The 144,179-nt window shown below is 44.2% G+C and overlaps 5 protein-coding genes across 11 annotated transcripts; 2 read left to right on the top strand and 3 right to left on the bottom strand.

Annotated features, from left to right (window-relative positions):
- Nucleotides 1–31,400: 31,400 nt before the first annotated feature.
- exoc5 (exocyst complex component 5) lies at nucleotides 31,401–48,241 on the bottom strand. Of its 4 annotated transcripts, none has more exons than XM_021584891.2 (18): nucleotides 48,018–48,241; nucleotides 45,475–45,569; nucleotides 41,872–42,019; nucleotides 41,448–41,642; nucleotides 40,030–40,094; nucleotides 39,727–39,755; nucleotides 39,516–39,625; nucleotides 39,246–39,290; nucleotides 38,974–39,114; nucleotides 38,801–38,883; nucleotides 38,102–38,311; nucleotides 37,322–37,469; nucleotides 35,621–35,729; nucleotides 35,346–35,466; nucleotides 32,721–32,807; nucleotides 32,503–32,611; nucleotides 32,125–32,340; nucleotides 31,401–31,968 (listed from the first exon to the last, which is right to left on the bottom strand). In XM_021584891.2, the coding sequence occupies exons 1-18, from the start codon at nucleotides 48,042–48,044 to the stop codon at nucleotides 31,780–31,782; spliced, it is 2,127 nt and encodes a 708-aa protein (XP_021440566.2). In that variant the 5' UTR covers nucleotides 48,045–48,241; the 3' UTR covers nucleotides 31,401–31,779. The 4 variants fall into 4 exon arrangements, with proteins under 4 accessions (XP_021440566.2, XP_021440564.2, XP_021440565.2 ...); XM_021584889.2 differs by lacking the exon at nucleotides 48,018–48,241 and adding an exon at nucleotides 47,512–47,774; XM_021584890.2 differs by lacking the exon at nucleotides 48,018–48,241 and adding an exon at nucleotides 47,599–47,772.
- Nucleotides 48,242–48,538: 297 nt separating this feature from the next.
- Nucleotides 48,539–52,001, top strand: ap5m1 (adaptor related protein complex 5 subunit mu 1). The gene is made up of 8 exons (XM_021584892.2): nucleotides 48,539–48,867; nucleotides 49,068–49,728; nucleotides 49,846–50,073; nucleotides 50,175–50,314; nucleotides 50,507–50,592; nucleotides 50,719–50,831; nucleotides 50,912–51,008; nucleotides 51,121–52,001. Exons 1-8 carry the CDS (start codon nucleotides 48,800–48,802, stop codon nucleotides 51,201–51,203), a joined length of 1,476 nt encoding a protein of 491 aa, XP_021440567.1. The 5' UTR covers nucleotides 48,539–48,799; the 3' UTR covers nucleotides 51,204–52,001.
- Nucleotides 52,002–53,537: 1,536 nt separating this feature from the next.
- Nucleotides 53,538–59,941, top strand: naa30 (N-alpha-acetyltransferase 30, NatC catalytic subunit). Of its 3 annotated transcripts, none has more exons than XM_021584897.2 (4): nucleotides 53,538–54,418; nucleotides 54,828–54,948; nucleotides 55,413–55,468; nucleotides 58,791–59,941. In XM_021584897.2, exons 1-4 carry the CDS (start codon nucleotides 54,065–54,067, stop codon nucleotides 58,929–58,931), a joined length of 672 nt encoding a protein of 223 aa, XP_021440572.1. In that variant the 5' UTR covers nucleotides 53,538–54,064; the 3' UTR covers nucleotides 58,932–59,941. The 3 variants fall into 3 exon arrangements, with proteins under 3 accessions (XP_021440572.1, XP_036818910.1, XP_021440573.1); XM_036963015.1 differs by lacking the exon at nucleotides 58,791–59,941 and adding an exon at nucleotides 56,237–56,720 and having other exon boundaries at nucleotides 53,542–54,418; XM_021584898.2 differs by lacking the exon at nucleotides 58,791–59,941 and adding an exon at nucleotides 56,739–57,874 and having other exon boundaries at nucleotides 53,546–54,418.
- Nucleotides 58,099–63,923, bottom strand: LOC118944365. The gene is made up of 5 exons (XM_036963016.1): nucleotides 62,294–63,923; nucleotides 62,115–62,206; nucleotides 61,817–61,879; nucleotides 61,572–61,670; nucleotides 58,099–59,311 (listed from the first exon to the last, which is right to left on the bottom strand). Exons 1-5 carry the CDS (start codon nucleotides 62,517–62,519, stop codon nucleotides 59,138–59,140), a joined length of 654 nt encoding a protein of 217 aa, XP_036818911.1. The 5' UTR covers nucleotides 62,520–63,923; the 3' UTR covers nucleotides 58,099–59,137.
- A 294-nt stretch (nucleotides 63,924–64,217) lies between these two features.
- slc35f4 (solute carrier family 35 member F4) lies at nucleotides 64,218–89,852 on the bottom strand. 2 transcript variants are annotated; one of them, XM_021584893.2, is made up of 7 exons: nucleotides 89,498–89,852; nucleotides 67,090–67,390; nucleotides 66,409–66,628; nucleotides 66,153–66,278; nucleotides 65,848–66,040; nucleotides 65,682–65,771; nucleotides 64,218–65,014 (listed from the first exon to the last, which is right to left on the bottom strand). In XM_021584893.2, exons 1-7 carry the CDS (start codon nucleotides 89,718–89,720, stop codon nucleotides 64,779–64,781), a joined length of 1,389 nt encoding a protein of 462 aa, XP_021440568.2. In that variant the 5' UTR covers nucleotides 89,721–89,852; the 3' UTR covers nucleotides 64,218–64,778. The 2 variants fall into 2 exon arrangements, with proteins under 2 accessions (XP_021440568.2, XP_036818909.1); XM_036963014.1 differs by lacking the exon at nucleotides 89,498–89,852 and adding an exon at nucleotides 71,958–72,876.
- Between the last annotated feature and the right edge of the window lie 54,327 nt (nucleotides 89,853–144,179).

Below are 144,179 nucleotides of genomic sequence, written 5' to 3'. Positions count from 1 at the left end.
CCTGTTTTCACCCCAAATCTTCTCTCCATTCTCCCCCAAATCCCAGTCCCCGCTGACCCCCCCCCCCCCCCCCCCCCCCCCCCCCACCTTACCAAACCAGCAGCACCCCCTTTCCGACCTGCTTGCCCAAACCTGTCAACAATAGCCCCCTCTTCCAGAACCTACCTCAGTCCAGGACATTGCCCTCCATCCCCCCAGTCTTATCCAGCCAGTGATGACCCTGACAGCCATGTCCTGGGGAGGGCTAAATTGAATGTGAAATGCATGGTGGTTCCTCACAGAGTCCATTGTGCAAAGGGGGAGTCTGGGAGGCGAGCAGCGTCACCGGCACTCAGCGTTGATCGAGTTTGACAGCACGTCGGGAGGAGGCAAGAAAAACGTTTTATTTCTTTCATTCAAAACTGAAAGAGGGCCATTTTCAGCCCCCTCCTTTACCCCATCCCTCCACCCCTCCTCCTTCCTGCCTCTCCTCTTTTCACCCTGAAATTAAATAGGCCCATGCTTTCCCTGGACCATCTCCCTTGAGACTAGACTGGGGCAAATGACCTTTACTCTCCCTCCATATTTCTCGTTCTCCTCTCTGTATCCCTGTCGTGTTCTCCTGCTCTTTCACATCTGTACATCTCTCAACATTACTCTGTCAGTCTTTCTGTCGTTCTCTCTCCTTATCCCCTAAAAGAACATCCCCATTTTAGTTGGGTCTCAGATTGAGCCCATCCTTGAGCAGCCAGCAGGTTTAAATGCTCTTGACATCACTCTACTAAAGCACCAAACCTGAAGCATACTCACCGTCCACTTCAGTGTTTATGACCATCTCTTTCTCTCTCTCTTCCCATCCCTCTCCATCTCCAGAGCTCACATCATGTGATTGAGTCCTGGATGATCCTCTCCTTGACCTTGAGTGACTATTATGTCATAGAACATTGGTCTCTCTTCAAATGATTGTTGACTTCTTTACTGTGTGTTTGTAATGCCCGCTGTTGCCAATTTTCACATTGATAGACTGTTCCCGACTTTGATTTGAACACGGCAACATCTTGAGAGGAAAGTCATCATACATTTGTCCTGTGTTTTATCAGTATGTGCTTGTATTGTGTGTTTGTGTGTGTGTTCATTCTCTCAGTACAATATAAAAGTGATATTTGTTCTGTTCCGCTTGATGGCTGTCAGGCAGGTGGTCTCCTTCCCCTGGATGTGGCAAACTCCTCATTTAATGCAAATGACAGTCATCTAGAATCCAATGCATTTCTCATCGCTGCACATTGACTAATCAATGTGAAGTGCTGTGTAAAAAAACAACAACATTGCCTCCCTGTAATAGTTGTTTTTGACCGAGTCAAGTGCAGCTCCTAGAATTAATCCCGACCTGAGATTCAATTATGGGCGCCTGGCTAAGCAGAAGGGGGATAGCATCGTATGCTGTGGAGAGAGGAGAGTGTGTGTGCTTGTGTGTGCGTGCGTGCATGAATATGAGCATAGCTGGACATGAGATGGTCTCAGTCCAGCAGAGGAATTATAGGAAAGCTTATGGGATGGCCATAGGTCCCTGAACCCCATCGACAGGCAGAGGGGGCAAAGGATCTCCACACGCTGTCTCTCTGTGTCCTCGTGTCAATTCAGGACCCACCCATGTCAGCCTCCCTGGTCGTGCCCTGAGTAGCAAAGGCAGATGTGGAAGATTGGCTGGTAGAAATTCTGAGTTATAAAACCTCATTGTCACCTTTTTCTAATGAGGTCCCTGATCATCAGATCTGTTCTCAGTTCTGATTTTGCCCCATGAAGACATGTAGACTTTGGGGTTGAGTGGGGAGGTGGTGGGGGTTGCAATGTGGGTATCAATGTGGGCTGACTTCATCAATGTGCATGAAGAGCCACGCTCCCCGGAAATGTGTTTCTGTTGTGCTGCTAGATGAGCATGTTTCAGTTCTGTGTTTGTGTGGTTGTGTTTCGAAAATATGTGGTGTTCATTATAAGGTGTCAGAATAGGTCTTTTAATTTGAATTTACATATTTTGTGTTGTTTAGATCTATCAACACCTCATTTGTAAATAATGATACATTTGGACATTGGATTAGTCCAACAGCCAACAAATTCATTTTTATTTACAAACTTTAGCTACTTTGTATTCCATAGAGAATATGATTTTATTTCAACGTTTTTGCAGAGAATGCATGCACGCAGACACATGCGCAAACACACACAACAAAGTTGATCTTCCCATCCAGCCCAAGGACATTGGTGCTGTCTCCCTCCCCCTGCTCTCCTCTTCCTGAAATACAACAGTGGGCTAATGACAACATATAAACACGGAAAAGGCAATTTAGCTCCCTCTTTTAGAACTACTTTGAAAATAAAGGAATTTTAATTATGGACACAATGAAAAGAAAAAAGGACTAAAAAGAGAACACTCACGCACAGTAAACACAGCTGAAACATTTATCTTCTGGTGACCAGTCTGTGTTTTTAGAACACTCATTTCATATGTATTTACTGCAGAGAGAGGGAGAGCAAGAGACAGAGAGGAAAAGGGTGAGTGAGGGGGAAGGAGGAAGAGTGATAGGAGGGAGGGGTTGAGCGAGGGTAGGGGGAAAGAGAAAGATAATATGCATATATTTAAAATATCCCCACCCTCCCAATCGAAAGATGCATTTTTATTAGGGAAATAATTTAGCTACAGACTCGAGAGGAGGAGGATGAGGGGATCATTTGTTGTTGGAGATTGCTCAGCGCCAACCACCAAAGACAACACTGCATTTCTCATTTAATTTATCTCTGAAAGAGAATGAAATGACATTGTGAAGTTCCTCTGGTGGGATAAAACCAACAACTACAAAACACAGAGTGATGAGTTAGAAACCCAATAATAGTGTCTGAAGACAGCCTCTGTGTCCTGAGAGCAGTAGTGTATGCTGGAGTAGTGGCAGGTTTCTGCAAGCTGGCTCCGGCCTTTCAATGGAGATTCTATGCTTGTATTTGTGATGACGTATTAGGGTAAAGGTGTGAGGTTGAGAGATGGGTCATTACTGAAGTTGTTACACTTATAGTCAAGCCAAGTTTGTTTGTCATATGCACACGATACACGTGGTGTACACATTGCAATGAAATGCTGACTTGCAGGTTCCCTCTCAATAATGGGACAACAATAAGAAATAATAACACCATTTTTATATATTTTTTAATGAGGTCGCTGGTCAATAATAAGGATAGTTAGACGGATAGTCCACCTGCTCAATTAGGATACAAATAACAATAACGGCTACGCAAACACCATACAGCCTCATTTACAGGGTCAGGCCTGCATTAGCACTATACACTCTTATCCAGTGGTACACTATACAGCAATGGAAACAGATAGCTTCTCAGATGGCTTAAACATGGTTTAAACAATGTTCTTCAAGATTAGGAGGAACACATGCATGTACAGTAGTTGGTGTCTGTAGGAATAAACAAACCATTGTGTTCAAAGTGTTCTATAATGAGGATTATGAAATGATTGAACATATGTCCCCTTCTAAGATGCATTACAAAAACACTTATAGGCATAAATAGGAAAAATGTTATGTGTACTGAAATTATCACAACAATGCTATTAACAAATCACACAATCCATTTCGGATGAGAACACCCACTCAAAGTCCACTGTTGATTTAACAATTACTCCTCCTCCACTGTTAGGTGAAATTGTGGGGAAGTGATGAATGTGGTGGTGCTGATATGTTGGCTGCCTGGGCCTTAAAACTGGCAGAGAGGATGTCCAGCGGGAGGCCGGTGTAAATGAAATATAATGAATCTATCACATCAATTCCAAATGAGCTACTGACACATTGCCTTTGATGCAGGCAGCCGCAGCACTGCTGTGTAGATCAGTATCAGCTCTCTGAATGAACGCTGCCTTCCACGCAGCCCCTGGGTTCCTCAGATGTAAACACTAACACTGGCCACCACTGTTATCCTCGATTGACTGACATTGATGTGTTTTGTGTGGATTGGAAAAGATAGCAAGGCAAAAGCTGCAAATCTCTGTTTGCAATGAGGAGAAAATTCCATAGGATTAATTTTGTGTAAGAAGGCTGCTCATGGCCCACCCCCCACCTTGTCCACATCTTCAGCTGTGAAGCCCGGTGTTAAAAGACCCAGAGGAATACTGTCTTTGTCATCCTGCCGTTTCTGGGTGAAGAATAAGAGAAGTTTAATCCCCATTGTCCAGGAGTCTAGGGGGGTCGGCGGCTGTAAAATGATCCAACCGGCCCACTAATCCACCCACACCCACTCGCCTCCACATCTAAAACACCCCACCTTCCCACAATGCAGCAGGCCCCAGACTTGGACCTCAATGTGCACATTCTAAAAAGGAAAATGGAGCAAAGAAAAAGTTGCAACAACAGAGTAGAATGGACATAAAGACAGTTGTACAGAAGATAGGGAGAGCTTTGTGGCGAGGGTGAGGTGGGGGAATGGCAGGTTCTCTGGCCCCTCAACACACCCCCTCTCTCCTGCCACTCACCCCCTCAGACCAAGCCCCTGTTGCTGTTGCTCTTTTGTAGGTCTCCCTGGTAACCAAAATATTCCCCAGATCTTCTGTATCAATTTTTCTGATTTTAAACCCACAAAACAGGAAAAGGGGACAGGACGGGTTCCTCTGCCAAATCTACATCAACTGATAAGGACATAAACGTCGCCATGCCATCCTCTCGCACTGTGATTAACAGATGACTGTTACAGGCTGCTTTGGTTTTCCTTTCTCATTTCAGAGACTGCATCATCTACCAAAGCTCTATGTCTAATTGAGGATACATACTTTTGTTAATCATGTAATGCACGCAAATCAAAATGTGAGGTCCCAAGTCTCATTTTATTACCTTCTTTGATAAATTAGAACTAATTGGGCAAAAATAAAGGAATTTGGACTTTGCATAGAATACATGATGACAACTATAATAACGATGATGATGATGATGATTCCAAGCCCAACAGAGAGTAAGGCTGACCTGGATACAGGTGGAGGACCTGGATACAGCCCTTAGTAGTGCTCTATTGGCCATATACCACAACCCCCTGAGGTGCCTTATTGCTATTAGAAACAGGTTACCAACATACAAATAACAGTAAACAAGTGTTTTTGCGTCAAACCCTTGGTATATTTTCAGCATCCAGGACCCAAACTACCCAGTTTAGAATTATAGTATGAACAGTAGAGGGATACTGAAAGTTGGGCCTGCATTTCTCCTTGGTTCTGGTGTTCTGCGATGCAACTAAAGAGAGGATATTGGAGGAGAGGGAAAGAGAGAGAGTTGACAGAATGGGGATTTGGAGACTAATAGAGGTGAGAGGAGAGTGAACAGAGAAAAAAGAGGAGGTTAAGCATCGAGGCAGAGCCTTAAGACCAGAGTAATGACTCTCCACGCTGTGGCGTCCGGGGTACGCACGCCACCGTACACTGTTATGGATATGATGAAGTCAACCTGTAATTGTGTGAGAGGAGCTAGGGTGAGACAGGGCGGGGTTGGGTTGGGTTGGGTGTAGAGGAGACATGGAAAGGGGGTGGTGCGTGTGTCTGTGTGAGGGAGAGCCAGGAGACAGCCGTTTAAAATTCTGTTTCCTGCAAGTGAAGAGGCTAATCCTACCCCCATAATTCCCTGCAGCCAAACGCACCCCTCCTTCCTCAACATCACCACTCCCCCTTCTCTCTCTCGTTCTCTCCTGCTCTCTGTGTCTCTGTCTCTGTCTCAGTGCACACTCAGTGAGTGACAGCACAATGCCCAGGCCCTCGCATGCTTATCTAACGCTAGCAGATGGTCGACTTGGATCAATGCACACACGCCATGATCAATGGATGCGATAAAGAGCGGCGGGGATGGTACTCACTCCCTCTCTCCCTCTATCTCCCTCCCCTTACGCCCAGCCTGATGCCCCCTGCCCAATTGTTTCTCTCCTCAGCTCTGCCCGTCTGCATCTGCACTGGCACGTACCCAGCCTTGGGTCCCTGTTAGAGCGGGGTCCTGCTGATGGAGGGGGTGTCCAGTGTGCTGCCTGCTGTCTCTGCCTCCCTCTGTCTAATGCTCTCTGTGAGTGCTCTGAGCCCTCTCTCTCTCGCTCTCTCTATCAGGCTTATCATGAGATCACCGCTTCAGCTCCCTCCCTCCCTCCTGCCTGCTCTATTTTTCTGTCTCCCTCTCTTCTACAGTCAGTCAGCCTGGTCTTATCTACCTTGTCAATCTCCCACAGCTGTAGTCATTCTCTTTAGCCATACAGGGGGTACCCCAGTTATTCCCCTCTTTGCTCTCCCTGAGTGCCCCTAACCATTAACCTCTTACCATGTGATTTGACCCAGTATATAAATTGTACAGTGTTACCCATTGGTTTCTATCTTAACATAACTGTTCCATCCTTCGTCCCTTTTGTAGACAATAACATAACATCTTTCAGGGGATTTCAGAGAGGAACAGCCTTGTGAAGTAAATATAACTGGGTCAGATCTGGAGGAGGAGAAACTGGAACAGAACACTGACTGGGAGGAAGAGGTCCCACTGGGGACCATGGGAGGAATGGGACAGAACACTGACTGGGAGGAAGAGGTCCCACTGGGGACCATGGGAGGAATGGGACCGAGCACTGACTGGGAGGAAGAGGTCCCATTGGGGACCATGGGAGGAATGGGACAGAATACTGACTGGGAGGAAGAGAATACAGGGTGTGTGCTGCTAGAGAAATATATTGTAGACACTGAAAGCAAAGACACTACTCAGAAATATACAGTGGCATCCTATTCACCAATAACACAATGTGATAGGAAGTAACAAACCTGACCTCCTGCCTCAGAACCAGGGAATGAGTATGGCCCTATAAAGCAGTGCAGTATTCTCACCCTCAGACGGAGGGGTAGGTGACTTGTCAGCTGTATAAACTTTGTGCAAGTGTAAGCTTCCCCTTTTCCTTCTCCCTTAAGGAATTTTTACTTGGCCGTTGGTGATGTAATGCTGTTCATAATAAGCCCATTAAAGCCTTTCTCTGTGCTGATGGAAAACGCAGTGGCAATATGGACACCTCCGCTATTTATACCTCTCAAATCCTCATGCATATTCACACAGTGCAGAGACGGGGAAAGAGCAGGCAGACAGCCTGACAAATAAGTGCCTGGATTTAATTTCTTTGGGAGCCTAAGCTATTTCAGCTTGCTGGGGCCCTTTCCCTCCTCACACTAAAGATGGCCGTGGCCTCATCTATTCTCTGGGCCTCACTGCTTTCATTCGCCTTCAGTTAACATGATCAAGAAAAGTTTGTGTGCGAGTGTGACAGAATTGAGAGAGGGAGAGAGACCAATGATATTATCAATGATATTATATTATATTACTTTTCTTATTATACTGTGAATCCTCAATAAGAAAGGAAGGATTACCATCTTATCTCAAATAACTGGTGGGTATCAAGAAAACAGGGAATCCCCAATAGGAAAGGTATTGAAGACCATGTGAAACCCCTAGTGGAGTGAGAGGGGAGCCCAACGGGCTGACAGAGGGAGGGCTAGGCAGCCTTTCTCTCAGGCCTGGCTGCCCCTGGATCTGCTACTGAATCTGGACACACAGTCTAGCTGGCCACACTGAGCCCCACTCAGCTTTTGTCACATGAGCTGGGGCCTGGAGAGGCCCTGCTCCCCCTCTGTCCCCCTCAAGCCTTAATCCTGCTTAATTTGAGTGCAAAGAAATTCACATGTGCCAATAAGAACATTTACAGAGTACACTGCGTCCATTTCCCCTCCCGAAAATAAAACGCAGCTTAATCACTAAGCATTATTGATCTCTCAACTAGATAGTATGAGAGACGGTGCCTCTAAAACAGTGCACACTTACAAATAATTTTTTTTTATTGGGAATCCATTAGCGTGGCTGCAGAGTCTTGGCAGGGAGTCGGTCTCCACTCCTCAGCACTCTCTGTGTTTTGATGCTGTGTGTGTGTCTGTGCATGTGTGTGCCTGTGTGTATGGTAAGCCTCTCAGTGTTGTGCTTTCCCCAAGAAGTGTTTAATTGCTCATGAAAAGGATCATCTGTAAAGGTAGCACAGCGCGTTATAATGCTGCTGCTGCCGCCACCGTTAGCAGGCGTAGCGCTGGAGTGAATCAGAGCAGAGCGTACAGTACGTGTGTGTGCCGTGGGGCAGAGAGATGTAGAATTGCAGATTCCTCCCTCTGCTGATTTGAACACCTCTGTACCGTGGGTGGGCATGAGGCAGAGACAGAGCAGTAGGACGGTTGGCCACCCAGTAGCTGTTACTTCACACTCCAGTGAAAGGTAGTCATTAGTTCAGACACAGCTCTACTGACAGAGGTAAAGCCATAGGCTGCTGTAGTTGAAAGCTTTGATGAAATAATTTGCATTGGTGTGACTGTTTATTTCTGCTTTTGTGCCTAATCAGTATGATGTTTTTGAGTTCACATGCAAGTAAAGAATGTTTCTCACACAAACCCACAGGTAAGTGGAAATGTAGAAAATGTCTTCTCAGTCCCCAGTTTGTCACAATACATTTTACCCTACGCTATGTCTCTCAGATCATGTTGGCTTGTAGTTTTGCCTTGCTTAAGTGGAACTGCGTTTATGCAATATGAAATCTTATTCAAATCTGTTCATATACACTCTCAGGACGAATATGACACTTTTTCTGATAAGCGAGTGTTTAGATACGGTCATTTTCAGGTTCATAAATTCTTAGAATGTTTGGGAATTAGGTATACTAAGGCATTTGTGAATATTCTACAGCAATAGAGAGTGGGAAAGCAGCTGTGCGTTTGGACAATTAACAGACACGGCAGTAAATAAAATCTAATAAAAACATGTCATGTCCAGGACCGGAGTCTACACAGACCGGTGTGCCATAGCCAATCAGAGCTACAGTAGGCCTTTATGCAAATAACCCATTTGCCATTGGGAGGCTGAGTTTGTGAAAAAAAGATGGCAGAAGCGGATGATTAAGTGGATTCTGAATCTAATGGCGGTAGAATCAATGAGAATTGGAATATTGTCCAAAAGAAAGGAAAACGGAGCAAAGTAGAGTACAGTAATGAGAATGTCACTTCGTATCAAGTAGGAGTACAATTTGTAAATGAGGAGCAGCTGATCGAATTACCAATCTTGAGGAGTCCATTTGAGATATCCAAACTGGTGGAGAGAGTGCTGGGTAGAATGAAGGCTATAAGGACCACAGGAGGCAGGCTGATTTGGATTTGTTTTGTGCTTCTGCGGATCAGATGAAACGTGTGTTGCGTCTCACCCGATTTGATAAGTTTGAAGTGTCGTGTGTGTCTCTTAGGAACAGGGCACCCCTCAAGGGGGTTATATCTGGAATCTCGTGGGAAGTAGATGTTGAAGAGATTAAACATATTCCTGGAGTGATTGATGCACGTTGGATGAATCGTGTGGTGAAGGAAGAAAAAGTGAAGAGTCTATCTGTTCTTTAGTTTTTTGATGTGGAGTGTCTCCCTACTCATGTGCATTTAGGGAATATTAACTACAGAGTCAGAGCACTTATTTTGATACCAACGGAGTGTGATCATTGTAAAGCTTTTGGTCATGTTTCAAGTTTTTGCAGAAGGGAGAAGCCGAGATGTCCATGTTGTGGAACATTTCATATGTGTTGTGAAAGTGATTAAAATATGACATGTTGCAATTGTGGTGGGTAGCATGAAGCCATGTCTTCCTAATGCCCCACAAGGATGAAAGGCAATGAGCTCTCTCGTCAAACAGCATCCAAACAGCAGACGTTTGTGGCACTACTGCTGGTGCTTCTGCTCCATCTGATCCCTCTTCTTCCTGTTGCCCTGGTGCCTGAGCCAGCTGACTGCTGGGGCTGTCCCATCCTGCTGCTGAGGTTATTCTTTGAAGAGCCACATCAAATGCTCTGGCATCACTGAAGGCTAACTTCTTAAACCTGGGGTCAAGTGCAGCGGTTTCTGATAGCACGTGATTATATTCCATTCTGTGGAACTTTCGTCCATTGATGAATATAGGGTGTCCATCATCAACTCTGTCACATGTCCTGTGATTACATTTGCTTCTCTCTGGCGGCTGGCTGTGATTCGCTGCAGACCCTTACACAGGAGTATCATTTTTGAGGCTGTCACAGCTGAAAAGAGAGAACAGTAACTTATTAGTTCAGCTTCATGTTTTATCTACTGATACTACATTCTCATCTACTGCTCATGTACATATATAATACTGGATTAAATGTAGTAATAACTGCTTACTGTACCTCTCTCCACTGACCTCCACAGTGACCTGCTCAAAGGGTTCCAGGACTCTGCACACCTCCACCTCCCATTCCTTTTGGGTCAGAGCCTCAATGGCCAAGGTAGAGATGATGGCATCCTTTGACTCAAGAAACCGCTTCAACATATAAATGTTGAATTCCACCTTGTAGTGCAGTCTTGTTTAGGCCTCAGCTCAGGCATCCCCATCTGGCATGTGTAGACTTTAGTTTTTCAGCACCTACTGTGCTCCTGTGGAAGTATTCCACAGCTGCTTTCACTTTGTCCACAGTGGGCTTCATCACCTTCAGATTATCTCCTACAATCAGGTTGATTGTGTGGGCAAGACATGGATGATGGGTTCATTTAAACATTTTCATGGCTTTGGATATGTTAGCTGCATTGTCGCTAACACAACCGACCACGTTTCCATCTACTTGCCATTTTCTGGCCACTCTCAACAGCTCCTCTGCCAAGTTCTCTGAGGTGTGTCTGTCGCTGAACTCAAAGCAGTCCAGGAGACAGCTAGACATCGATAAGCCTGTGTGCTCTCGTATTGTTGTGAAATAAGTGATTTGGAAAGGGGTTTCCTGCTTGGAATTGTGTCCATTGGATTTAGACTATTGCTATAATTTTGAAAACCTCTGTCCTCCACGATCGAAAATGGCTGGAAATCGGTGGCAATCATTTTAGCCAATGCAATATCAATTTTAAACTGGTCCATAGAAGACTGTGTTGCTGTGGGTTGTGGAGTAGGCCTACTTGACTGAGTGGAAACATCTCCACGTGTGGAGGTGCTGGCTCCACCACTATCACTAGCAGGCCCGCTAGTTTCTCGAAGCTCCGCTGCAGCTAGCTTCACAATTGGGTGCAAAGTCGCATATGCCGGTGTAGGTTGTGCATAGAACCGGCTTAATATGAGATTTTGTTTTGGAAAATTTGACACTGTGCTCTACATTATTAAAATGCATCCAAATGCTACTGTGCTTCCGACTCATTTTCCAGCTGTCCTTCCTCTCTCTCCTCGGCTGCTAAAAGTGTGTGACAGAGAGTTAGTTGGCTGACGCATCTTTGGTTCATTGGTTGACACTGCATGTCTGATTGACAGGAACAACAGGTGAGGCTGTTAGTCTGAGCAGACAGTCAGAACGAACGTCATTTAGGCCTATATTATTTTATTTATTTTTTTGTTCTTTGAATTAGTTAATTCTATTCATTTAAATCTTGATTTTAACTTTTTTAGATTTTTATAAATAGATTTGGCTCTTCTGATATGCGAGCCGGCTCCCAACGTTCACCTACAAGAGCCAGCTCTCAGAGCCGACTTGTTCGCGAACGACCCATCACTAGTAGATAGGCCTTGACCGCAGGCTGCAGGGGTTGCCTTTCAGAAGCAGGATCCTGACATTGTAAATGTTAAGAAGGTGGACTTTGTGGCCTATATAGCTATTGTGATAAATGGCACAGCCAAGGTGGAGAGAAGGTCCAGGAAGATAGAAATAATTGTGGAAACGGCAGAGCGGTTCCTGGGGCTGAAAGATTTCTCTGCCAAGGAGTTACATGGAATATTGTCACAAGCCGTACCACCCTCTCAGGTCCTAGAGCCCGAGAAGGGAGATATGGAGAATTGAAAGAGTGGGAGTTTTGTTTTGTCAATGTACTATTTTTATTTGGGTGAATTAAGTTAGTTTCCCTATCACATAGATTTTCTTTTTTTTTACCTTGTTTTGGTTTCAATCCGTCCAGGCAGAAATACACCTTTTTAGATTGTCATAAAACCCACAGAAGAAGAAGAACCCATTTGCCACACAGCCTGTCATAATTCCCTTTGAACTGGACTGTGTGTTTACAGGCAGTAGAGCCTGTCATCATTCACTTTGAACTGGACTGTGTGTTCACAGGCAGTAGGGCCTGTCATCATTCACTTTGAACTGGACTGTGTTTACAGGTAGTAGGGCCTGTCATCATTCCCTTTGAACTGGACTGTGTGTTTACAGGCAGTAGGGCCTGTCATCATTCACTTTGAACTGGACTGTGTTTACAGGTAGTAGGGCCTGTCATCATTCCCTTTGAACTGGACTGTGTGTTTACAGGCACTAGCAACAGCGTGGCTTTAGATCATTAGAACACATTCGTCAAAAGCCACAAAATAGGCCTGAATGGATTTCTGCAAATATATAAACACCACTAGAGTCCTCTTACATTTGTGAACTTTACAGTCCTATTGATCAAACAACCATGAAAAGGTAGGTTCTCTCTCCCTTAGTTATGTGCATCAACAACAACAAGATCACAACTAATGCCAGAGCGAGATGAGATGATCTAACGAGGGAACATTAAATAAACCCTCAAACTTTTTCAGCTAGTTGGCCGTCAACGTTGAACTGATAAAGGATGGGGAATAGTAGCCTGCTCGCCCATCTGCAGCTTGCCTGCCAATGCATCCCAACCCATGTTTTGACAATGAATGGGAACTTGCCTACCTGCCCGCCCATTTGATCAATGCCAAATACATTTGATTGACAACTAGCTAAGGGTACGTTCATAAATTGACTCCAGTGTGTCAGAGTGCACTCTGGGTCGTTAGTCAATTCAGAGCACACACTGCATGATTGACACTGGATGCTCTGGCCAAGGAGTAGGGTTGATCCAAGCATTCCTCACAGCAGCAGTCAAGCACCCAAGCTAACTGGCTAAAGTTGGCTAGCTTGCTAGCTAGATACATCAAGACACAAATGAGAGAACATTTCACTCTGACCATTTTACTCACCCTAGCAGAGCTGGTTAGCTAGGCTGTTTACATGTTATCTAGAGCATTCCTGACTTACTGTTACTTTTTTGTTTACTGACACCAGTCATATTCAGCGGGTGTTGAGCGTTTGTAAATTCATCACTTATTCTGCACTCTGGCACACTCGGTGTGATCTGAATCAGAGTAGATAGCCAGGGGGAATTTATGAACACAAGAAATATGCTAACTGGATAACAGTTGTTCAAGTTCCGTATAGCTTGCAAAGCGACTACATTATTTTTGCTAGCTAACCAAATTACACCTGCATCTAGCTGTAGCCACCGAAAAACGATATGAGGGGAAAAAGTAGATCACTCACACACTCCTCCAATGACATGACATCCTCCCAGCAGCTAGCTAGCTAACGTTAGGCTCTGTGTTTTTAGCTTGCTAAATAAAGAGCTACATGAATAGAAACGCTAGCCTATTAGTCACGTTATGACTGACTTGTGATCATTGCCCATGCTATTTTGATTGTATTGACATTCCCAGCCTTAGCTTTAAGTTGTCAGTTTTTGTTCAAAATATTGAGTCATTAAAACTGAAACAGTGCATCCCATATGGGTGGAGGCAGCAAACAATTTACCAGGCCAGCTGTGATTTACAACCTAATAGCAATATGTTTTGGACTACCAAGAAAAGTATTGGTGAATTAGCCAACGAATGAACAATTGGCAAGCTAGCCAACGTTAGCCAGATAGCTTGGGTGCTTGACTGCCGTTGTTTGGTCCGAATGCTCTGATCAACCCTACTCCTCATCCAGTGTGCGCTCCGAGAGTGAAACGTTCTGAATTTATGAATGGACAATCTGACAACCTCTGAATTTACCAATGCCCAGAGCACACTGTGAGCGCCCTCTGGCACTCCAGATTGAATTTACGAACAGACCCAAAATTAGTTTTGTAGCATAAACCTGGAATTATATATTTTTTTGACTGATTATTATGATTATCTGTTTGTTTCATATCTGCAAAGTAGTTAAAATGCTGTCAGTTCCACTATAAGTATTTTCCTTAATTTTTGTATTTTCATTGTGAATAGTATTTTACTGGCTAGAGCTCACATCACAGCAATGCTTCCCCTCTGAAAACACCTACTCATTCCAGAACTGATTCATTCCTGTCTAATTCAAATTCCTGGGGGATTAGGGACATCTAATTTGGTGATATCACCGTCATGCACACTTTAATGTTGTATTCAACCAACATTCCCTTCCCCCCCATCACAGCGCCACAAACACAGAACCTTAACACCACTCCTGATCATATTTGACATGTTTGGATGAGCAGTTCTGGTCCTCAAGACTAACACATCCTATGTGATGAAGGCATGGTGAGGGACAAAAAGACCAGGGGGACTAAAAGCCACAACAAAACCATCAAACAAAAAATTGCAGATCGGGAATGAATGAGAGTGAGGGACACAGTGGAGCAGCATAAGAACACTGATGGATCCAGATTAGAGAGAAAGGGGAATAGCAGGACCATAAATAGGCATTACGCAGTGGCCCCATTTCAGGCACTGCTTCTGACTCAACCTCCCTGTCCCCCTACCTCCACTCCAGCCCCCTCCTCCTATTACCACTGGCAACATTGTTTCCCCTCCAACCCTCCAGACAAATACAGACAAATACCACAAAGCTCCTTTTTTCATTTGTTTAGAGAAGCAGTGGTGCTTCATATCATTTTCATAACTCACTAGTGTTGGTGTGGTTTGCCCCAGCTCCAGGCCCTGTCGGCTGGGACATGCAGGGTGGCCTGACAGTGATGGATGGCTGTGAGCCTGGTACCAATAAGGCCCTCTTGAGAGGTCCATATAGAGGTCCATATGGGGCCCTGGGAGACGGGCCCGCCGGGGCACCCACTTTAATTTAAATCCCCAGAATCTGGCAGCCAGCTATGACGCTTGCCCTGCGTCCATCCCAGACCACCGCCTGCAACCAGCCTCACTTTTGTTCCAGGGACCCACAAGTTTTTCCCCTTAATTAATTCAACAGAAAGTAATTAAACCTTTGCTTTCCACCAATGTGCCTTTTCTGCCCCCACCCCCACGCACCACAAAGGAAAGGTACGATGGAGACGGGGGCGCGAGAAATTAAGAACACTCTGTGCCAAATGACTGTCGGAAGCAAAACAATAATAGCCCCCTGAGTCACCGGGCTCATAATAAAGGAATAACAAGACCAGGCAGAGAGCTGAGATGAATGCACTGTGGCGGCCACCGGGTCTCATTGTTCCGTGGCGAGGTGGAGGCTGTTAAGGTGGAAGGCCCCAGCCACAAGCCCAGCTCTTAATGTGCTGAGGGGTGTAAGGCGTTAGGGGTGCATGTTGTTTTGGCCGGAGGGGCAATAATGCACTTGGCAGCGTCTCCTCTCCTCTCCTCCACTCTACTCAGCACTTTAAAGCTTTCATAAAAACGTTGAAAAGAAATGTCCTTCTCTTTTCACAATATACAGTACTCTTAATAAAAATCTTTAATGGTTTTTCGTTCAAGAGAAGCATGTCCAGAGCCATTCCCCAAGAAAAATATAAACCAGATTTGATGCTAAATTAGCCAGCCTTAAATAAATAATAATTAAGATGCTGGACACAGAATGGACCTCTAACAGTGAGCATGGGTCCTCCATGAGTCCTCTTCATTTGTCAGTCGATATTCTTCCATTTTTGGAGCATTTTTGCCCTTCACCCTGAAGAGGCCCTGGTTCCCATGTCTGACCCCAGTGTCAGTGGGCCATATCGCTAACAGGAGGTTCAGCATGTCAGCACCTCACATGATACACTTATAACAAGCCATCTCACCACATGCACATATAGGCCCTGACGTTCATTTGCTCACAATGTTGTACGAGACCGTTACCAACATCTCTTCTCCCCTAAGCTTTCAAGCAAGTCATCTCTGCCTGCTAATAAGGAGAGTGAGTTTGAAGATGTTAAGGATGGTGTCTAGGGTTGCCTGTGATGTTTGTGAAGTTAGGAGAAGTGATGGTTAAGCCCATGTCTTTGAACTACGGTGTTGGGTCAGACAGCCAAGGCAGATATTTGCACAGCAAATATTTTAATCCCTAACTAATCACTTGGTGAGTCCAGTGTGGGTGGAGGTTTTGGGGGGGATGGAAGGGTACGGGGGGCAGCCATGGTGGCCTAGCACATTCCTCATGTCAATGACGCCTTTGTTCCAGGGGATTGTAGGAAAAGTCAAACAGGGTGACCTCCGGAGTGGGCCACTGGACGGCCAGAGCTGTCGACTCAATGCTCCCGCTCCGCTTCCAGCTAGGCCACGTGGATGCATGCACGCGGCACCCACACACCCACAGCCATGCTAGACAAGGCACAGTCCATGGCCCCAAGGCCAAGCTTAGTTAGTTGTCCAAGGGTCCTATTCCATAGGATGCCTAATGTTTTCTGAATGCCAAAGGTGTGTTTTGGAAGACATTTTTCAAAGTACCTCTCACTATTTCCACCTAATGACATCTATTGCTCTGGGTTGGACAAACTAAGCAGATGATTAATGGTCTTGAAAAGGCACTCACATATGTAAAGGATGCAACGCTGCTTGCTTATCACCAATTCCTCCTGATTCGGCTCACATGAGGCTCAAACCCAGGAACTCTGCCTTGCTAGCACACTTGACCACCCTCCTGAAGCATCTTACCATCAGCGCCACGCGAAAGGCTAGCTATTTAACAGAGTAATTTCACACATCCCCATGTGCTACACACAAACACACTTAATACGACACGTATCAGCATCCTTCTGTCAGACGTTTGGTGAAAGAGGAAACGAGAGACAGCAGAAAAAAAGAGAGGTTGGAGAGAACCATCTCCATATTCACCATTCAACCGTGCCTCATATTGCCGAAGCACTCCGCCAGATCACAACCCACTAACTGATAGAGAAACAAATTAAGGAAAGGCTGTTCAAATAGATATGCTTCTAAAGGAGATTTAAAGAGTGGAACTGATTGTGCATGTTTGATTCTGGCGCTTCAGAGCCCTCTCCCAGGGGGCTTGGCTTTCAAAGCTGGGTGACTCGCACACAGAAACAGTCCATTAACAAAGGTTCAGGTCTCCTCAGTGCCCGCCTCCCTCCTCCTCACTTACACCAACCTCCTCTCCCTCCACACCAGCCTTCTCATAAGAGGCAGGCCATCTCTTTCTAATGACGCCCCAGGGAGCTGTGCTTTGACAAACAGGCTGGGGACCTGTTCCAAGTAGAGCAGGATCTGAGTGTGGTGAATATAGGGCCAGAGTTACAGTCCTGACTACGATGACTACTGATTCAGTAAAGCATTTGCATTGGCTTAAATAAGGTGCTTTATTATTTATTGCAATCAAAACAATAGTTCCAGGGGTTGATTATAGGTTGAAAGGGGGAGAGAGACCATTGCCCATACACAGAGGGTACTGAGCAGCACAGAGCAGTAGCTCGGCCACTGTTTCCCTGGATTAGAGAGTCATCAAATCAAATGCATTTATATAGCCCTTCGTACATCAGCTGATATCTCAAAGTGCTGTACAGAAACACAGCCTAAAACACCAAACAGCAAGCAAGGCAGGTGTTGAAGCACTTTGGCTAGGAAAAACTCCCTAGAAAGGCCAAAACCTAGGAAGAAACCTAGAGGGGAACCAGGCTTTGAGGGGTGGTCAGTCCTCTTCTGGCTGTGCCGGGTGGAGATTATAACAGAACATGGCCAAGATGTTCAAATGTTCATAAATGACCAGCATGGTCAAATAATAGGTCTGGGACAGGTATCACGTCCGGTGAACAGGTCAGGATTCCATAGCCGCAGGCAGAACAGTTGAAGCTGGAGCAGCAGCACGGTCAGGTGGACTGGGGACAGCAAGGAGTCATCATGCCAGGTAGTCCTGAGGCACGGTCCTAGGGCTCAGGTCCTCCTCCGAGAGAAAGAGAGAATTAGAGAGAGCATAGTTAAATTCACACATGACACCGGATAAGACAGGAGAAGTACTCCAGATATAACAAACTGACCCTAGCCCCACGACACATAAACTACTGCAGCATAAATACTGGAGGCTGAGACAGGAGGGGTGGGGGTCACTGTGCCCCCTTCCGATGATAACCCAGACAGGGCCAAACAGGAAGGATATAACCCCACCCACTTTGCCAAAGCACAGCCCCCACACCACTAGAGGGATATCTTCAACCACCAACTTACCATCCTGAGACAAGGCAAAGTATAGCCCACAAAGATCTCCGCCATGGCACAACCCAAGGGGGGGCGCCAACCCAGACAGGAAGATCACATCAGTGACTCAACCCACTCAAGTGACGCACCTCTCCTAGGGACGGCATGAAAGAGCACCAGTAAGCCAGTGACTCAGCCCCTGTAATAGGGTTAGAGGCAGAGAATCCCAGTGGAAAGAGGGGAACTGGCCAGGCAGAGACAGCAAAGGCGGTTCGTTGCTCCAGAGCCTTTCCATTCACCTTCACACTCCTGGAACAGACTACACTCAATCATATGACCCTCTGAAGAGATGAGTCTTCAGTAAAGACTTAAAGGTTGAGACCGAGTTTGCGTCTCTCACATGGGTAGGCAGACCATTCCATAAAAATGGAAAGCCCTGCCTCCAGCTGTTTGCTTAGAAATTCTAGGGACAATTAGGAGGCCTGCGTCTTGTGACCATAGCGTACGTGTAGGTATGTACGGCAGGACCAAATCAGAGAGATAGGTAGGAGCAACCCCATGTAATGCTTTGTAGGTTAGAAGTAAAACCTTGAAATCAGCCCTTGCCTTGACAGGAAGCCAGTGTAGGGAGGCTAGCACTGGAGTAACATGATCAAATTTTGGGGTTCTAGTCAGGATTCTAGCAGCCGTATTTAGCACTAACTGAAGTTTATTTAGTGCTTTATCCGGGTAGCCGGAAAGTAGAGCATTGCAGTAGTCTAACCTAGAAGTAACAAAAGCATGGATTTCTTTTTCTGCATCATTTTTGGACAGAAAGTTTCTGATTTTTGCAATGTTACGTAGATGGAAAAAAGCTGTCCTTGAAACAGTCTTGATATGTTCGTCAAAAGAGAGATCAAGGTCCAGAGTAACGCCTAGGTCCTTCACAGTTATATTTGAGACGACTGTACAACCATTAAGATTAATTGTCAGATTCAACAGAATATCTATTTGTTTCTTGGGACCTAGAACAAGCATCTCTGTTTTGTCCGAGTTTAAAAGTAGAAAGTTTGCAGCCATCCACTTCCTTATGTCTGAAACACAGGCTTCTAGCTAGGGAAATTTTGGGGCTTCACCATGTTTCATTGAAATGTACAGCTGTGTGTCATCCGCATAGCAGTGAAAGTTAACATTATGTTTTCATATGACATCCCCAAGAGGTAAAACATCTAGTGAAAACAATAGTGGTCCTAAAACGGAACCTTGAGGAACACTGAAATTTACAGTTGATTTGTCAGAGGACAAACCATTCACAGAGACAAACTGATATCTTTCTGTCAGATAAGATCCAAACCAGGCCAGAACTTGTCCCTGTAGACCAATTTGGGTTTCCAATCTCTCCAAAAGAATGTGGTGATCGATGGTATCAAAAGCAGCACTAAGGTCTAGGAGCACGAGGACAGATGCAGAGCCTCGGTCTGATGCCATTACAAGGTCATTTACCACCTTCACAAGTACAGTTTCAGTGCTATGATGGGGTCTAAAACCAGACTGAAGCATTTCGTATACATTGCTTGTCTTCAGGAAGGCAGTGAGTTGCTGCGCAACAGCCTTTTCTACATTTTTTGAGAGGAATGGAAGATTCGATATAGGCCGATAGTTTTTTATATTTTCTGGGTCAAGGTTTGACTTTTTCAAGAGAGGCTTTATTACTGCCACTTTTAGTGAGTTTGGTACACATCCGGTGGATAGAGAGCCGTTTATTATGTTCAACATAGGAGGGCCGAGCACAGGAAGCAGCTCTTTCAGTAGTTTAGTTGAAATAGGGTCCAGTATGCAGCTTGAAGGTTTAGAGGCCATGATTATTTTCATCATTGTGTCAAGAGATATAGTACTAAAACACTTGAGTGTCTCTCTTGATCCTAGGTTCTGGCAGAGTTGTGCAGACTCAGGACAACTGAGCTTTGAAGGAATACGCAGATTTAAAGAGGAGTCCGTAATTTGCTTTCTAATAATCATGATCTTTTCCTCAAAGAACTTCATGAATTTATTTTTATTCATGGGATCAGTCATGGGACCAGGCAGGACCATTACCCCTGAGTAAAGGAGCTCAAACCGAAGGACTCACTCTCTCTCAGATGGAAAGGAAAAGACTGCCTGATAGAATGAAGCCTGCAGCAGTTGAACAGATGAACAAATTACTGTAAGTGGAGCAGAATGAGGAAGATGTATTTCTGCTGGTCTGAGAGACTCATGATCGGTTTTTGAAGGGTCATTGATGAACTCTTTAGAAGATGATCTCTTTTGGATTTGATGGTGAGATAAATGAACTGTTGACCAGAGAAGTGCAGGTTTAGTCCCCATACGTTTAGCTGGTCTTGGATCATTCTGGTCCTGGGCTTCAGATACACACCCATGTTGTTCTTTAAAGTTGGTATTTATCATTTTAATTGTTTTAACTTTATCTTTCTGGTCTGTCCTGTGTGTCTGTGGTCTTGTGGGCCTGGAATATTTCAAGATGATATGCTTAAATGTGAGAAAGGTGCATGCTACAGATTTCACATACAGTTCTCTTTTCAAGACATGGAGACTAGAGATTAGTGTGAGAGTCAGACATTGAATGAGGTGCAGAAGTGACTGCCAAGGTTTTTATTTGATGGGAAAAGAGGAGTAGAGAAGGAGAGGAAATCTCTGAGGAGGAAAGAGAGTGAACAAGAGCCAGAGAGAGCGAGAGATAGCGAGAGAGAGCAAGATATGGATGGCAGGCAGCAATTACTGAGGCTCCATGCACACAGAGCTGTGTGTGTGTGAGAGGCAGAAAGAGAGGAGGGAGGATTGAGATCTCTGCCTGGGCCCCTGCTGACACTCATACAGGCAGATCACAGGCTCATCATGTCAGCTCTGTTTGTAGAAATCCTCCCTCATCAAATGACACATTTGCTCCACGTTTACCTTTATCAGATCTGGGGAGAGGAAAATGAGATGAGAGAGCGGGGGGGGGGGGGGGGGGGGGGGGTGTGTGTGTGTGTGTGTGTGTGTGCAAGTGCCTCTCTGCCACCGCCATCGCCAAGGGGCCAATTACTTGCTCCTCCGACAACAACTCTGCCGTCCCAGCCTTTCATTTGGCCACCCGCCCTCCTCATCCTCTCTACTGCCGTTTCAACATCTGCTTCTGAATATGTAATGAGTTTGTAAAGGAAGAGAAACCCATACATCTTGCACAAAGCTAATATTTGCAAACCTCAAACCTGTCTATTGTGGCTCCCGTGTCACTGGTGCTGCTGGGAGTCTCTCTCCTCCTGCTGTAAGATTACTGGCACTGTTACTGACTCCTCGTCTCCCTGCCCTCCTCCTCCTCCTACTCTCCTCCCCCCCTACTCTCCTCCCCCTTGGCCATCCTCGCCTTATCACCCACACCGTTCCATCATCTCCTAATGGAGTCTTAATTAACTGGACCAGGGCTCATCAGTGTGGCATAGCAATGTTTGGCCACTGAAAAGGAAACAGTGAAGGCTCGGGGATAACTGCTGTTTATGTATAGTTTCTGCAGTTGCAGTATATGATGACCTGATAGGAGGAATGATCTGGGCAGGAGGATCACCGGAGTGTGAACAGTGTCTGTAAATGAGCGAAGATCCCCTTGAATAAAGATCTTCATCTTCTGACTACTACTATCATGCACATCACAATGTCGCGACAGAGAGACAGAACCCCTCTGGTTTGCTCTTGGAAATCTTTGTAACGCAATCAGCACTTAACAAGCGAGAGGGAAAGAGAGGGAAGTGTAATGACAGGAGACTCTGACAGCTTGTCTTTTCCCCAGACTCTCTGCCTCTGCAGACTGATGAAGATTATAAAGTGGGAGAGACGGGGACAGGACAGGGGGGCAGAGGAAGAGATTATAGAGAGAGGGAGAAGAGTGACTGAGAGAGGGTGTGGGAGAGGAGAGAGAGAAATGGAAAGAGAGAGAGCTAGTAGGGAAAGGGAGAGAGCATTAACATAATGTCCTCCACCACATTAGGTCCCTGAGGCTCCCCGTGCTGGATAACAGAGGGCCAATACTCTTAATTCAATCTCTTTCTTTTTTTTATACTTCAGAAATTATTAATTCTACCCCACCCCAACCACCCCCTCTCATCCACAAACCACCGTGAGCGCTGAGCTGAGCTGCCTAACTTTGTAACTTTAACCCAACCAATTGATGTGAGCAGGCCTTGAGGCAGACCTGCTAATGAATGGATAGAGCGAGAAAGAGAAGTTAAAAGATGGTCTTTTATAAAGTAATTTAAGAAAATCCTGTTAGCTGGATCAAGTACAAGAGTATAATTTCTCAAAATGGGGTAAAAGAGGAGCTTTTCTCACTCACTCACTCACTCACTCACTCACTCACTCACTCACTCACTCACTCACTCACTCACAACATGAACGAGGTACAGAGATAAAGCAAAGGAATCAATTAAGCCAGTAAACAGTGTTGATTGCCGAGGGGTTGGGATGTTAGGATGGCACAAGGAGGTGGGATGAGGGCACTGTGTTAAAATACACACAGCCCTGCTGCAGGCGTGCTAATCACACTGCACCTCCCACATTGACAGTCTAGGTCAGGGTAAGGTTGAGGATGAGGTGGGGCTGGGTTTGGGGTGGGGCTGGGGCTGGGGCTGGGTAGCCAGCAGGCACCAATGGTGGACACAGTAAGTAGCACTGGCCAGGACTGTCAGGTTTGTTTGCTGCTGTTCACTGCAATGAGCCAGTCTATGGAAGGGAAGTTGAGAATTTAATATGGAATATTTTTAATTACTTTGTTACTGCATTTATTTTGGGTATTTTTTACAAATAAAAATAGGATAATTTTAAGCCACTTATAATACCAAGTCTGAAAAGATAAACAATATGTTCATCCTTGTATTTAAACAATATGTTCCTGTATTTATGTGAACTGTCGTGTCCAGATAATCTGCTGTAGTCAGTGTGTCTCGCTATGTCCGGTCTTCTCCAGGCTAGTACTAACACTGACGCTACAGTATGGAAACATCTACACCTGTCGACAGACAGCCTGTTAACCAGACAGACATTATACTACTGGAGATAAGAGACAATTATCACACAGTTACCATCTCAAAGGGAAGCAGTCTGTCACAAAGGCTTGGCCAGGCTCAGTCAGTCAAGAGTGTAAGGAAGTTAATAGCAAAATGTGGTGGTCTCGCTAAGGTAGATTCATTAGGGGGAAGAGATACCTGAACATCTATTCACTCCTATTGAGACTTGATAACCTAGATAACTTGGGTCTCTCAGGGATTGAGTCAAAGATTTAATAAACCATTATGAAAGTGTGAGAATGATATGTTCAAGGTCACTTTACAGGTTTCTTTTCAAAATAAATGTATACGGTAATACAGAGGAGGCTGGTGGAGGGAGTTATAGGAGGACGGGCTTATTGTGTGCCTGCAATGGCATTCGTGGAACATAGTCAAACATGGGTTTTATGTGTTTGACTTCATTTATTCAATTCCAGTCATTACAATGAGCCCATCCTAATATCACTCCTCCCACCAGCCTCCTGCTGTAATATGAGTGGCATGTATTGAAAGATGTTTGAACCGCTGTGGAAAATGTCCCATAAGAAAAAGCTTGCCTCGTATGCACTATAAAACATCTACTAATACAATATGATAATAACATGAATAAGTATTTTAGAATATAGATATTTCTACTGTAATTTCTCCATGTCTAAGTGTGTTATGTGTAAGTAGTTGCATGTGTAGCACTAACATCGCAAACAAATATTGCTTCCACATCTTATGTTCATTTATCTACAATTACAATAATTACTATAATGGTAGAATATTGAACGTGCTCTAATGCTGTAATTACACAATTATAGATTATGAAATAAAACAAAACAGTAGGAACACCTGCTCTTCCCATGACATAAACCGACCTGGTGAATCCAGGTGAACGCTATCACCCCTTATTGATGTCACTTGTTTAATCCACTTCAATCAGTGTATATCAAAAGCATCCTTATCCGTACATCCGTACATCCATACATCAAGAACATGAAACAACAGTCGGTGTTTCACATGAGACAGTGAGATATTCTCATTTTAACATAAAAAAAACATATGTTCCTAATCGCATCCTATACGTTCACAGGATATTCAGATAAACAAACCAATTGTTGTGCAAGTCATTTTGATACACATGTAGTACAGTAAGCCTAGGCATTGACCCTCAACCCCTTGATCAGGTAATCCCCCTCTGTACAACACCCTCATTGATACAGTGTGGATGACTACTCTCTGAAGGTATGCCAAACAGCGTGTGTTATTTGATGTCGAGTCCCTCTGGTATTATAACTGGAAAATAATTGTAAGTATTTGTATTTGTTTATTTTTTGCTGTGGTGTGTTCTGGGTAATTCTTAATACCTTCCAGAGATTATACGGTAACTCCCAAACTCCCATGATTATAATTAAGCCTGACTTGGATATAAAATGAGCAAATACCAATTTAGTTTTGCAACGTGTGAGGGAGCATCTCTGTGTGTTCCTCTGTGTCCCCTTGTGTCTTTTATATGTCTCTATGCTCTGGTGTCTGTTTGTTTCTGTTATGTTTGTGGTGTGTCTCCGCGTTGTGCGTGTTTCTGTTTGACTGTGTGTGTATGCTTGTGTCAGAGGAACATGTTGCTGGAGAGGAAGACGGGCAAAGGGAAGGTATTGTTAGGCATGGAGACTGCTATCATCTCCCCTTCTGGCAAAAATCACAAACATTCCCCCATCCATGCTCTCTTCTTCATTTTCTCTCTCTCTCATATACTGTCTCCTCCGCTTTCTCTCTCTCTCTCTCTGTATCACTTACAAAGGCAACGGATTCCTCCTCCAAAATGAGGCCACGCACAGAAGGTATGCAAATGAAATCATTGCTCGTGGATTAGAATGGGATACCATATACCCTAAATCATGATTGTCAATCATGGTTGAGGATTAAGGGATATGGGCTTACAGACCTAAAAAAGCAACATTTCCCTCCTCAGGCAGATCCCCATTGTGAGTAGGTTCTGAGAAAGAGAGGGTTTGTCAAGGGAGGAGAGTAATACTGGTGCACTACTGCCCCCTGCTTGTCTTTTAGAGGTACTGAACCATTCTACTACAGCAGCACGGATACTCATTCCACATAGAAAAATACGAGGTGAGCACAGGACACATTCATTTACATTTGATCTACCCTGGAGGCAAATGTTTAATGAAACAAAAGCATGTGTTGACGTAGTGTTTCATCCTCAGTCGAGGAGATGTAGCTCAATTGTTTCTCTCTGCCAAGTGTGCTGGCACAGCACAGGCCACACAGATTTATTTTATTTATTTAACCTTTATTTAACTAGGCAAGTCAGTTAAGACCAAATTCTTATTTACAATGACAGCCTAACCCTGCCAAACCCAGACGAGACGGGCCAATTGTGCGCCGCTCCATGGGATTCCCAATCACAGCCAGATGTGATACAGGCTGGATTTGAACCAGGGACTGTAGTGACACCACTTGCACTGAGATGCAGTGCCTTGCGCCACATTCAGGAGCATGCTGCAGATGTTTCTATTTGAAAACAACCCAATCCCATGATCCAGACACCTAACTGCTCATATCCCTGGGTAGGATGAGCGCTATTAAACCTAGCTATTGCTTTGTGTGTGTGCGCGCGTGTCTCTAAGGGACGCAGATTAGCTACGAAAACTCTTATCTATTGACAAGCGCAAGCCCTTTGCAATGAGACAATTTATATTGGGATTTCTTGTAAGAAGACAACCCTGTTTATCACAGACAGAGACAGAGCCATGCTTAGCTGATTGTGTGTGCAGGCCTAGGAGACAGAGCCCTCAGTCAGAGCGCCAGTCTGTTCCTGTGGAGCAGTCAAACAGACGAGTCCAGCCAAGAGCGTGCACAGCCCAGGCACCAAGCCAGGCAGCAGCTCCAGAAAACCCTCCACAATAACATAGTATTAATAGAGTTTTTATGGAATAGAGGGAAGGAGCGGGGAGAACGAAGCACACTATGGCACGTTGGTTTAATATTAGCAAAAGGATGGCATGACTAAATGATTTAAGGGAGGGCTCAATTGGGCCACAGTGGACTCAGCCTTTGGTATAACAAGACAGAGGGAAGGAGGAGACCAATGGCACCATGCCTAGTGCTGCTCCAGGCTGCCCAAGACTGAAGGTGGCATGAAACTTGTGCCATGTTGGGCCTGGCTGGTACACTCTGGGCAGCAGGTCAAGGCCGGGGCAACATCTGCAGCACATCAAGAGAGCCTGGCGGGTAAGTGGGGGTATGGCACGATGCCCACCTCCTGACTCCTGTTCTAAGCCCATCACATAGTGACATCCTAGAGAATAGCTTTTGGAAGGGTCAGCACATGAACAACAACCCATTCTTTCAAATGGAAAGCACCCTATTTACAACCCCTATCATAGCACCCTATTTACAACCCCTATCATAGCACCATATTTACAACCCCTATCATAGCACCCTATTTACAACCCCTATCATAGCTGTGTCCAACCTCCCGTTTAATTACTATGCACTATGACTCCTTTTGTATATCTCCACTCCCTCTTTCTAAGCCTTAAATGCCAAGTGACAAATGTCTGATATGAAATGTAGTTGGTGACAACAGGCAGTTGAATAGCACCAGTTATTGCTGGCTCTGGCATCATTACTCTGATTCCCACGTAAAATATTCTGATGAGGGGTGTTGTATGAACACAAAGTGTTAATTACTTGGTGACTAATTTGAAGGGGAATCCTTAACCCCCTCCCAAGCCTGGTTGCCACAACTCCCACACCTGAGTCATCTCTCTGATGATGGCAGGAAAATCAAATACATAAGTGAAATTGATACAAGCTGCCGGCAGACGAAAGAGCAAGTGCTAATCACTATGGATCATTAGCTGAAGATTTAGCTTAAATTGTGTTTAGCAGGAATTAAGCGAAGCTGTTGTTGACATGGATTGACTGCTGTAATGCTTTATTGTCAGTGCTCCAGGAGGCAGAGGGAGGACCGGCGTGTTACGGAGACGCCGAAAGCAGGGATTTGTGGGATGCTGGAGGACTAGTTGGGCTCGTAGTGTAGACAGAGCGGACAAACTGAAAGTGCTATGACATCTGAGGGTGGAGAAGGGGGTGGCTGGAAGACTGGTGCTTAAGTGTGGATGAGGGGGGAGAATATGACTTGAGGAGAGAAGGATGATATTGACGGACAGAGCAGAGGACTGGAGGAATCAAACTTCCTCTTAACAGAACAGACAATGAAAGGAATTTTAAGAGTTGTTGCAGTTGTACATAGAAAGTGGAGCACTCGAGAGTCTAGAGTCTGAAACAGAATTTGAATACAATAACGCACTCCGCAAACAAATTGACTGACCAGGAGACATCCCCCTTCCTGAGGGTGTGACAGATAATTATCCTGGTGACACTGCAGGTTGGAAGGTTTGGTAGTGGGGCACTCCGTATCAGGGCACTAATACAGGTGTAATGGCTGGCTGAGCTCTACCTGAGCCTGCTGGGTGAGCATCTAGCTCAAGGGGGAGGAGAGGGTGGAAAGAGTGTGGAGGGAAAGTGAATGGGTTTGGATAAATATTTAGGATTTCCTTGTAGGAAGGTCAGATGATTGATAGAAAAAAACATGGGCAGTGTTAGGTCTTCAGAAGTTACATACGGTTCTCTACATCCAGATCCTGGACTGCCTTGTAATAGGCACAAGAAAAAGCAGCAGGAAATATATTTTCCTCAACCAGGTTGACAATGTAGAACAAGAACAAGCGTGTTTTGTCTCCCTCTCCAGACAGATAACCCTGTGTGTGTTCATGTGTGTGTAAACATGTCTGGATGTGTGTGTCTATGCAGGAACTGCTCAAACTGTGGCAGCTGATGAGTAAGAGGGAACAGTCTTATCCAGCTCTCCAGTATTGACAGTGTTACTAATCCCCTCCACCTGCTCAAACACTCCCCCAAAACAACATCCCTCCCATCTGCCCAGGCAGGGCATCCCTGGGGGCAGCCTGTGCCTCTCCCTTCAACTCCTCTCCAGTTATCGTCCCCGGCTGGGGCCCATTACCCCAACCCTTCCCCAGGCAGCATGTATTAATCGCCACAAAAACAAATAGTTTTCAAATGTTTGGAAAAGGCCCAGTGTTTGCGCCGTGGCCTAACAAAATCATTTTTACAAGCTACGTAGTTGTGATTAGGGCTGGGAGAATTGAATTTCAGTGACATTGATAATATTAATATTAGCCTAATTAATTGTGTTGTTTGACTTTACTCAGCACCCTGTGTACCTTCTACACAACACTAGCCAGCCGGAGCTGTGGCTGAGCTCTCAACCATCTCTATCTCGCCCTGTCTCTCCCGTCCATGACAACTGCACACATTTCATGAACCGCTAGATGTCTAATCCCTCGAACAAATTCTGTTCCTGTAGACTAGAGGAGAACTGTACTCTTTCAGGAAGAAAGTCTGGCATGTTAAGAATACCCAGTGACTCTGGTACAGTACCAGTCAAACGTTTGGACACACCTACTCATTCAAGGGTTTTTTCTCTTTTTTCTTTCTTTTTTTTAACCATTTTCTACATTGTAGAATAATAGTGAAGACAAACTATGAAATAATACGTGGAATCATGTAGTAACCAAAAACTTGCTAAACAAATCAAAATATATTTTATATTTGAGATTCTTCAAAGCCGCCACCCTTTTCCTTGACAGCTTTGGACACTCTTGGCATTCTCTCAACCAGCTTCATGAGGTAGTCACCTAGGAATGCATTTCAATTAACAGGTTTGCCTTGTTAATTTGTGGAATTTCTTTCCTTAATGCGTTTGAGCCAATCAGTTGTGTCAAGGTAGGTGGGGTATAGAGACGATAGCCCTATTTGGTAAAAGACCCACGTCCATATCATGGCAAGAACAGCTCAAATAAGCAAAGAGAAACGACAGTCCATTATTACTTTAAGACACAAAGGTTAGGCGATCGGGAAGATTTCAAGAGTTTCTTCAAGTGCAGCCATAAAAACCATCAAGCTCTCTGATGAAACTGTCTCTCATGAAGACCGCCACAGGAAAGGAAGACCCAGAGTTACCTCTGCCACAGAGGATAAGTTCATTTGAGTTAACTGCACCTCAAATTGCAGCCCAAATAAATGCTTCACAGAGTTCAAGGAAGACAAATCTCAACATCGACTGTTCAGAGTAGACTGCGTGAATCAGGCCTTCCTGGTGGAATTTCTGCAGAGAAACCACTACTTAAGGACACCAATAAGAAGAAGAGACTTGCTTGGGCCAAGAAACACAAGCAATGGACATTAGACTGGTGGAAATCTGTCCTTTGGTCTGATGAGTCCAAATGTTAGATTTTTGGTTCCAACCACTGTGTCTTTGTGAGACTCAGAGTAGGTGAACAGATGATCTCCACATGTGTGGTTCCCACCGTGAAGCATGGAGGAGGAGGTGTGATTTAAATTCAAGGCACACTTAACCAGCAAGGCTAACACAGCATTCTGCAGCGATACGCCATCCCATCTGGTTTGCACTTAGTGGGACAATCTTTTGTTTTTCAACAGGACAATGACCCATACCCACCTCCAGGCTGTGTAAGGTCTATGTGACCAGGAAGGCGAGTGATGGAGTGCTGCATCAGATGATCTGGCCTCCACAATCACCCTACCTTCAACCCAATTGAGATGGTTTGAGATGAGTTGGACTGTAGAATAAAGGAAAAGCAGCCAACAAGTGCTCAGCATATGTAGGAACTCTTTCAAGACAGTTGGAAAAGCATTCCAGGTGAAGCTGGTTGAGAGAATGCCAAGAGTGTGCAAAGCTATCAAGGCAAAGGATGGCTCCGTTGAAGAATATAACATATATTTTGATTTGTTTAACACTTTTTTTGGTTCCATATGTATTATTTCATAGTTCTGATGTCTTCACTGTTATTCTACAATGTAGAAAATAGTTCAAATAAATAACAGTACTAACATCTCAAACTCAACTGACTGTTTATGAAAATGAACCAGTAATGTTGTGCTAGAAGTAAAGATGCTAATTAAACAAAACATTTTTTATGAATCATTGATTTAAGGTCAAGAGCAGTACACTGGGAACAGCATCATAAGACAATAGAACTTCAGGTTTGATCTTAACTGACACTGACAGTCAATGACCACCATGTGAGAGCCGAGGCACAATGATCTTGACCCTCCCTGGCCTCCCGTATTCCCTGTGAAGTCCACTTAACTTTCACTCATTATCTCCTTAAGCACTGAAGAGTAACATTTCACTGTGTCCTGACCCTGATTCAGGACTGATCCAGGCCACAAAGGATGGATCGTAAGCCCCTGTGGATGAACAGGTGTCGATCTAGGCAATTACCCATCATCCCAGCCACAGACAGACCACCCAGGACCTCTGAGTGGTTCTCAGACATGCTTACCCCTTACCTCTGCCCTGAGGTCAGGGGTCAGAGAGAGGTGGTCATGTGACTATCTGCCAGGCACAGCGGAGCTCTATACCAGGCTTCGTTAGATATAGATATGGAGAGATACATTAAATTACCAAAAGTATGTGGACACCTGCTTATCAAACATCTCATTACAAAATCAAGGGCATTAAAATGGAGTTGGTCCCCCCTTTGCTGCTATAACAGCCTCTACTCTTCTGTGGAGAATAGTCTAGAGGCCTACCACTTCACGGCTGAGCCGTTATTGCTCCTAGACATTTCCACTTCCCACTAAAAGCACTTACAGTTGACTGGGGTAGCTCTAGCAGGGCAGAAATGTTATAAACTGACTTGTTGGAAAGGTGGCATCCTATGACAGTGCCACGTTGAATGTCAATGAGCTTGTCAATAAGACCATTCTACTGCCAATGTTTGTCTATGGAGATTGCATGGATGTGTGCTCAACGTTATACACCTGTCAGCAACGTGTGTGGCTGAAATGGCCGAATTCACTAATTTGAAGGGGTGTCCACTTACTTTGGTCCATATAGTGTATGAGAGAGCAAGAGAGAGATAAGGGAGAGCGATATGAGAGAGATGGTAGTGGTGGTGAGAGTAAAGTAGATTCCTCTGGGAGTTCTCTATGAGGGGTGGCTGTTTCCAGTCAGTCATTGCCATGACATGCCTGAGCTATGCAGAGTTCAACCTTCCCTATACTGCAGCTTTAGAGTTTGTTCCTGTGGACAAGTGCAGCCACAGAACATATATTTGGCACAATCAAAACGTCTCTTTATTTTAAAGTAGAAATCTTGGAAATCAAGGTCCATATTACCGGCAATATGACAATCTTCTACGGTGGTTTGGTTGATTAGTATTTAGAAACAAGAGAGCTCAGTCAGTATCTTTGCATTGCAGAAATCAAGGGCAAAATGCAGGTAGCCCAACTGTGAATGGCGGCGGTCTTTCTTGGCCTCTAAGACGGACAAACAAGCAAAAGGTGCTACTGCAGATGAGAATGAAAGACTAACATCCAGGTTGGCTGAATTCTGTTTCCATTGTGAATCTTGTGAAATCATAGGGCCTGGTGATTGGATGGATGGATGGATGGATGGACGGACAGAGGGCTGGACAGTGACCCATAGACCGGGGCCATTAGCTGAAGTGGCGTCCCAGTCTGGCCTGACGGTAGTCCACTCTCAGCTGGACGAAGGCGTGCAGAAGGTTCCGGTCCAGGTTGGTAAGCTGCTCGCCGGAGCAAACCTGTTTGAGGTTGTCGGGGGCGACCACCAGGAGGTTACACAAGGCGTGGAGCGTGTCAAAGAGTTGCAGCACCAAAGGAACCTGAGGGACAGACAGTCAATCATACACAGAACTTTTACGACATCCAACCCAAGCCAGTATGCTAGCTAGCATTAACTCGGTAACATTACTAGCGCTTAATATTATGATGTAAATTGTTGCTACAGCTGTAATGCTAACTCTGGTGTGACCTCTCACCCGGAAGTCCTTGGCACTTTTGCGGTACTCGGCCACGTCGCAGATGGCCAGCATGCCTCCCATGGAGCTGTAGCTGTACTGCTGCAGATGCTCGTGGATGAGGCGGTGGAAACGCACGCCCAGCTCCGTCAGCACTGTGTCCACGTTCTTACCGTCCATGGACTTCCGCACACGCTCCACCTGCCGACTTACGTACACACACACCTTGGAGCAGGCCTGGGGAGCACAGGCAGGAAGGGGACATCAGACCGTCTGGTTGGGAGTCACAGGTCGAGTGAAATGGCACTGATTTGTTTTTTACTTTTTAAAACTCATCAGACTACAGTTTCTCTTTGCATTGAGACAAGGGGTGGAGGCTGGGTGCAGTTCACTCCTTACTGCGGTGCACTGGATCATAACGTTGTTCTCGTCTTCAGGCCTGAAGTCCGTCTTCTTCTGTTCCGTAGCCAGGATGTGCTTCATCTGTCCCACCATGCAGTTCAGCGTTCTGCAGAGAGGACAACACCATGACAACCACCCCTCACACACTAATATAATACATTCACTAATTTCCCATGATGTTGTTGATAACATAAAAAAAACAGTGGTTTACTGACCTGTCTATGCCGGTGTCCAGTTTCACCTCCATCTGTTCAATCACCTCCTTCTTCTTGTGCAGGCACTCTGTCAGTTTGGGAGAAGAGCTGGTGGAGAGAGAAGGTCCATAAAAGGTCAACGGTAATACAAAGTAGCACAGAACTACTATCTGGAAAACATGAAGCTTGCTACAGAGTCGCTACCTGTTAGTGAATAACAATAATAATAATAATAATAATAATAATAATAACAACAACAACAACAACAACGGGAGGCTATCAAACCGTAAGAGGCAGTAATAGTGTACAGTACAAATCAAATCTTATTTGTCCCGAGCTGAATACAACAGGTACCTTACAGTGAAATGCTAAATACAACAGGTAGACCTTACAGTGAAATGCTTACTTATGAGCCCCTAACCAACAATGCAGTTAAAAAAAATATGGATAAGAATAAGAAATAAAAGTAACAAGTACTTAAAGAGCAGCAGTAAAATAACAATAGCGAGACTATATACAGGGGGGTGGCTGGAGTCTTTGACAATTTTTAGGGCCTTCCTTTCACACCACTTGATATAGAGGTCTTGGATGGCAGGAAGTTTGTCCCCAGTGATGTACTGGGCCGTTCGCACTACCCTCTATAGTGCCTAGCGGTCGGAGGCCAAGCAATTGCCATACCAGGCCGTGACGCAACCAGTCAGGATGTTCTCGATGGTGCAGCTGTAGAACCTTTTGAGGATCTGAGGACCCATGCCAAATCTTTTTCAGTCTCCTGAGGGGGAATAGGTTTTGTCGTACCCTCTTCATATCTGCCTTGGTGTGCTTGGACAGCCCCGTTGATGAGAATGGGGGCGTGCTCTCTTTTCCTGTAGTCCACAATCATCTCCTTTGTCTTGATCACGTTGAGGGAGAGGTTGTTGTCCTGGCACCACACTGCCAGGTCTCTGACCTCCTCCCTATAGGCTGTCTCATTGTTGTCGGTGATCAGGCCTCCCACAGTTGTCATCGGAAAACTTAATGAATGTGCTGGGATGGTGCTTGGCCGTGTAGTCATGAGTGAACAGGGAGTACAGGAGGGGACTGAGCACGCATCCCTGAGGGGCCCCTGTGTTGAGGATCAGCGTGGCAGATGTGTTGTTACCTACCCTTACCACCTGGGGATGGACTGTCAGGAAACCCAGGATCCAGTTGCAGAGGGCGGTGTTTATTCCCAGGGTCCTTAGCTTATTGATGAGCTTTGAGGGCTCTATGGTGTTGAACGCTGAGCTGTAGTCAATGAATAGCATTCTCACATAGGTGTTCCTTTTGTCCAGGTGGGAAAGGGCAGTGTGGAGTGCAATAGAGATTGCCTGGGGTTGGGGTGGTATGCAAATTGGAGTGGATCTAGGGTTTCTGGGATAATGGTGTTGATGTGAGCCATGACCAGCCTTTCAAAGCACTTCATGACATGAGTGCTACGGGTCGGTAGTCATTTAGGCAGGTTACCTTAGCGTTCTTGGGCACAGGCATTATGGTGGTCTGCTTAAAACACGTTGGTATTACAGACTCGGATAGGGAGAAGTGGAAAGTGTCAGTGAAGACACTTGCCAGTTGGTCAGCGCATGTTCGCAGTACATGTCCTGGTAAGCCCTGCGGCCTTGTGAATGTTGACCTGTTTAAAGACTTTACATATATTAGCCTATTAGACAAGCTAAACTAGCCAGTGTCACTGGGCAGCTCTCGGCTGTGCTTCCCTTTGGAGACTGTGGTTTGCCAACCCTGCCAATTCCGACCAGCGTCAGAGCGGGTGTAGTACTGTATTTACGCGTTGCCTGTTTGATGGTTCGTCAGAGGGCATAGCGGGATTTCTTATAAGCTTCCAGGTTAGAGTCCCGCTCCTTGAAAGCGACAGCTCTAACCTTTAGCTCAGTGCACTATGAGAGCAAAATTGCAAGATTGTTAATACTTTTATTGCATCAAACGGTTGTTTTTATGCAACAAAATAGAGGGTTCTTATAACTCTATTGTGTCGGTGTGAACTGAAAGTGGGCCTCTGGGAGATAACACTGTCAGGAGATATACGATGTCCTTGGGGATACCGCATTCCAGAACATGAGTTAATGTTTCTGTTCTATAAGGTACCAGGGAGAGACGACTCCAGAGCCAGACCCTGGTCTCTACATAATTAGATACTTATAATTAACAGCGGACAGCATCTTTCATACAAATCTTAACCTTGTGACCCATTCCATACATCTGTTTTTTGTCATCAACATCCAGGAGGATGGACTTTGCTATAAAATGCTGTGGCTCAAATCCGCTCATTGGGTTCTCAGTGATCACCTCCAGGGGTGATTACCGACCAGCTCCATTACTGCAGTAATTAAATAATAAAGTTTGATTGTTTTACAATAATTACAATAATAACAATAATTCCACCACAGCGGATGTTGCCTGTACTCCATGGCTTCTGGTTGGGGTATGTACGTACGGTCACTGTGGGGACGATGTCGTCGATGCACTTATTGATGAAGCCAATGACTGATGTGGTGTACTCCTCAACGCCATCGGAGACATCTCGGAAAATAATCCAGTCTGTGCTAGCAATAGACTGCAGTATGGGACAGGGGGGATAGGTGTGATTGACAGGACACGCCCTATGCTAACCTGATAAGAGGCATGAGGTGGTCATTGAACTGTTTATCAAACAGGTGGAAGATGGTGTTGGCCTGCTGAACTACATCCAGGAAGTAAAGGTTGGCATTCTTGGCATCAGCTGATGGAATGGCTGTAGAGAGAGGCGAGAGAAACAAACACTTTCCATTTAAAAAGGCACAAGAGAAGATTCATTTCACACCCACACGTAAAAAGGATTTACTCAATGTTTCTAAAAGTTTTTTCGACCTTTACTGTGTTAGTGACAGTTAGTGAGAGTTGTGTACCGGAAAGGCCGATCTCCAGTGCGTAGTCAATGTGGTCCACACACAGGTGCTCCACCAGCAGCAGGAAGATGGAGAAGGCGTTCTTGGGCAGGTCCGAGGGATCTGAGAGCTGGTTCACAACACACAGAGACAGGACCTGATTTCCTCGCAGCACTCTACAGGGATCTACTGCAAAGGCCTCATTTACATACACCGTAGTCAAATATATTTAAACTCAGTTTCACAATTCCTGACATTTAATCCTAGTAAAAATTCCCTGGTTTTAGGGCAGTTAGGATCATCACTTTATTTTAAGAATGTGAAATGTCCAAATAATAGTAGAGAGAATGATTTATTTCAGCTTTTTATTTCTTTCATCACATTCCCAGTGTGTCAGAAGTTTACATACACTCAATTAGTATTTGGTAGCATTGCCTTTAAATTGTTTGACTTGGGTCAAACGTTTCAGGTAGCCTTCCACAAGCTTCCCACAATAAGTTGGGTGAATTTTGGCCCGTTCCTCCTGACAGAGCTGGTGTAACTGAGTCAGGTTTGTAGAACTCCTTGCTCACACACGCTTTTTCAGTTCTGCCACCAAAGTTTCTATAGGATTGAGGTCAGGGCTTTGTGATGGCCACTCCTATACCTTGAATTGGTTGTCCTTAAGCCATCCACAACTTTGGAAGTATGCTTGGAGTCAATGTCCATTTGGACGACTCATTTGCGACTTCCTGACTGATGTCTTTAGACGTTGCTTCAATATATCCACATAACTTTCCTTCCTCATGAAGCCATCTATTTTGTGAAGTGTACCAGTCCCTCCTGCAGCAAAGCACCCCCACAACATGATGCTGCCACCCCCGTGCTTCACGGTTGGGATGGGTGTTCTTCGTCTTGCAAGCATCCCCCTTTTCCTCCAAACATAATGATGGTCATTATGGCCAAACAGTTCTATTTTTGTTTCTTCAGACCAGAGGATTTTTTCTCCAAAAAGTATGATCTTTGTCCCCATGTGCAGTTGCAAACCGTTGTCCGGCTTTTTTATGGCGGTTTTGGAGCAGTGTATTCTTCCTTGCTGAGCGGCCTTTCAGGTTATGTCAATACAGGACTCGTTTTACTGTGGATATAGATACCTTTGTACCCGTTTCCTCCAGCATCTTCACTAAGTCCTTTGCTGTTGTTCTGGGATTGATTTTCACTTTTCGCACCAAAGTACGTTCATCTCTAGGAGACAGAATGCGTCTCCTTCCTGAGCGGTATGACGGCGGCGTGGTCCCATGGTGTTTATACTTGCATACTATTGTTTGTACAGATGAATTAGCCTATCAGAAGCTTCTAAAGCCATGACATAATTTCCTGGAATTTTCCAAGCTGTTTAAAGGCACAGTCAACTTAGTGCATGTAAATTTATGATCCACTGGAATTGTGATACAGTGAATTATAAGTGAAATAATCTGTCTGTAAACAATTGTAAAAATGACTTGTGTCATACACAAAGTAGATGTCCTAAACGATTTGCCAAAACTACAATTTGTTATCAAGAAATGTATGGAGTGGTTGAAAAACAAGTTTTAATGACTCCAACCTAAGTGTATGTAAACTTCCGATTTCAACTGTATGATCACTGTGACAAAGGATCCTTTTATGATAATTCAGTACAGACTGACATCACTGCAGTCAGTGTTATTGTCTCTCCTGTAGGGGGCAGCGTAGCAGCCTCACCCTGTTGCACCTCTCGAAGGCGTGGCGTGTCTCCTGCAGCAGGTTGACCACCACCTCCTGGGACAGGAAGGTCTCCCCGTGGGTGTCGATGCTGGGCCCCAATGGCAGGTTGGTGCGCTGTCTGATCCGCTCCTTCAGCTCCTGGATACTGAAGGGGGGGGGGGGTTTGATTAAGTGCACCGGGCTATGGCCTGTGACGTGAACGGAGGAGTGCCCTTATCAAATCGAAATCTGCACCTCTGTCATGTCGTCAACAAAGCAGCATGGTGCATCATTCAGAAAAACACCACTTTCTTATTTCTCCATAAAATGCTTCAATTTTCAAAAAAGGCAGATAAAGCCTTTTCATCAAAAGCAATCATGTTTGCACGTGAAAACACAGAATCCTACTCACTACTCCAAGTGCCTAAACTACGCCACTTTTGTTTTGAGCAGACTATGTCGTCGGCCAAAACAGGGCACCTGGCTCACACCCGGGAGGCAGCCCGGTTCTAAAACGAATGCATTCAACACTAACCGGCTTCACCATACCCGGGTCATTAACAGAACTCCCTCACCATTACACCATTAAGGAAAAGGGAGGAGTCCGAACTCAAAGACAGGACCTTGATATGAGGAGTGGAGAGATGAGGGATGTACTATCTAAAGCCATTTAACTATTTAATACAACTCCGGTCTGACACCAAGGCGGAGAAGGAAGTTCAGGGTAAAGGGAGAAGACTGAGGAGAGAGGGGAGGGTCATAGGGGCTCTAGGGTAGAGGTGATCAGTCACTTCCTACCTGCCCCCACCCAGTGGGCGTTTCTGGTGGTTCTTGGAGTCGTAGTAGCGTTGCAGGATCATGGCGCTGCGTGTGCGGAGGTAATCTTTCTCCATTTCAATGTAGCTCTCCAGATAGGTGGAGAAGATGTTCTTGATGAGCTTGGACAGGAACGTGTGTTTGTCTGAGCCCAGGTTGAACTCTGTTAGCTTGGCAGCCAAGGCTGTCGTCCTGGAGACACAGGGTTGCCAAGATTACCAATGGTCAGACTGGAGGGTATGAGGTATTAAAGGCCCAGTGCAGTCAAAAAACTTGATCTCCTGTATTTTACATATATTTCCACACTATGAGGTTGCAAAAATACTGTGAAAATTATAATTCCCTTTTAGTAAGAGCTGTTTGAAAAGATTGACTGAAATGTCAACCTGTTGTGGTGGGATGGAGTTTTGCCTGTTGACATCACCAGGTGGTAAATAAGTTAATAGACCAATTAAGAGTTCCAAACCTCTCTGCCAATATCAGCTAGTTTTCAGTTTTCCCCTCCCCACTCAGTCCACTCCCAGACAGACCTAGCAAAATTATTGATTGAGAAAATGCTTTAATTTAAAGCAATCACAGTAAGGTACATATTGTTAGCTAGAAATTTGGTATCGAGATTTAAAAAAAATAAGCCTGCATTGGACCTTTAAGAGTGAGAGTTCAAAGGTGAACAGACATTACCTGGTGTAGAGGTCGTAGAGGTTTTTGAGGTATTGTTCTATGTCAGAGCGGCGGGTCTCGTCCAGCTTCTCTTTCACGTGAGCCTGGAAACACAAATCTGCTCAGTCAGTCCAACAAAACTGGGTCAGAGAAGGTATTGTCTGAAATCTAGTGGCAGATATTGTTCACTATACCTGTAGTTTGTTCTCAAAGATGTTCTGGATGAGTTTGGCCATGACGGTCTCGGGGTTCTGGAAGACCTCGCCCACCTGCTTGTTGACTCGCTGGCAGAGGAGGGCCGTGTCTTCAAACACATCACTACGCATGTACGCTCCCTGAACACACACAGAGTTAATTACAGACCTCAGGACTACAACTTGTGGTGAGACTACAACAGAAGCGCACAGGTACTCTATACTAAACTGTTATGAAAAGGTTCATGTTCAACTGAACACTGCACACTCACCTCCTGACACTGCTTGATATAAACATCTACACAGTGTGCATAGCCCTGCAGGAAACAAAGACATGTCACAATCACACCTGCATCACTACCACAATCCAACATCTCCAAAGAACAAACTGGATGCATGGTTGCATAGACGCTAAATGAGATACAAGTGCATATTTGTAAGTTACAATATGCACTACTACTACACATACACCGCTCAAACAATAACACTAATCTTTCTTTAATATGGAGACATATCAAAACAGTCCAGTGTTTGTGGGTCACCTTGAAATGTAAGAGGACTGCGGCAACCTCCCGCATGCGGCCAATCTCGCCCCTACGCTGGGCCGCCGTGAACTCCTGGACCAGCTGGCGCTCCAGGTCGTGGTATTTACCTAGAGAGACACATTCAGATTGAGTTGCCTTTCTTAGCATGGCTGTGCAATCATTTGTTGATCAATCAGCAACAAAGGTCATTTTGAGTGCAACCACTCACTTGCAATCTTGGCCTTGACATCTGCAAACCTGTAAGAGGACAAGAATAGAGGCATTCACCAAAGAGGATATCGGAGATTAAAAAGACTCAAACCCAAAATGATGTCAATGTAATCTTGCATGTGTGACATTTGTAGTCCCTCTGACTTGAAGTGAAATGTATTCTCTCACTCAGAAACACTAGTTAATGCAACATAACATTTACAAAACTAGTCTGGTTGGGCTGGAGGCACAGAGTAGCAGCACCGATACTGTTTACGTTGTACCACAGAGCTCGTGTAAAGCTGCCTCCAGGACGACTCACCTGTCAAACGGCAGCTCCTGTGCTATGAGATGCAACTTCTGAATGATATCAGCAGCTTCCTTAATCTGGGAAAAGGATAAATAGGGGGGAAGGAGTCGGGAGGGAGAGAGAGAAACATAAGAAATGGACACCCAAACAGAGAGCAGACCAACAGTAGCAGCATCTCCACTTAGGAGATCATGTTAAACCAGCCCTCCTCCTCCTCCTCCTCCCTGTACACCATGGCGCTGATAACAAGCAGCCGCCGCTCACCTGGCTAACAGCATCCGCAGCAGCAGCCCTGGGTTAGCAGCATATCTAACTCTTTATTGGCATGCCTCCTCTGAATGGGCTCTAATCCCACTGCAGCCTAAATCGCCTTCAATAATCTGTCCGGCCAGGGATATCTCTTAAAAAATGGGCCCTGTCGAGAACCCGCCACTCCCCTCCCCCTGACATACACGCTGGCTGAAAACCCCAGACCTAGTAAAGGCCCGCCGTCCGCAACTCTTCTGTTCCCGCAGATGCCTGCCTCAGCTAACATCATTACTCCGCTCCCATGAGGAGGATCCAGCCTTTCTGCGCGGCAAAGGTTTTCTAAGTATCTGTCCCCCAGCTAAGATTAGCTAAATCCCATGTAAGTAATGTAGCCGTCTCTCTGCAGTCAGGGTTTAGCAGCACTTGTCTCCTCGCTGGCGGCCCAGCCCTCCCTTTCAGAAGGATTAGCAGAGCCATCCCCCCTTCAGCTATTCACTCACAGCTTTCCTCTTTCCCCCTCATCTGGAGGTATGCTCAGGAAAAGGGATCCGTCCGATATTCCCACCATGCCTCTCTGGAAGCATTCCCATCCCATCTCCAGGTCCCGTCTCTGAGATTGACCTCCAGACTCTCCGCCCGCTTTGATTACGGTTTCCCCACTCGCTCTTAAACCGTTCTGACAATCCCCAATCAAACTTTTGAGGGTTGATAGTGAGGTCACTCAAATGGCTTTGAACTCTTATCGGAAACGTAGATTAATTAGGCCCAGTTTTCTCCCATAAGAAATATATTTTGATGTGCTTTCCCATGCCACATTTAGCTGTAGTAGGACAAAATGGTGATGACCAAGACCGTCAACAGCAACAACAAAAAAAGGCTCTCTCTCACACCTTGCAATTAATGCGATTAAGACAGACATGAGCATGTTGACATCCATGGTAGTCAATCCTCTAGCTATTGTCAAAAAGTAAAGGCCAGTTGATTAATCCAAATTAGCTCAGGGATCCAACTAAAGGGATCAATTACCTCAATCCTGTTCATTGACTTATTTCAGTTCGTAACATCTTTCACTGCTGTAGTGGTGTTATTTTCAAGGGTCAATCTTTTTAATTTTTGAAAAACATAAAAAAGGTCAATCTCTAAGAATACACGAGGGTGGATGGTAATGTGTGTATCATGACCTTCTCTGGGTTGTTGAAGACATCACTGCGCAGGTCCCCATCCAGGAACTCATTGAAGTAGGTCATGAGACGCTGTGCCTCCACCGCCCTCTGCCTGGGCGTGTTCACGCCCTCCAGCTGGTCGCCAAGGTGACACACCTTGGTGGCCACATAGCTGATGTGCTCGTCCAACTCCTGGAAGTGCTGGAAGGCTACCTGTATGGAGACAGAGAGTTGTGCAAAAAGAAATCACACATTGTGTGACATGATTAATGAATGGGGATAAACATAATCTTGCATGATGGCAGGGCTTTCAAAAGTAGCAAGGGTCATAATGCTTTTATATTACACTGGATTCTGACATTCTCTTCAAAACGTGCCTGTCTACAGGGTAAAAGGCTGGGGATCTGAGGTTGTAGTGGGTCCAGTGGGTTGTGAAACTGACCTGGTTGCTCCTCTGTAAGTCCTGCACTTTGTGGGCAAACTCCTTGGCCTCTCTGTGACACTGGTGCTCCAGCTTCTCCACCCGCCGCTGGATCTTCTCATCTAGCTGCTTCAGCTCCTCTATGTGGTTCTCAAACTCCTCCAGCAGCCTAGGAGGGAAGCAGGACAAGGGCTTTAAAAGACTGCAGGCCTACCTCACATTGGTCTAGACTCTCCATAGCCATGAGTTCACTTACAAGCTGGCCTTCAACTTGATCTGCAGCCATAAGTTCACAGCAAACAAAGGGTAGACTAAATGCTTTAGTATACTAGCATGGGTGAGTCATTTAGGGTTGGATTTGTCCTACTAACTCAGTCGTCAACAACCTTTGAGTCAAGATCACGTTCGGGGTCAAAATGCAAGCCAAGATCTACCACTCAGATTAAAAAAAAAAAAAAAACATGATTTAAAAAGTCTATGCAATAAAAAAAAAAAAATGTTCTGTAGGAATGAGGTTTGTGCCGTAGGCCTAGTACATAATCACAGCATTTGGCTATATGACTGGCCTGACAATATTGTTCTTCTCAGACCATATTGTATTTCAAAACTCTAGGTTTGATAACAAAATAGATAAGTTCTATCACTTTCGAGGTACAGCTGAGCATACATTTAAATAATTGGCTTTTTTATTTTACTAGAGTGATGGTCCCTGCATCCGATGGTCAGTCTCAGCAGAGGGAGAGCACAGCAGAGGGGTCTGCCTCTCTTGGTCCCTGCTCTCTCCTTTCCTCCGGTGAGACTGACCAGAGAGATTTCTGCCTCAGGAACAACATGAATTTGTGCATATGACCAGAAAAAGTGAAATATTCCTTGACACAATGAGCAATTATTAAAAGACTCAATCCTTGGAGTTGCAGCACGAGTGGAAGTAGGGAAAAGCACATTTTATGTTTTGAAAAAGGGTTGAATAAAAACAGAAACATTAACTCACTCATAAAAACACCAGCTCTTTGCTATATTCTTTAACAGTCTCTCTCTGGTCGAGGTTTTAAAAGCTATGAAATGTCACCTAGGCTAATATCAAACTTTGCTGTGGGGTTGTGGAAGCTGTATGCACAGTGATTTTAGCTAACAGACTGGACAGCGCAGTAGGCACACTTGATTTAACTTTCCTGGTCTGCCGGGTAGGCAGAGTCTGTCCCGCCAGACAATGAAATGTAGTTCAAAATGGGAACACTTTGCCTACCAGGCGTGCAGAACTTCTGAGTCAAATGAACCTACTGCCAACAGAGCAAGATGCCTTCTAAATTAAAAAAAGATATATACAGTGCCTTGCGAAAGTATTCGGCCCCCTTGAACTTTGCAACCTTTTGCCACATTTCAGGCTTCAAACATAAAAATATAAAACTGTATTTTTTTGTGAAGAATCAACAACAAGTGGGACACAATCATGAAGTAGAACGACATTTATTGGATATTTCAAACTTTTTTAACAAATCAAAAACTGAAAGATTGGGCGTGCAAAATTATTCAGCCCCTTTACTTTCAGTGCAGCAAACTCTCTCCAGAAGTTCAGTGAGGATCTCTGAATGATCCAATGTTGACCTAAATGACTAATGATGATAAATACAATCCACCTGTGTGTAATCAAGTCTCCGTATAAATGCACCTGCACTGTGATAATCTCAGAGGTCCGTTAAAAGCGCAGAGAGCATCATGAAGAACAAGGAACACACCAGGCAGGTCCGAGATACTGTTGTGAAGAAGTTTAAAGCCGGATTTGGATACAAAAAGATTTCCCAAGCTTTAAACATCCCAGGGAGCACTGTGCAAGCGATAATATTGAAATGGAAGGAGTATCAGACCACTGCAAATCTACCAAGACCTGGCCGTCCCTCTAAACTTTCAGCTCATACAAGGAGAAGACTGATCAGAGATGCAGCCAAGAGGCTCTGGATGAACTGCAGAGATCTACAGCTGGGGTGGGAGACTCTGTCCATAGGACAACAATCAGTCGTATATTGCACAAATCTGGCCTTTATGGAAGAGTGGCAAGAAGAAAGCCATTTCTTAAAGATATCCATAAAAAGTGTTGTTTAAAGTTTGCCACAAGCCACCTGGGAGACACACCAAACATGTGGAAGAAGGTGCTCTGGTCAGATGAAACCAAAATTGAACTTTTTGGCAACAATGCAAAACGTTATGTTTGGTGTAAAAGCAACACAGCTGAACACACCATCCCCACTGTCAAACATGGTGGTGGCAGCATCATGGTTTGGGCCTGCTTTTCTTCAGCAGGGACAGGGAAGATGGTTAAAATTGATGGGAAGATGGATGGAGCCAAATACAGGACCATTCTGGAAGAAAACCTGATGGAGTCTGCAAAAGACCTGAGACTGGGATGGAGATTTGTCTTCCAACAAGACAATGATCCAAAACATAAAGCAAAATCTACAATGGAATGGTTCAAAAATAAACATATCCAGGTGTTAGAATGGCCAAGTCAAAGTCCAGACCTGAATCCAATCGAGAATCTGTGGAAAGAACTGAAAACTGCTGTTCACAAATGCTCTCCATCCAACCTCACTGAGCTCGAGCTGTTTTGCAAGGAGGAATGGGAAAAAATGTCAGTCTCTCGATGTGCAAAACTGATAGAGACATACCCCAAGCGACTTACAGCTGTAATCGCAGCAAAAGGTGGCGCTACAAAGTATTAACTTAAGGGGGCTGAATAATTTTGCACGCCCAATTTTTCAGTTTTTGATTTGTTAAAAAAGTTTGAAATATCCAATAAATGTCGTTCCACTTCATGATTGTGTCCCACTTGTTGTTGATTCTAAACAAAAAAATACAGTTTTATATCTTTATGTTTGAAGCCTGAAATGTGGCAAAAGGTCGCAAAGTTCAAGGGGGCCGAATACTTTCGCAAGGCACTGTATATATAGGAGTGCAAGGCTTTATCATTGACTTTTCTTCAGAAATGTTTGGTGATCGACTAGGAATGCCTTGCAGATTGAGATCGACCGGTTGGTGACCACTGTACTAAACTTACACTCATTTAGTTAATATTTATACATAGTATTGAGGGCTTAATCCTTGGGTCCCCACATTTATGAAGCTCTACAAACTGGGAGCTACGTCAGCTGCATTTAAAGTGAGGACTGTGGAGCAAATGTTGTAAGTCAGCACCATATTTAACAGACTAGGAAACGTCCCAAAATGATGAGTATTTAATCTCTTAGCTAATTCCCGCAGCAGTGGCATCAGCTTAGGGACATCTCCCATCCCTTCCCAATGCACATTAATTTCCTTGCTGTCAGTTACTGTATGACTCAGAGCTCGGTGGCCTCCCATTACACACTGCCTCTGAGTTATCTTCAATGGAGGTTTAAATAGAACTTGTTGTATGGTTGGGACTAGAGCTTTAAGAAAGGGGGATGAGGCTGAAACAAAGGTAAGGGTCTTAAAAGGGGAAGCACAAGGACCTGCAATAAGACTGGGGATTGGCTGCTGGTTGATCAAGATTAGGCTGGTGGTAGGTGGTTAGTTAGTCTTTCGAAAAAGAGATCAAGAGTCATGATTACGGTAACTTTCAATAAAACCATGTCTTTAGAACAAGACTACCTTTTGGGGTCAAATGCCTCAGCTCCGCCTTTGGACCCTCCTCCAGGGGTTCTCCAGGCCAACCTCTCTATGTACTCATCTGCATCAAAGGGCTCCTGTGGATCAAGCACACACAGACAGTGTCAATCTCTGTCCTGTCAAGACTGTCTTAGATAAATGGTGAGCATGGGATGTGACATGAGCAATACTGGAACCTGGCTAGCCGACTAAACTCAACGACTGTATAATTGTGGGCTAATCTTTGGGTGCTGAAATCGGTAGTTTTTTTAAATAAAAACTTCATTTTATGTGATGTCGGAGTTCCAATCCGCCCACACTAGTCGCTGCTCTACTCCATCGTAAATCGTTGAGTTTAGTTGACTAGACCATGGCATACATTAAACCTTATTGTGTCTGATTACAGGTGCACTCAAGTAGCTAGCTGGCTACATGGTTTCAATGATTTTTTGGCAGTTTTGGGGAAGCTACTCTGAAAATATAGTTGCTATTTTTTGTTTGTTTTAACTAGGCAAGTCAGTTAAGAACAATTCTTATTTACAATGATGGCCTTTCCGGCCAAACCTGGACGACGCTGGGCCAATTGTGGGCCGCCCTATGGGACTGCACTGAGATGCAGTGCCTTAGACAGCTGCACAGTTTACCAAGCTACCATTTACTTCACACTGAAGTTAAGCTACCCTTAAGAAGAATATAGTTTACTTAACTTTTTTTTCTAAGTAACTTTAGTTAACTTCTTCCAAACTACTTTGTGAAAAAAATAACATTAAATCTGAAATGTCATATACAACAAATTGCAAGAACAGATCCCTATAGTCAGATGTTAACAAAATGTATGATTTAGCCTATTTAACACAAAGTTAGAATTAGGCACACAGCGTGTTTCAAGTGAGAATTAGCTAGGTTTGATGCCAAAAAATAAAGGAAATTCTTTCCCTCACCCATCTTTTCTTTTTGCAAAAACGTAGCGTGCAGTTACAGTAGTTAGCTACACCAAAACATGGCAAAAAAAAGTAATTAACTACCAAGATTTGAATTTAGTTCAACCACCACCAAGCTATTGCAAAATGTCATTAAATGAACAATGTAGCTAGTTCACTACTCCCCAACACTGATATCTAGGGGCGTAACATTGGCTAGGTAACAAGCTACATAGCCAATGCTACTGTAAACCAGTAACTTAGGCAATAACATAAGACCTAGAGCAGGGGTGGGCAAACGTTTTGGCTCGAGGAACACATCGGGATTTTGAAATTCAACGGAGGGATGCAATCAATTTGCGGAGCCCTCCCGAGTGGCGCAGCGGTTGAAGGCGTCACTACAGACCCGGGTTCAATCCCACTGGGAGACCCATAAGGCGGCGCACAATTGGCCCAGCATCATCCGGGTTAGGAGAAGGTTTGACAGGCCGAGATTTCCTTGTCTAGCGACTCCTGTGGCGGGCTGGGCCAAATCCCTATGGGAGTTGCAGCGATGGGACAAGACTGTACCTACCAATTGGATACCATGAAATTGGGGATAAAAAATGTTTACAAAAAATAAATAATATATAATAAAATGTAATACGTCTTGCGGGCCAGATTGAAGTGCCCAGTGGGATGGATACACTTTGCCCCCCAAGCTAGAGGTAACTTTGGTAACAATCACAAATCGTTAAGGTAGAGCTGGGGGGTATACTACAAATCAGGTTCAATGAGTTAACCAGCTAACTTGTCTAAATGCTCTAAAATAACTTGAAATGGGCTCAGCATTTTAAAACATGAGTTTAGCTTTCTTAATTAACCAACAAAAATCGGTTATTTCTGGTTGTTTATCAAGTTAGCTGGCTAACTCACTGAACCTACTTTGTAGTATAACCCTCTAGTCAACTTACATACTGATTGACAAATGATCACATCGTCAACATCTGCCTGGGTAAACACTACAGTAACTAGCTTTGTTAGCTAGCTGTCAGTGCAAAATAGCTAGCAAATGGTAACGTAGCTAGCTAATGGACAGCAGGGCAACTTCCTAACCAGCAGATCTGATCCGCTTGCTTACAGCTGCGCTAGGCCTGGGTTCGGATAGGATTCCTGTGTTGGTTAAGACACCACGGAGCCGGCGCGAGATATGGCTCGGAAAACTTACCTCAATCCTGGGAAATGCGTTGTACTCCCGAATTTTTTCGGTATAACAGTTGGGATGTTGGGACAATTCGGAGTACACCGCATTTCTCATCCCTGTTTTGAAGTACGTTTTCCGAGCCTTACCTCGCGCTGGCTCAGTGGTGTCTTAACATACAGAGGAAGCCTATCCGACCCTAGTGCAGCTGTAAGCAAGCGGGTCGGATCTGCTGGCAAGGCAACTTCCTAGCTGAGGCACAATTTCCAATCCTTATAGCTATATCTGGCTAGCTAGTTAGCCTAAATTAAGACATTTCACATTTCAACTAACGCTACTCATCTAACGTTTAAACAGGGGGTTGGCTAGCTCATACTTATCCTCCTAGCTAGCTATTAAGCTACCACTAAAGTTAGCAGTCAGCTAGGCCATACAGTTTATTTTACCTCAAATAGTTGAGGAGTCGTTGCCATGTTCTACTTATATCTGCAATGTACAAATTGCAGTTTAGGCAAACTAACATTCGGGTATGACAGCCGACTGATTGATCAACTGGATTTATGTTTTGCCCTTTGTTGATACGTTTAATAGCTCTACTTCCGGGTCGTCACTAGTTTCCATAGCCTTAGGCCGTATTCGAGAGCGTCAAAACCGTGGTGTATCATGGGTTAATTGTGACTGACTGACTAATCGATCAATAATATTGAGCAGTTATTTAGGATGCAAGGGAATTTGTAAATCAGTCAGTCTCGACTCGCATTTAAAGTCGGCTGCAATGTCGAGCGTGTCCAATATTATGACTAAACCCCGCATACAATTTATCTTATCAAAATCTGATTTTAAACCTAACCTTAACCACACTGCAAAACTTATGCCTAACCTTAAATTAATACCAAAATGTAGAATTAAAAAAAAAAATCATGTTTGACTTTGTGGCTGTGGTAACTAGTGACACCCCGGAAGGTACACTGCGTAAACACACATGCGCAAAAGTATCCTGATTGGTTCAGGCTGTCACATGATTGTAAAAATAGGAAGTTAATTTTGCAACGAAAACAGAACAGAATATCGATGAAAACTCAGTCGTGCAAGTTTAAAATGAGGCAAAATGTTATGTCCCCCTTTGTTGGACTACTTTAAGATTTCCCTTATAGATCTATCCCAGAAGAAACGTGGTTATCATATGTATGCATAGCCTGTCAATCACAGGCATTTTGTTCTGGACAAAATGAGTGTGAGGGCATTGTGGATTATATCTTACGAGAGGGGAGAGTCTGTAGCAGTGCGCTTTTCCAGGTTTGTAATGTTTTTCCTTCCATTGTTTGTGTAAAATGTAATGTCATCGTGTGTGTGTGTATATCTGTCTGTCTGTGTGTGTGTGTGTGTGTGTGTGTGTGTGTGTGTGTGTGTGTGTGCGTGTGTTTTAATTCACACCTGTCCCGTATTGCTGTTTTGGCTATGTGCATAGTTGGTAAAAGTGTTGGCTTCTCACACAGGCGATACCCAACTGTGGAGCAGCGTGCTAAGTGTATGGCCGGCTCATTGTATGTGTCTGTCCCAGAGGATGGCACTGTGCTCCAGCTCCTACTCACTGAGCTGGGCCTCTCTGACTCTGACAAACCCTACATGGCTCTACGAGATGACTGTCTCCACCAGCAGCGCTCACCAGCCTTGGAGCTCCATGTAGAAGGCCCCAGTGGAGGGGTACTTTGGCCAATGTTGGTCATCTCCCAGGGGCCTCTGATCCTGGCCTGTCTGGCCGTGGTGGATGCCCCCGCTGATCCCCGGCCTCCTCTGGCAAGCTTGTTCTCTGTCTCCCAGGGCCTCACACTGTTGGCGGGCCTGCAGGCTTTCCTCTGTGGGTCTGGGAGTAAGCCTGACAGAGAGGGGCTGACATCTCGCCTGGCCATGATGCCCTCTATCCTCCTGCAGATCTGCCCCCTCGGGACCCCACTGGACATCCCTCAGCCAGGGGCCTCATCGGCATCAGCAATGCCCACTCCTGCAGGGACCCAGAAACAGCCAGCCTGGAAAACAGGGGTGCACCGTGGTCGGGCTGTGGTGAATGTAGCTCTAACGGAGATGGTGCGCTCCATGCAGTATGGAAACCGAAACAGGCAGGACCTCTGGGATGTCTATGGCACAGTGACTTGCAAGGTGAGCACAGTGATGCTGTCTATGTCTATGGTAATGTAATACTGAAGTTTCTTGTTACCTTCTGCTGTCTACTCATTCTCTCTAACCCATTTGTGCTTTTTCCCTTTGTGTCATCAGTGTGAAGTGGAAGGGGTCCTTCCCAATGTGACGGTCACTCTCACACTGCCACCCAATGGCTCACCACTGATGGATGTCCTGGTCCACCCTTGTGTGTCTTCACTGGATGCCAGTGTTCTGACTGCCATGAGTGTTGAGGACTGTGACAGCTCTTCCTTCTCTGGCCCCTACAAGTTCCCCTTCTCCCCTCCTCTTGAGCCTTTCAGGCTCTGCAGCTACACATCTCAGGTACACAAGTCCAGAGCTTGTAAAAATAGCTAAAAACATGCATTCACTCCTTCATACATTGCTGTCTTCATCTCGTCAGATTGAATGATGTATTTTCTCAGGTTCCCGTGCCTCCTATCCTAGGCACCTATCAGCTGAAGGATGATGACAACCAGTTGCGTATTACTGTGAGTCTCAAACTTCACGAGAGTGTGAGGAACAGCTTTGAGTACTGTGAGGCACATCTGCCGTTCTTTAACAGGTAACCTATGCACATATAAACAATGCATAACATCTCACATTGGTGATGCACTTCCTGATGTCAATATAGTAGCTTATTACACATAATCATCCCTTCTAGTGTTGCTTGAAATGCAGTGTTTCTGGAATCTTGTAAAGAAACACATCTCGACTTGAGGTTACGTTTAACCTCTGAACCTCTGTGTTGTTGCAGGGACCAGATGGGTAGTGTGGATGTGAAAGTGAGCTCAGGACAGCTGGAAGTGTCCAAGGAGAAGAACCTGCTGGTCTGGGTCCTCGGTACGTCTCATTGGTCTGGGGACAACATTTACACTGTGCAATGACCCAGTTTACCACATATTTAAGTTTCAAATACCCTTTGTTTATGGAAAAATAACGTGTATATTCTGCCTTATCACTCTTTAGGCCAGAAGTTCCCCAAGTCCCGCGAGGTGTCACTAGAGGGCAGTGTGAGTTTTTCAGGGGAGCTCCCAGGACCTACAGATCCTCTCTGCACAGATCTTACAGCCTACATCAAAGTAAGTCAGATTCTTTCTAGACATTGGAGATGCATCTAAAACTAAACATACCAGAAAAACCATTCCTTCATGTTTTTCAGTTGTACTTCCGAGTGCCAGACTTGACTCTGTCTGGATGCTGTGTGGACCAGCATTCAGTGCAGGTCTATTCCTCTGCAAAACCTCGTATAGTCACATGTGAGTGAGAGATTTGGGTTCTAATGCTGGTTTAATTATTTTCTATGAAAATATATTTATGAAAAATATGTATTTGTGAAGCCTGAATGTGCGCTCTCTCTTCTCTCTGCAGCCCGGGAGTTGTTATCCTCAGAATACTTTATCTGGAACTCAACTGGAACTGCACCAGTGTCCTCCGGACACATGATGCTGTAGGATGGAACTGTACAGTATAGACGAGCATCGAGGAAATGACTACTTCGTCCATATCTGGGATGGGCCAAACACATGATGGATCTCCAGAGCATAAGCGCATTGCTGGACAACAGACACTGCTTTCGATTCTGGTGACAAGGTTTGAATCTGTGTAACAAACAGCATCCAACATTATGAACGCAATGGTCAAAGTGCTGTAACTGAATGGCTTGTATCTGCTGTTCTTCTGACAGCCTTGGTCTCATCTAAGACGCAAAATGCAATTTCTCATCCGTACTGAACAGACCAATCAATTTTCAGTGAAATAATATGCCTTAAAGCTAGAATCCTTAATTGAAACAACAACAAAGTGTCCACCCCACCTCTGTTTTGGTATAAAGCTGAGGGATGGGTCTTTAGAAATGTCACCACTCCCAAAATCATAGACATAGCTATGGTTGCAAGGACTGCCTATCCATGATATCAAAATTATAGTTTTAACTATGTTCTGAGGCTATACAGTGCTTTTTGTTTTACATTGTTCACAAACATTGGAGTAAAACAATCTTATATTTTTGGTTCTAATGGGGTATGACTGTTGAATTAAGCTCATGAGTCATTTATAAGTTATATTCTTCAATAATCAATGGGTATAAATGTATATATCCTTAATGTATGTCCAAAAATGGATGTAGCTACTAAGGATTCTAGCTTTAAATACAGATAATGGTTATTCAACTGAATCTTACTAAAGAGTATTAGTACTGGAAAGAGAAAATATTGAATTATTGCAATTAAATATTGACGTTAATACAATAATGTCTGCATTTGTGTACATTTTTATTTATTGATGCTGCCAGTTCCTATATTTTGGAAATGTTTGGACATCCCACTCCACTGGCCACATCTCTTTAGAGAGAGGGGCCACCCCTAGCTCTGACAGTCCCACTTCAGTGCCTCTCCATCAGCCAGATAATTAGCAGCTGGGGCCTTGTCGTCGGCTGGAGCTGAGGTCCTGTGGGAGACGGGGCTTGGGATGTGAAAGGGTAGGCTGATCCGGGCAGCGTCTGTGCCACAAAGAGCCTCTCAGGAGAACTGGCAGGTCTCCCTGGTCCCCCCCATCTCTGACTCCACTGCCTGTCAGCCAGTGGCCTCTTCAAATACCTAGCCTCTCCAGCCTGAGATGGAGCACTGAACAACCCTCTAAAAAGTTGAGGCCTCCACCACCCCCAGCTGGCCAGATGACTGGCTAAGTGGAGAAAAACTTGTAAAGAGAAACAGGGTGTGGTGGCCACCTTAAATATTGCATGACAAAAATTGGTTCAGCATAAGGGTCAGATTCAAATAATTGCAATTTGGTTAGAGTACAGCTCATCCACACATGACCATGATAAAGTCCTGTCAATTAAAATAAAATGTATAGGTATACATGTGTCTACAAAACACATTTTAAGAGCCCTAGCCTAGACTATTTCCCTGCACAGACATCTGGATGATATTTCTAAGTGTCCTTACGTTAACCAAGCTGTGTTTCCCAAGACATACAACAGCCTGTCTTTAGTTAGAAAGGAATACAGTATATTGGTCATATATACACGGTTAAGTATGTGAACATCTGGTAGTTGAAGTGTTAAAGCAGGTAGAGATTGTGATCCACTTTGAGTGTGTTCCACTGCAGCCAGATTCTTCTGAGTGTTCTATTGTCCAGTACTGGCCTCTCTTGCCCTCCTTGCTGGTGCAATCGTTCTCATGTGGATTTCCACCCAGAAGACTGACCATGACCAATCCTCTGTCAATTGGAACCAATTCCTCACACGGCATCCTTCACCTTTTTATGTAGCAGTATGCTGTGGCAGACACCCACCCTCCACATTGATTTGGTTTTAAGACCCAGTGTGTGTGTACTGAACTGGAAGGGGCAGACTGCTCCAAAGCTCTTGAGCATCCCGGCCTGTTGTCAGCCTGGCTCCTGGAGTCAGTGCAGTCACTGGGTTTGTACTGGCAGACGTGGCATTGTTGGTTAAATAAGGCTTGCTAAATGAATGGGCACGTTTAACGAGCCTCTGCTAGAATGCCTTGAACCCACATATCATACAACTAAATTGAGATGCTGAATTTCGGGAGATGTTTTGAAGCAATTGATTTGATACATTGACTTGTTTATCAAATAGTAAGCCTACTAGGTTTATGAACACCCATGGTTTTTGTCTTTTGATCATCTTTGTGCTCACCTGTGGAACCCACATAATACTAAACAGAACACAAGTAAAGGAGCCCCACATTGATTTGCTCACAAAAAAATCTATTTGTGATCAATGACCAATATATAATGGTATAATATATACATATTACATATCATGTATACATGAATAATCATTGGCCCAGGGACCAAGACTGATCGACATATGTCCTTTCCCTCACACTGTCAAGCATACTACGACATCCAGTGGTAGGGCTAGAGAACATGTTATTGAGTTCTGTCGCACTATAAAAACAACTTAAATTTGATTTATAGATGTCATATTCTTCATTAAATTATTTCATAGATTTTTTTGACTTGTTGTTCTTGACATTACAACAACACTGTTCCTAAGATTTTAATCGACTGAGTGTCGTAAAGTTGTTTTTCGCACAGTAAATGCTTTACGGTAGCAATAATTTTGACAGGCAGAAGCTAGCCTAGCAACAAACTTTAGAAGTTATTAGCTAGCTACAGTACATTAGTTGGGTTAGCTACAGAAAATACATTATATGATTTAAAAACAGATTCGCAACTGGTGGCAACTTTAACCGTGCAAGCGACTTTTTTTTCTTCGTTTTAGCTAACGTTAGCTGGCTAAACGCACTGTCTGTATGCGAACAATAACGAAATCAACAACAACATGCCAACCATGGGAATGGCTGAAATAGATTCCAGCAGTGTCGACGGGGTGCTAACATGCAGCAAAGAAGTGGTGGTGATGGAGGGAGACAGGGAAGACCTCGGGACGCTGTGCGCTGAAGAAGATTTGGTGGCATCCGCGCTTGCTGCCACTATCACCTCTCAAGTTATTGTGGAAGAACTGAGAAGGCTTGGGTTATGTTCAAACATAGAGGGAGACGTGGAATACGTACCATACGAATCTGAACTGCAAATGTCAGACATCAAAAGGCTTATTACCAAAGACTTGTCAGAGCCTTATTCGATTTATACATATAGGTATTTCATTCATAACTGGCCTCAACTCTGCTTCTTGGTACGTATAAAGTTGTTAGCTAGCTGACTAAACTCAACGATTTATGGTGGAGTTGCGTGTGGGCGGACTGGAGCTCCAACATCACATAAAATAACAGTGTCGTGTGTAATTCTCGGCAATTATTTACTTTGGGTGCTGAAATCGAGAGTAAAAAACCCAAAAAATGACGTTTATATGTGGCATCGGATCTCCAGTACGCCCACAGTAGTCGCAAACTCAACTCCATCGTAAATCGTGGAGTTGCGTTTAATCGGATATAAAGTTGTATGCATTTTAGGAACTGATCATGTTTTGTAGTTTGCCACTACCAGCCTATGCTCAGGGCTGAATATGGTGCGTTCGGGCTGGAGAAAAAGCCTACACACCTGCCAGCCAGTAGATAATCAAATGTTTTACCTCTGTGCCACAGGCGATGGTGGACAAGGATTGTGTTGGTGCCATTGTGTGCAAACTGGATATGCACAAGAAGATTCACCGTGGCTACATTGCCATGTTGGCTGTGGACTCCAGATACAGGAGGAAAGGAATTGGTAAGTGGGCATTAGGAGGTTCTCCATGATGGGTGGGTAAAATTAGTGGAACATTCCAAAAGGTATCTGTTCCAAAAACTTTGTAAATAACAAGGTTGCCATCAAACAACGCATACATACAAAGTTGTAAAGCGGCAGAACAAGGTACCAGGTAGGGAGTAGGCTATTTAATTATGTTTTCACTCACTATGTTTATTCCGAAAAATGTCTGTCCTCACTCTGGTAGCCCATCGACAAACATTAAGAATAAGCTACATGGTGAGTTGATGCCTATTCGGCAGCTAGTTAGCTAGGTGTATTGATCATGTTACTTTGTATGCGATGTTTGTTGGCAACCTTGTACTTTACGAAGATTTTGGAACAGAGTCCTGTTGGAACATTCCACAAATTATACCCACCCCTGCAAGACTGTGTTATAATGTTTCATGTTTACTTCTAACATGTCATCACTCCTGTTATTTCAGGTACATATCTAGTCAAAAAGGCTATCTATGCTATGATGGATGAGGACTGTGATGAGGTATGTTTATTTTACATAATCATATCTACCCTGGAAGACATTAGGCAAGAGTGGCCAGATGTCCCCAATTTCCAGGAACAGTCCCCGATTTTGGTGGCCTGTCCCGAAAATGTCCCTGATTAGCCATTAGAAAGAAATAAGTAATATTGAAGTTAAATTGGGGCTGATCGTTAAATAATCAAATGCTGTCCAATCAGATTTGCATATATCAATCCCTTTGCCAAACTCGTTTTCTTCCGAGGCTTTGCCATGGACCTTTTATGAGAACGTTTGACCAGTGATACAGAGACAGGACTCTGTTTATCATGCATCCTTGCACTTTATTACAAATGCCAAGTCACTAACCCACCATTGCACCTTATACCAAATGGTGGGTTGGACCTCACTTTATATGTGCAGGAAGCTACGTACATGTGTATGTGTTCATCTGCAAGGCCCTTTTGGGTAAACTCCCTCTTTACCTCTGTAGTCTGGTCTCCTTCACCACCAGCAGTTACCATACCCGGTCTGCTCGGTGGTTGCTACTTAAAGTCCCCAGGACATTTACATTATTAGGCAAGACTGCCTTTCTCGTCTTGTACACCAGAGGCATGGCATAGTTTACAATCCACGCTTTTATCTAGATATGTTAGTGCCACTGAATTCATTTAAAATGTTGGTGGGAGACTGTTACGGAGGAGTGTAAATGCTTTTTTTAGGCTGGATCATGTTGTTGAAATGTATGTTTTAATTCTGTAATATATTGAATGTTGCTGTCTTCTTGGCCAGGTTTCCCTTGAAAAAGAGACTGGGTTTCAATGGGCTGGTTAAATAATAAAAAAAACATGAACACACCATGGCCAGAAAGTACATGCAACAGCATAGGCTACCAAACCTGGGTAATTAAAAAATGACTAGCTAGGCTTTTAAGAACTGTGGAGGGTTATTCCATTTCTGTGTTTGAAGTATTTTTAAAGGACAATAACGAAAATTGATAGTTAAATATAGTTCCATGGCATTTTTATTTTCAAACAGTACCCCTCCCCCACCCTCCCCACGCAAAAACAAAATCATTTCTGGTCACCTTACATTAGGCCACATTTTAGCTAGAAGATAACAGGCCACACTCTTTACCATAAATAGTGACAAGTTTAAGCTTGATTCTAATCTCATTACACCAATGCACATTTGAAACTGAAAATGCCATTGAATACCATTTTGTATAGTATTCAGTATGGAGATAAAGGTAACAATCTCTTACAAATTACTTGGTTTTGTTAACTTTAAACAGGTGGTGCTGGAGACTGAGATCACCAACCAATCAGCCCAGAAACTGTATGAGAACCTGGGCTTTGTAAGGGACAAGAGGCTCTTCCAATACTATTTAAATGGAGTGGATGCTCTACGGCTCAAACTGTGGCTTCGGTAGCAATACAGTCAGTGTCTCTGGCTCTGAGACCTCTTTCTCCCAGTCTCAGGAACAAACGTCCTCCCTACGAGGGAAACATCAAAGCCACATAAAATCCAGAAAGATCAGGAAGGAAAATTGGAGACCAGTACCACAGTTTTCTTTGTTGAATTGGGAGTACTTGTGGCATTTTAGTGGCCAGAGGAAATGAACTGAAAATAACCACACCCTAGCCCTTGACCTCGACCAAACTAAATCAATTACAAACAAAACAACAGCTTGCCTCTGTCCTTTAATTTTTTTAATTAGAGGACTAAAAACATGGCGAAAACACAAGTTGGGAAGAAGAGTAAGACTATGCAAACTGAATGTTTTCATAAAGCCATTTATAAGGGCTATACAGCCTAAATGCTTCAGACGTCATAAGAAAAGAGGATACCTCTCACTTGATTCAAGAACTAAATGTAGCTGTCCCTTGTCTTGTTGTGTGTTCACTGTAGTCCCAGGTGTGTGGTAGCTGGCCAGTTCTACTCTCTCTCTAATCCCGCTAAGAGCTTCCATCAGGATTTTCATAAAGGTGGAGAGGATTGCTGCAATAAGCAATTTCCTGTTAGGGTAAAAGGAGCCCTGAAGTGCAATATATATTTTCAATGTTGAAGGGAATTGGGGAGCACAAGAGGTCTTCAGTGTGCTTCTCATTAAACAAAAACTCAGCCCCAAAGATAATTTAGAAAATACATTATCTTTGAAGCTAAATTAAACGGTCATTGAGGGAAATTATTTAGTACCATTTGTATGTACCCATTTTTGTCTCTGTACCATTGTGTCTAGAGGTCTTGAAGACGTGAAACAAAATATGGTCAGAAATCTTTTATGGGTCTTCTTTCAAAAGTGTATCGCAAGACACCTTTCAATTTAAGCTGGACAAAGTAATGTATTTGGTAATTCATTGTCTGTCCATTTTCCATTTGTTTTAGAGATTAAGATTGAGTAACAAAATTAAAGTAACTTTTGGTCCTTGAAAGCGCTATATAAGTACCATGTATTGTTAATCATGATGGAAATAAGATCAAAAAGCCAAATGTATTATTTTTTTAATGTGCTTTCTCACCTTCTGAACATTAAGCTGGTGTTACATCAAGCTAATTTTAGACCTTTCCACACCTGTAGTAAGTATCACTATCATCTCTAGAGGGCGCCACACACTGCCTTCAAACAGGCTGGAATAAAAACACACTGATTCACTTTCATAAACACATTTATTTGTTATGGAAAACAGATTTGTTCCCATAATGAGACTTACTTTATTTAACCACATCTGCTATTCTAATGAAGCAATCCTAGACTTTAACCACAGCTGCTATTTTAATAAAGCAATCCTATGAATACATTCAGGTGATAGTTTAACACTGGTGGTGGACACATTCTCTGAAATACTTTGGTTATGACAAACCAATATTTAGTTTGCCATGTGATCATACAGTAAAAATGCTAACAGTTTAAAAGATAAATGAGCTACAATTTCTGCTTTTCAAAATGAAGTGATCACCTATACACCATTAGCATTTCGCAAACTGAGATTGAAGATCCGATCTAATCCAGATTAGTAAACCTCTCAAACAGCTCCTACTCCAGGTCAGGTTCCCAAATCCCTCTCTCCCCATGACATAGACCTCTAATGCCCTCTCTCTGCCAGCCTCTCAGAGGCCTCCTACTAGCCCTCTCACTATCCCTGAAAGAGCTCAAGTGTTTGGGAATTGTATCTCTTTGTTTCTCTGTCTTCCAGTCCAGCATCGAAGGTAAGGTTTTCCTCATGGTCAGTCCACCATCTGTCTCCCCTTCCACTCTGTCTGTGAGAGAATTGGTTTTCCGGTGAGGACTCCTGAGGCCTCCCCATGCCAAGTCTCTGTTGATCAGCTCTTCATCCCTACACAGGCACTGTGGTGGTCCAGGCTGGGACTGCTGTCTCTCTCCCTGCTCCAGGGGAAGGGGGCTTGGTTGGAGGATCTCCTTGAGGTCGAGACTCTCTCCTGTCATCTCATCCCAAAATATGTCCCTTTGGGTTGGCCTGTTTAGCAGATGCAGTCTCTGTATCCCTTTGCTGCTTGGTGCTTCAACTACAGAGGCCAAGGGAGCAAGACAAAGTACACAATCTATTTAAGTACTGCAGCCCTATGGATTGTACGCATCACTTAGAACATGTTCAAGTTGGTGGTACATTTTTTTAGCCTGGCTGATGCGACCCATGTAGTACACAGCGAGGGAGAGCTGTGACACTGCAGTCAGGAAGACTTTGAGTTTGGTGTCAGCCAGATTAACAAAATGTCTCCAGTCTCACCATTATCTATGTAGATTGTCCTCTCGTGGACCCGCTGCTCTCGGACTCGTCTCTGGTGGGCTCTCCTTCTTCGCTGGGCCTGTTGACTGAGGACCATCTGTGCCTCCAGGAGTCCTCCCTATACAACCCAACCCACACAGCCAGAGAGACCATGCATGAGTCACCACCAAATGGTACGGTAGTTTAAAATATAATATAGTCACACGTCATGGAATACACAACGCATCAATGATATGCTACAGATAAAATGTTGATCCCTAGATCCTGCCCTATGCAATGAAACATGAAAATGTACAAATTGTTATATACAGTATGTCGGTTTGTGAGGGAGTGTGTGCGCGCACGTGTGTTTGCCTGGTAGTGGGGTTTTTCCTGTTCCCTGTACCCTGAAAGCGCATCCCATTGAGGGCCAGTCAGAGCTGTAGACCACCCCACTTTCCACTCCACCAGCGCTTTAATCAGGCCCACTGGGACAGAAGGGGCCCAGGCTCGCAGCTCACCAGCTGCTCTCGCTCTCTCTGGTAAATTACCTCTCATAACAACATTCCTGACTAAATCAAATCCCATGTAATTGTTTTGGAGACTGAGGAACATAAGCATGTATAGTGCATTCAAAAAAGTATTCATACCCCTTGACATTTTCCACATTTTGTTGAATTACAGCCTGAATTTAAAATTGATCATTTCGATTTTGTGTTTTTTTAATTTCACCTTTATTTAACTAGGCAAGTCAGTTAAGAACAAATTCTTAATTTTACAATGATGGCCTACCCCGGCCAAACCCTCCCCTAACCTGGGCAACGCTGGGCCAATTGTGCTCCGACTTATGTGTCTCTTATTTACATACAATACCCCATAATGTCAAAGTGGAATTATGTAAATACAAATAAATGAAAAGCTGAAATGTCTTGAGTCAGTAAGTTTTCAATCCCTTTGTTATGGCAAGCCTAAATAACTTCAGGAGTAAAAATATGCTTAACAAGTCACATAAGTTGCATGGACTGTGTGCAATAATAGGGTAGTTATTCACAAATCATGTTCAACACTATCTCTGTAGCTCACAAATACAATTATCTGTAATGTCCCTCAGTCCAGCAGTGAATTTCAAGCACAGATTTAAAGACAAAGACCAGGGAGGTTTTCCAATGCCTCGCAAAGAAGGGCACATACTGGTAGATGGGTTTAAACATTTTAAATAAAAAAGCAGACATTGAATATCCCTTTGAGCATGGTGAAGTTATTAATTACACTTTGGATGGTGTATCAATACACCCAGTCACTACAGAGACCCCTCTTCATATTTTCAAGCATGGTGGTGGCTGCATTATGTTATGGGTATGCTGGTCATCGGCAAAGACTAGGGAGACTTTATGGATAGCAAGAAAATCAATAGAGCTAAGCACAGGCAGAATCCTAGAGGAAAACGTTATGTTTGGCGTAAAAGCAACACAGCTGAACAGCTGAACACACCATCCCCACTGTCAAACATAGTGGTGGCAGCATCATGGTTTGGGCCTGCTTTTCTTCAGCAGGGACAGGGAAGATGGTTAAAATTGATGGGAAGATGGATGGAGCCAAATACAGGACCATTCTGGAAGAAAACCTGATGGAGTCTGCAAAAGACCTGAGACTGGGATGGAGATTTGTCTTCCAACAAGACAATGATCCAAAACATAAAGCAAAATCTACAATGGAATGGTTCAAAAATAAACATATCCCGGTGTTAGAATGGCCAAGTCAAAGTCCAGACCTGAATCCAATCGAGAATCTGTGGAAAGAACTGAACTGCTGTTCACAAATGCTCTCCATCCAACCTCACTGAGCTCGAGCTGTTTTGCAAGGAGGAATGGGAAAAAATGTCAGTCTCTCGATGTGCAAAACTGATAGACATACCCCAAGCGACTTACAGCTGTAATCGCAGCAAAAGGTGGCGCTACAAAGTATTAACTTAAGGGGGCTGAATAATTTTGCACGCCCAATGTTTCAGTTTTTGATTTGTTAAAAAAGTTTGAAATATCCAATAAATGTCGTTCCACTTCATGATTGTGTCCCACTTGTTGTTGATTCTTCACAAAAAAATACAGTTTTATATCTTTATGTTTGAAGCCTGAAATGTGGCAAAAGGTCGCAAAGTTCAAGGGGGCCGAATACTTTCGCAAGGCACTGTATCTAATCAAGATATATTCATGTTTTATTTTCCATTTAGTATATTTTTTGTTGTTGAATTTTTCTTCCACTTTGACATTGCAGAGTATTTTGTGTAGATTGTGGACAATGAATTACAATTAAATCCATTATAATCCCACTTTGTAACACAACAAAATGTGGAAAAGGTAGAGGCGTGTGAATACTTTCTGAAGGCACTGTAAGTCCATTACATTCTCTATCTGCACCTGCGGATGGCGGCCGGTGCCATCGTGTGCACCCTGGCTGGGGGTAGAAAAGTGGAGGACACCCCCATCTCTCCAGTCTATGCCCTGTGACAAGAGAAAAAAAACAAACCAAACACAAGCATAAGGTCATAAAAACAGCTTCAACATTGACAAAGGCTTTGTATACATGTCAACACAGCACAAACAGAGACAAAATGGCACTGATGTTTTTGTCTGTTTGTTTTTTTTACCATGGCCATGTGATTGGCAGTAACCTTGAGACCTGCACTAAGAGGGGCCAGCGGTTGCAATGCCTGAGGAGAGAGAATGATGGGAGGTCTGCATGGGTACACAGTACAGTACACCACAACAACAGTCAATGCAATAACACAGCCACTCTTCCCCCAATGTGAAGTCCGAGACACTAAATTGAAATACAATTTATTTCACAGAGATAGGAAAATAAAGTAGGAATTTTAAGGAACACTTGAACAAGAATGTTTGTGACAGTTTGTAGTAAAATGGTAGCGAAAGCTATACTGTTCTGACCTGTAGTCTTCGTGGTGGATGAGAATGAATGATGCTTGGTCCCCAAATGTTGCTTTGACTCTGTGGGAGGCTGCTTGCTACATATGATGATTCTTACACACATGCATATACACACAAGTCAGTTAAGCCTTCATGATGATGACAACCACATTTGGAGACAAAATAATCTGTCTACTGACCTGTAGATAGTGGGGGGAAGCTTGCAGAGTTTTCCAGCTTCAGTGGGGGCAGCTGGATAGTCCTACTATGTCCTAGGGGCCCATGTTGTGGCCCCAGTGGGGTTGGCACAGCAGAGATGGTCCATTGTGAGGTGGGATGACTGGCCTGCTGGTCCAGGTCTCCCTCTGGCTGACTGTGACATGGGGCCACCTGACTCAGCCTGGACCTGGATCCTGTAGAGCCCATAGTCCACTACTAGCCCTCTGGAATGGCTGTTAGACTGCTATGCTATGCTATGCTTTTAGTGAAAGTCTGTTGATGAGCCAAGCAATCACACTCTAATTTGGGTTTGTTAATATTATGAAATCCGGACGGTCTAAGTTACTTTCAGTGTTGAAATCAGAAGAACTTGTCTCACCTCACTTGTTTTGAGTCCTCCGCTCATGTTCTCTCATTCGTTTGGCTGTGTGTGGTGTTTAGTGCTCCGCTACCAGCTGCTACGGTTCTTGATGTACTGTTTCTTTCTTGATAAATTAGCATAGCCCTTTGGTATGACACCCTTAGTGACATAATAACTCCCCTAGTTAGTTGTGGCGGCATACATCTCAGGTATCCATTCTGTATGTTGCAACTGTACAAGTGAGGTAACAGTTTTAGTTGTGGTTAAAATGGAAGGTCTGTGCCCCCATCCCTGTCTTTATACTTTTCATTTTTCATTATAATGAGCTGTTTCTATGACAACTCTCCCTACAGGTTACTTTGTAACTCCAAGTTAATGCTTGAAAGTCCCTGCTTTTTTCTAGCCACATACCTCTTCCCCTCCACGCTCCAAACTGTTCAGGCATAATAATAGATCATTTACAGAATCTGCCTCGACAACATACACTATACTTTCAGTTTCCAACAAGGAAGTAATTCACAGCAGGACATAGAAATAAAGGTAAAAGTTTAGAGAATTACTTTTCAAATGATGAAGAGAGTTCAGACTACCTGCATAACATGGAGATGCTGTACTTTGTTCTGTCTCAGTGTGTGGATGTGAAAATCATCAGTAATGAGGATTTAAACCCCTCCCTACATTCGTTCACCTCCTCTTTTCTCGATCATTTGGTTTAATGAGGCAGCATCCACAACAGAGTGTCTGAATCTGTCAGTTCAGCAAACGCTTCATTAGAGGTCATGTCTCACTGACAGCACACCAGTCATCACAGCACTGACTGGGGACTGAGCTCTGTCTCACAGCCTCAGAGGAGAACAGATTACTTCCAACAAACACACTCCACTTCGTCTCCAGGAATAAAGTCATTCAAGTGCCCTGAAATGAATTTAGTTATTCCATCTTTCATTTTGGTTTCATTCTATTTCTATCCCACTGAAAGGCTGTTTTGCCTGGTAGCTGTCACAGACTGGCTGAGGAGGAGCTGTGTGCTACCTGCAGCTGAATCAGTGCTAGGCTACTGCTGGGCCATAAAAGCCTTCATCACCTAATTACCAGAGATCTCTGTGTAAGTGAGCAGGGGGAGTAGAGAGAGGAATGGATGACAGAGGAGAGTCTGTCATCCCTGCAGAATTACTTAAATACATTATTACTAAGACTGGATGAATCACACTCCATGCTGCTGGATATGTTTGGGACTAAGATGAATCAGGTCCGAAGACATGGTAGTGACATATGTGAGCAGATCTACTGAGCAGTTAGTTATACATATAAACATGAACCTGCTGTCTGTGTGCCACGTACGTGGCCTATGCAGAGGTGATGTAATAGGATGATATGAAGGCCCTGGCTTTATGGAGAGAGACCTCAGAAGCTCTGCTTTGTCGAATGTGGACCTGATCCACTTCAGTGGCTATTGATAACTGAAATATCCATTTACAGCCATTTCAATCATTTTCCTGTCTTGAACATAGCATGTTTTTAAAGGTTGTGTTTATGAGACGATCTGATCAAGAAGCTATTGGTCTTTATTTTACTTTTATTAAAAAAGAAAAAGAGCCTGTATGTTCAGCATATGTTTCCCAACCCATTCCTGTATATAATACTATATAAGAAGTCAAATGTAAATACTCTATTGATACACCTCTGAGTAAATTCAATAAATGCACATAAGATTGAGCCAAACTGGCCCTGTCAATATTTATATTCACAGAATACAGTCCGTGGAGCAGGTTAAAAGTTGGGCTTATGTGGTCTAGGGGCAAGACTGGGTGTGGCAAAGAGTTCAAGACTTTCCAACTTTACGCTCAGCAAAATCAGCAGTAAGGTTCTCTTTTTAACTCCCCATTAGTTCCTGGGGAAAGTGACAGAGGAGATTCAACTCCACAACAGTTTATCTCAGCCATAGAAACACTTCCTGTTCTCCTGATTTTGGACTTCCTGGTCTGTAGTCAGCACAGGAGTCATCCCGCCATGCTTCCAGGATGGGACATGTAGAACCGTGCGAGGATAGGGGTTGATGATGGGATGGGCCTTTGGAGGATCATGGGAGCTGACAGGGTCGGGGGTCATGCCATAGGGATTGAGACGGCGCCATTGGCTTGGCTGCGGCTGCGTGTGTGGATGCTGGAATCAGTCAGCTCCTCTCCATGCTCCTCAGACTTCTTGAATGCAGCGAGGAAGCGCAGCGTGACGGAGTCCCACTCCTCAGGAAGCAGCAGCAGCAGGAAGCCAAGGCAGATGATGCAGGTGGCAGCCAGACGCACCACACTGAAGATCACCTCATGTTTCAACACATCTACCACTATGGATGGGAGAGAGGGACGGAGAGAGGGAGGGAGGTACGGAGGGAGGGAGAGATGGAGAGAGGGAGGGACGGAGAGAGGGAGGGAGGTACGGCGCGAGAGAGATGTTTTGATTAATTAAGCAGAAGTAAGGTAATAGAAGAGAGAGGGAGAAAGACAGAGAGATGTTCTGAATGATTACGTAAAGTAACAGAAACCGCAGGACAAAGGTGGGGGGGTGAACTGAACTGCATGGGGGGATATACAGTATGTAGCTTAACAATGCAGCTTACAATCAGCACAAGTGGGCCACTATGTCCTCTCTGCTCTAAAGATCTACACCCCTGCACCACGCCAAGCTGTAGTAACCCACTGACCTTCATACAGGCCACTGTGGTTAAGGAAAATAACTGTGGGAATTTACTGTCGCCTTAGCAACCTGATCCTCCCTTTGTGACGGATAGTTGCTGCGTCTGAAGGCACAATGATGATTGGGTTTCCGAGGTGAGAGAGTGAGACCTGCTGTGTAATCTGTTTGTTGCTGGGGTCTCAAGTGCTGACGTCTGAATACAATACCTCTGCATGCATTAGAATAAAGAGGCCTTTACACATTTTTCAGAGATACACACACGCACACACACGCACGCACACACAGACACACACACACACACACACACAGACACTTACCTGCATTGCCGGGCACACTGAGCAATGTCCCTATAGAGATGAGGATGGGGTAGGTAAGCACCACGCCAACATTAACCAGGATATTGAACACTGGAAGAGAAATGACAATGTTAACACAAATATTGTTTCTAGTAAGATCAAATAGTGTGTGTGTGTTTCCACTCACCCAGCCAGAGCCCAGCCAGGCCACACAGGTATCCCCAGGGCAGCGAGGACAGAGAGCCCCAATGCTCCACTTTGGTGAAGTAGAGGATGAGGGGGATGAAGGAGATGAAGATGAGATTGAAGACACCCATGGTAGAGAGGAAGTGAGCCACCTCACCCAGGTTGGCACTGCCCAGGAACATCTTAAACAGTACCTGCAGCAGAGGAAACAATGTCCAGATATGTTATACTGATGGAACTCTATGTAAAACTAATTGAGAATTCTAATTATTTCAGTATAAACAGGCACCTGCTTAGTAAACTAACCTTGTAGAGAGCCGATGTGGACGCGGAGCCTACAGCCAAGGCCACGCCTATGATGGAGTCCCCATGGAAACCATCTGCGTAAGCCATCATGACGATGCCTGTGATGGCCATTATGGCCGCCACAATCTGCAGGTAGGAATGAGGGAAGTAAACCAATCAACATTAATACTTGTGCCTACCTCCCCTCCCCTGTATGATTCATTTGATAGCTGTGTGACCAAGCCCAATGAAGTAATAGTAGTGGTAGAGTACTGACCCGTACACCCATGAAGCGGTCCTTTAGGACGATCCAGGACAGTAGGAAGACGAAGGCCTTGTGGCAGCAGTAGAGGGCTGAGACATCAGTGGCGGTCAGCTTCCTCAGGGCCAGCAGGTACAGGTAGTTAGTCAGGGTCCACAGGATGGAGAAGGGTGCTGTCCTCTTCAGGAACAGCTTGAGGGTCATCCCATCCTCCCCAAAAAGCCTGCTGCACTCTCTGACAAATGTAATTATAGTGGATAGAGAAAAGGAAGAGGTTATTTACTTCTCAAATTTGTTAGTCCCATACCCATGAGGAAATGGGAATTCCAAAACTTTGGATGGAAGTCAAAATCGTTCTTCCGGCTGAGAGTCAATGCTTCATTGAAATTATTATACTGGCCATTTCTCATGGTTGCGGTTAATATCCCTTTCACACGCCTGTGCCCATGGTAATTAGAGGAGGGGTGTGTCATATAAACAACGTCTCACAGCACTGGAGGAGATCAAATACTGAACAGAAAGCATTTTACAAATCTGCTGCAGCTACCACTGAAGCTCCCATAAACACGTCTGGGTGTTACAACTGATTCAATACCCTGGAATTATAGCCTATGGAGTCTATGGTTTCTCAAGGAGCTACAGTACTTAGCCTGTGCAACCTTGTAAAAGCCCTTCCCCACTGTCATGATCAATCACCTGAATTTCTGTATAGGCGTCTGCTTGTCCCTGGTGGTGACCACGTGGCCTCCGTAGTAGAGAGGGAAGAGGAGGATGGTCCAGTTGGTGCTGAACCAGGAGATGAAGAAGGGGCAGGAGAAGGACTTGAAGGTGAGCTGGACCAGCTGAGTGGTGCCCACCCAAGAGGAGGAGACACATAGGACCAATAGGAGGCCCCCCAGCACCTTCAGCACTGTGTTAGCACACGTCTGGTACGATTTCCCCTCTTCACTGGCCTCACTGCCTGGTGTGTCCGCATGAGACTCAGAACCCTCCTCTCCTGTGGGGGTAAACATATCCGTAGTTAAAGTATGGAGGGATATGTACTGTAGGCTTGTTGCATCACCAGAGGCATTGGTGTAGGTGTGGCTGAACAAAAGATGCTTCGGCACCATGGACAGTGGCATTACCTTCAGCACCATGGACAGTGGCACCCCATTCAGCACAGTGGACAGCGACACTCTGGACAAAGAGCCATAAGCATGTGTTTTCAGTATTTGTTTTTCCAGTGTGTGGTTGATAGCAACAGGTCAATTTGAATGTTCCATTTCCACAATAAAACACATAGCACTTGAAAATAAAGCTGATGTGGAACAGCTTTCACAAAGACAATTAAGAGTGGATTGTTCCATAAAGACCAATGGGTTCCAAGCTCCATTCTATGACGCTATCCTGGCTGCCTCACTGAGATATGTAAACAAGTATTGATAATTCGTCCTTAGTGAGTCAGTCCTCCAGTTTGAATGGCCTGCTGTAAAGGCACTAATGCATAGCTTTGATCAAAATATGTGTTCTTAGCATCCTGGATGCTGGTTGCCCATGTCAGGAATAGCACCATTGAGTTATTATACAACGCAGGGGATACGGTCCTAGCATAGACATGTATTCAGACATGCACAGAAACCTGACCCCCAAAAAGGATCCACATTATGTATGTGTCCGCCCAATCCCGTGGCATCCGTCTCTAGAAAGACATGACAACCTTGTCAATTGTGGCAGCCTCCTGTTTCTTACCATTCCTTATATTGTGCTCTAAAGAAACGACAGGACTGATTGTTCAGAGGTCTGGCTATAAGACTTTTCAAAATTCCTTTTAGAGCACTGAGCAAGATGTTCCACTCGGACTCTCTAGTGGACATAACATGGGCCACTATGGTAGACTGCTGACATCTTTACAACCGCAAGAAAACATTGTTGAAAGTTTAGCAGATCTGCCTTTTTTTTGTTGCTTGCGACTGTAAAGAGATTAGATTACCAAAGCTCTGAGTGTGCACATCTGCATTCAGTGGCTTCAGAGCAGACTGGGTGGTTTTTGGACTGGTGCACTGTGCGCAGGGAGACTGGGAGCAAGGAGAACCGTAAAGCTAACTGTGAGCACATCAAACCCACTACTACAGAGAAACAGGAATCGAGAACAGAAATGTAAGGACTTATATTGAATGTTATTCCTTGCAGCAGTCATTTTGCAGTCAAAGCAGAATAATGTTGGTTGGTGCATTGCCTTAATGGACTGTGGGTGTGAATGGTGTGTGCACGCGTGTGTGTTTTATGTGTGTGTCACAGAGGATGTGAGTCCATTTCCGGAGATCCAGGATCCGTTATCTAGGCCTCCACAGCGTGATCAACCTACACCAGGGCAGGAATAAAATAGACATGTGCTGGGTGTTTGCTGCTCTCTCTCAGACTGCTGGTTCAGCACTATGGGTTCAGCCCAGCCATTTCCACCATGGCTATAGACATTACATTACAGTATAGCAGGAAGCAGCAGGCTCTCTCGCTCCTCTCTACTTGGACCTTTGAGGAGGGCCATTAGCAATGCTCGAAACAAGATGAGTACAATCAGTGCCTCTAAGTAATCCAATAAAACCCCTATGTGCACCACTAGGTATCGACCCTCTGCTCCCAGAGAGAAAACTGTTGGTTCAGAGCAGTCTTCCGTCCCCCCCCCCAAAAAAATCCAATCAAGACTATAAAAGTACCACTACGATTCATACCGTGACTCTTCCCTTTAGGTTCTCTAAAACAGAAAGCAGAGTGTAATGAAATGGAATATGCATGAGATTAAACTCTTTCAAGGGTAACATTAATTGCTGGCTTAACATGTCATAGATGCTTAAGAGTGTGTGTGCTGGTTTCTGTTAGACTATAAGGCCTTAGAAGTAGGAAGAAAGACGTCGGGCAGCACATCCAGAACGATAATGTCCTTGAAACCCAAGACACTTTATGCTGTCTGACCCTAAGTTACAATAATGCTGCTAGTTTCCTACATAAACTTCACGATGACAAAACCAAACAGTAACACCATTATTCAACAGCAATCATACACCTACAGTTGCTACATAATATTAGTTGAGCATTGCATCTATCCTAAGAGTGCCTTTCCAGAGACACGAAAAGACAATGCTGGACAAACAGACAATGCTGATGATGAAGACAGACAGTGCATTAGAATCAGTTCTAGTCAGTGATGTTTGACTTCTTTTTTTAAAAGATCATTTTGATAGGGAAACTGTATATCGGCCCCACTTTGCTCCATGGTTACTGTGGCAACTGAGGTTACTGTGACAATTCAAAATGTCAAATAGGGGGTGCTTATATTTGTCCTGTTTCACACACGTACCAATGTGTAACCTTAACAACCTGTGTGGTGAAATGGAAATGTGTTTTTTGCATATCCCACTCCCACTGAGAGTGGGGTCACGGTATTGGATCAGCCATGATTGACGGCAACCCGGGAGCAATTAGGACTAAGGGCAGATTGACAGATTTTTTACCTAGTCAGCTCGGGATTCAAACTAGAAACCTTTTGATTACTGGCTCAATGCTCTAACTGCTAAATTACCTGCCACCCAATTAGATACAGTAGCTAACTTTCACTGGCAATTGGAACTCTGTCAATTTGGCTTGGGATCTTGGCGTACAGTGCAGAGTTTTACTTTTGGATGAAAATGTCCCCTCCAATATATATCCAGGAAATGTAAGACTTGGCACGTGGACTTACATCTTTTATAGAGTTTTATGCCTTAAAACTAAAGATTGATTACATGTTTTCTCTTAAAGTTTTTATCTCACTTTGTCCCAGATAGGGACAGACAGCCAGACCTTAAGGGGAGTATGGGAGACGATCCAGAACTGCATGATTTAAAACCAGAAGTAACATCATTTCTATGAGCGTGTCTGGATGTAGATTTTGTATGCTGAGCTACATTTCTTTGTCCTCCTCTCTCTGAGGTTCATTAACCACTCAAAGATCTTGCCCATACTGAGAGGACATAATTCACTGTACAGTACTGTAATGGGTGCTAGGTGCAGAGAGCAACACATTGTAGGCTTGCTAGCATCCTGTTTCCCCAGGCAAAAGCACCACACTGTGATCCTTTGCCAGGATGCGGATTTTAAAACAAAACTATAATTCCACATTCCACCTCATTAATGCTGAAGTATTGGCTACATTTGCGATTCTATAACAGACAATATGGTATGGCACAGCAAAGAATAGCTTAGCAAAACCATAAAGGAAACCTACAGTATCTCACAAGCTGTAGTCTGGACACTTGACAGCATCATTTGGCTAAGGTATTGCAAAGGACAGGAATATCTCTAAGCAATGCTGTTTAGTAAGTGTTTACCTAGCTACCTATACATCCTGTATTAAGCCCAAAGCTATGTTTTGAGTTGACTCATAAGCAAAGGTGAGAAATGCAAACACTGATGTTCCTAGATGGCATGCAGTGGTATACAGGAGTCAGGCAGTGCATTTATTCCATCCCAGGAGAGACAAAAATACATGGATTAATTGATTAAATTTATATTTTGTTCATCTCTGCAAAATAGACACCAAGGCAATGGTATGGAACTCACATCCTTAGAAACAGTGTATGGCTGTGGAGAGGCCTGTACATTTAAAGGATGCGGTACCCATGTCCAGATCTAAATAGGTTTAGCCTAAAACTAATCACATACAAGACAGGTAAGCAAGAAGGAAAAGATGTGAGAACAGCCAAGCAGCCAGCCTGTTTGGATTGTCAATATCAATTGTGTGGCACAAATGACAACTAAACACACACTGTGATATCACAGTCCCTGTCGATAAGTTCTGTATCCCCTCCCAAAGAATGGGGAAGAGCAAAGGCATGGAAGTTTCTCATAGTTCTGTAATACATTGTCATTCAAGTGGAAATATTGAAATAATCCTAACAGTTGATTGGTAATATAATCATTAATCTGATTGTGTATGATTTTGAATAATCACAAGATAATAGTCTACTTGATAACTTTACATTGTTTACATAATTTATACTGTTTATATAATGTTCATGCCATTGTGACATTTAATAGACTTAACAAGAAGCCCAGCATGCACTATTCTGTGGAGGGCACATCATGTGCTCTTTACTTAATCAAAGAAAGCCCAGAGCACACAATTATACTAGGACTGGACACATCGTAATTTGTTTTAGCTACCTTAACCCTCCCTCCTTCCCTTCCTCCCTCTCTCTTTCTTTCTCTTTCTCTCTCATACTCTGCCATTTGGGGTTGATTTAATGAGCCATGCAACGACCACTTAACACCAAGCCCTATTACACAAGTATTAATATGTAAAAACAGCAAAACTGCCACTGCAACTGAGTCGTTTAGCTATAGGCATTAATAATGCACAAATATATGGTAATCACCACGCATATCTCTGCTCTTATAGAAGGGTTTGATGAGTTTCCAATGCTGCCCATCGTAGACAGACACGCATATGCAAACACAAATGTACACACACATGTCCGAGACATGGCACCTAGGGTGAGACTCCATCCCTTTTTCCCTGTCCCCTACCCCCAATCAGGAGTTTTTACCTTCGGAGATGGAGCAGGTGAGGACCTGGGAGCTGTAGGAGCTGAGAGGAGCCACTCTGGCTGAATGCTTCTTCATCCTCCACTAGGGGGCAGAGCCAACAGTTCCTCTCTGGGATGTGTGTATGTTGTCTGTCCTCCTGGCTAGGCTGCTGCTGCTACGTTCCTCCTGCAATCCCTCTGCATCCCCGGGCTCCTGGCTCATCCACAGGCAGCTTGCTTTAGCTCTCTATCCGCTTCTTCTTTCTAAATGTCTATTGATGTGCATCTTCTATCTTCTTCTTTAGTTCTGTCTCTCCCTCCTTCACGATCAGTTGAGCTGACTCCCTCACTGTTTCTTACTTAGATGTTGTCTTTCTCTCTGGACAGTGGTGGAGCTCAGTAGAAGTGCTGTGGAGTGGAGACTACTGTTGAGCTGTCATGCCGTGATCCAACGCTACACCGTCTTCAAGGTAGACTCAAGTGTGTGGCACCGTGCAATCACTCCCTTCATCTCTTTCCTTTCATTCCTCCTCCGTTGCTTTCCCCTCCTCTTCGTTTGCTGTGCAAATCAGATGCTTTGTTTGGAAGGTAACCAAGCATCCCCCCCCTCTTTCTCTCCCTCTTTCTCTCTCCCCCTCTCGCTCCTCTGCTGGCACTTCTCTCCTACTTCACTACTCCTTCAGTCTTAGATTATTTATTAAGGTCCTGTCCTGTTGCTTGTGCCACTGTAACACAAATTAATTTAACTGAGAATGGGAAAGGACTTACCTATGCACCCCTAATTCCTCACTCAACCTGGACTCACTCAACCTGGACTCACTCAACCTGGGGTAGACGTAAGATAGTAAAACTCCAATTAGTATGATATGTTATGTATTAATTTGTGGACGCCCATCATCCATTTCATATGATATGTTACGAATAGAGTACCACAGAGGGATTCATAATACCCATAAAACTTAGCAGTTAAACAGGGAAATGGTTCCAATTGTTTTTCCACCATTCATTTTTCCCATAGGATTTTGTTTTAGAAACACTTCAAATAAGGGCTGTGCTCCATGTAGGCTTACACTGGCAGGACATTTTGATAACCTTATTAATCGCTCAAGGCCAAGGTGACTTTTACCAATATATTTGCCTGTATTTACCCCCCCAAAATGAAATGCTAATTGGCTGCTAATGTGTCTATCATAAAGAACTACAAAATGCAAAGATGATCTGGACAAGACTGCCTCGATTTGGCAAAAGTAAGAATCTTTGGATTAACTATCTAATGTTAGCTAAATGTAGCAATGAATAAATTGGTTAGATTGTACAAGTTTTAAATTGACACCATACCTGTTAGCAAAGGTGTCAGCTAGAGAGGACGTGCTGGAAGTTATAGATTTATAGCCTTGGAAGATGTCTACTTTGATGCTAATTAGCATTTTTACATATTTTTCAAAAAATAAAACTGAATATATTGATAAAATTCACTCTGTCTTAGAGAGATTTACATGGTTATCAAAACGTCATGCCAGGGTAAGCCTACACAAAACACAACCCTTATTTTAAGTGTTTCTAAAATCCCCAATGGGAAAAAATGTATGGAGTAAAAACTATTGGAATCATTTCCCTGTTTGACTGCTAGGTTTTATGGGTATGACACCTCCACTATGTAACAAAAATGCTAGTATGAACTCGAACCCAGGCGCAGAGAAACACAGCAAGCAGAGGTAAGGGTCCTGGAACGCCTTCTCAGCAGCAGGGGTCCAGCTTACATGCCGAGCCCTTGGTGAGCGCTGTCAATGGCGCAGCCACCGAACTAAAGTCTCACAAATCTCCAGTAGAAATGAGCAAAACCTCAAAAACGCTGGAATTGCTTGACAGTGCTGGGCCGCGGCCAGTTGACCACCGCTTCTACCTTTTGGGAGTCCATACATACACAGCACTGAGACACGATGTACCCCAGGAACGAGATCTGAGGAATGTGAAACTCACACTTCTCAGCCTTCACAAACAAGTGGTGAGAGAGGAGGCTTTGAATAACCTGGTTAACATGTTGGATGTGTTCAACCATGGACCTGGAGAAGATAAGGATGTCATCCAGGTACACAACCTGAACTGGTGAAGGAAGTCGCGCAGCACATCAATAACCAGGGCCTGGAAAATGGCCGGAACATTTGTAAGTCCAAATGGCATGACACGGTACTGATAATGTCCATTTGGGGTTTTGAACGCTGTCTTCCACTCGTCTCCCTGTCTGATACGCACCAGATTGTACGTGTTCTGTAAATCCAATTTTGAGAACTGTAGCTCCCTGTAGTCTCTCAAAGGCTGACGACAAAAGAGGAAGAGAGAAATGGTTATTGATGGTAATGTTATTTAAACCCTGGTAATCGATACAGGGATCCCCCATCCCTCTTTCAAACAAAGAAAAACCCGCTCCTGCAGGTGAAGTGGATGGCTGAATAAAACCAGCCACCAGCGCCTGGCTGCAGTCTCTAAACCTGAGAGAGAATACACCAAATGCAACTGGATAAACTCCACATGATAATCCAGAACTCGCAGCTGAATAGGCATGGTGAGTTGCGTCACCTTCCCAGACCCTAGGGGTTGACCATCCAGCGCAGTGACCGACAATGGAATGTCCAGCTTAGTGAGAGTCAGTCCCTGTTGGCGAGCTAATGTGCGATCCAAAAAACAGCCGGTAGCCCCAGAGTCATTGAAAGCAGGAATGTCCAATTGCCCATTGTCCCACCGCAGGTTGGCTGGAAGCAAGGTGTGTACCGTGTCGGCAGCTGGAGACTGTATCTGACTCCCCAGTATTCTCCCATCTACTGACGAGTCGTCCCCTTTCCCGTCAGCTCGGGACAGGAGGCACGGAAATGTCCAGATTATCCACAGTAAAGACAACGTTGCCTGTTATTCCTGCACCTACTCTCCAGAGCGGAAATACTGGAAACAGCTCAGAACCACTTCGTCCTTTCACGACAACATTCCCAAAGCTGGTTGTCAATCCAGGTGGCCAAAATGATAAGCTCATCCAGAGTGTCAGGGTTGTCCCAGGAAGCCAGTTTATCCTTGAGAACTTGGCTGAGTCCGTTCAGAAAGGCTGAGTGAAGTGCCTTTGTATTCCAACCACACTCAGCGGCGAGCGTCCGAAAGTCAGTGGTGTAATCAGCTACGCTCCGGCTGCCCTGCCGAAGCACAATGAGTCTTTGAGCAGTGTTCCTGCCACTGATGGGGTGATCAAAAAAAAACGCTCAGTGGGAAACATTGATGCCTGCAGCTCGAAGGCCAGCGAGCATTGGAGCAGGAATCCACAACACCTCCCAGGATGCCCCTCATATCGCTCCGGTGCCGGAAGATGAGGCTTCCTGAAGGGAGGAAGACCCTGAGCTGGTAGGGAGTTGAGTATTAGGAACAGCCACAGGTGCAGCAGCCGTTGCTCCCGTCTGTCCTGTCTGCAGAGCGTACACAAGAGTTCTTAAATCATCCGCTAATGTCTGCTGCCGCGCCTCATGGCGACCAATCACAGTTCCATGGTGGGTGAGAGCCGACCGTAAATGGTGGAGTTCGGAATGTTCCTAGGACGATTGAAAAATCTCTGCTGGGTCCATAGCAGTCTTAGGTCTACCTTAATAATAATGCCAGTACGAACTTGAACCCAGGCACAGAGAAACACAGCAAGGAGAGGTAAGGGTAAATCCAGAACTTTTCCATGGCGTCTTAACAGAATCAAGGCAACCGCACAAGAGCACACTAATAAAACATGAGACCTAAGCAAAGATACAGGCCAACTGAGGAATCTAAATAACAAGGCAACCAGGTGACCAGAGAAGGTAATTAAACACAGGTGAATCCCATAAGTAATAATCAGGGTAACCTGGAAACTAGAAAACAGTGTAAGGGTGCCCTCCAACGGTAAGCTAAGGAAACAACAATCAAATAACACAGAAACTGTGACACACTGTGGGGCTCTATTGTAATTCATACAATATGTTACGGATCTGCAAAACGTATGATATGTCGCAAATTCCTACTTTAGTTTTTTCCTTAAACAACATTCTGTCTTATGTGATAATACCAAGCATAACATCATACTCATTTGAGTGTCCCGGATTTACCTACCATGTTACGTCTAGTCTATGTGACCAGGCTGCCTCAATACACCTCACGACAGGGAGATCTGCTGCAGTACAATCTCCCAGAGTCTAGATGAGGAGAGTCTGGCTGCACATCCTCTCTCCAACACCCCCACATTCAGCCCACTTCATGGTGCTCTGTCATGCCCACAGAAAGGGGGGCTGGAGAGAGCAGGGACCAGATACAAAAACTGTAGCTGCAAAGTATTTTCACAGGGGAAAACAGGGTATCAGAAATTAAATGTTTTACTCCCTGTTCATGCTATTGTTTTTGATTGAGGAGAGTGATTGAGGAGAATGATTGAGGAGAGTGCCCACTGCTTTACTGTTTTATTAAGCTCATCCTTCACAGGAGAGGAGACACACCACCTGTAGGTATCCCAGTATGCCCCAGCAGAGGTGTGAGCACAGGGCATACTCATGGCCCATGTGAGTGTGGTCAGGAGTTTCCATCTAACAGTGCAATCTCTCCCGGTCATCCTGCCTCTCTCAGCAGTTTTCACAATCAAACGTTCTAATGGGCCCCGCTGTCACTTCGGCCTATACATCAATAGCATACTACAGCATTAAGGAGGTGAGTCACAGAGCAGAGGTTCAGCACCCTGTAATATAAATCCTCCACCCTGCATACTCCCAAGCCAGTAAAATCAACGCCAGCTGGGGATGAGAGTTATGTATTGCTCAAGTGAGCAGTATTTCACCAGAGATGTGAACAACAGTGCAGTGAACCAGTGCTGCAGCACCTTCCCATTGATTACAGTTACCAGGAAATGTGTACTCCTGCCTCTCTCTGTCACTATATCAGTGTCACTCTGACCTCCCTTCCCGCTCTCTTGTCTCTCCTCTCCAATTCTTATCAGTCATAATCCTGGCAAGGCTACAGAGAGCATGGCAGATCATAGTGCTTCACTGTTCCTTAAAAGTGGAGTCTGGAGCTGGCTTCCCAGCTAGCACATAACATTCAGAGAACCACATGTTTCTTAGAGTTTGGTGAGAGTGTGGTTGGCCTATGGTTATTTTGCATACAATCTTCCCACAATTTCTGGGAATGGTGCAGGATAGTTGCTAGGCTTTAGAACATTCTCTGCACATTTAAAGCTGCAATATGTAACTTTTTGGGGCGACCTGACCAAATTCACAAAAAATCTTTTGTCACATAAACTGAAATAAGGCAAACTACTCCCCACAAAATTGAAAGGTGCATAGTGCACTTTTAAGGAACTTGACAAAAATAAATTATTTTCTTGGTATTTCATTACTTTAACAGAACGTTTCCTAGAAGTTCAAACATGGTTACGTTTAATTTAAAATTTGGTCATGTTCTATGAATGTTCTCCAACTGGTTTGACATTGGGAATGTTCTCAAATAGTTCAGAGAACGTTAAGAAACAGCGTTCTTCTGTGGGAATTTCAGTACTTCAGCATAATGCTTCCTGCAGGTTTCCTCGTGGTTCTATTTAAAGTCATGTTCTCAAATTTGTCAGAAAACATTAAGAAAACTTTCCATCAAAACCACAAGAAAACTTTAGTAACGTTCAGAGAACGTTTTAAAAATTGTATTTAAAAAACATACATTCCTTTTAGCATCAACAAAACTCTCTCTATCCTCTGTCTTGTTAAGTGTGTTCAGGTGTGTTGCAGCGCCCACTAATTGGCCACACCTGATCTTAATGAGTGTTTGTTTCCTTTGAAATGGGGTCTGTTTGAATAGACTTAAATGAACAGCTTTGAATGAATAAAAAAAAAAACATGGCATGCTAGCTCCATCCTGGTGGCACAGTGGACTAATTCCATAGATAGAGAACAGAAGAGCATAGGTTTAAATCCCACTGATGCTGTGCCACAATAAAAAAAATAATGTTTGCATGATTAATGCCTGAGCAAATGAATTTCCATGGGTCCTATCTGTGTTTAGAGTTCAAAACAGTTAAACTAACTAGCATTGTTATTAAACGTCTTATTGAAACATGTTCATTCATCTGAGGGATGTTTGCTTTCAGCCACATGTTAGGTTGGTAGAGTAGAGCAACAACAGCAGCTGGTGAGATGGAACATCTGGTGTGACTCTCAGTCCTAGTGCTGGGATGGGATGGCCATAAGGACTGGGACAAGCCCTCTCAATGATCCCAATGATACACATCTCCACCTCAGACCTACCAAACACTTCCCCCTCTCATCACAACCCCAGAGACCCCCGACCAGGGTTTATCCGTGGCCAACACAGTGCTGCTGTTGCATCTTGGACCAGGGCACAGGTCCCCCCAAAAAACTCAGCACTCCTCCATAGCAACGGCGTTGTTCTGGTGTGCTCTGGCCCAGTACACTGACGCAGTAGCCCCATTCAGGGCCTTTGTCATTCAGATTAGCCCATGTCCCTCTGCCACCATACAGCCCTTTGTCTTTATGCATCTCTCTGCTAATCAGTACGTCTCAGAGATGAGTAGGAAAAGGACGAGAGGACAGAGAGGAGAGAGAGTTCCTGAAATAACGTATTAGAGTAGGCAGTGGTATTATAGTATTCTGACTACCCATATGATTATAACAAAGCATAGAATGTTCATCTACATTGTTCTTAAACATATTAAATAATTACAGGACTATACAAAATAGTGTGAGGTTGTGAAGCTAAGATTGATGATTAAAACCAATGCCCATCATCTGTTGATGAAGAAATCACAAGTTTTAAGAGGGGGACATCTAGTGGGCATAATGGAGAATAGCAGACTAGGAGCAGTAGTTAGAAGCATTACCCATTCTTTTCTGTATGATGTAACTGTAACTGTGTACCAATAGGACTTTGGTCATCTTAAGTATTTGTTAACTAATGCAAATAAGGAGCACCATATGCCATAGATGTGCCCATGTTATGTGTATTCAGTGGTTCTTCTAGGGAGATAATGGATGTCAGAGTGGGTGTGGTTTAAGGAGCTCTCCATGTTGATTTATACATGCAGGTAGTAATAAGGCTAAGTAGACTTCCAGTCACAGCTCCCCTTTTACTAGCTGTAATTTCATTGGAGGACTGAAGGAGACTTGACGCTGAGGTTTAGATAATAGACCACAAGAGGGCACTATGAGACTGCTGGAGGACTGGATATACTGAAAAGGTACTATGCTGCTGTTTGGCGTAAGCTAAGGAAAATAATGACCAGAGGAGAGAGGGGACAATGCATGGAAACCCCCACCTCTAACAGTCAATCCATTAATGGAGTAGAGATCTGCGTGGTATTGCAGGTATATGCATTTCCTCCACCTGTTTTATACTGTGCTATACTGTTGCTAAAGTCTCACAAACACTGAGAATATGTGGTCAAGCACACTTTTAAGAAGTGTATGCTGAGTTAGCCTTAATCACCTATCCTAAGCAGCTAGATTCTTAATTTGCCTCCCATGTTTGTATGTTTGCTACATTGGCAAACACACAGGATTCCTTATTAAACCATTTTTAAGAAATATTACACCAATTACTTTGTAGGGCTTTTACCAATGATGCATGTACATCCTATTGCTGATGCTATGTATTGGCCAGTGAGAGGCTTTGAAGCCACCGTTCGGTCATATTGGCACTCCTCAATAGGAATGAGTGGAATTCTACAGTATTTCTGATGTATTTGTGTTGATGTAGTGGGGACAGTAACATTAGGACTTTCAACATATGTTACTTTAAGAAGTCATTTTTTATTTTTATGTTTAGCTCACAGGTGAAATGAGGGCAGTGGGAAGGTAGGCCCCTAAATGGTGGGTAATCCAAGAAAGAAGACAAGTAGGCAGCCAGTATGTTGCAATTAACTTTAGAATAATACATATAGAAGCAGTTAGCATAGTACATCAGGATGCACAACTGCAACGTGTTTCGACTAGCAGAGACTTCCTAAGGCAGCGGTAAGTTTAGCTCACATAATATAATTTAAAAGTATGTAATAGAATAAACATTACATTAATAAATGCATAACTTTATTTTACAATGGTGGGGTAGTGCCAAGACGGAGGTGCTCCAAAACAACCCCCCGCGCGCACAAGTACTGTTCATGACACAAACTGTTCACACCTCTTGTGGGGGAGAGAACATTTTGCAAGTTTAAAGTTTATTTCCTACAATTCTACACATGTTGTCATGGGGTGCAGAGAACATTTTGCAGTTATAAAGAAAATGTTATTGCAATTCTATACATTTTGCCATGTCTAATGTGTATCCCTGTGATATTTGAGTGGCTGAAACACTACAACAAAATCAATGGGCCAAGAAACCTAGCTAAAAAACGTTAGCTGACATGGGCTAGTTGATCTGGACATTTCTGACAAGTTCTGCTCTCGAAGAAATGCAATGACTGACATGACAAGAGGAAAACTGATTAATACTGTATATATATACACACTACCGTTCAAAAGTTTGGGGTCACTTAGAAATGTCATTTTTGAAAGAAAAGCACATATTTTGTCCATTAAAATAAAATCCGGTTGATCAGAAATACAGTGTAGACATTGTTAATGATGTCAATGACTATTGTAGCTGGAAATGGCAGATTTTTTTATGGAATATCTACATAGGCGTAAAAATCAAATCAAATTGTATTGGTCACATACACATGGTTAGCAGATGTTCCGACCGTGCAGTAATATCTAACAAGTAAATCTAACAATTGCACAACAATTACCTTATACACACAAGTGTAAAGGAATTAACAAGAATATGTATATATAAATATATGGATGAGCGATGGCCGAACGGCATAGGCAAGATGTAGTAGATGGTATAGAGTACAGTATATACATATGAGATGAGTAATGAAGGGTATGTAAACATTATATAAAGTGCCATTGTTTAAAGTGACTAGTGATATACATTTATTACATCCAATTCTTAATTATTAAAGTGGCTAGAGATTGAGTCAGTATATTGGCAGCAGCCACTCAATGATGGCTGTTTAACAGTCTGATGGCCTTGAGATAGAAGCTGTTTTTCAGTCTCTTGGTCCCAGCTGTGATGCACCTGTACTGACCTCGCCTTCTGGGTGATAGCGGGGTGAACAGGCAGTGGCTCGGGTGGTTGTTGTCCTTGATGATCTTTTTGGCCTTCCTGTGACATCGGGTGGTGTGGGTGTCCTGGAGGGCAGGTAGTTTGCCCCCGGTGATGCGTTGTGCAGACCTCACTACCCTCTGGAGTGCCTCACAGTTGAGGGTGGTGCAGTTGCCGTACTAGGCTGTGATACAGTCCGACAGGATGCTCTCAATTGTGCATCTGTAAAAGTTTGTGAGTGTTTTTGGTGACAAGCCAAATTTCGTCAGCCTCCTGAGGTTGAAGAGGCACTGTTGCGCCTTCTTCATCACGCTGTCTGTGTGGGTGGACCATTTCAGTTTGTCCGTGATGTGTACGCTGAGGAACTTAAAACTTTCCACCTTCTCCACTACTGTCCCGTCGATATGGATAGGGGGGTGGTCCCTCTGCTGTTTCCTGAAGTCCACGATCATCTCCTTTGTTTTGTTTACGTTGAGTGTGAGGTTATTTCCTGAAACCACACTCCGAGGGCCCTCACCTCTTCCCTGTAGGCCGTCTCGTCATTGTTGGTAAGCAAGCCTACCACTGTAGTGTCGTCTGCAAACGTGATGATTGAGTTGGAGGCGTGCATGGCCACACACTCATGGGTGAACAGGGAGTACAGGAGAGGGCTGAGAACGCACCCTTGTGGGGCCCCAGTGTTGAGGATCAGCGGGGTGGAGATGTTGTTTCCTACCCTCACCACCTGGGGGCGGCCCGTCAGAAAGTCCAGGACCCAGTTGCACAGGGTGGGTTCGAGACCCAGTGTCTTGAGCTTAATGGCGAGTTTGGAGGGTACTATGGTGTTTAATGCTGAGCTGTAATCAACACTCCTCTTGTCCAGATGGGTTAGGGCAATATGCAGTGTGATTGTGATTGCGTCGTCTGTGGACCTATTGCAGCGGTAAGCAAATTGGAGTGGGTCTAGGGTGTCAGGTAGGGTGGAGGTGATATGATCCTTGACTTGTCACTCAAAGCACTTTCATGATGATGGAAGTGAGTGCTATGGGGCGATAGTCGTTTAGCTCAGTTACCTTATCTTTCTTGGGAACAGGGACAATGGTGGCCTTCATGAAGCATATGGGAACAGCAGACTAGGATAGGGATTGATTTGAACATGTCCGTAAACACACTAGTCAGCTGGTCTGCGCATGCTCTGAGGACGCGTTTAGGGATGCAGTCTGGGCCGGCAGCCTTGCGAGGGTTAACACGTTTAAATGTTTTACTCACGTTGGCTACGGTGAAGGAGAGCCCGCAGGTTTTGGTAGCGGTCCGTGTCAGTGGCACTGTATTGTCCTCAAAGTTAGCAAAAAAGTTGTTTAGTTTGTCTGGGAGCAAGACATCAGTGTCCGCGACAGGGTTGGTTTCTTTTTGAAATCCGTGATTGACTGCCACATATGTCTCGTGTCTGAGCTGTTGAATTGCGACACTACTTTGTCTCTATACTGACGCTTAGCTTGTTTGAATGCCTTGCGGAGGGAATAGCTACACTGTTTGTATTCGTTCATGTTTCCGGTCACCTTTCCATGATTAAAAGCAGTGGTTCGCACTTTCAGTTTTGCGAGAATGCTGCCATCAAGGTTTTTTACTAGTCACCGTGGGTACAACATCACCGATGCACTTGCTAATAAACTCGCTCACCGAATCAGCGTATACATCAATGTTGTTGTCTGAGGTTATCCGGAACATATCCCAGTCCACGTGATCGAAGCTATCTTGAAGCATAGAATCAGGTTGGTCGGACCAGTGTTGAACAGACCTGAGCATGGGTGTCTCCAGTTTTAGTTTCTGTCTATAGGCTGAGAGCAACAAAATGGAGTCGTGGTCAGATTTGCCGAAAGGAGGGCGAGGGAGGGCTTTGTATGCGTCACGGAATTTAGAGTAGCAATGATCCAGAATTTTGCCAGCCCGGGTCGCGCATTCGATATGCTGATAAAATTTAGGGTGCCTTGTTTTCAGATTAGCCTTGTTAAAATGCCATGCTACAATAAATGCGGCCTCAGGATATGAGGTTTCCAGTTTACATAGTCCAATGAAGTTCTTTCAGGGCCATCAAGGTGTCTGCTTGGGGGGAGGGAGGGCGGGGGGGGGGGGATATACAGTGCCTTGCGAAAGTATTCGGCCCCCTTGAACTTTGCGACCTTTTGCCACATTTCAGGCTTCAAACATAAAGATATAAAACTGTATTTTTTTGTGAAGAATCAACAACAAGTGGGACACAATCATGAAGTGGAACGACATTTATTGGATATTTCAAACTTTTTTAACAAATCAAAAACTTAAAAATTGGGCGTGCAAAATTATTCAGCCCCCTTAAGTTAATACTTTGTAGCGCCACCTTTTGCTGCGATTACAGCTGTAAGTCGCTTGGGGTATGTCTCTATCAGTTTTATATCTTTATGTTTGAAGCCTGAAATGTGGCAAAAGGTCGCAAAGTTCAAGGGGGCCGAATACTTTCGCAAGGCACTGTACACGGCTGTGATTATAATCGAAGAGAATTCTCTTGGTAGATGCGAGATGCGGGTGGCTGTACCGACTCTGATAACGTGTCCCGAGTGAGCCATGTTTCTGTGAAACAGAGAATGTTACAATCTCTGATGTCTCTCTGGAAGACAACACTTGCTCGAATTTCGTCTACCTTGTTGTCAAGAGACTGGACATTGGCGAGTGATATACTCGGGAGCGGTGGGCGAGCCTGACCAGAAGACCGCTCCGTCTGACCCTTCTGCGGTGCCATTGTTTTGGGTTGCCTACTGGGATCCGATCCATTGTCCTGGGTGGTGGTCCAAACAGAGGATCCGCTTCGAGAAAGTCGTATTCCTGGTCATAATGTTGGTAAGTTCACGTTGCTCTTATATCCAATAGTTCTTCCTGGCTGTATGTAATAAGACTTAAGATTTCCTGGGGTAACAATGTAAGAAATAGTACATAAAAAACAAAATACTGCATAGTTTCCAGCCTATAGGGACGAGGTCGGAGACCTGGAAGTGTGGTGCCAGGACAGCAACCTCTCCCTCAACGTGATCAAGACAAAGGAGATCATTGTGGACTACAGGAAAATGAGGGTTGAGCATGCCCTCATTCTCATCAACGGGGCTGTAGTGGAGCAGGTTGAGAGCTTCAAGTTCCTAGTGGGGCAGGTTCAGAGCTTCAAGTTCCTTGGTGTCCACATCACCAACAAACTATCATGGTCCAAACATACCAAGACAATTATGAAGAGGGCACGACAACGCCTATACCCCCTCAGGAGACTGAAAAGATTTGGTATTGGTCCTCAGATCCTCAAAAGGTTCTACAGTGTCACCATTGAGAGCATCCTGACTAGTTGCAACATCGCCTGATATGGCAACTGCCTGGCCTCCGATTGCAAGGCGCTACAGAGGGTAGTGATTTGTTTAAAACTTTATTTTGATTTGTTTAAAACTTTTTTTTGTTTTATTTCATAGTTTTGATGTCTTCACTATTATTCTACAATGTAGAACATAAAGAAAAACCCTTGAATGAGTAGGTGTGTCAAACCTTTGACTGGTACTGTATAAATCATTGTTTTTTTATCCATTCTCAAGAGAGCTGAGGGCTAGTGGTTCAAGAGAAAGCTCACACCCCATTAGACACTAGTTAAAAATAGCAGGCTGAGAGAGGGACAAGGGGAAAGTGAGTGCAGACATCGGCCTACATGAAGAATGTCTGAGTGAAAATGTAATTCAATTCACCTGCTGCTTGTAGGTTGACTACCAGCCAATACAAATATGTTCAACATAGCAGGTTGTTCTATCATACATTTGACGTCGGAAGTTTACATACACCTTAGCCAAATACATTTAAACTCAGTTTTTCACAATTCCTGACATTTACTCTTAGTAAAAATTCACTGTCTTAGGTCAGTTCGGATCACCACTTTATTTTAAGAATGTGAAATGTCCGAATAATAGTAGAGAGAATGATTCATTTCAGCTTCTGTTTCTTTCATTACATTCCCAGTGGGTCAGAAGTTTACATACACTCAATTAGTATTTGTTATCGTTGCCTTAATTTTTTTTTACTTGGGTCAAATGTTTCGGGTAGCCTTCCACAAGCTTCCCACAATATGTTGGGTGAATTTTGGCCCATCCCCCCTGACAGAGCTGGTGTAACTGAGTCAGGTTTGTAGGCCTCCTTGCTCGCACACGCTTTTTCAGTTCTGCCCACAAAATGTCTATGTGATTGAGGTCAGGGCTTTGTGATGGCCACTCCAACACATTGACTTTGTTGTCCTTAAGCCATTTTGCCACAACTTTGGAAGTATGTTTGGGTCAATGTCCATTTGGAAGACCCATTTGCGACCAAGCTTTAACTTCCTGACTAATGTCTTGAAATGTTGCTTCAATATATCCACATAATTTTTAATTCCTCATGATGATCTATTTTGTGAAGTGCACCAGTCCCTCCTGCAGCAAAGCACTCCCACAACATGATGCTGCCTCCCCTGTGCTTCACAGTTGGGATGGTGTTCTTCGGCTTGCAAGCCTCCTCATTTTTACTCCAAACATAACGATGGTCATTATGGCCAAACAGTTCTAATTTTGTTTCATCAGACCAGAGGACATTTCTCCAAAAAGTACGATCTTTGTCCCCATGTGCAGTTGCAAACCGTAGTCTGGCTTTTTTATGGTGGTTTTGGAGCAGTGGCTTCTTCCTTGCTGAAAGTGGCCTTTCAGGTAATGTCGAGATATGACTCGTTTTTATGGTGGTTACAAATACTTTTGTACCTGTTTCCTCCAGCATCTTCACAACGTCCTTTGCTGTTGTTCTGGGATTGATTTTCATTTCTCGCACCAAAGTATGTTCATCTCTACGAGACAGAACACATCTTCTTCCTGAGCAGAATGACGGCTGCGTGGTCCCATGGTGTTTATACTTGCGTACTATTGTTTGTACAGATGAACGTGGTACCTTCAGGCGTTTGGAAATTGCTCCCAAAGGTGTACCAGACTTGTGGAGGTCTACAATTTTTTCTGAGGTCTTGGCTGATTTATTTTGATTTTCCCATTATGTCAAGCAAAGAGGCACTGAGTTTGAAGGTAGGCCTTGAAATACATCCACAGGTACATCTCCAATAGACTCAAATGATTTCAATTAGCCTATCAGAAGCTTCTAAAGCCATGACATCATTTTCTGGAATTTTCCAAGCTGTTTAAAGGCACAGTCAACTTAGTGTATGTAAACTTCTGACCCACTGGAATTGTGATACAGTGAATTATAAGTGAAATAATCTGTCTTGTTTGGAAAATTACTTGTGTCATGCACAAAGTAGATGTCCTAACCGACTTGCCAAAACTATAGTTAGCTAACAAGAAATTTGTGGAGTGGTTGAAAAATGAATTTTAATGACGCCAACCTATGTGTGTGTAAACTTCCGACTTCAACTGTATTTTGATGTCAACAAGCACTGATATGGAGCATTGTTTAGGGATGGGAACATCTTAAATGATTCACTAGAAATGTGAATGTGTTGTCTGTGTGTCTGGGGAGACTTTTAGTGCTATAAGTATCATAGTGTACCTTGTCATATTTGTTCTGAGAACACTCCAGTCTCTGGAGTTTCCAAACAGAGTTCTTATTCCAATGTCAATGTTAATGTGAGCTGCCAGCCTAGCCCGGTGCTGAGAGACGTTGCCAAGGCCTTTCATTTCACTTCCTCTCTCCTCTGCCAGTCTGCCCAGTGGGATGCCAGTGCCAGCCAGACAGCTCCTCTGGATCACTGAACAAGCCATCTCAGCACTTCACAGGCATGATACTATACACCACGAATTATTAAAAATTATTAAAAAAACGCTTGTTCAAGGGACACTGATGGGCAATTGGCTGAGCAGGGCCAATGAGGCGTCCCCAGAATCGATCTGAGAACTGGTGCTGGGTTAAGAGCAAGCTATATCATTTTTACCATTTCAAAGCAACACTCCAACTTCAGTCAGTTATCTTATCACTTAATGTCAGCAAAACAGTTACATTTTTGGTCATTTCACTGTCATCACAGCCACCATGTGAACTTTAGCCAACAACCTTCCTGAAAATGTAGTCCATGATCCTCCTTGGAGGCATAATATTAATTCACTGCCGATGGCAACAAAAGCAAAATGTCAACAGAAAAAGGCCAAAAATATAATTACCCAATGGCGTTGGCAAGATTAAATGAATGTTCTATATCTGCTATTTTTGCTTCATCCCAACAGCAACCTCTTTGTAAATGATATGCAACATTTCAAGAGACATCTAATTCTGAATTCAAAATTGAAACAAATACTTACGAACAAGTGGTAGGCAGCCCTCAGACATCAACATCATAGAGACTAGATGTCAAATAAAGCTTCTCTGTGAGACCCACATCTGGTTTGTCATAAGAAGTGTAATAAGAACGTGACTGCGGGTGCTATTCCCCTCCACACTGAAAACACCTGCTCCTTACACCTGTAATTTCATCACAGATGGTATCCTATCCATTCATTATCCTTGGCTATATTACCAAAGAGTTCGTTATGCCACTGTTGGTTTAGAGAAGGCTCTTTTTCATCTTATTAGATGAGACAGGTGGGAATGTCCATTTAAACATGGTTTATTACTTTCCTAGTTAGACTATCGTAAGTGATGCCAAGAAGCAAAGATAATAAAGCCATGTAATAAGAGAGAGATATACATGTTCCTCCCCAGATGCAGCTATTGCTACAGCAGAGGAATCCAGAGAGTCAGTGAGGCATAACAATAGGTTATGGTGCACTCATGGAATGTCATTCCTTGAGCAGATATACCACAGAAATCATGGTATGCTCATCTTCCAGAGTGGCTTTAACAGTGTGAAAGAAAATATCTTATCAATTCAGACATTCCCTAGCTATGCTGAAAGTTATTTCCCTGTCTACCTGGAAAGCTGATGACCTCGTATAACTGAATAAGATCTCAAATCCTCTTGTATGATGCACTAAAGCCTGGTAAAGACTTGTTATCCACCCTGAGTGATACTGTGTGTCACTGACTTATACTGCTCTTTAGGTCTGAGTAACTTCACAACTAATTCATGTAGATTAACTTTAATATAACGTCTAGGAAATGCAAAGGAGCTTGTGTGACACGTCAAATTAAACTCAGTAGGGTATTTTTCAGAGTTTGAAACGCAACAGGCTCAGGGACACTGAATCATTGAGTACTCAACAAGAGTATCAGATCTTCCTTACATTTACACCCACATATACCACAATGAATGGACCAATTACAGTATATAGGATTTCTGACCACTGTAGCATTTTACGTGAAGAATACGGGCCTTAATCTCATATAGATTCTCTATATGCTATACGTAATATATATTGCTGGCAGTAATTGCATTGTGGAGTGCCAAAGGGTTTTCTTTCTTCCTGCTGTCATTGGTAAAGGGGATGTATATGGTGATTTTGCCACTTTACAGAGCTCCTAGACAGAGATCCCATGAACAACCCATATAATTAAATCTAGGTTCATCTCAAACCATGGGTTCACCACAGCAAATGTAGATTTATAGCAAATCAAGATCAATCCAATTAAGGGTGGCCCAGGCATACTGCTTGCAGCTTCTTCTAGTACTCTGAGGTGGCAAAAAAACAAAGTACATTATATCCAATGTATCCTGCAATGCATGCACAATGGTGGGGGTTTACGTGAAAAAGATGTACTATTTTAATAGAGTGCCAACTATTAACATGACCAGCAACAAACAATTCAATAGGCACCCAACATCTAATACACTCCTCAACATCTTTTGACTCCTCGTCATCTAGATTGTAAAATGATTAAGTAAACACTACAGTCATGGTAACAGGCACAATGGTTTGCATAGACATCAAGTCACTATACAATGTGTAATAAATATGTCTGAGGCTATGCATCACATTATGATATTGCATTGCGGCTGACTGTCTGTCTGTCTGCTGTTGATTGTTTGTGTCTCAGACCAAAAGTCAATAGGGATGTGAGGAGAAACATTACTTCCTCTTAGTCGACATAGCTAACGCTGTCAGCTACTGTCAGCTTAGAATGAAAAACAAATGCCCACTTCTGACATTAAACACAACTCAGTGATTGACAGAACAGTAGAAACCAGTATAATTAACATCAATCACTATTTCATTTTGTGAGTGAAGATAATGTTTTGGCCTATTCCTGCAACCCCCCATAAATGGTTAACATGAATGTAATATGGGGAAGCGAAGCTCTTTTTTCCCTCTATAATATGCGGGTCATACATAGTCTACTACGATCTGTGCCATTGTCTGAAAAAAGCCCTTTAGTTTTACGTGTTCGTTTAGTTGACTTTTAGGCTGGCTACTGTAGGCTACTTTCTTTTCCGACTGTTTAAAAAAAGATGTATAAATGTCGTTTTCATGACTTACTTCTGTGACTGGAGTAGCCCGGGTAATAGCCGTAATAACCAGTGATCCGCAGAATTCTATCCTCAATGTCTTGCACACCGTTGGCCGTCACTTTCGAGGGGGCGTCCATGTCCCCGAAGGGAAGGTGGCTGTCACCCGCTTTGCTGGGTAGGTGCGTGTTCAACGGTTCCAGCCGAAAGCAGGGCTGGTCCCCTCCACTTTCAGCACCTTCGGTACTGATCATCGTAAGTCAAAACGGGCAGTCAGAAGGAAAGAATTCGGGTGTTCCGCGCTCACCATGTGAACGATAGTATCAATGGCATCAATCAACAGCTATGAAAGGACATTCACATTTCACATTCCACCACACTGTGCGCAAGGTTATTGGAACTTAGTGAGCATGACATACATCGTACACCAGGGGGCGTGTCACTATCGCTTCTAAATTCATGTGTAGTATGCTCGTCTCTGGCCCGATCCCAAATGGACCCAAAACCCTTTTGGAAATCTGAGAGTGTTTGACAGGTGCAATCAATATGGTAATAGCGCCATGCTGTGCCCTTTAATAGCCTACATGGTAGTTTAGCCATATTTCTTATAGCCTACAAATTAAATCAGTTCAGATCTCCACAAGTGCATAGCTATAGACCTAAAAGGGTCGATGTGGGTTTGGATCTCGATAACTCTCTCTTTTACAAGATTTCCATTAGATAGCACAGCCACAGTTTAAATTAACGCGGGCTATATCGTAAATATTAATGAAAACAAAAATTATGTTTTCGTTTGTAATTAAGGTTAGGTTTAGGTATAAGGTTGACGTTATGGTTAGGGTATAAATGGTCAAGTGGTTTGGGGGGCTGAAAAGTAATTATAATAATTTGTACACTGCAAATTGTCCGCATTTAGCCTCAGCCCAAAAAGAGATTGTATTTGAAAATAACAATTTCATACCTTGATTACATTGAGACACGATCTCTTCTTTTTTTTGTGAACAGACTTCCTAAATTGAAGTCATTTTTAGCCGAATTCCTGGTATTTTTCTCATATTTTCTTTAACTATCCCTGGCTTATGTTCATGTAAAATACCTTCTCATAATGTAGGCCTAATACCCTCAACTACCTCTGATTCTGAAAATACAGTTTATTGAAGGGAAAGGGGGTATCTTGTTGTTGATTTGTGGCAGGACAAAGGTAGTTGTCAGGGTATTAGGCCTACATCAGGAGAAGGTATTTTACATAAACATAGGTCAGGGATAGTTAAAGCATGCACTTTACAATAGAGTAGCTTACAGAGTTAGTAGTCATACTCTCTAGTATAACTATAAGCAACCAAAACGTTTTTAATTAAAATATGAGGACATAACTTTAAATGTGAGGTAAAGCCCCTAACAATGTATTTTCTCCTGCTGGCTGAGGGGGTGCCAGAGGTTCCAGGGCTGACGTTGGAAAGAAGGAGAGCTCATCTTGACAGGATCCCCTAGTTTGTAGATGCTGCCCAAAAAGTGATTACTATTCGGCTCCAAATTCAAGGACACAAGCTGCAGTATTTCAATGTCTTTCTGATTCGCCTTTGTCCAAGTCCTCGGCACTTTGTGTGTAATTGATTTCGAGAGTGTGGAGAATTTGCACCCCTGTTGGCATTGTTGTGCAGACACTCGCTGAGTTGTGGTGATGCCCCTGGGTGCCAGCAGTGTTTCATCTCCCTCTCTTACTTACTAAACCAATCTCCACCTCATGTTCCATTGTCTCTGGTTGTTTTTCTCCAGAACAGTTATCTCTCCACTACCTGGCAGGGACATGAAAGCTTAATGGCTGCAACGACGTAGAGATGCCAGTGCCCAGAAGTATTTTCCCTCAAAGGCTTTATGAGCTTTGTTTCCGTGATTCTTTTATTGGCCACCGGAGTCCAGTCTTCACAAGGTTGGATGGGGACTGGTTTATTCATAATATTATTTATTCATAATAAATACATTTCCGAATCTGTTATGTGACATACCCTGAGTAATAAGGAGAACATGAGGATGTAGGGATGAAGATGCATTCTGACACTTCTACATCCTCCTGCTCAGTATTCTTAGCATTCTCAATTCTGAAGATGACGGTGGTTAATGTTTCTCAGGCACGGCTAACCCATGTGGGTCTGGTCTTACTAGTCTTGTCAATGAAGCTGAACTCTGTGTCATAGGGCCTACTCTTCTAGCCTTACGATCAATTGAATCTATTAGCATTCTGACCCTGTGTCCCCCACCCTATTCTAATGAGGTGTCACGTAACCCCCACTGATGATGACATGACAGCAGTGTTAGTTGATGCTTATTATCAGTAACATGTTTTTCAGGCAGTTGGACAGCTAATGCCTATATATAGACCAATTACACTGTTAAGCTTCTATTTATAGCTTCTGGTTTTAGATGTGGAATTAAAAGAGAGGCTGGATTTGATAGGGCAGTCAGACCGGCTGTTTAATCAAAGTTTAGATTGACATAGCCTGAGTGTACAAAGCATTAGGAACATCTTCCTATTATTGAGTTGCACCCCCTTTTGCCCTCGTCGGGGCATGGACTCTACAAGATGTCGAAAGCGTTCCACAGGGATGCTGGCCCATGTTGACGCCAATGCTTCCCACAGTTGTGTCAAGTTAGCTGGATGTCCTTTGGTGGTGGACCATTCTTGATACACATGGGAAACTGTTGAGCATAAAAAACCAAGCGGCCTTTTGGATGTTGACATACTCAAACCGGTGCGCCTGGCACATACTACCATACTCTGTTCAAAGGCACTTAAATATTGTGTCTTGCCCATTCACCCTCTGAATGGCACACATACACAATCCATGTCTCAATTGTCTCAACACTTAAAAATCATTCTTAAACCTGTCTCCTCCCCTTCAGCTACACTGATTGAAGTGGATTTAACAAGTGACATCAATAAGGGATCATAGCTTTTACCTGGGTTCACCTGATCAGTCTAGGTCATGGAAAGAGCAGTGCTGTGATGGAATACTCACACTAACATACTGTGTACTACATACTTAATGTGTATATACTACATAATATATACCATTAGTTCATTTTAGTATACTGTAAACTAATGGTATCGTTTCAGTTGAGCATACTAGACTTTCGCTTGTCTACCGGAAGTTGATGCTGTTGCTATGCCACCTCTTGCTAGCTTGCTAGCTTGTTAGCATAACAAATGACTTGTTAAACATTTGACGATTTCGGGTGTGTTCGTGAATTGAATCTGGATTGCCAGAGTGCGCTCTGGGTGTTCGTAAATCCTAAACATTGTCAGATTGTCCGTTCGTAAATTCAGAGTACATAGCTAGAATGAACAAAAGCACAGCGACTATACCACTTAGCTAGGAATGATGTGAATAATCAAGTCAATAAACGTTGGGTAGTTAGTTAGATAGCAGATAGTTAATAATACTGCCTGCCTAGTTCGATGTATTAGTAGCCAACTAACGTTAGGTAACTAGCTAACATACCCGTACATACTGCTGTAATCTATGCGGTTCGTAAGAATAGCGTAGCTAACAAATTGTTAGCCAACAGAACATGTAACGTAACTTCTTTGAAAAGTCATTACTTTATTACATTGTTCAACATTTTCTTAACATTTGTCATAAAATTAAAGCAATGAAATAGTATCCTCTCTCGTCGGACTTCGGCTGCATATTTTCTTCCATTTTCTTCAAATCTGAAAACGTTGTGAAGCCACGTCCATTTTCGGGAAGAATTGCGTTATGGTCCCTAAAAGCTCGGAAGTAGTGTCCACTGCATGTATACTTCATATTTTGGCGAATTTAGTACTACATCCGGGAATTTTTGGCATACTAACTATATCCATACTATGACCAAAAAGCGTACTATATAATCAATTCTCGTCACAAATAGTAGGGTTAGTGTGGTTAGAATGAGTATTCGAACACAGCTCAGGTGTTCCTAATGTTTTGTGCACTCAGTGTATACAGTTTAGACAGAAATACCATATATCTCACTCTCTCAATATATGTGTAGGGTATATTTAATTTAACAAATCACATTTATTTTCAATCCCCCAATAAGTACATGAAAATACATCCAGTGCAATTCCCTCCCAAATGTATCAAGGTACAGGAGAGATAACGTCACTCCACCTGTAGACAGACACACTATCACAGCTAACATGTTCTGTAGCCCACAGCATGATTGCTTTCCTAATGCTGGGTCTAGATGACAGAGTGTGAGTCACTGTGTGACGGGGCCTACCACTCTGCCTCACATCACCGAAGCTAGATATAACATTGGTGATGAAGATGGCTGAACTCAGCTTACCACCGGCAGCATAATTCCTCGCTGTGCCTGGCGAACCTCCAGTCCCGTGGAGGTTAACTGTCTTGAAAGTTTTAACACTTATCTCAAAGCTACGGATTTTCTTCAATCTCCAACAAGCCAAGGACAGCACTGCTCCATCACTGCCTCGGTACAGAAGATTTTCAGAGCGCTTGGATCTGCTCCTACATTCACCGCTGCAGTCAGCCTCCTACAGAACCACTTCGCCGGGAAAGAGCTAGTGCTCCTCCGACACTACCAGTTATGCCCGGGTGAGTCCATTCAAAGCTATGTGGCTAATCTGAGGAATTTGGCTAGCTCTTGTAACTACGGGACACTTCAGGACTAGATCATCAGGGATCAGCTGATAGAGGGGACGTAATGTGAAAAGACAAGGGAGAAACTGATTTTGGAACTGGATAATTTACAACTTGATGGAGCTATTAAAATAGCACTCCAGGTTGAAGCGGTTTCGGAATGCTCTACTGTGCTAACAGACAGCTCTGCAGCATACACTTGGCCCCCAGCCATTCTCACACAGCAGCTTCAGCCCGAGCAGGCGCACTACAACGATCACGCGCAGCACACGCCGTCCCACCTCGATTGCTGCATGGACACAGACATGCCTGTGCAGCAGGCACACAGATAAACAAACAGAATAAGCTGTGGCAACTGTGGGGCTAGCTCTCACAATTCAAGGGCTTCAAACTGCCCAGCCCGTGGGAAAATATGCAAGAACGGTTCAAAATACAATCACTTTGCTAAAGTGTGTCATTCTGCCCCAGCCACTAGCTCCACCCAGAACAGACCCTTATTTTCATCTCACTCTCAACATGAACACACTGAAATCTGAATCATCTCCACTAACAATGTGTCATTCATGACATGCACCGTGCAACTGGGCGAGGTGGGTTTGCTTTTGCTACTGGATACTGGCGCTGCGGTCTCATTGCTCAACCTTGAATCTTACTAGTCACCTAACACTCCAACAGCCCTCCACTGCCCTGTGTGGGTATGGGAGATCCAAGACAGACATTGCAGGCACCCTCCAGGTCCCAGTGCACTACGGCGCCAAGCACCTGCCATCATTCACATTTCACATTGCAAAGGGGGGTGCCAACCTTCTGGGCCTCAACCTCTTCACAGGCTTGGGGTTCACACTGGTCAGCTATCCACCAAGTTACTGGCACATGGCAACAGAACTGGCCAACTCTGTATGATGGACTGGGCTGCCTCACAGCTTTTACTCACAGGCCCCTAGTGAACCCGGACGTGACCGCAGTCATGCAGCCCCTGCGGCACATTCCCTTTGCACTGTGTGATGATGTCACAAAAGATCTCCAGTCACAGTTCAGGTGCCCCTCCACCCAGCCAGTAGAGACCTCACAGCCTTTGTCACACATGCTGGCGTGTTCAGATATACATGCATGCCTTCTGCCCCCAGCTGCTTCCAGAAGGTGATGAGCACCTTCCTCGCCGGAATACCTGGGGTGGCAGTCTTTCTGGATGACATCATGGTCCACGTCCCTGATCTCCACATCCATGACCATCGACTCCACAGAGTATTCAGTGCTCTAATGTGGAACAACCTGACCCTGAACGGTGGAAAGTGCACCTTTGCAGCTTCAGCCGTTGAGTTTGTGGGTTTCCGCCTATCGGCCAAAGGCGTTGCCCCACTCATGTCGAACATTGAAGCCGTCCTCCGCATCCCGGAACCAATCTCAGCCTCTCAAGTGGCCTAGTACCTGGGTATGACATCCTACCACCTCCAGTTTCTGCCCCACTCCTCTCAGATCGCAGCGACCCTGCGCCAGCTCCTCAAGAAGGATGAGCCATGGGCCTGGACGGCAGCCTGCTCAGACACGGTCCGCTCACTGAAGAGCCAGCTCACCACAGCCCCAAATTCTGGCTCACTTTGACCCTGTCTGCCCCACCATTGTCACCTGTGACGCCTCAGCTGGAGCAATAGGAGCTGTCCTCTAACAGCATTGAGAGGCCCGTCGCCTTCGCCTCAAGGGCCCTGAGCCCCACTGAACAACGGTACTCTGTGGGTGAACGAGAAGCACGGGCCTGTGTCTGGGCATGTGAAAGGTGGCACCTCTATTTATACGGCCGGCTGTTCACGCTCCGAACTGACCACCAGTCCCTCACAATGCTACTGTCAGCATCAGGAACTGGCCACAAGCCACTTCGGCTGTACTGATGGGGCCGACCGCCTCAGACAGTATGACTATCAGCTGAAGTTCACTCCGGGGAGGGATAACGTGGTGGCAGACTCCCTCTCACGCTCCTTTGATGCTCCTACTCCGACCGTTTTGCCAGATGACAATGAAACAGAGCTCATACAAATACTCTACGCTCTCCATCAGCCAGCCGTCTCACTGGAGGAGCTGAAGCAAGCATCAAAACAGGATCCCACACTGTCTACCCTGCGCATCTACATACGCACTGGATGGCCAGCGCCAGGCCAGTGTCGGAAGAGCTGGTGACTTTCTCCAGGTGAAGCACACACTTTCTTGCTGGGAAGAAGTCTGTGTCTCTCGGGGGTTTTGCACTGTGGTCCCGAGTGGCCTGCGTGCGCACGAGGGTCACTTGGGCACAGTGAAGGTCAAGCAGCGATGTCGAGAACTTGTGTGGTGGCCAAGCATCGACCATGACATTGAAGCCGTGGTCAGGGATTGTGCTGCATGCCTCCTCAGTGGGAAAACAGGAACGTCCACCCCGTCCACCCCACCCCCTCTCACGTGGCCTTCCCGCCCCTGGGAGTACACCCAGCTGGACATCTGTGGCGAGATCCATGGTCACGCAGTCCCTCGTTATCAGAGCTTCCTGGTGGTGGCGTATGACCTCCACTCTAAGTGGCCAGAAGTGTTTCCTGTCGGAACTGTCACAACACAGGCCATCATGGACATCCTAGACAGCCTGTTCACAAGGTGGGGCCTACCCCTCACCCTCACCACAGACAATGGGCCCCAGCTAACCTCTGTCGAGTTCTCCTCCTATCTCAGCAACAATGGAATCAAACCTATCCGCACGGCCTACTACAACCCACAAGCTAACAAAGGGGTGGAACGATTCAACCAAACGCTGAAGAACAGCATCAGAGCGCACCTGGTCCAGCGGTGCACGTTCCAAACTGCTTTGAACCAAACGCTAATGCACTACAGAGCAAGAAAACACACAACAACACACGTCTCCCCGGCATCTCTCATGCTTGGTTGTGAGATGGAACTGCCACTGGACAGACTCAGAACACAGAAAGTAGCAGAACCGGCGACTAGACACACCCAAGAAAAGCAGGCAGTGACCAGGCACCAAAGAGCAATGAAACAGCGTTTTGACAAGGCACACAGGGTGAAGAAGCCAATCATCCAAGTGTCAGACTGGGTCCGAGCCCGACGACCTCAGCGGTGCAACAAAATGGCCTAATTCTGGTCGGACCACTTGCAGGTCAGTCGACAACTGGGGCCCGCCACCTTCATGCTGAGCAATGGATCACGCTAGCACGCCAGCCGCCTCGGAAAAGTCCCTGCCCCTCAAGGAACACAAATGCCCACAAAACTGACTTAGAGACCAGAGACGCCACCTGATGGACCTCCTTCACTTCTACCACCCGAGCCCCAGCCTCTGTGGGCTCCCCAAGGTCCAGAGCCATATGCGGGGATGGCTGAAGAACGGCCTATGAGGGCACGAACTTGCCCTACTCATCTGGGGGACTACTTAACCTCCTTTCATTCTTAGGCGTCTTAGTCAGCCTCCAGGTTAATGGACTGAACTGGCTAGTTCGGAGAGTCGTTATTTACCTCTTCCATTTAAAGGTTGTTTCTTTCTTACAGATATCTTACAGATATTTTGCCCTATGGACATTTTTATACATGGTACAAGTCCCTGGTTTTGAAAAGGGGCGTGAAATGTTATGTATGGTACGACGTGCTGTTCGTCATACTGTACGTTGTTATGGTTTACAACAGTGTGCTGCTTTACGGATTAATGGGTTGTCAGGATGAGTGGCACATGTCATTAAACGAGAGAGTGATGTGCAATGTGACACTGTGCAGATGTTCGTTCTTTGACAGCCAGGCCCCCTCCCCCAGCACTGCCAGCCCCCTCCACCAGCATGGGGTTGCAAAGCTACCGGTAATATACCAATGTTACTGTAATCTTTAGTAATTTTGGGAAATAACAGAAAATCGATGGCAATCTTTCATAACTTTGGTAATTTATACTTTAGTGACTTTTTAAAATATTAATATTTATTCTTAATTAATAAAAAAAAGCATCTTATCAACATTAGCATTACTTTCAATGAACTCTGCAACTCTTCTGACTATTTACTTCAAACTGCCACCAGTTTGAAGCCAAAACATTGACAAAAAAATACATAATTAAATAAAACTGTGAAAAGAGTATTTCATGCTGAAATTTTAGCAGAGGCTCTTATCCAGAGCATTTAGGGTTAAGTGCCTTGCTCAAGGGCACATTAACAGATTGTTTACCTAGTCAGCTCAGGGATTTGAACCAACAACCTTTTGGTTACGGGCCCAACACTCTTAACAGCTAGGCTACCTGCTGTCTTGTATTATTCACCAATGGTATTCATTGGTTTATGGTTACTATTTAGGATAATGTTTTAAAGCTTTCTCATTCTATTTTTTATTTTAAAATCATCTTGTTTAATTATTTCATATATTCTACATGTGATAAGGCCACACAGAGGGCCAGAGATAATTACAGACACACAGATTACAGATAATCTGAAGTATCCAAAAGTACCCAAGTCACCTTAGAGATCAGTGGCGGTGCTCCCAGCCTCTTGCCCATATAATTATTCAATGTGCACTAAAGCTAACCTGCATGGCTCGTGCCATGGTGGTGAAGAAAGAGGTCTGTTGTAGAAAATGTTTTCTCATTAGAATATAGCAAGGCCAGCTGTGGCTGCATGCCGTGTTGACCTGCTTAAAGGTTTAAAAGGCTGCTAAATATTTGATGTCTTTGATCAGTGGGTCGCTGTAATTTTAATCAAAGGGGGTGGAGGTGGGGCAGGACTGAGAACATTGTCGGGAAAGTATAGAGTCAGTACCTACTGGGATGGATGGAAACAAACTATAGCAGCCTCAGCCAAATCAGAGAGGGGATAATATGTGTGATCAAACACCTTTGATGTTGGCCATGCAGTTGCCAGATAGCATTTCAGGAGTTATGTATAATCAAAAGCCAATACAGAACGAACTGTGCATGCAGTCTGAGCCCGATCACTGAATTATTCCCCAATGTACAGAGTATTCTTTGAGGCCCTAATATAATACAACATACAGTAATATAATACTTAGGGCCATTCTTACATGTGTGTCATATGCTGTATGAGCTTTGCTTCATCATTGAAACAAAATGCCTATCTATGGAATAATATTGCCTCTACCTCCATGGACAATGCACTCTAGATGAAATATCAAGATGCCATTTGATGATGACCTTTCTTTGTTGTTTTGATCTGCAGCACACACATACAGTACAGTCAGCTTTTTTTTGTAACTTGGTCTTGCTGTGAATTGGTCGGCCCATGACATTTCTTCTTCCTCTTCCTCTGACATTCAAAGGTTGGTTTTGCCTCTAGAAAATTCAATTGCTGTAAGTAGTCCTAAGCCAGTCTCTATATGAATAAAACATATAGTAAACAGACTGCATTTTTAAAAATAGAAGATGAACAGCGCTGGGCTACTCTAACAAGTTCCACCCTGTTTGGTTTCATACATGTTTGAACACGCTTTTAGCGAGAGACAGTCAGATGTGCCACTACAGAGACAAGTACTCGAGGAAGTCTGTGGTAGTGAAGGTGTTGTCCTCTCTCATTCCATCACGTTGTCACCACACGGAAACCATGTGACATCAACCTTGGTGCCCTCTAGTACCCTCTAAACTGGCTTTCTTCCGTATTCGTTCACTTTTCCATAAAATTCCCGAAGTGGTCAAGGTCTCCAGAGTGGTAACATGAATGCAGCAGAGTAGCCTGACAAGTAACACTGCACAACCATGTCAATAACAGTGGAGAAGAAGGAATTCCTGGAACATTAAATTTGCAGTGTATGATAGGTTGAGTTTAAAAGCGTTGGGCCAGTAAGACAAAGATTGCTGGTTTGAATCCCTGAGCGGACCAGGTGAAAAATATGTCAATTTGCCCTTGAGCAAGGCCCTTAACCCTAATTGCATCTGTAATTCATTTTGGATAAGAGCCTCTGCTAAAATGTGAATATGAGGGTTTCAGCATGAAATATTATTTTTCACACCGTTTTATTTATTTTACAATGTCAGTATGTATTTTTTGTCAATTTTCGCATGAGTTAATCAGGGTGTTGTTTGTGGCCTGTGGAATGTTGTTCCACACCTCTTCAATGGCTGTACAAAGTTGCTGGATATTGGCGGGAACTGGAACACGCTGTCGTACACGTCAATCCAGAGCATCCCAAACACGCTCAATGGGGGACATGTCTGGTGAGTATGCAGGCCATGGAAGAACTTGGACATTTTCAGCTTCCAGGAATTGTGTACAGATCCTTGTGACATGAGGCTGTGCATTATCATGCTGTAACATGAGGTGATGTCCATAGCTTATGCCTGCCCATACCATAATCCCACTGCCACCATGGGACATCTGTTCATAATGTTGACACCAGCAAACCGCTCAACCACACGACGCCATACACGTGGTCTGCAGTTGTAAGGCCATTTGGACTTACTGTCAAATTCTCTAAAACAACATTGGAGGCGGCTTATGGTAAAGAAATTAACATTAAATTCTCTGGCCACAGCTCTGGTAGATATTTCTACAGTCAGCATTTAAATTTCACGCTCCCTCAACTTGAGACATCTGTGGTATTGTGTTGGGTGACAAAACTGTGCATTTTAAAGTGACCTTATATTCAAATCAAAATCTAATTTTATTGGTCACGTACACATGTTTAGCAGGTGTTATTGCCGGTGTAGTGAAATGCTTGTGTTTCTAGCTCCAACAGTGCAGTAATATCTAACAAGTATCTAACAATACAATACACACAATACACACACAGGGATGGAATTAAGAATATATAAATATTTGGACGAGCATGTCACGCCCTGACCTTAGAGAGCTTTTTTATGTCTCTATTTGTTTTGGTCAGGTTGTGATTTGGGTGGGCATTCTATGTTCTGTTTTCTATGTTTTTGTATTTCTATGTTTTGGCCGGGTATGGTTCTCAATCAGGGACAGCTGTCTATCGTTGTCTCTGATTGGGAATCATACTTAGGCAGCCTGTTTTGCCACCTTAGGTTGTGGGATGTTGTTTTTTTGTTAGCTCTGTGTAGCCTTCAGAACGTGACATTCATGAACACGTACCGCGCTGCACCTTGGTCCACTTCTTCCGACGGGCGTTACAGAGCAATGTTCATTATTAAAGTGACCGGTGATTTCAAGTCTTCTATTGAAGTATTGTTCCCAGCACAAGGTGCACCTGTGTAATGATCATGCTGTTTAATGACCTTCTTGACATGCCACACCTGTCACGTGAATGGACAGAGTCGCAGACTCTTTAAGTCTTTACTGAAGTCTCATCTCTTCAGTAGGTCCTATGATTGAGTGTATGGGTGTGAAGGTGAACGGCAAGACACTGGAGTGACGAGCCACCCTTGCTTTCTCTGCCTGGTCGGCTCCCCTATCTCCACTGGGATTCTCTGCCTCTGACACTATTATGGGGGCTGAGTCACTGGCTTGCTCACGCTCTTCCATTCTTCCTGTCTTTGGGCTCATGCGATGGGGAGATCTTCGTGGGCTATACTCTGGCCTTGTCTCAGGGTAGTAAGTTAGTTGCCTATTGATTTCCCTTTAGTGGTGTTGGGGTTGTGCTTTGCTAAAGTGGGTGAGGTTATATCCTGCCTGGTTGTCCCTGTCCGGGGGAAGAAAAAAAAAAAAGTCACATTTGGAAACAAACAAAGATATATACAGTACCAGTCGAAAGTTTGGGCACACCTACTCATTCCAGGGGTTTTCTTTATTTTTATTATTTTCTACATTGTAGAATAATAGTGAAGACATCAAAACGATGAAATAACACATATGGAATTATGTAGTAACCAAAAAAGTGTTAAACAAATCCAAATATATTTTATATTTGAGATTCTTCAAAGTAGCCACCCTTTGCCTTGATGACAGCTATGCACACTCTTGGCACCCTCTCAACCGGCTTCATGAGGTAGTCACCTGGAATGCATTTCAGTTAACAGGTGTGCCTTGTTAAAAGTTCATTTGTGGAATTTCTTTCCTTATTGCATTTGAGCCAATCAGTTGTGTTGTGACAAGGTAGTGGTGGTATATACTGTAGAAGACAGTCCTATTTGGTAAAAGATCAAGTTCATATTATGGCAAGAACAGCTCAAATAAGCAAAGAGAAACGACAGTCCATCATTACTTTAAGACATGAAGGTCAGTCAATACGGAAAATGTCAAGAATTTTGAAAGTTTCTTCAAGTGCAGTCGCAAAAACCATCTGGGAAGACCCAGAGTTACCTGCTGCAGAGGATAAGTTCATTAGAGTTACCAGCCTCAGAAATTGCAGCTCAAATGAAGGCTTCATAGAGTAATAGACACATCTCAACATGAACTGTTCAGAGGAGACTGTGTGAATCAGGCCTTCATGGTCGAATTGCTGCAAATAAGCCACTACTAAAGGACACCAATAGGAAGAAGAGACTTGTTTGGGCCAAGAAACAGGAGCAATGGACATTAGACCGTTGGGAATCTGTCCTTTGGTCTGATGAGTCCAAATTTGAGAATTTTGGTTCCAACTGCTGTGTCTTTGTGAGACGCAGAGTAGGTGAAAGGATGATCTCTGCATGTGTGGTTCCCACTGTGAAGTATGGAGGACGATGTGTTGGTGTGGGGGTGCTTTTCTGATTACACTGTCAGTGATTTATTTAGAATTCAAGGCACACTTAACCAGCATGGCTACCTCAGCATTCTGCAGCGATACACCATCCCATCTGGTTTGCGCTTAGTGGGACTATCATTTGTTTTTCAACAGGACAATGACCCAACACACCTCCAGGCTGTGTAAGGGCTATTTGACCAATAAGGAGAGTGAAGGAGTGCTGCATCAGATGATCTGGCCTCCAGAATAACCCAGCCTCAACCCAATTGAGATGGTTTGGGATGAGTTGGACCGCAGAGTGAAGGAAAAGCAGCCAACAAGTGCTCAGCATATGTGGGAACTCTTTCTAGACAGTTGGAAAAGCATTCCAGGTGAAGCTGGTTGAGAGAATGCCAAGAGTGTGCCAAGCTGTCAAGACAAAGGGTGGCTACTTTGAAGAATCTAAAATCTAAAATGTATTTGGATTTGTTTAACACTACATGATTCCATATCTGTTATTTCATAGTTTTGATTTACAGAACTCTCAGAGATTAAGACAATTATGAGGGGAAAAGTCTCTGAAGAAAGCAAGAGTAAGGCTAGTGTAAAATGCAGGTGAGTGTCCAAAATAGAAAAACATAGAATGATCAAGCCATTCTTCACTGACCACCTCCACCATAAAGCTTCACTCTAAAAACTGAGACCTATGAGATGAAATTCATAGAACCACCTTTTCTCTTTATCAGCTACCAGATACAAATCTCATTGATTGAAAGAAGAGATGAATATAGGTGAATGGATATGGAATTCTATCAGGTGTCTTCTGTAAAACACATGTTTATGACCAGGTCCCATGGGAGTTCTGCCACTTAATCAACCCAACCTTACTACTGCAGCTCTGATAAAAGTACCAATCGCTGAAGACCTAGACACTCAATCGACTATTAATTATCCACAGACAGCCCACCAGTTTTACTGTTGACAGTCATTTTGGAAGTTTATGGTTACGCTGCAGTTTCCTTCCTGAAATGCACCAGCACTATGAGATAAGCCTACGTTACAGTGGAGTCAGTGTAGTGGTGGGTGTCTCCACTCCACTCTACTCCCTGGCTAGATGTATGACCCTAACATTGACCACGCAGCCTACAGCCACTCTCCCCATCGGTCATTAAGAGAGTTCATTCCTCAGACCAAAACCCATTGCACCCTGATGGTAGAAGATGCACCACTAACTCTGGGGATTCAAGGTCGACGTCACCAGAGAGTGAGCGACCGGTGAAGGGATTTGGGAAGTCTCAAAAGAGCCCTCTGTACCAGCCTCTGTCATTTGTCTGTAATGAGAGAAATGTTTTTGGAGATTGGCAATCTAAAAGCAAAGATTTCTCCACTAGCTGGTGTTCAGAGCAGTATGGAGATGGTTGGCCGAGCATGATGCCCTCCCAGGTCAGGACCATTGTCGCTTTAAATCAGCCTCTCTCAGCTCAGTCCTCCTCCACTGGCTTCACACACACTCATTAAACTCTGGGTATTTACGGTTGGCCCATTTCCTCACGTATGTAGAATCCCTAACCAAGTGAAGTGTTGTCATGAGTAGCTCCTACTTGACCACTCACTAAACTGTATCTATATAACATGCCAATGGCAGCCATTTGTTATTATGAAATTAGAGAGAGAGAACAGTTAACATCACATGGTAGATGAGACACGTAGAGGGATGGTTTCCACATTGCCTTTGATGACTCTCCTCTGGCCTGCTTTTCAAAGTGAGCATACTGAAGTGTCTGTGTTGTTGTGTAATAGAAAGTTTATAGTGTGGTATGGTCTCTTGTCTTTACGATGGAAGTAAGCCTGATTTAGCACTATGACCGTGACTCCTGAGACTGCCCTTACAACAACAACAAAAATCACATGGTTTTCAGACGTTTGAGCACACATATGAACAAATCACATGAAAAATGTGTAATAATGGAGCTATAAGTCGCGATCCAGGTGCAATGTTTAATATAACAACAAAACCAGGAACGAGACAATTCCTTGTGGTTACACACCGGTACACAAGAATAATACTTACTGGTGAGTGAACATAAGAGTAACATATAAAGTGGAGGAAATTATGAAGGTAATGAAGTCCAGGTGTGAATCATAATGATTAACAGGTGCGCGTAATGATGAGTGCCAGGTGTGCGTAATGATTAATCCCAGGACTGGTGGTTAGTATTCCAGTGATGTCGTACGCCGGAGGGGAGGAGCAGTTGTGACAGTACCCCCCCCCCCCCCCCCCTAATGTGCGGCTCCAGCCACAGGACGATGCCGACCAGAGGGACGACCCCGAGGAACGGTCCAGGCGGTGAAGGTGGAAATCACGGATGATTTTGGGTGTCCAGAATGTCCTCCACTGGAACCCAACACCGCTCCTCTGGGCCATACCCCTCCCAGTCCACCAGATACTGGAGCCGACCCCCACAACGTCAGGAGTCAAGTAGTGATCTGACAACGTACGCCCGACCCACATTGATTTCCGGGGGGATGGAGATGTGTCGTGGGGGACAGTATCAGCTAAGGGACCAGGAACCACCGGCCTGAGAAGGGAGACATGAAAAGAGGGTGAGATAAGATAGTGACTGGGTAGTTGTAACCTGTATGTCACCATGTTGACCCTCTGGAGAACCTTGAACCGCCCCATGAACCGGGGGCTCATTTTCTTGCAGGGCAGGCAGAGTGGGAGGTTCCTGGTAGAGAGATAGATGCGGTCCCCAGGATGGAACATATGGGTTTCATTGCAGTGGCGGTCTGCCTGTTCCTGCTGACAATGGACGGCGCGTTGGAGTCTCACGTGCACGTCGCTCCACACCTCCTCCGCACCCTGGAACCACTCATCTACTGGAGGAGTCACGGTCTGGCCCGGGTCCATGGGGCCAGGGCCGGCTGGAAACCCAAAACACACTGGAAGGGGGGTCAACCCAGTGGAGAAGTGATATAGGGAGTTCTGGGCGTACTCTGCCCATGGAAGGAATCGTGTCCGCTCACCCTGCCATTCCTGACAGTGACTCCTCAGGAACCTCCCCAGCTCCTGGTTCATCCTCTCCACCTGCCCATTGGACTGAGGCCGATACCCGGAAGTGAGGCTGACCATGACCCCGAGCTTATCCAAGAAGGCCCTCCATACTCATGATGTGAATTGGGGGCCACGGTCGGAGACAATGTACTCCGGAAGGCCATAATGCTGGAAGACCGGATGGAAGAGTGCCTCAGTGACCTGGAGAGCAGTAGAGAGACCAGGAAGAGGGAGTAATCAACATCAAAATCTATCCACTACCACCAGAATGGTGGTGAAACCATCACAGGGGGGAGATCGGTTACAAAGTCAATGGATAGATGTGACCAAGGTCGCTGAGGCATGGGAAGCGGCAGGAGCTTCCCTGCTGGAACATTCCGGGGGGGACTTGGTTTGAGCACATACGGAACAGGAGTTGACATACCGTGTAACATCCTGCACCAAGGTGGGCCACCAGTACTTCTCAGCGATGGAATGGATGGTGCGAGAAATACCTGGATGCCCAGCAACGACAGCTGTGTGTGCCCAGGTCAGCAGTCAATCCCTTATCCCTGTGGGAATGTAGATGTGCTCGGGAGGACAATTCCGGGGTGTGGGCTCCCTCTCTAGAGCCTAACGGATGTCCACATCTACGTCCCAAACCACTGGACCTACGACTCGGGAGGATGGGATTATGGGTGCCCTCTGGACAGGAACCTCTCCCGAATTGTAGATACGAGACAGGGCATCGGCCTTGATGTTCTTAGAACCTGGGCGATAGATCAGCGTGAAGTCAAACCTGGTGAAGAAAAGTGCCCACCTGGCTTGGCGCGGATTCAGTCTCCTCACTGTCCGTATGCATTCTAGGTTCCGATGGTCGGTTCTGATGACAAATGGTTCCTTGGCGCCCTCCAGCCTGTGTCTCTACTCCTCTACTGCCAACTTCACCGCCTGGAGCTCCCGATTGCGGACTTAGAGAAAAAAGCACAAGGATACAATTTCAATGGGTTTCCCTGTCTTTGTGATAAAACTGTCCCCACGCCCACCTCAGACACTTCTACCTCAACCACAAAAAGTAGCGTGGGATCTGGGTGTTTTAGCAAGGGGGCGGAGGTGAAAGAGACCACACCAACCTACGAGGCCCACCCTTGAGTAGCGAGGTGAGAGGGGCAGCGACGGCACTGAAGTTCCTGATGAGGTGGCGGTAGACGTTGGCACCCCTTGATGGTGGTTGGGACTGGCCATGACCTTACCACATCTACCTTCTTGTCCTCCATCTTTACTCCCTGCGGGCTGATTTGGTAATCCAAGAAGGATACTGCCCTCTAATGGAATTGGCACTTCTCCGCCTTTACGAACAGGTGACTGACCATGAGGCATTCCAGGACTGCTCGAACGTGGGTGATGTGATCCTCCAGGTTGGTCGAGAATATCAGGATGTCATCGATGTATACAGTCACCTGATGTCCGAGCATGTCCCTGAACACCTCGTTTACGAATGCCTGGAACAGTGACGGACATTGGCTAAGCCAAAGGGCATAACCAAGTACGTGTAGTGACCAAACATCGTGCTGAACGCCGTCTTCCACTCATCCCCCCCTCGTGGATGTGGATGTGATTGTAGGCACTCCGCAAGTCCAGTTTGGTGAAGAACTGGTCCCCGCAGAGCTGGTCGATGGCTGACAGCATCAATGGGAGAGGGTAACAATACTTTGTGGTGATGTCATTGAGTCCTCAGTAATCTATACATGGGTGTAATCCTCCCTCCTTCTTGGCCACAAAAAAGAAACCAGCCGACGCAGGAGACGTGGATGTGCGGATGAAACCCGGTTGGAGCGCCTCTTGAATGTAATCCTCATGGCCTGGGTCTCAGTCACAGACAGAGGGTATATGTGTCTGCATAGAGGTATGGCTCCAGAAAACAGGTTGATGGCACAGTGCCCGGTGCGATGAGGAGGGAGACAGGTAGCGAAGGTCTTGGAGAATACCTCCCTTAGGTCCTGGTATTCCTCCGGGATGTTGGGCTGAAGGGCAACCACAGGACTCTCAACCGACGTGGAACCACAGGGGACAGGGATGCAGGTCTTCCGGCATTCAGGTGACCAGTTTGTGATTCTCATCCACGACCATGAGATGGTAGGGTCATGGCGCTGGAGCCATTGGAGGCCGGGGATGTTTTTGTGAACCCGGAGATGAATAAGGGGATGTTCTCCTGGTGATTGGACTCCATGATGAGGGTGAGTGGTTGAGTGATGTGTGTGTGATGGTTCCAGATCCTAATGGCCGACAGTCAAGACCTTGAACCGGAAAAGGAGAGGAGAGCAGATGGTAATGTTGAGGGAGAAGGCAAGGGTCTGATCCATAAAGTTCCCTGCGGTGCCAGAATCCACTAAAGCTGTAGACACAGTACATGAGGAACAGTCTGCCAGAGTTATGAACACCAAAAAGAATCTAGCAGGAAGAGCTGAATCTGGAATACTCACTCCTGGTCCAGGGGATGAAACATCCCGTGACCGTCCTTCTGCTCTAGTGAATCTCAGATTCTGAAGTACCGGACACCGCTGGAGCTTGTGCCCTCCTTGCCCACAGTACAGACAAAGCCCCAGCTGTATCCGTCTGAGTCATTCTGCAGCAGAAAGGCATGTGACCCCTACCTCCATTGGTTCGGGCCCTGATCCCAAGTACTCGCCAAAGGAGGGAGAGAAGCGAAGAGAATTCCAACGCTCCCAGGAGAAGGTTATCCAGACGGATGGCCATCGCAATGAGTGCATCCAGGGTGAGGTTGTCATCCCGACAGGCCAGTTCTGTCTGGACCTCCTCGCGCAGCCCTCTTCTAAATAACGAGCGAAGCGCTGGCTCATTCTATCCACGGGAAGCTGCTAATGTCTGGAAGGTGAGCGCATGCTCAGCAGACGTCTGATTCCCCTGCTGTAGTTGAAGCAGACGCTCACCTCCCTCTCTGCTTTCCGTGGGATGATCGAAAATGCATTTGAACAGAGCCATGAACCCCTCATAAGAATCTAGTTCCTTCTCTCCTCTCTCCCAGATGGCCATAGCCCATTCTAATGCACATCCGGTCAGCAGAGAAATAACCGTGGCAACCTTAGACCTCTCGGTGGTGGGGGCTCCCAACTGTTGTGAAAAATAGAACTGAGAACCTCTTCCATGGCCATCCCCAGTTGAGCCAGCTGGTCATGGTGTTGACGTAGAAGGTACCCTTGTTCGTCGACCGTCTGAGAGATATAAGATTTTCCTGCTGCTTCCATAGTTTGAGTTGGTATTCTTAAATATCGGCAAGTAATATCAGATCGGCTATGAAAAGCCAACTGCCATTTACTCCTGAGGTGTTGACCTGTTGCACCCTCGACAACCACAACCACTTATTATTATTTGACCCTGCAGGTCATCTATGAACATTTGAACATCTTGGCCATGTTCTGTTATAATCTCCACCCGGCACAGCCAGAAGAGGACTGGCCACCCCTCATAGCCTGGTGCCTCTCTAGGTTTCTTCCTAGGTTCTGGCCTTTCTAGGGAGTTTTTCCTAGCCACCGTGCTTCTACACCTGCATTGCTTGCTGTTTGTGGTTTTAGGCTGGGTTTCTGTAAAGCACTTTGTGACATCAGCTGATGTAAGAAGGGCTTTATAAATAAATGTGATTGATTGATTAATAATGGAGCAGGTGAAACGTTTAATAAAACAACAAGACCAAGAACGAGACAATTCCATGTGGCTAAACATCGGTACACAAGAATAATAACAACTAGTGAGTGAACATAAGAGAGTGACATATAAAGGGGAGGAAATGATGAAGGTAATCAAAATGATTCACAGGTGCGCGTAATGATGAGTGCCAGGTGTGTGTAATGATGAATCCCAGGACTGGTGGTTAGTATTCCGGCGACATCGTACGTCGGAGGGGAGGAGCAGGAGATGTGACAAAATGTCACATAAAAAATAAAAAATACCTGGTTTTCGGACAGAAGTTTTACATGGATTTTTGACAAATCACATGAAAAATGTCACATTCATGAGTCAGACAGGTGGATTTCGAACACGTGCAAAGTTTTATATGGATTTTTTCACGCTTATTTTTCATATGTGAAACTGCGTATTTCAACGTTTTTTTGTAAGGGTATCCATGTCCATAGGTCCTCATCTTTAGGGTTGCCATACTGGCCCCTATAATACTACTGGGATTACCTAATACCTGCAGAGATTTCCATGGGTTACAATTCCCTAAACTTATATCTCTTACTTGTGTAATCATTATGTTCTGTGCTGTAACACCCCATATTCACCCCATATTAGTTTTGGAATTTGCGTGTATTGTTTTGTATTGTTGGGTATTACTGTACCGTTGGAGCTAGGAACATACAGTGTAAGTATTGCACAACACCTGCGATAACATCTGCAAAATATGTGAACTCAACCAATAAAATGTGATTTGATTTTGATTCGAACAAAGATTATTGTGCTTAGTGTTTATCCACTAATATGCCAGATAACTGCTAAGGACTCCATTGATGTATCCTGTCAGCCATCTCTTGCTTGCAGCACCATGCTCACCCTCCATCTCAGTCTGACAGCTTCCCTGTTTCACATATTGATCTGCCTTACCACAAAAGACACAGCGCATGCATCCACATAACCCACAATGCCCCTCTCTCCTCCCGAGAGGGCAAGCATAACTAAACCAATTTGTCCAGTCTGACGTTTAATGCACAAGGTTGAGTTTTCTCTCCCATGATCACTGTCTACCCAAGGGCAACTTGGGTAGATGCCCTCTGATAAATGCCTCCCCGACCCCAAGGTTGTTCCCTCGGCTTGAACTGGCCCAGAGAATTTGGTATTGGTATTGGCAGCCAGATAGGATCATTGATGGATCATTCATAAGATCTCCTCTGGGTTCTAGTATGAGTAATTGGACAGTGATATTTCTGTAACTCAACCCAGTAGGCATTACTTACCAGACCTTACATGTGACATGACCTGACCATGACTGGTTAACGATGGCATCACCCTCTGTTTATTATTAATTAATTAGCTAAGGAATCTGTATTATGGTGTATGAATGGATGGGATGATAGGATTGATTTGCATTTGCATAGTTACAGTAAATAAAAACTTTGACGGCCCTGTTGTTGGTGAGGTTTGGTTGCAGTCTGGCTGATCTCTGTCTACTCTCTACTCCAGTACAGTCAGAGACACCTAAGACAGACTCTGGGTTATTCATGGGAGAAACATGAGTTTCATGACCTTGAGGTGGCTTCTTCTATAGCAGAACCCCTCTCAACACTACTGCTGCCTGCGACAACAAGATCTGACTGTTATTGTTGATCTGAGTGAGCTGAACTATTACTGAGCACTCATCAGCCTCCTGTATTTGACAGAAATGCTCTGTCTTAGGCTGTAGTATATTTCACATATTGTTGAAATAGTAATATAGTGCCTTCAGAAAGTATGTTGTTGTGTTACAACCTGAATTTAAAATGTGTTACATTTGGATTTGTTGTCACTGGCATACACAAAATACCCCATAATGTCAAAGTGGAATTGTGTTTTCTGATTTTTATACAAATTAATTAAACATTTTAAGAACTGAAATATCTTGAGTCAATAAATACTCAACCCCTTTGTTATGGCAAGCCTAAATAAGTAGCCTAAATAAGTAAAAATGTGCTTAACAAGTCACTTAATAAGTTGCTTGGACTCACTCCATGTGCAATAATAGTGTTTAACATGATTTTTGAACTACTTCATTTCTATACTCCACGCATACAATTATCTGTAAGCTCCCTCAGTCGAGCAGTGAATTTCAAACACAGATTCAACCACAAAGATCAGGGAGGTTTTCCAATGCCTCGCAAATAAGGGCATTGCATATCCCTTTGAGCATGGTGAAGTTATTAATTACACTTTGGATGGTGTATCAATACACACAGTCACTACAAAGATACAGGCATCCTTCCTAACTCAGTTGCTGGAGAGAAGGGAAACCGCTCAGCGAATTCACTATGAAGCCAATGGTGACTTTAAAACAGTTACAGTTTAATGGTTGTGACAGGAAAAACTGAGGTTGGATCAACAACATTGTAGTTACTCCACAATGCTAGCATAATTGACAGAGTGAAAAGAAGGGAACCTGTACAGAATAAAAAATATTCCAAAACATGCATCCTATTTGCAACAAGGGACTAAAGAAATACTGCAAAAAATGTGGCAAATCAATTCACTTATTGTCCAGAATAAAATGTGTTATGTTTGGGGAAAATCCATTACAACGCAATACTGAGTACCACTATTTTCAAGCATAGTGGTGGCTGCATCATGTTATGGGTACTCTTGTAATCATTAAGGACTGGGGAGTTTTTCAGGATAAAAAATAAATGGAATGGAGCTGAGCACAGGCGAAATCCTAAAGGAAAACCTGGTTCAGTCTGCTTTCTACCAGACACTGGGAGATGAATTCACCTTTCTGCAGGATAATAACCTAAAATACTTGGCAAAATCTACAGTGGAATTGCTTACCAAGAAAACAGTGAATGTTCCTGAGTGGCAGAGTGACAGTTTTGACTTAAATCTGCTTGAAAATCTATAGCAAGACTTGAAAATGGTTGTCTAGCAATGATCAGGGGCAATAACAACACATCTGCCACGCTGAACCTCAACACTGGGGCCCCTCAGGGGTGCATGCTTAATCCCCTTAATCCCCTGTTCACCCATGACTGCGTGGTCAAACACGACTCCAACACCATCATTAAGTTTGCCTGACGACACAACAGTGTATACCAGTATACCTGATACCAACAGTATACCTGATTACCGACAATGATGAGACAGCCTATAGGGAGGAGGTCAGAGACCTGGCAGTGTGATGCCAGGATGACAACCTCTCCCTCAATGTGAGTAAGACAAAGGAGCTGATCGTGGACTACAGGAAAAGGCGGGCCGAACGGGCCCCATTAACATCGACGGGGCTGTGGTGGAGTGGGTCGAGAGTTTCAAATTCCTTGGTGTCCACATCACCAACAAACTATCATTGTCCAAACACACCAAGACAGTTGTTAAGAGGGCACGACAACACCTTTTATCCCTCAGGATATGGGTCCCCGGATCCCCATGGGTCCCCGGATCCCCAAAAAGTTCTAGAGCTGCACCATTGAGAGCATCTGACCATAAGGTGCTACAGAGGGTAGTGTGTACGGCCCAGTACATCACTGGGGCCAAGCTTCCTGACATCCAGGACCTATATACTAGGCATGTCAGAGGAAAATTGTCAAAGACTCCAGTCACCCAAGTCATAGACTGTTCTCTCTGCTACCGCACAGCAAGTGGTACAGGAGCGTCAAGTCAAAGACAGCGTCTACCCCCAAGCCTGCTGAACAACCAATCTAGAGGCCACCCGGACTGTCTATATTGCCCCCCCCCCCCTACTCACTGTTTATTATCTATGCATTGTCACTTTACCCTTACAATACCTACATGAACAAATTACCTCAACTAACCTGTTCCTCGCACAGTGACTCTATACCTGTACCCCGTGTATACAGCCTCGAACAAATTCTTATTTTCAATGACGAACTCGCAACCTTCCGGTTACTAGTCCAACGCTCTAACCACTAGGCTACCCTGCCGCCCCATTATTAACATGTATAAATATTATTACATTTTACTCCCTTTTCTCCCCAATTACGTGATATCCAATTGCAATCTTGACTCATCGCTGCAACTCCCCAATGGGCTCTGGAGAGGCAAAGGTCAAGTCATGCGTCCTCCGAAACCCGCCAAACCGCGCTTCTTAACCTGGAAGCCAGCTACACCAATGTGTTGGAGGAAACACCTTTCAACTGAATACTGAAGTCAGCCTGCAGGTGCCTGGCCCGCCACAAGGAGTTGCTAGGGCTCCTTGTGACACCTACACAGCTTGGGAACGAACCCGGGTCTGTAGTGACACCTCAAGCACTGCTCCACTCAGGAGGCCCTTGAAGGCCCTTAATTGTTTTAAGAAATGGGTAAATGTTGCACAATCCAGGTGTGCAAATCTCTTAGAGACATACCCAGAAAGACTCACATCTGTAATCACCGCCAAAGGTTATTCTAACATGTATTGACTCAGGGGTGTGAATACTTATGTAAATGAGATATTTCTGTATTTAATTTTCAGTACATTTGTAACATTTTCTAAAAACATGTTTTCACTTTCTCATTATTAGGTATTGTGTGTAGATGCGTAAGAAAAACCCCTCAAATGTAATCAATTTTGAAATCATGCTATAACACAACAAAATGAAGAATAAGTCAAGGGGTATGTAAACCTTCTACGGGCATAGAGAGAGTATACAGTAGCCTACACTGATCTTTTGGGCTATTTTACTTGCCTATTGACATCGATTTTAGGGATATGACTAGACTGCCACCCTGTGGACAACCAGTATACAACACAATGTGGACAATTTCAACAGTTTGTTCTTACAGAGGGAAGATGGGGAAAAGACAATTTCCTTCACAAACAAGTGATTGTTTGATACACTGTGAGAGTTTACGCTGTTTGTTGTGCAATTGCCCTATTTGCAGCTATTCATGAAAGTACCTGTTCATCAGGATGCATACCATCTCTGTTGGGAATGTATATATATATATGTATATATATAATATATTTTCAGAAGACTTTCTTCTGTTCATCAACATTAAATTCAGTCATTTCAGTCAAGCTCATAATGTTTTTTCTGAATTATTTTTTCCCTGTATGCAGTATGTCAACTCAATTCAAACATAATATTCATTCCTGACAACAGACAAGATTGATATGCCCACCAAAATGGCAATCTCTATTGCAACAATGGCTAGAAGGACTTATATTCTGACAAATATAATAGGGTGCCCATATGTGTGGTTTTGCTGACAACAAATAGAATTGAGTTGTCTTTATTTCATATAACAGGTTATGCTGTATCCAGAGCATAGAAAAAGAATGGATAAACCACAGTTTCGACCACACCCCTAACTTGGACTGACAGGACACTATATGGGTGAAGATTTATCTTGATGTGTTCTCTATTGGATGGTGTGGTTCTAGTGAATGTCCTCCTGGAAAGAAACAGTTCACAGAATCCAGTAGAATGATCAGTGGTGGAAAAAGTACCCAATTATCATACTTGAGTAAAAGTTTAGATACCTTAATAGAACCTTAGTCAAGTAAAAGTGAAAGTTACAGAGTAAAATACTACTTGAGTAAAAGTCTAAAAGTATTTGGTTCTAAATGTACTTAAGTTTCAAAACGAAATGTAATTGATAAAATATTCTTAAGTATCGAAAGTAAAAGTATTAATCATTTCAAATTCCTTATATTAAGCAAAGCAGACGGCACCATAGCCAGGGGCACACTCCAACACTCAGACACAATTTACAACGTATGCATTTGTGTTTAGTGAGTCCGCCAGATCAGAGGCAGTAGGGATGACCACTTATTCTCTTGAAAAGTGTGTGAATTGGACCATTTTCCTGTCCCGCTAAGCATATAAAATGTAACAAGTATTTTTGGGTGTCAAGGAAAATTTAGGGAGCAAAAAGTACATTCTTTTATTGAGAAATGTGGTGAAGTCAAAGTAAAAGTTGTCAAAAATATAAATAGTAAAGTAAAGTACAAATGCCCTCAAAAAATGACTTAAGTAATACTTTAAAGTATTTCTACTTAAGTACTTTACACCACTGGGAATGATCACTCTCAGGATGTAGAGAGTTAGGTCAGTCTGATTATCTGCCCCGGACCAATGTAGCCTAACAGCATTCATGATGTCAGTATCTGTGCAGCACAAACTTGCATTAGGTTAGGTTTTTGCATTTATCCATAAGATCTACAGTATTTTTTATTTACAGGTGCAATTACTTTATCAAATATTTCAACAATCAAGTTAGATATATTTAATAAAGGCATGAACAAGACAGTAATGAGGACAGAGGTAATTGTTTATTGAGGTAATACAAAGTAAGTGCACTAGAGGACACAATTGTGTCTATGGTGTGGGCATGTTGAGTAGATTGGCCTTATTGGTATTTCCTTAAACCGGTGCTAGTAAAACAGCAATTGCCTACAAGGCCTTGTGTCAATACCTTATTCTGTAATCATCATTACCCCTCTTTTAAGAACTGTGTAGACAGTTCAATAATTATAGTAAATTGCAGTGTAGATAGAGCTGCATAATACAAATAGATTGATGGAGTTAGGAATGAGCTGCAATTTTCCAGTAGGATTAAGTGTTCCAGTAGGATTAAGTTCTGAGGTTACCTTAAGTCTGTGTATGCTCTCAATAATTCCCAAAAGCCTCTTCTTTCCCACAAAGACCTTTCCTCAAGAGCCATGGGAGCACAAAGCATTAACCAAACCCTCTTGGGTTGTGTATTAAGGCACTCGAGTCAATGGGCAAAGCCCAGCCGCCACACCAGGCCAGATGGCACCCGTTTCAGAGGCACAACACTTATCTCCCAATTTCCACAGGGTTGCCATGGTGTTGGGAAGTGCAAAAGACTCTGGTCCTGTTGAATTCATGCAGTGGTCAGCATTAAGACTATATTCAAGCTGGACAGGCATCACAGGCCTCCGACTTCAGTTTCGACTCTGTCCCTAAAAATGGGCATAGTATGTGGAAAGGGTAAATCACTTTGAAACCTGTGTGAAATCATTCCGTTTAGATCAATAATAAAAGGGTGTCCCTTTGCCACACATAATAATACTGTCGAAACCAGTTCCAAGCAAGGATGGTAAATCACAGCTTTATTATACAGCTGATCACACAGCTGATTACATCATGATACAATTTCATACTGTGCATTTAAACATGTTACAGTTTCCACCATGAACAATTGAAAAGGAAGCATAAGTCTAGATAGGAAATTCTCTGTGTAAACTGTGCACTCTGCGTATCCTAGCTAGTTCCTGTATCTAAGCAGGTGGTTGTGTGCTAAAGACAGCCAGTATGACCTAGATGTCCATAGATGTTCCCTATACTTCTTTGGAAGTTTTTTTATTTGTTCAATTTCATCTTTGGTACTTTGTATTTCCAGGAACAACAAGAAATCAATATCATGTCTCACTCCATCCTTGCCTAATGATTACATACTGTCACACCCTGATCTGTTTCACCTGTCATTGTGCTTGTATCCACCACCCTCCAGATGTCACCCATCTTCCCCATTATCCCCTGTGCATGTATACCTGTGTTCTCTGTTTGTCTGTTGCCAGTTCATCTTGTCTCGTCAAGCCTACCAGCGTGTTTTTCATCCTCCTGTTTTCTTGAGCCCCTGTTTTATAGTTATCACAGTTTTGATCATTCTGCCTGCACTGACCCTGAGCCTGACTGCATGCCATTCTCTACCTTTTGACACTGCCCTGGATTACTGACCTCTGCCTGCCCCTGACACGGAGCCTGCCTGCCGCTCTGTACCTTACGGACTCTGCCCTGGACTACCGACCTCTGCCTGCCCTTGACCTGTCACTTGCCTGCCCCCTGTTTTATAAATAGACGTCTGTTATTTGAAGTGTCTGCATCTGGGTCTTATCCTGAGCCATGATAACTTACAATCACACTGCCTTATAGCCTTATGTTTATGTTTGGCTCCTCTACAAAAGCACCTGAGTATACTATAGCATTTTATGACCTGCTGGTCAGGGTTGGCTTACTGAACCGGCAAGCAAGGCACGTACTCCGGGATCCCCAACCACCAGGGGGCCCCCAGATAGCATATAAACACATCATAAACAATTGCAAACTGTGTAGAAGTGCAGGACTTCAGAGGGCTCTGCCCTTTTTTCTCCACTTCCTGCCTTAATTACATGCCCAAAGAAAACTGCCTGTAGTTCAGGCCCTGAAGCCAGGATATGCATATACAGTTGAAGTCGGAAGTTTACATACACTTAGGTCGGAGTCATTAAATCCCGTTTTTCAACCACTCTTTTCCCGTTTTTCAACCACTTTTTCAACCACACAAATTTCTTGTTAACAAACTATAGTTTTGGCAAGTCGGTTAGGACATATACTTTGTGCATGACACAAGTAATTATTCCAGCAATTGTTTACAGACAGAATATTTCACTTATAATTCACTGTATCACAATTCCAGCTGGTCAGAAGTTTACATACACTAAGTTGACTGTGCCTTTAAACAGCTTGGAAAATTCCAGAAAATTATGTCATGGCTTTAGAAGCTTCTGATACCTAATTGACAACATTTGAGTCAATTGGAAGTGTACCTGTGGATGTATTTCAAGGACTACCTTCAAACTCAGTGCCTCTTTGCTTGACATCATGGGAAAATCAAAATAAATCAGCCAAGACCTCAGAAAATAAATTGTAGACCTTCACAAGTCTGGTTCATCCTTGGGTGCAATTTCCAAACGCCTGAAGGTACCACGTTTATCTGTACAAACAATAGTGAGCAAGTATAAACACCATGGGACCAAGCAAGCCGTGATGCCACGCAGGAAGGAGATGCGTTCTGTTTCCTAGAGATGAACATACTTTGGTGCGAAAAGTGCAAATCAATCCCAGAACAACAGCAAAGGACCTTGTGAAGATGCTGGAGGAAACAGGTACAAACGTATCTATATCCACAGTAAAACTAGTCCTATCTCGAAGAAGAAGCCACTGCTCCAAAACCACCATAAAAAAGCCAGACTACGGTTTGCAACTGCACATGGAGACAAAGATTGTACTTTTTGGAGAAATGTCCTCTGGTCTGATGAAACTGTTTGGCCATAATGACCATTGTTATGTTTGGAAGAAAAATGGGGAGGCTTGCAAGCCGAAGAACAGCATCCCAACTGTGAAGCACGGGGTTGGCAGCATCATGTTGTGGGGGTGCTTTGCTGCAGGAGGGACTGGTGCACTTCACAAAATAGATGGCACGAGGGAAAATTATGTGGATATATTGAAGGAGCATTTTTAAATTTTTTTATTTTACCTTTATTTAACTAGGCAAGTCAGTTATGAACAAATTCTTATTTTCAATGACGTCCTGGGAACACTGGGTTAACTGCCTTTTTCAGGAGCAGAACGACAGATTTTTACCTTGTCAGCTCAGGGATTCGATCTTGCAACCTTTCGGTTACTAGTCCAACGCTCAAGCAACATCTCAAGACATCAGTTAGGAAGTTAAAGCTTGGTCGTAAATGGTCTTCCAAATTGCCAATGACCCCAAGCATGCTTCCAAAGTTGTGGCAAAGGGGCTTAAGGACAACAAAGTCAAGGTATTGGAGTGGCCATCACAAATCCCTGACCTCAATCCTATAGAAAATGTGTGGACAGAACTGAAAAAGCGTGTGTGAGCAATGATGCCTACAAACCTGACTCAGTTACACCAGCTCTGTCAAGAGTAATGGGCCAAAATTCACCCAACTTATTGTGGGAAGCTTGTGGAAGGCTACTCGAAACGTTTGACCCAAGTTAAACAATATAAAGGCAATGCTACCAAATACTAATTGAGAGTATGTAAACCTCTGACCCACTGGGAATGTGATGAAAGAAATAAAAGCTGAAGTAAATCATTATTCTGACGTTTCACATTATTAAAATAAAGTGGTGATCCTAACTGACCTAAGATTTTTACTAGGATTAAATGTCAGGAATTGTGAAAAACTGAGATTAAATGTATTTGGCTAAAGTGTATGTAAACTTCCGACTTCAACTGTAATTGTAATTGTACCATTGGAAAGAAAATCAGGAGATGGAGAATATAACACAATAGATATGGTAGGAGAAAATCCAAAGAAAAACCAACCGGAAATAATGTTTTGGGAGATATGGAAAATTAGCTCCCTGGATGCAATTCCTATGGCTTCCACAGGGTGTCAGCAGTCTATGTTCAAGGTTTCAGGCTTGTAACTTCAAAAACAAAGAAGAAGTAACAGTTTTAGGAGAGGGACACAGTCTTGGAAATTTGTGTTTGCGCGCGCCATGAAGACATTATGCACCTGTTAAAATCGGTTTCCTATTGAACATAGTTCTTTCCGAATGAAATATTATAGTTTGATTACATTTTAGGGTATCTGAGGCGTAAATAAAAAAATGTGTTGTCTTGTTGAAACAAAGTTTAAGGGTAGATTTTTGAATTCCTTTCTCTGCAAGTTGAATGAGTGGATTACTAAAATCGATGGCACCAGCTATACTGACTTTTTGGGATAAAAAGAAGGATTTTATCTAACAAAATGACCCTACAAGTTATAGCTCGTATCCTTTTGATGACAAATCAGAGGAAGATTTTCAAAAAGTAAGTGAATATTTTATCTGTATGTGAATTTATGAAACCTGTCCTCAATCAATCGCATGGTATGTTTTCGCTGTAATAGCTACTGTAAATCAGACAGTGCAGTTAGATTAACAAGAATTTAAGCTTTCAGCCGATATAAGACACTTACAGTGGGGCAAAAAAGTATTTAGTCAGCCACCAATTGTGCAAGTTCTCCCACTTAAAAAGTTGAAAATTTGTGTTGCCCAGCAACAGCCCCAAAACATCACTGCTCTAGGGGAGATCTGCATGGAGGAATGGGCCAAAATACCAGCAACAGTGTGTGAAAACCTTGTGAAGACTTACAGAAAAAGTTTGACCTCTGTCATTGCCAACAAAGGGTATGTAACAAAGTATCGAGATAAACTTTTGTTATTGACCAAATACTTATTTTCCACCATAATTTGCAAATAAATTCATAAAAAATCCTACAATGTGATTTTCTGGATTTTTTTTCTCATTTTGTCTGTCATAGTTGAAGTGTACCTATGATGAAAATTATAGGCCTCTCTCATCTTTTTAAGTGGGAGAACTTGCACAATTGGTGGCTGACTAAATACTTTTTTGCCCCACTGTATATGTACATAAATGTTTAAAATCCATAATATTTATGTTTATTTATTTTAATTGCACGGACTCCAGTTTCACCGGACACCGATCCTTAAGAAGGTAAAACTACACCATTTACTCTCATTCTCATAGCAAAATGTGTAGAATAGCAGGAAATGACCTTCAAAACTATGTTTTTTATATAGCTCAGCCTCATGACAAAATGTGTAGAATAGCAGGAAATTACATTCAAAACTATATATATTTTTTATATCTCAGCTTCATGACAAAATGTGTAGAATAGCATTATAAAACTGCACATTTTTCTCTCTGCCCCATGGCAAAATGTATTGAAATGCAGGAAGTTCGCTGTTTTCCTAAAAAAGTTAGCTGTTTTCCCCTGGAGGTATGTGTCCCGGGGCCCCAAATGCGGTAGTCCGGCCATGCTGCTGGTATGGTATATATTATCAATGTCAGTGCAGAGAGACATGATGAACACTGACACTCTCACTCAGTGTTACTCTCTGAGCTCAGTCAGAACAGACCAGAATAGACTTTGTCAAAAGTTATGCATTGGCATCTTATAAAAGACAAACTTCATTCTGTGGAAGAATGACCTAATGACGATACTGACTGGGAACTCAGTTACTATAATATTTCACAATCGTTTTCCGGAAATTGTGAGTAGTTTGTAGAACACAACCCACTGCCAGCTCTCTCAAAGCTCAAATCTGTCAGGTCCGAGGCCTAGCCAAGTCAATCGCATAGATAAGGTCACTTCACCATGGCCGTTACTTGGCCTTACTTGGAGAGACTAATCTGTACTGAATGATCAATATCAGTTCTGACCGTACAACGCAATATGCAGTTGGCAAAAATGGCCTGTTAGGTTATGAATTGTGTACTTTGGGGATAGATTGTACTAAGCGTAACTACAGGTCTAATGGACCTCAGTTTAGCTCCCATTAGAAGATTTCAGTAATATACAAATGGGTCGTGGTCTGGAGATTGCCAACTCTGATATCATATACACTTAGTATGACATTCAAAACATCAAAAGATGAAATGGCCAATTGTTAGTGCTGATTCTGCACTCTATACTCTAAACGCTTGCCCACAGCTCACATGGATTATTAAAAAACAATTATGACTGGGTAGCATATCTTGGAAGTATCCTAGGATGGTGGAAACAGCATCAAACAGGCAGATATCAACTTTATGCACTGCTGGTCTTGAACTGGCTTCAACAGTGGGAACAAAAGGTTGTAGTTTGGGTCTTGCTCCCATTTAACTCAATACATTTTAGTTCAGATTTGCCAGCAACAGGTTTGCATACTGCAGCAGGCTGCCAATATAAACCCAACGTTTATATTACACTTGACTTTAAGGATGGTTTCTATCTCAAGATCGTTTTCAAAGATGTTTTTAAAATGTGATGGAGAAGTGGATAATGTTAGGAACACCTTCTCTTGTCTCTCTATTTAAAACCATTTAAAATTAAGATTACAATCCGGAGAGTCTTTTAAAACATATTTTTAAATTCACTTAAGGCATAGTTAACATTTAACCATTTAAACCATCCTATTCTCGGGGACTCAATGTGATTGTCTGTCATTACAGGCCATTTTATCATTTGGCAGAGTGTGGCTTCCAGCATTACACCTCTCCTAACCTAATCAGTTATCTGAATGGAAAGTGTCAGTGTCATATCCCTTCTGAAAAAGAATTACTGAATTGTTACACAAAATGTATTCATGCAGTCAGTTTTCAACCAAAAGATGGCATTCATAAAAACTGAACTTGACATGATAATGTGCTGATCCTCCCGCAAACTTCAGACCATGTACGCACTGTTTCTAGTGGTTGAAGTATTGCATTGCAAGAAAGCTAAAGCCTTGTGGAAATGGGGAATGTCATGTATAATGACACTCCTATTCATAACAATAAAACAAACAGGTAGCTAAATGTATAATGACACTCCTATTCATAACAATAAAACAAACAGGTAGCTAAATATGCAATTATTTGCCGTTAGTGAGAACAGCTACAGTCTATTTTATCTTTGCATTGAAAATAATTAGAAATGGGCATGTATTTCTTTTGTGGTTTTTTTTTTATTTTCCCCCCAATTGTTTTTTAGTAGCTGTCTTATCGCTACAACTCCCGTACGGGCTCGGGAGAGACAAAGGTCATGCGTCCTCCGATACACAACCCAACCAAGCCGCACTGCTTCTTAACACAGCGCCATCCAACCCAGAAGCACCAATGTGTCAGAGGACACACCGTGCACCTGGCAACCTTGGTTAGCGCGCACTGCGCCCAGCCCGCCACAGGAGTCACTGGTGCGCGATGAGACAAGGATTTCCCTACCCGCCAAACCCTCCCTAACCCGGACAACACTAGGCCAATTGTGCGTTGCCCCACGGACCTCCCGGTTGCGGCCGGTTACAACAGAGTCTGGGCCCGAACCCAGAGTCTCTGGTGGCACAGCTGGCACTGCAGTACAGCGCCCTTAACCACTGCGCCACCCGGGAGGCCTTGAAATGGGCATGTATTTCCCATAATTTATTTCCATGATCATTGCAGAATAAATTCCTCACCTTTTCTGACTGTGGTGGTTTCATTCCCGCGAAATAGCCTATAGACCTACAACAAGTTAGGATAGGCTACCATTAGTCCCATCTTTCATAATTATAATTGTACCCACTTCACAGTAGCCTCGTAAATAGCAACACTACATGACCAAATGTATGTGGATACGTGCTTGTCGAACATCTCATTTCCAAATGATGGGCATTAAAATGGAGTTGGTTCTCCTTTGCTGCTATAACAGCCTCCACTCTTCTGGGAAGGCTTTCCACTAGATGTTGAAACATTGCTGCAGAGACTTGCTTCCATTCAGCCACAAGAAAATTAGTGAGGTCGAGAACTGATGTTGGGCGATTAGGCCTGGCTCACTGTCGGTGTTCCAATTCCTCCCAAAGGTGTTCGATGGGGTTGAGGACAGGGCTCTGCAGATCAGTCATGTTCTTCAACACCGATCTCGACAAACCATTTCTGTATGGACGTCGCTTTGTGCACGGGGGCATTGTCATGCTGAAACAGCAAAGGGCCTTCCCCCAAACTTTTGCCCCAAAGTTGGAAGCACAAAATTGTCTAGAATGTCATTGTATGCTGTAGCATTAAGATTTCCCTTCACTGGAACAAAGAGGCCTAGCCCGAACCAACAGTCCCAGACCATTTACTCCTCCAGAAAACTTTTGGCACCTATGCATTCGGGCAGGTAGCATTCTCCTGGCATCCGCAAACCCAGATTCGTCCATCAGACTGCCAGATGGTAAAGCGTAATTCATCACTCCAGATAATGTGTTTCCACTGCTCCAGAGTCCAATGGTGGTGCAGCCAACACTTGGCATTGCGCATAGTGATCTTAGGCTTGTGTGCGGCTGCTCAGCCATGGAAACCCATTTCATGAAGCTCCCGACGAACAGTTCTTGTGCTGACTTTGTTTCCAGAGGTAGTTTGGAACTCGGTAGGGAGTGTTGCAACTGAGGACAGACGCACTACAAGCTTCAGCACTCTGCGGTCCCATTCTGTGAGTTTGTGTGGCCTACCACTGAGCCATTGTTGCTGTTCCTAGACTTTCCACTTCACAATAACAGCACTTCAAGTTGACTGGGGCAGCTCAAGCAGAGCAGAAATCTGACAAACTGACCTGTTGGAAAGGTGGCACCCTGACGGTGCCACGTTGAAAGTCACTGAGCTCTTCAGTAAGGCCATTCTACTGTCATTGTTTGTCAATGGAGATTGCATGGCTGTGTGCTCGATTTTATACACATGTCAGCAACGGGTGTGGCTGAAATAGTGTAGTTTAGTTTAACGGTAGAACTGAAGGTTCACCTTTTCAATTGACGTTTGTAGACTACTTCTGAATACTGTAATAAGAAATGAGGAAAGTAAAAAGATCAGGAGCAATTCAGTAGTGACAAAACACTACACTCACAAATGGCAGTAGTTATTCACTAGGGATTGAGTAGGCATACAGCAGTAATGTGTAGGCATTATGTGGTAATTAAAAAATTAACATGTAGGAATTGTGTAGGTTTTAAGTAGTTGATACCCAAAAGCTCAGTAGTTACACATTAGTCATTAAGGGAGAATTATGTAGTGATTTGAATGGGAAATATGTAGTGCTCGCCAGTAATGAAATGTCCCAATTTACCACTCATTACTACTTAAATTACTACATGCAGTGCATTTGGAAAATATTCAGACCCCTTGACCTTTTCCACATTTTGTTACGTTACAGAATTATTCTAAAATGGATTAAATAGTTTTTTCCCTATATTAATTTACACACAATACTCCATAATGACTAGGTTTCTAGACATTTTAGCAAATGTATTACAAATAAAAAGTATTCAGACCCTTTACTCAGGACTTTGTTGAAGCACCTTTGGCAGCGATGTCACGCCCTGACCTAAGATATCTATGTTTTTCTATATATTTTGGTTAGGTCAGGCTGTGACTAGGGTGGGTACTCTCGTTTTTGTATTTCCAGGGTTTTGTATGTCTAGGGGTTTTTGTATGTCTATGTTGACCTGATATGGTTCCCAATCAGAGACAGCTGTTTATCGTTGTCTCTAATTGGGGATCATATTTAGGTAGCCATTTCCTCATTTGTGTTGTGGGATCTTGACTATGTTTAGTTGCCTGTCTGCACTAAGTTGTATAGCTTCACGTTTCGTTTGTTGGTTTTGTTGTTTTTGTTAAGTGTTTAATTCATGAAATGAGAATGTATGCATCCCACGCTGCGCCTTGATCTCACTCTTACGACGAACGTGACAGAAGATTCCACCACAAATGGACCAAGCAGCGTGGCCAGGAGGATTGGACTTGGGAGGAGATCCTGGATGGAAAAGGGCCGGGGAGTATTGCCGTCCGAAGGAGGAGATAGAGGCAGCGAGAGAGGAACGGCGTCAATACGAGGAGTTAAGTCCGAGAGGTAGGCCACAGAAACCCCAATAATTTTTTTGGGGGGGTACATGGAGCAGTCGGCAGAGCTGAGGAGTAAACCAGAGCCAGTCTGGGAGAAGAAGGAGAATTCGGAGGAGAGAGAAATGGGGGAGTTGTTGAGTTGGTGGAGGATGCACGGATTTGTTGTCAGTTTGGTGCCACCTGAGTCAGCTCCCCGTACTCATCCTGAAACGTGTGTTAAAGTTCCGGAACAATTGATGCCGGCTATACACACCAGGTCTCCAGTGTACCTTCACAACCCAGTGCGTCCTGTGCCAACTCCTCGCACTCTCTCTCAAGTGAGCTTTCCCAGTCAGGTGTGTCCTGTTCCTGCTCCTCACACTCTCCCTCAAGTGCATGTCCACAGTCCAGTACATCCTGTGCCTCTTCCCCGCACTCGCCCTGAGGTGCATGTCACCAGCCCAGTACCACCAGTACCAGTCCCACGCATCAGGCCTCCAGTGCGCCTCCACAATCCAGTACGTCCTGTGCCTCTTCCTCGCACTCGCCCTGAGATCAACAGTCCAGAGCTTCCGGCGACAGTTCCCAGTCCAGAGCTTCCAGCGACGTTTCACAGTCCGGAACCTCCTGAGATGGTCTAGATCAAATCAAATCAAATGTATTTATATAGCCCTTCGTACATCAGCTGATATCTCAAAGTGCTGTACAGAAACACAGCCTAAAACCCCAAACAGCAAGCAATGCAGGTGTAGAAGCACGGTGGCTAGGAAAAACTCCCTAGAAAGGCCAAAACCTAGGAGGCTCTGGACTGCAGCTCGTCACTAGAGGCCCCGTACTGGGGACCGTCACTGTTTTTCCTAGTCCGGAACCTCCTGAGACGGTCCCCAGTCCGGAACCTCCAGCGACGGTCCCCAGTTCGGGGTCTCCAGCGACGGTCCCCAGTCCGGGGTCTCCAGCGACGGTCCCCAGTCCGGGGTCTCCAGCGACGGTCCCCAGTCCGGGGTATCCAGCGACGGTCCCCAGTCCGGGGTCTCCAGCGACGGTCCCCAGTCCGGGGTCTCCAGCGACGGTCCCCAGTCCGGGGTCTCCAGCGACGGTCCCCAGTCCGGGGCCTCTAGTGACGAGCTGCAGTCCAGAGCCTCTGGCGATGATCCACGGTCCGGTTCCACAAAAGCGGAGGGATCAGCGTCCAGGACCGGAGCTGCCACCGAGGGTAGATGCCCACCCGGACCCTCCCCTATAAGTTCAGGTTTGCGGCCGGGAGTCCGCACCTTGGGGGGAGGGGAGGTACTGTCACGCCCTGACCTTAGATATCTCTGTTTTTCTATATATATTGGTTAGGTCAGGGTGTGACTAGGGTGGGTACTCTAGTTATTGTATGTCTAGGGTTTTTGTATGTCTAGGGTTTTTTGTATGTCTATGTTGGCCTGATATGGTTCCCAATCAGAGACAGCTGTCTATCGTCGTCTCTGATTGGGGATCATATTTAGGTAGCCATTTTCCTCATTTATGTTGTGGGATCTTGACTATGTTTAGTTGCCTGTCACGTTTTGTTTGTTGGTTTTATTGTTTTTGTTAAGTGTTTCATTCAATAAATGAGAATGTACGCATACCACGCTGCGCCTTGGTCTCACTCTTACGACGAACGTGACACTCGAGTCTTCTTGGGTATGACGCTACAAGCTTGGAACACCTGTATTTGGGGAGTTTCTCCCATTCTCCTCTGCAGATTCTCTCAAGCTCTGTCAGGTTAGATGGGGAGCGTCACAGCAAAGTTACTTTCAGGTCTTTCCAGAGATGTTCGATCGGGTTCAAGTCCAGGCCTTGGCTGGGCCACTCAAGGACATTCTGAGACTTGTCCCAAAGAAACTCCTACATTGTCTTGGCTGTGTGCTTAGGGTTGTTGTCATGTTGGAAGGTGAGCACTCTGGAGCAGGTTTTTATCAAGGATCTCTCTGTACTTTGCTCTGTTCATCTTTCCATCGATCCTGACTTGTCTCCCAGTCCTTGCCGCTAAAAAACATCCCCACAGCATGATGCTGCCACCACCATACTTCCCCATAGTGATGGAGCCTGGTTTGACGCTTGGCATTCAGGCCAAAGAGTTCAAATCTTGGTTTCATCAGACCAGAGAACCTTGTTTCTCATGGCCTTGAAAACTCCAAGCGGGCTGTCATGTGACTTTTACTGAGGAGTGGCTTCCGTCTGGCCACTCTACCATAAAGGCCTTATTGGTGGAGTGCTGCAGAGATGGTTGTCCTTCTGGAAGTTTCTCCCATCTCCACAGAGGAACTCTGGAATTCTTTCAGAGTGACCATCAGGTTCTTGGTCACTTAACTGACCAAGGCCCTTCTCCCTTGATTGCTGGCCGGGCGGCCAGCTCTAGGAAGAGTCTTAGTAGTTCCAAACTTTTTTCAATTATGAATGATGGAGGCCACTGTGTTCTTGGGGACCTTCAATGCTGTAGAAATGTTTTGGTACCCTTCCCCAGATCTGTGTCTCGACACAATCCTGTTTCGGAGCTCTACTGACAATTCCTTCGACCTTGTTACGGGTGTGTACTGGAGGCGAAGTCAGGTGCAGGAGAGCAGAGTGTAGTTAACAGGTGCACTTTTCATTCCGGTCCAAGTGAAAGCACATAAGTACATAAACGTGCTCAAAACACGGAACATGAACAAAAGTCTGGCGTGTGACAATACCCACATAACAATTTCACACAAAGACATAGAGGGGAACAGAGGACTAAATACATGCAGTGTGATTAGGGAATGAAAACCATGTGTGAATGGAACAAGACAAAACAAATGGAAATCTGAAAAATGGAGCGGCGATGGCTAGAAAGCCGGTGACGTCGATCACCGAACGCCGCCCGAACAAGGAGAGGAGCCAACTTCGGCGGAAGTCGTGACAGACATTATGGCTTGGTTTTTGCTCTGACATGCACTGTCAACTGTTAGACTTTATATAGACAGGTGTGTGCCTTTCCAAATCATGTCCATTCAATTGAATTTACCACAGGTCGACTCAAGGATGATCAATGGAAACAGGATGCACCTGAACTCAATTTCGAGTTTCATAGCAAAGGGTCTGAATACTTATGTAAATAAGGTATTTCTGTTTTTAATTTTTAATAAATTAGCAAACATTTCCATAAACCTGTTTTCGCTTTGTCGTTATGGGGTATTGGTGTGTACATTGATGAAGAAAAACATTAATTTAATCAATTTTAGAATAATGCTGTAACATAACCAAATGTTGAAAAAGTCAAGGGGTCTGAATACTTTCCGAACGCACTGTACAGTGCCTTGCGAAAATATTCGGCCCCCTTGAACTTTGCGACCTTTTGCCACATTTCAGGCTTCAAACATAAAGATATAAAACTGTATTTTTTTGTGAAGAATCAACAACAAGTGGGACACAATCATGAAGTGGAACGACATTTATTGGATATTTCAAACTTTTTTAACAAATCAAAAACTGAAAAATTGGGCGTGCAAAATTATTCAGTCCCCTTAAGTTAATACTTTGTAGCGCCACCTTTTGCTGCGATTACAGCTGTAAGTCGCTTGGGGTATGTCTCTATCAGTTTTGCACATCGAGAGACTGAATTTTTTTCCCATTCCTCCTTGCAAAACAGCTCGAGCTCAGTGAGGTTGGATGGAGAGCATTTGTGAACAGCAGTTTTCAGTTCTTTCCACAGATTCTCGATTGGATTCAGGTCTGGACTTTGACTTGGCCATTCTAACACCTGGATATGTTTATTTTTGAACCATTCCATTGTAGATTTTGCTTTATGTTTTGGATCATTGTCTTGTTGGAAGACAAATCTCCGTCCCAGTCTCAGGTCTTTTGCAGACTCCATCAGGTTTTCTTCCAGAATGGTCCTGTATTTGGCTCCATCCATCTTCCCATCAATTTTAACCATCTTCTCTGTCCCTGCTGAAGAAAAGCAGGCCCAAACCATGATGCTGCCACCACCATGTTTGACAGTGGGGATGGTGTGTTCAGCTGTGTTGCTTTTACGCCAAACATAACGTTTTGCATTGTTGTCAAAAAGTTCAATTTTGGTTTCATCTGACCAGAGCACCTTCTTCCACATGTTTGGTGTGTCTCCCAGGTGGCTTGTGGCAAACTTTAAACGACACTTTTTATGGATATCTTTAAGAAATGGCTTTCTTCTTGCCACTCTTCCATAAAGGCCAGATTTGTGCAATATACGACTGATTGTTGTCCTATGGACAGAGTCTCCCACCTCAGCTCTAGATCTCTGCAGTTCATCCAGAGTGATCATGGGCCTCTTGGCTGCATCTCTGATCAGTCTTCTCCTTGTATGAGCTGAAAGTTTAGAGGGACGGCCAGGTCTTGGTAGATTTGCAGTGGTCTGATACTCCTTCCATTTCAATATTATCGCTTGCACAGTGCTCCTTGGGATGTTTAAAGCTTGGGAAATCTTTTTGTATCCAAATCCGGCTTTAAACTTCTTCACAACAGTATCTCGGACCTGCCTGGTGTGTTCCTTGTTCTTCATGATGCTCTCTGCGCTTTTAACGGACCTCTGAGACTATCACAGTGCAGGTGCATTTATACAGAGACTTGATTACACACAGGTGGATTGTATTTATCATCATTAGTCATTTAGGTCAACATTGGATCATTCAGAGATCCTCACTGAACTTCTGGAGAGAGTTTGCTGCACTGAAAGTAAAGGGGCTGAATAATTTTGCACGCCCAATTTTTCAGTTTTTGATTTGTTAAAAAAGTTTGAAATATTCAATAAATGTCGTTCCACTTCATGATTGTGTCCCACTTGTTGTTGATTCTTCACAAAAAAATACAGTTTTATATCTTTATGTTTGAAGCCTGAAATGTGGCAAAAGGTCGCAAAGTTCAAGGGGGCCGAATACTTTCGCAAGGCACTGTAAATAGAAATCAAGTAGTAAATCAGTACAAAAATGTATACACTCATACTGTAAGTTGCTTTGGATAAGAGTGTCTGCTAAATGACAAAAATCTAAATGAAATCTATAGAATAGGTCCAATTGTGTTGCAGAGCCAGGGAAACAAGTATTTGTTAACTGGCCACAGACAGGGCAAGTAGACTTTAACATTGGAAGCCAAAACAGATTGTCTCCGATGCTCTAGCATAGCGTGCACGAACAGTGTCCTAGAACCCAGTCAGACTCCAATGACCATGAGAACCCCTGCTCCAGGTCAGCAGAATCGATAGCAAGTTCTAACCATTTAGCCGAGAGGGAGAACAAAATCTCAGATGTTTTTTGTTTTAAGGTTGTTGTTTTCTGTTATCGGCCATGAAAAGTCTTCTGATTCATGTGAAGAATGAAAGTGGTGAAAGTTGAACAAGTGAGACAGGGTCAATTAAACTCCATTTTACAATAAAGTCTACCTTTACTGACAAGCTCTCCTTATAGGATGTCATCTCTTTAAGATAACCTAGCACAACTTTTCACAGAGTGGTATTGATTGTTGTTGCAATGCTGTGACAGAAATGAATTGACTCCGTTCATAAAGGAAGTATTGACCGAGTTTATAGATGCTAGGAATCTCTTCAAACGTACTTGCATTAATGGAGAAGTCTTGTTGCTGTGAGTGATGGCTAGAGCCAAGAACTGCCAGGAAAAAAACACAGCATTGCATAAAATCCTCTCGTCTCTCTCCAGCCTGTCCATGGGAATGTCCAGCTTTATTTGAACTTTTTCACTCTTTCCTCAGGGGACTTCCCTTTGGCTGGCATGTATATTGTTTTTGATACCATCAGCATTGGACAGGACAATGAGTGCAGTGTGCCAGTTACTATCTCTCTGCATTTGGGTGATTATGTAGTGTTCTCATCTCGTCCTCTGCTCCACTTTCTCCAGCTCTCATCTCATGTCCACTAAGACAGATTCAGATGAACTCTGCTTTACATTGCACCAAACCTTCTCTTTTTTTAAAGTATTGCTCAAATGTGCATTATTACTCGACCAAAACGCAATAGAGCCTTTTTCAATCAAAACTCTTGAAAATCAACACTACCTGGTGAATACATTAATAATGAATTAATAATGAATTAATCATTAAATCAATAAAACAATTACTGTACCATGTGGGTAAACAAAAATGAAATCAGCAGTACAGTACATAGATCTATATTTATTTGCATCTGTTTAATGTCCTAGTCCACTTCATGAAATGATTCATCTCCATGACTAAAGTATATGAAAAAGTGAATAAAGATTAGAGTGATGCATATAGACGGACAGTATAGTGTATTTGATTTAGTTCCCATGGTATAGTTAGTGATGTGTCCCAGATGTTGAACATCTGCAGATATGTGTTTCCTGCCCTGAGTAAAAGAGCCTGTCGATCCCATGATCGCGTGCTTAGCAGGATCCTGTTGCTTCCCTGTTATGTACCCTAGTACACCTCTCCTCTCCCCCTCTCCTAGAGCCCAGAGCTCTGTAATCTGATCCTTCTATTGGAGATAATGGACCCCACTATGCAGATCCTGGAGTGGAGTAGAGTGTCACCAAGCACGCTGCCTAATGGTTACGAGACATCATCTACCCCCCATCATCCTCTGTCACTGTGGACAGAGGGAGCACTAAGCCCACAACACAAACAGCAGTGTGCAGATCCTCCAGTTAAGGAGGCATTTCCTCCTGTGCCTTCTCCCACATTGATAAGAGGCATCCCAGAAGGCACCTAGGGGGTGCAAAATGGGTGAGTGCCCGAGAATGTGTCACGTGAGTGTGCAAATGCACTTCCCAGAAGTAATTTGTTACGGCTTATCTATTAGAATGTGGCATGCAGAAGAGAGGTGAGGAGCGGGACAGGGGGTCCCTTCCTCCTCAGCCGTTACAGAGTCATAAACCCATTGGGTTATCTCTGGGGTGGAAGTGGACATAGTCACAACAGAGAGGGCCCAGAGCCTAAGTCTCACTTTGGGAATACAGTACTGTACACTGTATATGAATGCCGCTGCCACTGTGTTGAAGCCATTGGATGCAGTTAATCATATTGGGCATTGTTGTTTATTGATGTGTTTGACAGGTCGTCATTGCAAATAATAGACGTACATGTATATGGAGAAGGAGGAAGAGGGATGGACAAACTACTCTTTTTCTTACTGTACTACCAAAGGAGAAGATGTGGGACAACTTCACTTCCTCATCCCGCCGTCCCTCCACATAAAGAGGGAACCCCTTAGTTGGTGTCCCTGGAGTTGAATTTCAAATAATGACCCATTTAGTCCTCTCCAGGGCCACCCCACATGTATGTCAGTGTGTTATGACCATGCTGTCACTGTTTCCCATTAATCACCCATTCATTCTCTCTATGATTAATCTCTCCATCTGGAGCTGTCCTGACGGTACAGGTACCAGTAGACTAGGGTTCCTTTACAGCCAGGTGTAGAGGAGTGAGGCACCAGTAGACTAGGGTTCCTTTACAGCCAGGTGTAGAGGAGTGAGGCACCAGGAAACTAGGGTTCCAGGTGTAGAGGAGTGAGGCACCAGTAGACTAGGGTTCCAGGTGTAGAGGAGTGAGGCACCAGTAGACTAGGGTTCCTTTACAGCCAGGTGTAGATGAGTGAGGCACCAGTAGACTAGGGATCCTTTACAGCCAGGTGCAGAGGAGTGAGGCACCAGTAGACTAGGGTTCCTTTACAGCCAGGTGTAGAGGAGTGAGGCACCAGTAAACTAGGGTTCCAGGTGTAGAGGAGTGAGACACCAGTAGACTAGGGTTCCAGGTGTAGAGGAGTGAGGCACCAGTAGACGAGGGTTCCTTTACAGCCAGGTGTAGAGGAGTGAGGCACCAGTAGACTAGGGTTCCAGGTGTAGAGGAGTGAGGCACCAGTAGACTAGGGTTCCTTTACAGCCAGGTGTAGAGGAGTGAGGCACCAGTAGACTAGGGTTCCTTTACAGCCAGGTGCAGAGGAGTGAGGCACCAGTAGACTAGGGTTCCAGGTGTAGAGGAGTGAGGCACCAGTAGACTAGGGTTCCAGGTGTAGAGGAGTGAGGCACCAGTAGACCAGGATTCCAGGTGTAGAGGAGTGAGGCACCAGTAGACTAGGGTTCCAGGTGTAGAGGAGTGAGGCACCAGTAGACTAGGATTCCAGGTGTAGAGGAGTGAGGCACCAGTAGACTAGGATTCCAGGTGTAGAGGAGTGAGGCACCAGTAGATCAGGATTCCAGGTGTAGAGGAGTGAGGCACCAGTAGACCAGGATTCCAGGTGTAGAGGAGTGAGGTACCAGTAGATCAGGATTCCAGGTGTAGAGGAGTGAGGCACCAGTATACCAGGATTCCAGGTGTAGAGGAGTGAGGTACCAGTAGATCAGGATTCCAGGTTTAGAGGAGTGAGGCACCAGTAGACCAGGGTTCCAGGTGTAGATAAGTGAGGCACCAGTAGACCAGGATTCCAGGTGTAGAGGAGTGAGGCACCAGTAGACCAGGATTCCAGGTGTAGAGGAGTGAGGCACCAGTAGACTAGGGTTCCAGGTGTAGAGGAGTGAGGCACCAGTAGACTAGGATTCCAGGTGTAGAGGAGTGAGGCACCAGTAGACTAGGATTCCAGGTGTAGAGGAGTGAGGCACCAGTAGATCAGGATTCCAGGTGTAGAGGAGTGAGGCACCAGTAGACCAGGATTCCAGGTGTAGAGGAGTGAGGTACCAGTAGATCAGGATTCCAGGTGTAGAGGAGTGAGGCACCAGTAGACCAGGGTTCCAGGTGTAGATAAGTGAGGCACCAGTAGACCAGGATTCCAGGTGTAGAGGAGTGAGGTACCAGTAGATCAGGATTCCAGGTGTAGAGGAGTGAGGCACCAGTAGACTAGGGTTCCAGGTGTAGAGGAGTGAGGCACCAGTAGACCAGGGTTCCAGGTATAGAGGAGTGAGGCACCAGTAGACTAGGGTTCCAGGTGTAGAGGAGTGAGGCACCAGTAGACTAGGATTCCAGGTGTAGAGGAGTGAGGCACCAGTAGGACAGGATTCCAGGTGTTGACATTATCTATCACACACATGTGCAAGTTAAGATCCCCGGTAAGAATGGCACAAATAGTAAACATTATCCTGCTACCCTGCATACATTTAAAGCTTTTTTACAGTACTAATACATTGAAACTACATATGTACTGTACAGTAGTAGATTCTCTCAGAGCTGTGCTGTGCCACCATTTGTGCTGAGGCCACAGGCTGGAGAGTGGAGCTAGCCCAGAGGAAGTCCCTCTATGACCCATCTGTAAAGGTGATTAAGGCCCCGTTAACATGGTCCTCAAGGACGCTGCAGCCTGGCTCTGACTATCTCCAGCTGCTGCATGCTCCTGGTGTGGAGGCTACTACACTACACTGAACTACACTGAACTACTTTACCCAGCAATCACTTGTGGGGAGATGGAGATTGTTACCATGGGAAGCTTTGGTAAAGATGTACACTGTCTATTAGTATCTGACATGGTCAGTGCGTGTTTTGATGTAGGCACAGCTAACTCTGATTTTGGGAGGTGGTCATTAGTCCTTAGGTGTAGGTTTCAGATGACTTAAATTCACTCTTTGCCAGCAAGGAGCAGGGTCAACTAATCGTGATATATTGTTTTTTTCTGATATTCCAGTAAATTAAATGGTTATCCTTGCTTTTGCGTCTTGTTTTTCCTTGGTTGGTTTGATTGCTAATTACCTTGCTTCAGTGTGATGACGTTTGTACTCAAAGTTCACCTGTTCCCTATCAGCTCCACAACCCTGTTCCTAAGCACAGCTACGTGACTTTCGCATCTCACTGAAAAATCTCACCGCAACTTGTTTGTAAGTGTTTGATATGATCCAGTGTAATCTAGGCCTCTTTGCTGCTAAAAGGACCATAATCCATACGGGCCAGGGGCTTTGAGTAAGTGGACGTGGTAAAGTGTCTGTCAGGCCCCTATTTAATCACAGCTCTGCTATGTAACTGATTGTGCCATTTAGACTTGGCACTTTACGTTGACATGAAAGCCATTTGAGCACTTCCTGCAGGCTGGCCTAACAGGGCTCTTGCTTTCAAACCCTCATCTTATCGGCACCAGTATGAGTGCAGATCGGAGGAGGAGGAGGGGGGGGGGGGGCACCGTAACACCACCAGCCTCTCCTTAATCCTGACCATTCAACTCTGCCTAAACACAGAGCAACTCAGTGTCAGCACAGCCTTATTAACACACTGCAAGGCTTTAGATGGGAATCCTCAGTAACCCTCAACCATGACTTGGAGTTTATCCCCCTCCACCCCATTCCGTTTGGAGCTGGTGCTCTGAGAAGAGGAGCCAGTGGAGTGGAGAAAGTTGGCCAACATTACTTGGAGTATTGAGTGTATTTGGTTTAATTCCCACTATCAATATTGTGGTTATTTCACATCAACAGTGGATTAAGTTATGCCATTTTGTATAACCGATGCATTTATGAATTTTCATTTGTCAAATAATCTGCTCAAGAATGTTTGTCAATATGAAATTATTTGACATTTGTGTTAAAAAGAGCTCTTCTTTTAGTCCTGTCCTGATTGTCTGGAATTGAAATGAATATGATTCTCCTGGCGTTTTAAACAGTGCAGTTATGTCCATGTATTTCATTGGGAGTCAACCATAAAGCACCTGTTCCAGGTTGCAGTACATTCTCGTTGTTCCAAAGTTTGGTTGTGTTGCAGATGTGGGCCAGATGTTACATCTGTTTCCTGATTCGTCAGTTAGACCTCTGGCCATATAAACTAACTGAGATACCCTAGAATACCCTCTGACCTCTTCTATTGTGCCTTGTATGAGAACTCACGGTTCCCTATAACATTGAGTTGTGGTAATGATAGGTACGAATCAATCATTGAAAAATGGATACTCCCTTTTTTATATATTCTCAGGACATGTACAGTACACAACATGAACCATACTTATTGTTTAAACAATCCCATGTTATCTGTAAGCAGTACTTTCATGAGGGTAACCCCTTATCCTGATTCAACATGGCAATTTGGAGATTAAGCAGCTATGATTATAGGATTTATAGAGCATCTCATCCCTATGTTTTCCCTCCATCACTTCGGTCTCTCTGTCTGTCTGAGAGTCTGTACTCCACAGGGAGATGCTGTTCCTCCTCCAGCTCTGTTTACAAACCCTGGTCCAACACCCTGTGACCGCTGCACATATGACGGCTCCACAGCAGCCCCTCTCTCTGTCTGTTTACGCTGTGAGCCAGGCCATGCACGTCACTGCTGAGTCACACAGAGGCTGTAGCCTAGGGGATGAACTCTAGGGGCGCAGGGGGCACGACCCATGGGGGGCTGCAGGTGCAGGAATGGGCCACAGACTTTAGAAGTGGGTGGTAGGGGGTGGTACAGGCCCTGGGGATGGGCAGTCAGGGGGGTTGGTACAGCAGTGGCCAAGCCACTGGCCCTCTGATCTCCATACATCCTCACTACCCCAGAGGTCAAAGTTCACGTGCTAGATCAATACTGGAAACTGAATAATGAAGTCAGGGATGCATTTTTGGAAACCCTGTCTACCTAGAACCAGACAGAATTTATTCATCTTAAGTGGGAATCTGCAAAACATGACGTTTAATATAACAGCCTTGTTTGCGTTTTCCATGAGAAAGTAGGAAGCTTTTGGCCCGGCTCCATGCGCTCACAGCTACCTTAAAGTCCATGCCTCCCACAGAAAGGCTCCTCCGTCATGTGCCGGGGTCTGGGGACAACCATCCTTCCCATGGTGCTCATGTTCCTCCCATGTCCCTCCTGGGGCCTGGAGGGACGAAGGGGGACAGAGGGGGATGGAGGGGGGATGTAAGAGGAGGATAGAGTAGGTCCGGCTGTGAGGAGAGAGAGGGAGAGAGAGACACACACACATCTGTTTCTCATCTCGATGGGAAAATTCCCCTGATCCTGGAGATTTGGCTGGAGTCCCTCAGATATAGCAGCCTGGCTCCTCGGAGGCTCCGACATCGTAAGCGAGCTCCCTCTGGCCTTGTTGGCCCAGTTCCACTGTGACCCCCTCCGCCAGGATGAACGGAACCCTAGCCAGAACTGTAGTGACACACTCCCTGGGATAGATACTGTATGGGCGAGACAATGACACAAAGGAATAATGTGTAGAGGTCTTGGCTGATTGTGAGCTCTTATTGTGAGTTGGATATTGGTGACAGCAGGCACCATGGCAACATGATGCATACTCTTTATTGCTTTGTCTGCTGCCTGAATTTAACATTGCCAGACATACTTAAGCCTTATTATGCTATTCACACCCTAACTCCAACTCCTAAACCAGTTTTGTGGCTTGATTTAGAGATTTCACATCATGGTCTTCTATCATGTCTTTGCACTGTGAATTGTGCAGTTATTTGCATTCTCTTCCTCTACGCATCCCTGGATACAATCCAGGTCAGTGAATTGATTAATAAATGGGCTGATTGTGTGGTATGGTAGGTGGCCACATGTAGTGTTCAACATGTGTGACACATTGACTCTGCCTGACTTGGCCACAGCCCTCTCCTGTTACCACGACGCTCTGGGGTGCTGCTCTGTTTATTTTCCCCTGATTAGCACTGCTTATTTTCACTCTCTCACACACTCCTCGCGGAAGAGTCAGAGGCAGCGGGATGTGGGGGGCTGTAGCCTGCATCCCTTCAATGCCTCCCACTCCCCTTGTGGTCCCCAGAATACCCCCCCCCCCCCAACAAAACTCTGACTGCCCCCCAAAACACACACTCATGCCCCAAGTGTTGCCCTGTCGCTCTCTCTCTCTGCAGGGAGTGTCAAACACAGCTCCTTCTTAGCTTCAATCAACCACAAGCTCTCTCTTAGCATAGTGACAGCTCAGGTTGCACAGAAGAGTGATACAATTTCAACACTCACCACTGCTAGTGCTTGTGATTCTTTGTGTCTCTCCCAGACTTGCACTGTTCGAAGGAGTTCATTATCTCTGATAACACATGAGATTACTGGGATGTTCTGGTTTTACAGATAAGATGGCCGCCCAGTTGTAGGCCTACATAACAGCAGGCTGACGATACAGCAACCTCACAGTTGGCTGCTGGAAAAGAGACCGGCTCAGCATCAGATCCCTCAGCTCTGCGGATTACTAAAATCTCTGAAAACGTAATAAGGGAACTGAAGGGTTTTGATAGCGTGTTGGGGGTGATATCCTGGACCTGGTGACATTGATCAGCTTCTGTTCCCTACAGCCTGCACATCACTTTAATCAAATTACTTCATTGACGCACCAATGTAGAACAGACAGGTTTTTGATCGTTCTTGGCAAACACACCTTGAAACATGCATCGTTTTGATTTCTGAATAATTAGATTCTATTTCATGTTGGATTTATATTGAATTTCATGGGTGATTTTACTCACGTGATTCATTTCTAATAATGAATATGTGTGTTATATGTGTGTTTCCTGTTTAGCTGAGTCAGACAGAGACAGAGGGTCAGAGAGGAGTCCAGGCTGGGCCAGTAGAGAGGCACTGAGAACCTCAGGACAGGCCCCTCCTTTCTCACAAGCCCAGCCTTCCTCAGGCAGATGGTTGGAGTCTTACAATGTTTATTAATCCAAAAAGGGATAGGCAAGAGAATGGTTGTGTACAGTCAAAAGGTCAAAACCAGTTCAGAGTCCAATAGGTACCAAAGAGCAGGCAGATTGAAGGTCAGGGCAGGCAGGATGATCAGGCAGGCAGGAAAGTAGTCCAGAGTCAGGCAGGGGTCAAAACCAGGAAGACTAGCAAAAGACAATAGAAAAGGAGTACGGGGAAAACCACGCTGGTTGACTTGACTAAACATACCAGACGAACTGGTACAGAGAGACAGGAAACACAGGGATAAATACACTGGGGGAAATAAGCAACACCTGGAGGGGTGGAGACAATCACAGGGACAGGTGAAACAGATCAGGGTGTGACATGCAGTCACAAATATTTGCCATCTTTACCCTTAGCATTTGCTTTAGCATGGTTCATATACTGCCATGTGCATCCCATCGGTTCAACGGCCCTGTGTCGCTGTCCTGTTGTTTATCCACCCTGGTGGTCTCATTTAGCTGTCCCTTCCAGGCACACAGCCATCTGGGACTGCTTTTCTCTACTATCTGCCTGGCAGCCATGCTCCATGACCCGACGCTTACAACCAGGCATACAACAACAAACAGACATGGTCAGGAGTAATGAAAACCACTGTCTAGCAAGTGCACAGTAGCCGTGGAGCAGCAAGCGGACGTGAATTGAGTCCTGATAATAGATGGCACTACTACCAAATTCCCATCAGCCTGGTTGTATAGTTTATCATTCTAAGTTATTAACCTTCCCCAGCTTTGACCCCCGTCCACCCTCTCCCTGCTCCCCTTCCCCGATGTGCTGTGTTCTACAAGCTATAGCTATTTGAGGGAATGTATTTCTCTACACATAAATAACTGTTAAGGCACAATTTTTCTTGGCTTCAGTTTGTGTAAACACTGGTTCAGAGATGGATTTCACCTTGCACTTGCTCAGGCCATGTCCTACTTCTCTCTCTCTCTCTCCTCAGGCTCCTGTTGGATAGTCCATCTCTCATTTCAGCACTTCTCCCCTCAGAGTTTGTCATCAATAAACACAGAGTGTTAATGTGTGAATTAGGGACACCCCTTCGTTAGAGACAGGGTATGAGACCTCCATTGGTATTCATGATGATACTGTAAGCACTTGAAATGTTCACTGATCAAGCCCCAAGTCATCTGACCTTTACCACTTACCGTGATGATGATCTTTAAGGTCACGATCACTGCTATTGGTGCAGCGATCTGTTTTATGAAAATAGGGAGTTAGAACAGGGTCAGTTGAACATGTTGTAACCACGAACAGACATCATTAGTCAGAGATTGTGACGCGTTCTAGTTTCAGATGCAAGGACTGACCATGCATGATATGTATACAGTGGGGAGAACAAGTATTTGATACACTGCCGATTTTCCTACTTACAAAGCATCTAGAGGTCTGTAATTTATCATAGGTACACTTCAACTGTGAGAGACGGAATCTAAAACAAAAATCCAGAAAATCACATTGTATAATTTAAGTAATTAATTTGCATTTTATTGCATGACATAAGAATTTGATACATCAGAAAAGCAGAACTTAATATTTGTTACAGAAACCATTGTTTGCAATTACAGAGATCATACGTTTCCTGTAGTTCTTGACCAGGTTTGCACACACAGCAGCAGGGATTTTGGCCCACTCCTCCATACTGGTGATTGACCGTCATCTTGAACTTCTTCCATTTTCTAATAATTGCACCAACAGTTGTTGCCTTCTCACCAAGCTGCTTGCCTATTGTCCTGTATCCCAGCCTTGTGCAGGTCTACAATTTTATCCCTGATGTCCTTACACAGCTCTCTGGTCTTGGCCATTGTGGAGAGGTTGGAGTCTGTTTGATTGAGTGTGTGGACAGGTGTCTTTTATACAGGTAATGAGTTCAAACAGGTGCAGTTAATACAGGCAATGAGTGGAGAACAGGAGGGCTTCTTAAAGAAAATCTAACAGGTCTGTGAGAGCCGGAATTCTTACTGGTTGGTAGGTTATCAAATACTTATGTCATGCAATAAAATGCAAATGAATTACTTAAAAATCATACAATGTGATTTTCTGGATTTTTGTTTTAGATTCCGTCTCTCACAGTTGAAGTGTACCTATGATAAAAATTACACTCTGCATGCTTTGTAAGTAGGAAAACCTGCTAAATCAGCAGTGTATCAAATACTTGGTCTCCCCACTGTGTGTGTGTGTATATATATATATATATCTACACTTTATTTCTGATTAATTTGATGTTATTTTAATAGACAAGAAATGTGCTTTTCTTTCAAAAACAAGGACATTTCTAAGTGACCTCAAAGTTTTGAATGGTAGTGTATATTTTTTTTAACAATGTCTTGAGGCTATAGAGTTATTTTCAAATTTATTTTTTAAAGTAAAGCAAGCTTGCATTTTGAGTTCTGCTGGGATACAACAGTTGAACTATAGCTCATGAGTCATTTATAGGTTATATTTTTCAAGAATCAATAAGTCCAGAAATGGATGTAGCAACTGTAGATTACCCCTTTAATTTATTCAGGTTTATTTAATGGTAGATGTGTGTGTTTCTGAGGAAACTCTTCCATTTAACCCCAGAGGATAAACTCATTTGCGCGTAAAAAAAAAACACTTTCTCCCCAGGAAAAATAAACAGCAGTGCTCTAGTGGGACTGCCGTCTACTGAATCTAACTGCTCTATGATTAATTCCATGTTTTTTTTAAGTGTCTCTCACATTCAGAAATAAATCTAATCTCTTTGACAATCAATCCCAGTATAATCAACAGTATCAAAACGTTTACTTCTTCCTCATATCCTTATCGTATGTCAACACATTCATACTGCCCTCCAAAAATGACCTCCGTTCAAGTTATAGAGCTGATGAAGAATCATGTTTATAAAGCAATCTACAGCTTTATTCTATATTCCTCAGTACACCTGCTGTTGTACAAAAAAAACACTGTGTATACAATGTTTATATACTTAGCACCTGGTGTTTTATTACATGTTTTGATAAGGTTGTTATAGCAGAAGAATGATGTTTAGAACATCTAATTTACTCGGCAGCGGCCCCAGCCCAGCTGGAAGTTAAACATGTTCCCCTTCTCCACATGGACTCCTGTCTGTTCTGGACATGTGTTACCTCTTAATGGAGTTTAGCATATCATCATGGCCGTGATGAATTATAACCTGCTCTTTGACTGTGGGAGACTAGGATTGCTTCGGCAACTATCCACCACTGGCTCCTCATTTATAAATCTAACGGCTTTTACCAGTCGCTTCAACACGAGCCATGATAACTCACTCTGAAAGCGGTTTTTCCTCCTCTGGCTGACCAACCGCATGCTGCGTCCTTCACCGTGGCTGGCTGGTGCAAGTCATGAAACTCTATCTTAGAAAAACACTTGGGATTCCCTCTGAGAGTTCCTCTGCTCTGCTGCAGGTCCTCATCAAGCTCAGCTAGAGAGAACAGCCTCACAAAGACAGGAGGGCTCACTTGAGTGGAGAGGGCTATCAGAGGAACTGAACTGCTCATAGATTGTATTTTTTTAACCCTTATTTTACCAGGTAAGTTGACTGAGAACACATTCTCATTTACAGCAATAACCTGGGGAATAGTTACAGGGGAGAGGAGGGCTGAATGAGCCAATTGTACGCTGGGGATGATTAGGTGACTGTGATGGTTTGAGTGCCAGATTGTGAATTTAGCCAGGACACCGGGGTTAACACCCCTACTCTTACAATAAGTGCCATGGGATCTTTAGTGACCACAAAGAGTCAGACACCCATTTAAAATCCCATCCAAAAGACTGCACCCTACACAGGGCAATGTCCCCAATCACTACCCTGGGGATATATTTTTTTAGATCAGAGGAAAGAGTGCCACCTACTGGCCATCCAACACCACTTCCAGCAGCATCTGGTCTCCCATCTAGGCAATGGACCAGGACCAACCCTGCTTAGCTTCAGAAGCAAGCCAGCAGTGGGATGCAGGGTGGCATGCTGCACATAGAGAATTTGGTGAATCTTGCCAGTGTATCGCACCAGTACTGGTAGTTCAGCACAGACATTGCACAGCTGCAAGTCCCTAGAATTGCTTCTCAGATGAAGACTGAAGAACAGAGCCAATATTTCTATGGATGTTTCCAGAATACCGAACATCTTCCCTCTTGGCTTGTGTTCACTGTGGATGATTGGAGCTGTGTTGTCCAAGTCACAGCTGCATCATGTTACACAATCCTCAAGTTAAAGCTCAAATCAGGGAAAACCCTGTTTTGATTTTTCTATTTAGTTAACGCTGTTTAACACCTTATGACTAAAAATAACTTCCTACAACAAGTGTTGTGCCGGACATCCTTATGAAGGAAACAATACCCGGACAGAATAGACCATGCATGAAAACAGGATGACACCTGACAACCTTGAAGATGTGACGCGGAAGTGTAAACAGGATTTGAAGTGGTTCAAATGAAATAATGGTAATCACCTTAAGCAACAATAAGCAGATTTTTACTCAGGGCTGGTGCATTTACCCCCTGCCACTATATCATGGTTTTTCAACAGTGTGTGGGGGACAAAACATGTCAAGAGTGTCTGGGCCAATTAATGGCAGGAAGACAGGGTCTGGTGATAGGATGATGTAACATCCTGTTGAGTTGCTGGCCAGGTGGTTGAGTGTTGGCCTGGTCAGGCCTCACCGATATGATACAACTCTGAATCATCAGAGAGTCCTCTTGAGTAACCATTCCCTTAGTTTTGCTTCTCTTTATAGATCATACTGTTTTTGGAACTGAAGAACACATTTACCCAAAAAGAACTTCAGTTGGCCATACTATAATAAGGGATTCCACAGCCTTTTGTTGTCGACGGGCCATATCATCAACAAAGACCACAATGTACCATAGGAGTTACTGCAATGACTTTACCCATTGTTGATCCTATATCTCAGGAGCTGAGGAGATCTCTGTACTCTCAATCAGTCCTCTGAAATGGCAGGAGGGGTTCCCTGGCCACCTCCTCCCTAAAGGGCCCACCATGGAGGAAACCAGAGCTGCCCTAACAATGATGAATGGACGTCATTAATGTTGTTAATCTGTTTACCTTTTTCTCTGCAATCTGG

The sequence above is a fragment of the Oncorhynchus mykiss genome, chromosome 25, assembly GCF_013265735.2.
Source record: "Oncorhynchus mykiss isolate Arlee chromosome 25, USDA_OmykA_1.1, whole genome shotgun sequence".
Taxonomy (NCBI): domain Eukaryota; kingdom Metazoa; phylum Chordata; class Actinopteri; order Salmoniformes; family Salmonidae; genus Oncorhynchus; species Oncorhynchus mykiss.
The sequence above is the reverse complement of the archived record's forward strand: the minus strand, read 5'-3'. Positions and strand labels throughout refer to the sequence as shown.

Excerpts from the sequence above, each read along its gene's own strand:
- exoc5 (XM_021584889.2), bottom strand. The coding sequence starts at position 47,688 with ATGAGAAATGCGGTGTACTCCGAATTGTCCCAACATCCCAACTGTTAT. Across the intron at positions 40,095-41,447 it reads TCTTCAACAACCCAGAGAAG|ATTAAGGAAGCTGCTGATAT; the intron begins GTCATGATACAC and ends TCCTTTTCCCAG. Across the intron at positions 38,884-38,973 it reads TCTTTGAGAACAAACTACAG|GCTCACGTGAAAGAGAAGCT; the intron begins GTATAGTGAACA and ends TTGTGTTTCCAG.
- ap5m1 (XM_021584892.2), top strand. The coding sequence starts at position 48,800 with ATGAGTGTGAGGGCATTGTGGATTATATCTTACGAGAGGGGAGAGTCT. Across the intron at positions 48,868-49,067 it reads GTAGCAGTGCGCTTTTCCAG|GCGATACCCAACTGTGGAGC; the intron begins GTTTGTAATGTT and ends CTTCTCACACAG. Across the intron at positions 50,074-50,174 it reads TCTGCAGCTACACATCTCAG|GTTCCCGTGCCTCCTATCCT; the intron begins GTACACAAGTCC and ends GTATTTTCTCAG.
- naa30 (XM_021584897.2), top strand. The coding sequence starts at position 54,065 with ATGCCAACCATGGGAATGGCTGAAATAGATTCCAGCAGTGTCGACGGG. Across the intron at positions 54,949-55,412 it reads ATACAGGAGGAAAGGAATTG|GTACATATCTAGTCAAAAAG; the intron begins GTAAGTGGGCAT and ends CTGTTATTTCAG. Across the intron at positions 55,469-58,790 it reads TGGATGAGGACTGTGATGAG|GCACTGTGGTGGTCCAGGCT; the intron begins GTATGTTTATTT and ends ATCCCTACACAG.
- LOC118944365 (XM_036963016.1), bottom strand. The coding sequence starts at position 62,519 with ATGGGCTCTACAGGATCCAGGTCCAGGCTGAGTCAGGTGGCCCCATGT. Across the intron at positions 62,207-62,293 it reads CTTCCCCCCACTATCTACAG|AATCATCATATGTAGCAAGC; the intron begins GTCAGTAGACAG and ends CATGTGTGTAAG. Across the intron at positions 61,880-62,114 it reads ATCCACCACGAAGACTACAG|GCATTGCAACCGCTGGCCCC; the intron begins GTCAGAACAGTA and ends CTCTCTCCTCAG.
- slc35f4 (XM_021584893.2), bottom strand. The coding sequence starts at position 89,720 with ATGATCAGTACCGAAGGTGCTGAAAGTGGAGGGGACCAGCCCTGCTTT. Across the intron at positions 66,629-67,089 it reads ACGCCTATACAGAAATTCAG|AGAGTGCAGCAGGCTTTTTG; the intron begins GTGATTGATCAT and ends TACATTTGTCAG. Across the intron at positions 66,279-66,408 it reads ACCGCTTCATGGGTGTACGG|ATTGTGGCGGCCATAATGGC; the intron begins GTCAGTACTCTA and ends TCCTACCTGCAG.